Genomic DNA, 144,179 nt, shown 5'->3' with positions numbered 1-144,179 from the left:
GAGATAATTTAGTTTTACTTTTGTATGGCACTTTTTAGGCGGACGTTTTCCTTGCGTCTTTTCAGTCCAAAATGGCGGAAGCGTAGCTCTGCAGCTGGACGCTGACGTTGCAATGGAACGAACTTTCACTACTTTGGGCAATATACCTTCTTTATATACCCACCGGTGGGCCGCAGAGCGCCATCTAGTGGGCCGCGGAGGCAGTGGTACTAGATTATTTTTTTATTATTATTTAGCAAAGTGAGCAGGTAAAACCTAAAGGAGGTAAGATGCCAGCTGCCGTAAAACCAAAGCCTATTGAAGGAGGCTGAAACACGGGCGGACACGGGTCTTGTATTGGGTATAACACATGCGCAGTGTAACTGGAGCTGCGGTCGTGCGTTGCAATTGGCTCAATTTCGGCGAGTGCAGAGCAGATATTACTGCGCATGTGCGGTACCCCGAAGGCGCGTTGATTAAGTGTGACCCAACCTCCTTCAATAGGCCTTGTGTAAAAACACCAAACATCATCAGGTAGAGACAAACGTGTTTGCCACTGTTAGCTAGCTAACGTTCTCGGATGCAGTGAGACAAAATGGATCGGTTTTTAAAGCGAAAAAGTGATGTGGGAGACAACCCTGCGCCAGTAAAGGCTCTGAAGCGTGTGGTGAGGAAATATGACCCTGAATACATTAAGTTTGGATTCGTAATGGCAGGCAGTGATGCTGAGCCCAAGGCACAATGTGTTGAAATCTTGTCAAATGAGGCGCTAAAACCATCGAAGCTCCAGAGACACTTAAACACAAAGCACCCAGGATGTGTCGAGAAGCCAAAAGAATATTTCCTAAGGAAAAGGGACGGGCTTCAGGCACAACAGAAAGTCATCACAACATTAACAACTCAGTCAAAAGCCACTTTGAAAGCTAGCTACATGGTTGCTGCTCGTGTAGCTCGTAGCAAGAAACCCTTTACGATTGCAGAGGAGCTTATTTTGCCAAGCGCTGTGGATATGTGCCGAGAGTTACTGGGGGAAGCCGCTGCAACCAAAATTCAGTCAATACCCCTCTCCAATGACACCGTGAGCAGAAGAATTATTGACATGAGTGATGACATCGAATGCCAACTTCTGGAAGGAATAAAGGCAAGCCCATACTTTGCCATACAGCTGGACGAGTCGACTGACGTTAGTAATGCCGCTTTATTGTTAGTTTTTGTAAGATACTGCAAGGACAGTAATCTTCACGAGGATCTATTGTTTTGCAAGGAGCTTCCAACAAGAACAACGGCAGATAATGTAATGCGCTGCCTTGATGATTACTTCACCGAAAAAGGTCTTGATTGGAAATACTGTACAGGTGTTTGCACAGACGACGCTGCATCAATGACGGGAAGACATCATGGTGTTGTAAAACAGATCCAGGAGAGGGCGCCAGACGCCAAGTGGACGCACTGTTTCTTACATCGGGAAAGTCTAGCTACAAAGCAGATGTCACCAGAACTGTATGAAGTCATGAACGTGGCTGTGAAAACTGTTAACTATATTAAGAAAAATGCACTCAACTCAAGGTGTTTTGCTGCTTTGTGTGAAAGACTTGATGCAGATCATTTGCAGCTGTTGTACCACAGTGAAGTAAGGTGGCTTTCAAGGGGACGTGTGCTTAATCGCCTTTTTGAACTGAGAGAAGAAGTGCACACATTTCTGGAAGAGCAGCACTCCCCTCTTGCTGAGCATTACACTGATGGTAACTTTTGTGCAAAACTGGCCTACTTATCAGATATATTTGACCAGTTAAGTCAGCTCAATATATCAATGCAAGGCAGAAACAGCACAGTGTTTTTGGTTTCAGACAAAATTGAGGGCTTCAAGAAAAAACTTATTCTGTGGAACAGAAGAGTCAAGGAGGGACGATTTGACGTGTTTTCACTCCTAAGTGAAACTTTGGAAGCCACTCCTCATGTCAACATATCCAGTGTTATAACCCAGCATTTGACTCAGTTGTCAGGAAAGTTTACAGACTACTTCCCAGAAGATGCACGAGATGGAAACCTTTGGATTTTGGACCCTTTCTCTGTGGATCCTGCTTCAGAAGACATAGCTCTCTCCACTGTGTTGGAAAATGAACTGATGGAACTATCAGCAGACAGCAGCCTGAAGCTTCAGCTCACACAAGTAGACCTTGCTTCATTCTGGATACTGGCTGCCAGTCAATATCCCTCTCTGTCAAAACGGGCAATCAAATTTCTGTTGCCTTTCACCACCACCTATTTATGTGAGTCAGGGTTTTCCATTGTGACTGTCACAAAATCAAAGGCAAGGAACAAACTGAAAGCAACTTTGAATGCTACTCTGCGTGTCAGCCTCTCACCCATCCCACCACGACTTGATCTCATTATTTCCCAGAGGCAAGCCCAAGTGTCTCACTGAGGGTAAGCAGAATATGTATTTTGGTCATTACAGCTGACAGTGGCATAACACATATCTACAGCCCAGTTTATTATTTGTTGTATAAACATGTTAGGTTTTTTACTCATTTATTTGGGAAGGTGGTCCTCGGAAATGTTTTGACAATCACAAGTGGGCCTTCAGTTGCAAAAGGTTGAGAACCCCTGCTCTAGATGACGCTCAAAAACGGAACTTCATTGTTCTCTTCGCTTCTATTGCAAACTGCAAAAATGGTGTCCCAGAATATGAGTGCAGAGGATGTTATAGACGAGGATACATGCAGCCAGAGAGGACCTACAGCCAATCATCACAAAATTGAATCTATTTGATTCATGTACATGGACACAAACTCGTGACGCTCAGCACGACTTTCAACATCGTATTTTTTGTGCTTTTTCCTACAAATGTATGAACGACGACGACGAACTGCTGTGCGACTGGGCTGGAATACACCTCCCAGCCGCAGAAAAAGTTAATAATTGCGAGTGGCGTCTATATTTATAAAACAACAACACGGAGGCTCCGTAGTCCGAATCAGAAGAGCAAACTTTATTCCTCCTGTCAACCATGACAAAGGCAACTGAGGCTGCGTTAGTCATGCGGACAGCGGGGATCATCTGGGCGCCAGAAGCTCGCACGCAATGCATCCTGGTACATGTAGGCACTGTTGGCACGGCTCCACGAGCACGTGCCAACAGTCATGCTTTCTGGGTCAATATAGCAGCATTGAGGAATTTATTGCTTCCATGGACTACATTTACCATCATCACTGACTGGACGTCCACAGAAAAGATGGCGAATAGATCCTGAAATGAAACCAGAAGCTGATTCAGTAAATCAGACACTAATTAATTACACAAAGAATAGAAACATAAACCAAATGAAAGAGACAATATTTTTCTGTATTTCCTCGACATAAATATTGAAACAAACTCTCTCTGTGTGTTTCTCAGCTCTCTGAACGGAGCAGCAGATCTCACTGAGTTTCCTGATCTGACGGGAACCAACAGCCTGGAGAGCCTGTAAGACACACAAACACACACACACACACACACACACACGCACACACACCATATCGAGGTGTGTTTGCTTTTGTAGCCGACATCAGTGTGTGTTATTAACATGCTGCAGCAGTTATTATTCTGTCTGACAGACTGTAACTTTCTCCTTGTTGTGGCCCAGATTTACACGTCATAATAAACACGTTCAACATGTTTATTTTCTCGTATTTTTCCGTTTAAACGCCGTCCCTCAAAGCAGCGTGTGTGTTTAACAGTAACTCTGAACCAGTAGGTGGAAATAAAAACCATCGCACATTCTTCAGCTCTCTGCTTTTAAATGATCCCTCCCAGAAATGTAGCTAAATTGTAGCATAACTGCACCTTAAATCTTTAATAAATATAGGTATGTTTTAGACTACTAACAAAAAGCATTTCATAATTTCTTATTTAATTTTTTAATACACCTTAAATACACCTGAAGACATCACAATACTCCTTAAAATCACCTGAACACACCATAGTTGTTTGATTCACATAAACACACCACGATGCATCTGAAATGCTCCTAAACACATCATATTATAGCGTGAATGCACCTGAACACACCATAGTACAATGTAATTCACCTTCGATGCACTTGAACACACCATAATACTTTTCAAACGCACCAGAAGTCACCTGAACACATCATCAGATATTTGTTATGATTCCTGAACACACCATAGTCCAAAAAAATATAACTTTTGATGCTCCTGAACACAACATAATGCTTCTTAAATGCTCCTTAACACACCATAATTTACCCAGTCATATCTGCATACATTTTCAGTGTCCCAGACCATAGTATAACCTAATACACCTTAAATGTGCTTGAACACACCATAATGCTCTCTGAACGCACCATAGTACTATCTAATACACCATAGTGCTATGTATTACACATTTGATGCACACCATAATGCTTTTTAAATGTTCCTGAATGCACCATAGTACACTCTACAGTAGTACAATTGTGATGCACCTGAACACACCATGGCGCTTTTTACATGTTTCTGAATGCACCATAATACAACATAGTATAATAGTGATGCATCTAAACACACCACAATGCTTTTTAACTATTTTTGAATGCACCAATAGCAATATGTATTACACCTTTGCTGCACCTGAACACACCATAATGTTCTGTGTTGGACCCTCATAGTGCAGGAGGATCGAGGTTCATCGAGGCCCCAGTGCCCTTGAGCAGACCGTGACCTCCGACCTACATATTAACACATGTTTCTTTTTTTGTGTGTGTGTGTGTGTGTGTAGGACTATCACAGGAGCTCGGATCACGTCTCTACCTGGTTCAGTGTGTGAACAGCTTCCAAACCTTCAGCTGCTGTGAGTTCACGTCTATAGACACTTATTATAAACAGTAAAGAAGAAGTAAAGAAACACGCTGGAGGTGTAAACCATCATTCTCATCGTACAGCTGTTATTATGTCCGATAATATGTCCGTAATATACACTGATTATAAACAGTAAAGAAGAAGTAAAGAAACACGCTGGAGGTGTAAACCATCATTCTCATCGTACAGCTGTTATTATGTCACCAAATCTAGTTTGGATTTGTTCTCAGATGAGAAATTTTCAAACGTTTTCTGAGCTGTGAGAACTTGTCAGCCAGATGAGACCGCCCGGTCAGCATTCATGGTCATCCCAGGAAAAATTATCTTGGCGAGCCCTCTGGTAGTTTAAAGGGACTGTTTGTAACTTCTTACACGTATAAATCATTACTGGTCGGTGTCTCATGCGCGCTCGCGTGTGGCTACGCTGTTCAGACTCAGACTCCAACACAAACTACACGGAAGCACCAAAACCTCTTGGTTGTATCTAGTGAAGCCCGTCTGTTAAACAGTGTTGGCCACGGTCGGAGGACGCGGGGGAGACCGTAACTTTGGTCTCCAGGACCGGAGTCTCTGCTGTACTCTGCTCCTCTGCCTGCCTGCCTTCACTCTCACACCGCGCTCGTTCTCACTCTTTCGCTCCACTCTCACGTGCATGCACGCACACTCCACACTGCAGAAGAGTTAGTTTAGCTCTGAGAATATCTAGTGAATGTACAGTGGACGTTTGTGCAGAAATAACTGCTGCAGCTCCTCCAGACCGACAGAGGGTTCCCGTGTCTTGTGAAGTGACGGGGCTCCGCAGAGAGAAACGTTATCGTCTCCGACCAAAACTCTGGTGTCTCCCCTGTTCCCTCCGGCCGCGGTCGGGAGGCTGAGGCAGGAAAAGCCAACACTAGGATCAGCATTGATTCATGGAGAGACCTTCGTCTGGTCAGCTAACATTACTGCCAAGCAGCTGAAATATAGAGTGATATTGTGCTTTTAGCTGACGTGTGTCGCCTCACTGTGTTGAGTGATGCTCGTTCATGTCTATGTAGAGCGAGCACAAGCGCGAGCAACAGGACGCTGACTTTCGTAGACTTAACGACCACAGGTGTCGCTGTTAACAAGACATTTCTGATTCTTACAAACAGTCCCTTTAATGATGAACCACATTTCATCACGATCCATCCAACAGTTGTTGAGATATTTCACTCAAAACCATAAATATCAACCTCATTTGGAGCTAAAGGAAGTCAGTAGGAAACATCATCCGGGTACCATGAATGTGTATAAAAAGAGTTCGATATTTCACAGGATGAAAGTGAAAACTTTGACCTGCTGGTGGTGCTAGAGGAAAGGTCAGAGGAGAGTCAGTAGGACTCATCCTCTGGGGGTCATGAATGTCTGTAACAGATTTCATGACAATCGATCCAATTGTTATAGCTATTTCAGTCTGGATCAAAGCGATGGACCGACTGACCTGATATATATATATATATATATATTTTATATTGTGCTGAGCTCCTGTTGACGTGCTGCTATGTGATGGGTTCAGTGTGTGTAGGACTGATGACATCTGAAACTGTCTCTCTGCAGTGATCTCTCCTACAATCAGATCCAGACTCTTCCCAGCTTCTCCGGCTGTGAGAGCGTTCAGAAGATGTGAGTTTTGGTTCTATAATTTTTTTGATTTGACACTTACTAAACCTCAGGTTCCTCAGTCACAGGTTCAGGTTCAGGGTTTTCAGTCTGTAGTCGACTTTCTCTCTTCTTCTACTCGTTATTATTCTACGTAACGTTCATTAACAGTCACTCGAAATACTCCATCACCTGCTCTGGGCGTCGCTCCTTGTACTACGTCACGTTGCCTTCTGCGGACGATCATTACAAACATATTTGTGATATGTCAAAGACAAACTTTTATTATTTTATGAAGTTTTAGGAGACAGCGCTGCGGTAACAACGGTTACCTTTTAATTACCTAACGCCGCTGCATGTATTCCGTTACTGTTCTCAGACCCGTGAAGCCTCTAATCTGCTCCACAGTCCCTGTATTCTTACCCCGTTACCGTAGCAACCAATAAAGTACAGCCAGCTGTGCATTGTGGGAATAATTAGCACCGTTGTGGTCCACGTTTGACCAATCAGATCGCTCCGTTCTCCGTGCTGTAAAGCAGACTGATAAACGTGATGTAATGGAAATATATATGTGTTCGCAGTGATCTGCACCATAACGAGATCGAGGAACTGGAGGAGAACACCTTCCACGCTCTGATGTCACTGCGCTCGCTGTGAGAGGACGCACCCACACACACACACACACACACACACACACACATACAGGGTTTAATTAGGCTGGAGATCCTGAGCAGCGATCCGGAGATGCCCTCTTTAAACACTCCCACATGGAGAGCGGCTCAGATCCAGGTGGTCTGGTTGTTACTGGGACAGGTATGAGGCCATCCACTGGCTCACAATCAGGAGTACTACACAGAAATACTACAATACTGGAGCAGAAGGAAGTACTCAGACCTTTTACTGCAGTAAAGGTAGTAATACCACATTGTAGAAATACTCTTTTACAAGTAAAAGTCCTGCATTCAAACGCCCATGTGCTTTTATTAAGAAAAGGTACAAAAGAATCAAAATATATTAAAGTACCAAAAGCAAAAGTACTAATTTTTGCAGAATAATCTATATTTTATTATTGTATTCTATTTATTGATGTTCATCACTTTAATGTTGTAGCTGGTAAAGGTGGAGCACATTTGAATGACTTTATATGCTGCTGGTAGATTAATCTATAATAATACATCATCATCTATCAGTTGATTTATATTTTATATTAATAATAATCTCAATCTGTAAAGGAACTAAAGGTAAATGTACTGCAGTAAAAAGTACAATATTTCCTTCCAAAATGTAGTGGAGTAGAAATATAAAGTAGCAGAAAATGGAAATACCCAAGCAAAGTACAAGTACCTCAAAATTGTACTTAAGTACAGTACTTAAGTAAATGTACCATAGAATTTGACAGTGGAATAATTAACTCAGAGTACATTTTCACACAGGTACTTACTTCTACTTGAGTTCATTAAAGTAGCAGTACTTTTACTTAAGTATAACCTCTTTAATAACAGCACTTTTGCTTGAGTATAACTTCTTTTATAACAGTACTTTTTCTTGAGTATAACTTCTTTAATAGCAGTACTTATACTTAAGTATAACTTCTTTAATAACAGTACTTTTACTTAAGTATAACTTCTTTAATAACAGTACTTTTTCTTGAATATAACTTATTTAATAACAATACTTTTTCTTGAATAAAACTTCTTTAATAACAGTACTTTTGCTTAAGTGTAACTTCTTTATTAACAGTACTTTTGTTTGAGTATAACTTCTTTATTAACAATACTTTTGCTTAAGTATAACTTCTTTAATAACAGTACTTTTGCTTGAGTATAATATTCTAGTACTTTCTCCATCTCTGCCTAAAATCCACCTTTTGTGACGATATGTACCACTTAAACTAAAATCTTTAAAAAGATATTAAAGTAACATTAACAGTAAAGTATACATTGTTGTAGTTCTTCCAGCGCACTGTTATGTACATTATGAACATTATGTCTTGTTTTACTATGGTATTATAGAAATAAGAGTATTAGACACACAGGTTCTTTTGTCCTGGGATTAGAAACAAAGACTGGCTGTTGGTTAATCCGGAGGTTTACCTCCCAGAGGTTACTGGAGGTTAAAGGGGAACTTTTCAACCTGGGCCTGATTTTGTGTCGGTGAGTCATATTTAGTGTTGTGTTCAGCAAGTCGGTGAGAGAATACAGTTAACATCTCTGCCTCTCGCTGCCACGGGAGGGAGGGGGGGGGGCGAAAACAACTTCAGTACAAGAAAGTTAAAAAAACTATGAGGGTAAAAAACAAAACACAAGCAAGCACCCCAACTGCCCAGGAGCTGGTGTAACAGCTGACTGTATGGATGCTCGTTGGAGCAACTTGCTTCAGCACAAAGCCCAGTCCCTCCATCTGTTCTTTTCTAGCTGCTGTGAAATGAATGAAGCTGCCTTCAAGTGCAGTTGGAAATGTCAAGATCATAAAAATACTCCTCTCCTCCTCTCCTTCTCTGTAGTGATTTATCGTGGAACAGATTGTCATCAGTGAAGCTGAACTCTTTCTCTGCTCTACCGGCTCTCATCAAACTGTGAGTACCCGACTACGTCACCACACCGGCACCAGAACACACCAGACTACGTCACCACACCGGCACCAGAACACACCAGACTACATCACCACATCAGCACCAGAACACACCAGACTACGTCACCACATCAGCACCGGACTACGTCACCACATCAGCACCAGAACAAACCAGACTACGTCACCACATCAGCACCAGAACAAACCAGACTACGTCACCACATCAGCACCAGAACACACCAGACTACGTCACCACATCAGCACCAGAACACACCAGACTACGTCACCACATCAGCACCGGACTACGTCACCACATCAGCACCAGAACACACCAGACTACGTCACCACATCAGCACCAGAACAAACCAGACTACGTCACCACATCAGCACCAGAACAAACCAGACTACGTCACCACATCAGCACCAGAACACAACAGACTACGTCACCACATCAGCACCAGAACACACCAGACTACGTCACCACATCAGCACCAGAACAAACCAGACTACGTCACCACATCAGCACCAGAACACACCAGACTACGTCACCACATCAGCACCAGAACAAACTAGACTACGTCACCAAATCAGCACCAGAACAAACCAGACTACGTCAACACACCAGCACCACAACACACCAGACTACGTCACCACATCGGCACCAGATCACACCAGACTACGTCACCACATCGGCACCACAACACACCAGACTACGTCACCACATCGGTACCAGATCACACCAGACTACGTCACCACATCGGCACCAGATCACACCAGACTACGTCACCACATCGGCACCACAACACACCAGACTACGTCACCACATCGGCACCACAACACACCAGACTACGTCACCACATCGGCACCAGATCACACCAGACTACGTCACCACATCGGCACCAGATCACACCAGACTACGTCACCACATCGGCACCAGAACACACCAGACTACGTCACCACATCAGCACCAGAACAAACCAGACTACGTCACCACATCAGCACCAGATCACACCAGACTACGTCACCACATCGGCACCAGAACACACCAGACTACGTCACCACATCAGCACCGGACTACGTCACCACATCAGCACCAGAACACACCAGACTACGTCACCACATCAGCACCAGAACAAACTAGACTACGTCACCACATCGGCACCAGAACACACCAGACTACGTCACCACATCGGCACCAGAACACACCAGACTACGTCACCACATCAGCACCACAACACACCAGACTACGTCACCACATCGGCACCAGATCACACCAGACTACGTCACCACATCGGCACCAGATCACACCAGACTACGTCACCACATCGGCACCAGAACACACCAGACTACGTCACCACATCAGCACCGGACTACGTCACCACATCAGCACCAGAACACACCAGACTACGTCACCACATCAGCACCAGAACAAACTAGACTACGTCACCACATCAGCACCAGAACACACCAGACTACGTCACCACATCAGCACCAGAACAAACCAGACTACGTCACCACATCAGCACCACAACACACCAGACTACGTCACCACATCGGCACCAGAACTAACCAGACTACGTCACCACATCAGCACCAAAACACACCAGACTACGTCACCACATCGGCACCAGAACACACCAGACTACGTCACCAAATCAGCACCAGAACACACCAGACTACGTCACCACATCAGCACCACAACACACCAGACTACGTCACCACATCGGCACCAGATCACACCAGACTACGTCACCACATCAGCACCACAACACACCAGACTACGTCACCACATCGGCACCAGATCACACCAGACTACGTCACCACATCAGCACCAGAACAAACCAGACTACGTCACCACATCAGCACCACAACACACCAGACTACGTCACCACATCGGCACCAGATCACACCAGACTACGTCACCACATCGGCACCACAACACACCAGACTACGTCACCACATCGGCACCAGAACACACCAGACTACGTCACCACATCGGCACCAGAACAAACCAGACTACGTCACCACATCAGCACCACAACACACCAGACTACGTCACCACATCGGCACCAGATCACACCAGACTACGTCACCACATCAGCACCACAACACACCAGACTACGTCACCACATCGGCACCAGATCACACCAGACTACGTCACCACATCAGCACCACAACACACCAGACTACGTCACCACATCAGCACCACAACACACCAGACTACGTCACCACATCGGCACCAGATCACACCAGACTACGTCACCACATCGGCACCAGAACACACCAGACTACGTCACCACATCAGCACCACAACACACCAGACTACGTCACCACATCGGCACCAGATCACACCAGACTACGTCACCACATCGGCACCAGATCACACCAGACTACGTCACCACATCGGCACCAGAACACACCAGACTACGTCACCACATCAGCACCAGAGCTGCTGTGGTTTGAGTTGAAAAGCTCCAGACTGACCTCAGAAAAACAAACAAATAAAATTAATTATCACATAAAAAAAGGGATTTGGGGGAAATCTCATGTGAATTCTGGTATGAACGTTGACGTCATGGTGAGATCTGAGGTGGTATTAAAGCAGTCAATAGAAATACAGAAGTAAAGTACCTCATAAGTACAGTACTCTAGTAATTGTCCTTGTGATGGGAAGTGATGGAAACATGGTGGAGTTTGAGTTTCAGGTAGAAAACGTGTAATTAAATGATTATATTTCTGTTCCTGTCTGCAGCGACCTGTCGTCCAATCAGCTGTCGTCGCTGCCTCTGATTGGACTGCGGAGTCTAACTCACCTGCGATTGGCTGGAAACACTCAGCTGACGGAGTTAATACCACGAGAGGACCTGCCCCGCGTCAGGTGAACACACACATTAAAGCATTTTTGTATCATTGTATTAATATTGTATACTTGTATTATTATAGATAAAACAACTTTTTTTTTTTTTTTTTTTTTTTTTTTAGATTTTAAATGACTTTTACTTGTAACAGAGTATTTCTACACTGTGGTATTACTACTTTTACCCAAGTAAAAGTACTTCTTCCACCGCTGTAAATAACAAAGGTGGTTTGTTTTTGTGTTCAGGGTGATGGAGCTTCCTTACGCCTTCCAGTGCTGCGCCTTCGTCTCCTGTGAGAGGAGAGGAGGAGGAGGAGGAGGAGGAGGAGGTTCCTCCTGGGAGAGGGAGGAGGCAGCAGACTCTACTGGGAAAGAAACGTCCGTCCTCTCCAGCCAAGGTGACACCAAACACTCACTGTTACAACTGAAACAAGAACTACAACTAAACTGCTTTACGCTAAATACCGCCTGTGAAACTAGAGGCTGTGAGAGGAAGTAAGATGATATTTCAAAGTAAAAGTCTCCTTCCTGTGTGTCTCAGTAGATCAGGACTGGGAGGATTTTCTGATGGAGTTTGAAGATGAACCTAAACTTCAACAGTCGGTCCACTGCAGCCCGGCTCCAGGTAACACAACAACTATCAGTACACTTCAACACATCATACATATGCATATATTAAATTATCTTTCTGTTGTTTTAATCTGAGTTTAGAGTTTAAACATTAAGAGCCTTAAAATGGACGACGCGTCACAAAATATCTCGATACGGGCGCTGTCATCTTGAGATTTAGAGATTATTTGAAGCCAGAGTCTGAGCAGTAGTGATCGGGCGGTGGAGTCGCGGTATAGAGGTCACCCGCTCAAACCAATCACGAGCCGAGTGTGACCACATCTCGTTAGAGAGAGACACTCACAGCTGTCAATCATGACATCTTTATAGCATCAAATAACTCATTAAAACCAAACTGATCAGAAAAATGAAGACTTGAACAAACATCAGCGTGATAAGAAGAACTACCTAAAATGACAGAAAACATCTTTGGGAAAAATGTATGTAATGTAAAAAGTGTGCTTTGACTTTTTAGTTTGGCCCATGTCCCATCCGCTAACATGGAGGGGGCGGGGCTTATGAGCTATACTGCAGCCAGCCACCAGGGGGCGATCCAGATGTTTTGGCTTCCCTTCATGTCTTCCATCTTTATATACAGACCATGACTCAGTCAAGAGAATACGGAACAATGCACATGAATCACGGACATTTTAAAATCATTAAAGCTGAAGTAGCAAATATGATTTTAAAAAGTTATTTTTATAAAACGGTCGCTATGTCGTGACTAGGGATGCTCATTTTGAAAGATTTTCTTAACCGATAACTGACCCTCGTTAACCGATTATTAACCGTTAACCGACAAGATTTGTGCCTCTCATGCAGCGGTGTACCAGCTGCAGGAGCACAACAGATATTGGTTGACGGGAGTCTCCAGTTCACCGTCCGGGAGCGTTAACTTAGCAGCTACGATGCTGCGTGTAGTGTCTAGTTATCTCTCAGAACACTTGAATTACAATATGCTGAAAGGTTATTATGGGATTTTTGCCCAATGATGCAAAAAATATACTGCCTACTGCTGCTTTAATCCATTGGTGATTCATTTATAGATTATTAAGTAAACTGATATTTGTTTTTATTTATCCTCCAGGACCGTTCCGTCCCTGCCTCTACCTGCTCGGCAGCTGGTTGATCCGTGGGGGGGTGTGGCTCATAGCAGCGCTCTCATTGGTCAGCAACAGCCTGGTCGTCCTGTCGGTCTTCTTTTCCCCCGTCGCCACGGTGACTCCACCCAAGCTTCTGATTGGTCTACTGGCCCTGGTGAACGGCCTGATGGGAGTGTGGAGCGGGTGGTTGGCGGCGGTGGACGCCTGGACGTTCGGCAGCTTCTGGAGGTATGAAACAGAATCAGGGGGATTCTAGAGGTTCTGAGGGACTCTAGAGGTTTTGGGGGACTTTATAAGTTATGGGGGACTCTAGAGGTTCTGGGGGACTCTAGAGGTTATGAGGGACTCTAGAGGTTATGGGGGACTCTAGAGGTTATGGGGGACTCTGGGAATACTGGGTGTTTTGTGGGGACTTTGCAGCAACACTGAGGATACGGGAAACTCTTCTGGAACTCTTTGGGGATCTTGAGAACTCCTTCACTTTTCTATATATTTATATATCTATATTATTTATATAATTGACCCTCTTTGTCAGGCTGTGATAAAATTCCCCATAAAGCACCTAAAAAAACACATAAATGTGGAATTTCAAAATAAAAGTCAATAAAAGGTCTTGGACTGTGTGTGTGTGTGTGTGTGTGTGTGTGTGTGTGTGTGTTGCAGGTACGGAGCACGGTGGGAGAGCAGCTTCCTGTGTCGCTTCAGCGGCTTCCTGTGTGTGTTTGCGTCACAGACTGGCCTCTTCCTGCTCACCGCCGCGGCTCTGGAGCGATGCCTCGCCGCTGCCGCACGCCGCCACGACAAACCTGACGGACACAATGGTGAGAAAAACACACAAACACACACAATAACACACACACACATCTGGAAAGTATTGTCTGATTTCCCTCTCCTCTCCCTCCAGGTCGCTCGTCGTCGCCGCTGTCCGTCCGTCTCGCCATCTGTCTGTGCTTCCTGTTGGGCCTGGCCGTCACGCTGCCCCCCCTGGTGGCCGGACACAGCAGCACCTCCCTCTGCTTGCCACTGCCTTCCTCCACCTCCTCATCCGCCCTGGCCTTCTCCGTCTCACTGGTGCTCCTCGACTCGCTGTGCTTCCTCCTCATGACGCTTGCCTACACTCGCCTCTACTGTCGGGCCAACAAGGCTCCGCCCGCTGCCGAAGAAGAGGCGGCGTTGACTCGACACGTGGCCTGGCTGCTCTTCTCCGACTGCCTCCTCTACCTCCCCGTCGCCTTCCTCTCCTTCTCCTCGCTGCTGCGCCTCTCTGCCGCCGGGCTGGAGGCGGCGAAGGGGGTGTTGCTGCTCGTGGCGCCGCTGCCGGCCTGCGTCAACCCACTGCTCTACATCCTCTTCAACCCGCTCGCCCGGCAGGAGCTGGCGGCACTGGCCAAACGCACCTGCGGGGCCATGGCGTTACCCAGACTCTGCAGGGGAGGAGGAAGGTCGAGGCCGGACATGATGGAGTCAACGTACGACGAGGACGCAGAGAAACAGTCGTGTGACTCGACGCAGGCGTTGGTGGCCGTCGGAGGCATGAAGGAGGAAGAGGAGGAGGAGAGAGGAAGGAGTGAGACGCTACATTCAGTAGTGTTTGTTGTTCCTCATCAATAGACTGAAACACACACACACACGCACATACACACACACACTACAGTAAAGGTCTCACCCGCCAAATTTATAAACGACGAATCAGAGACTCACCTTTTCTAGTATTTTCGGGAATTTCTTTTACCTTTATTGTTTAGGAAACTGTGGAGAGGCGACAGGAAGTTAGAGGAGACACGGACAGGAAGGACTTCTTAAAGCTGCAGTAGGCAGTATATTTTTGGCATCATTGGGAAAAAATCCCATAATAACCTTTCAGCATATTGTAATTCAAGTGTTCTGAGAGAAAACTAGACTTCTGCACCTCCTCATGGCTCTGTTTTCAGGCTTTAGAACATCTAGCCGTGACGGGAGACTTTGACCAATCACAGGTAATTTCAGAGAGAGAGCGTTCCTATTGGCTTTGCTTGGCGTTCTTTCAACAGATTTCATAATGGCGGTGGCATCACAAACTTGCTCATTTTACAGCTAAACCGTGCACTACAAGATGATTCTGAAAACATTTGAGTGATTGACAGCTGGCTCTCATAGACGGCAGCTGGACAGCAGACCTCAGATCAGCTCTGACTGCTTGTTTTCCTCCGGTCTGTGAAATCTTGCAGATGCCGTTAGGAGCACCGGAGGACACAGAGGAACATGATTTTTTTAGGTTACCTGTTTCATGCACTACTGTCACGATATAGCGACCGTTTTATAAAAATAACTTTTAATCATATTTGCTCCAATCTCGCCTACTTCAGTTTTAAACCCCGACCCCACCAGGAGCCCACTATTCTCTGGTCTCTTTTGTCCCAGATGGCCACCGTACTCTCTCTCAGATGATGACCAATCAAATCAAAGCTAAACAACTTATTTAGATCAACATAAATTACGTGTGATTATCGACTTATACTAAGTTCTAATTGATGAATTGTTATAACAGGACTTTTGGCAGGTGAGCCAAAGACTTCATTTTGGACACCACACGCACACACAGATATACACATATATACACAGATATACACAGATACACATATGTTCACACAGATACACACATATATATACACAGATATACACAGATATACACAGATACACACAGATATACACAGATATACACAGATACACACAGATACACACAGATATACACAGATACACACAGATACACACAGATATACACAGATATACACAGATACACACAGATACACACAGATATACACAGATACACACAGATACACACATATATACACAGATATACACAGATACACACAGATACACACAGATATACACAGATACACACAGATACACACAGATATACACAGATATACACAGATACACACAGATACACACAGATACACACAGATATACACAGATACACACAGATATACACAGATACACACATCTATACACAGATACACACAGATATGCAGAGATATGCACAGATATACACAGATACACACAGATACACACAGATACACACAGATATACACAGATACACACATATATACACAGATACACACATATATACACAGATACACACAGATATGCAGAGATATGCGCAGATATACACAGATACACACAGATACACACAGATATACACAGATACACACATATATACACAGATACACACAGATACACACATATATACACAGATACACTGCAGACTGATGGGACTGTGCGGTAGCAAATGTAGCAGAGAGCAGTAACGCCGAAAAATGTCAATCAAAAGTTAAAACATAAAAATACATGAAAAAAAGAAGAAGAACTTGCGCACACACACACACACACACAGACAAACACACACACACACACATTATGAGCAGTCAGCAGCTTTTATTTTGAAATACGACACGATTTACAGCATCGCCTTACCAAACATCCGACCAAATGTTCTACCAAATGCTGCTGAGCATTATGTCTGTCTTTGTGTGTGTGTGTGTGTGTGTGTGTGTGTGTGTGTGTGTGTGTGTGTGTGTGTGTTTGTGTGTGTGACCGTGCGCGCGTCCACAGCTAATGTGTTTTTGTGAGTGTGTGTGAAAGTTGTAGCGTCTGTGTGAGTTTCGTCAGAGTCGACCCCCCCCACCACCACCCTGAAAGTGAAAAACAGGACCCAGAAGCTAAACAGGGTTAAAGACCTAAAAGTGAAGAAGCTCATGTTCAGCTGCTGAAAGACGTCCAGACACAGAACTGGTCCTTTAAATCATTATTTCCTTTAATATCGATAAACTTTCAGACCTTTTCGTATCGAGGACACTATGACATGAAAATCCCAAAACCGGCTATTCATTGAACTTATTAAGTCTGATATCGCTGAATTTGGGGGTTTTAGTCGTTCTTCAAACGGCGGATCTAAAATGATCCACACAGGAGCCGTTGAGTGATCACGTAGCACCAAATATCTGCTGTCAAAATATTAAGAACTTTCTGTCAGCGTCAAACCATGTCCACACTGAGCCGACTAAATCTGAAAACATCTTTTTCTCTCCGTTTCACACCCCCGAACAGTTGAGCGTTGTACAGGACCGTCACCACGGAGACAAGGGAGCTGAGACAGATGGGAAAGCTCTTGATTTACCGGTCGATCTAAAAGCTCACCTGTGTGGTCATGAGCTTTGGGTAGTGACGGACAGAATGAGATCCCAGATACAGATACAACTGGCAGGAGACCCAGAACATTTTGGAAGGATTATATATCTGATCTGACGCTAGATGCATGAACAAAACAAACCGGGTCTGTCCCTTCTGGTAAAAATGAACAACTCACTTCCTGCTTATGAATACAATATAAACATACAGAGCTGCAACGTAGAAGAAATCACCTGGATCGTTTTGTTGACCAAAAAATGCATGAAAACACAATTTTCAGGTTCACCTGTACAAAAACTTGATAAAAAAAGTCCCCTAATGTGTGACTGTGTGTGTACAGTAAATAAGTGTACATATTGTAAATATAAGCTACTGTGACAATCCTATTTTCCTATTGTGTAGACTAAGAGAGATAATGTTTATAATATTTGTACATTCACACTTTGTCATTTCAAGTGTCTCATAACCAGATTAAATCCAGATATGATTTTATACACTTTTATTTACACTGGTCACATAAGTGCGTCCGGATAAGACGTCCGTCTTGGCGTTGCTCCCGTCCAGAGGGTGGCGCCAAAATCCTGTGACTCAGTGTAAATGTTGTATAAGATCAGGACGCAGCCCAGAAAGGTTTTTTTATTGTTGTTTTGTTACAAACTGTAAAAATGTCAAAGTTTTAATCCCGAGTGTGAAGATTCTGATAATCCTTCGTGAACATGTTGTACGAACATCATCCGCTGCGTGAGCTTTTTACACGAATCCATGTGAGCTCGGAAAAAATACAAAAACTTAACTCAAGGTCCACTAACTAGCTTTCAGCCACATCTTACGGTCTTAATCAGTGGAGGGAGTTTCCTCAGCAACGTGAACGTACAGTCAAAGAGTTTAGAAGCAAAGACACAAAACTCTGGTGTTTTTTTGACAACAGCCGCCAATTTGGACTGAAAACGTTTATTATATTTATAATATTTTATTGTTCAACACAGAACATTTCAGTAGAATATGACAATAGAATAGAAATAATTTAGTTTTACTTTTGTACGGCACTTTGTAGCGGGACGTTTTACTGGCGTCCGGAAGTCGCTTTCAGTCCAAAATGGCGGAAGCGTGCTGCTGGGAGCTGATGTTGCAATGGAACGAACTATTGACTTTCACTTCTTGGCAATATACGTTTCTTTGGTACGACCCACATACTTGGTGATAACAGCTGATCTGTGTCCATGGCAACCGAGGAAACTATCCTCTGAGGGAGACGTGAGATGTGGTCGAAAACTCCGTGAAAAAAGAGTTTTTTAAACGTCCAATATGATTTGAATCTTGTGAATTTATATTTGTAATTTCATTTTTTTATTTCTATCGTATCAGTTGTATCATAAAGCTAGCTCGTTAACTAGCATAATGTGTGTGGGCAGGGTCTCGTTTTCTGGCTCCGCCCAAAGCTGTAACCATAGAAACAGAACAAAAAAAAATACTGTTGGAATGTTCGCTACTTGTGACGGTTTATCTGCTGCACTTTCAATGATCAGCACTTAAAATGTCTCAAAATAAGAAGTTCAGAAGCTTCATCTGTTTCCTGTTTCTGTTGTAAACTTCTGTAAAATATGATTTTAGTTTGTAAAAGTGTGAAGTTTTAGTTTGTGACGTACATAAAACAACATGGTGGCTGTAAACGCTCCGAGGTGTCTGTGTTTTATTTATGATTCATATCATCAGTTTGAATAAACCCATAAACTGTGACTCATTTCGAGGTTCGAATTGAAACGATTACACAATGATCCACCGCGGCGTGGCGAGCTGAGCATTTCCTGTCGTCGTGAACTCATCGCTCCACATCAGCAGATTTATTAAAGATCATCAGTGAACATCCTGAACTCTTTAAGCTACTTCTGACTCACTCACAGTTTATTTTTATCATATTCTGAAATACATAAATATCTGCTGCTGTCCTGGTTAATACATTTGAAACACTGCGTCATTTATTATCAGTGGTGGGATTTAACCAAGTCAATTTACTCATGTGCTGTACTGAAGTATAAATTTGAGGTACTTTACTTGAGTATTTCCATTTTATACTTCTACTACATCTCAGAGGTAAATATTGTACTTTTCACTCCACTACATTTATCTGACTGCAGTAATATTAATCCAGAAACATCAGATATAGTAAAACACTTACAGGGAACATTTACTGCACGATCAATACATTTACTTTAAGTACTTTAAAGGTCACATATTTCAAAAAGTGAGATTTTCATGTCTTTTATATTATAAAACAGGTTTGAGTGCTATATAAATCCTGTTAAACTATTAAAACACTCAATATACGGAGAAATACACACAGCTTGTATTCATAAATTGTGCGTTTGAAACAAGCTGTTAGGATTTCTGTCCATTTGTGATGTCACAAATAAACAATATTTAGACCATAACACGGTTTTAAACATAAACATTCTAAATGTGTCCCCGTTTATTTCCTGTTGCAGTGTTTTTGAATGACATCAGCTGACAAGAAGTAAACATGAACCCAGCTGTTGCCTAGCAATGCAATTCAGTTGCAGTTCCGTCAAAGAATGTATATTGATAAGAAGTGAAAGTCAATTGTTTTTTGCAACATCAGCGCCCAGCAGCAGAGCTACGCTTCCGCCATTTTGGACTGAAAGCGACAACCGGACGCCAGTAAAACATCCGCCTACAAAGTGTTGTACAAAAGTAAAACTAAATGATTTCTATTCCGATGTCATATTCTACTGAAATGGCCTGTGTTGAACAATAAAATATTATAAATATAATAATTTTCAGTCCAAAATGGCGGCAGCAAATTCTTGTTTCGTCTCTTTGCTTCTAGACTCTTTGATTCCGTTGAAATGCACTAAAACGGAGCGTTTCAGACAGAGGGTGAATACAGGTATATTCAGGCAGACAGTATGAGGAAAATAATGTGTTTTTTAAACATTACAGCATGTAAACATGTTCTCTTAGAAACACAAAATACAAGTATGAACCTGGAAATTAGCATGATCTGGGACGTTTAAGTAAAACGTCAGAAACAATAATCCAGTTCAGCTTTTAAGATTCAGAGATATTGGCGAGCCTGTAGATCAGTCATCACAGTATTAATTAAACCAAATGAACTGGCTGAGTATCAGCTGTGCAGACAGACGGTGATCAGAAAAAAGCTTCAGGTGTTGAAGAGTTTCTTAAAGAACAACGTTTGTGAAGGTTCTCAGTCATCCAGGTCACGGTATCCCATTAAGGATTAAATCAAGCTTCTTGGATAAGAAGTGAAATGTCTTCAAGAATCTAAACCAAGTCCAGTTGCTGCTGATTTAACCCTTACTCGGATTTAAGAACAACAAAAGTATGAAGTTTCCTCCATCGATGAGTCAGCTCACAGCAAGCTCACAGAAAGCTCACAGTAATTCAATGATCTTATGGTTTCATGTCGAGACGTCATCGTGATGTCTTGTTAGGGCCCGAGCACGAAAGTGCCAGGACCCAACGGTGTCCTGGCACGAAGTGCAAGGAACCTATTGTTTTTCTGCAGATTATTATTCTTTTTCTGCCACTAAATCGCGTTTTTGACGACCTTAGCCATCCCCAAAACTCACGAAAAGTGGAGTATGCGTCAGAACTGGTGGGAAATTCAATGTTCTGGAGTGACTGGGCTCGGGTTTCTCCAGGGGGCTCCATAGCGCCCCCTAACGTACGCAGTTTTTCCGAGAAAGTTTCTTCGATCTTCACGAAATTCAAGTATGTCGTTGCTCACGCCCTCATACCTGGATTAAATGATTTTGAGATTTCTTCGGCCAACAGGAAGTCAGCCATGTTGGACTTTCTGCGTGATTTTAGAATTTACGAACGCATATTTGAAGACTTTAGGATGCACAAAAATTTATGAAACTTTACACACACATCCAAACTAGTAATTACTTAATTTTAGTGGTGAAATTTTGCTTGGGCGTGGCATGTTGGCTCTCTAGCGCCCCCTTATGTCTTTCAGATTTTGAACATACCTTTAGGTACTCGGAATCTCATAAAATTTGGCAAAATGATAGACACCTGTGAACTTTATGTAACTGCATAGCCATTAGGCTCAGTGTGTTTAGCCGGCTCTCTAGCGCCCCCTAACGCGTTGAAATTTTAACTTTGTCAAAGTTGATCCGATATTCATGAAATTTGGTATGCATATCCCACTCATCATTTGAAACATATTCCTCATTGGGTTTCATTAGCCCCGCCCACCCAGAAGTCGGCCATATTGGATTTTTATGTCATTTTTGCGTTTTATTGGCCGCGTACTTTAACGAACTCCTCCTACAGATTTGATCAGATCGAGTTGATATTTGGTCAGGACCATCTCAAGACCTCGAGGATGAAAAGTTATTAAAATGGTGAGCGTTCACTTAACGAGCGGACCGTGGCGTGGCGGCCATTTTGAGCCATTCGACAGTTATTGTAACTCAACTGTACATAGTCCGATCTGCCCCAAATCTCTCAGGTATGATGTTGCTCCAGTACTGATGACATGTATATGAAAAAATATACTCATAGCCCCGCCCCAAGACGTTAGCCCCGCCCCCTTTCATATCTCATGAACCGTTTATAGTAGAGTCTTGTGGGATGTGTCATATCACTCAGCAGAGAGTTCCTGTTTTATTTGTTAAGGGTAGCCCCGCCCCCTACACATTAGCCCCGCCCCCTTTCATAACTCATGAACCGTTTGTCGTAGAGTCTTGCGGGAGGTGTCATATCACTCAGCAGAGAGTGCCTGTTTCATTGGTGAAAGTTATGCCCGCCCCCTACACATTAGCCACGCCCCCTTTCATAACTCATGATCCGTTTGTCGTAGAGTCTTGTGGGATGTGTCATATCACTCAGCAGAGAGTGCCTGTTTCATTGGTGAATGTTATGCCCGCCCCCTACACATTAGCCCCGCCCCCTTTCATAACTCATGATCCGTTTGTCGTAGAGTCTTGTGGGAAGTGTCATATAACTCAGCAGAGAGTTCCTGTTTCATTGGTGAATGTTATGCCCGCCCCCTACACATTAGCCACGCCCCCCTTCATAACTCGTGAACCGCTTGTCGTAGAGCCTTGCGGCAGGCGTCGTGGCGCTCGTCAGAGTTTTGGTTTCGCGTCGGTCAGCGTCCCGCCAGCAACCCCGACCCGCGAGGAGGGGCGAGGGCCCTTTCATCGCTGCGTGCAGCTTTAATTAGGGCCCGAGCACGAAAGTGCCAGGACCCAACGGTGTCCTGGCACGAAGTGCAAGGAACCTATTGTTTTTGTCAGTATTATTATTATTAGGGCCCGAGCACGAAAGTGCCAGGACCCAACGGTGTCCTGGCACGAAGTGCAAGGAACCTATTGTTTTTCTGCAGATTATTATTCTTTTTCCGCTGCAAGAACGCGTTTTTGACGACCTTAGCCATCCCCAAAACTCACGAAAAGTGGAGTATGCGTCAGAACTGGTGGGAAATTCAATGTTCTGGAGTGACTGTGCTCGGGTGTCTCCAGGGGGCTCCATAGCGCCCCCTAACGTACGCAGTTTTTCCGAGAAAGTTTCTTCGATCTTCACGAAATTCAAGTATGTCGTTGCTCGCGCCCTCATACCTGGATTAAATGATTTTGAGATTTCTTCGGCAAACAGGAAGTCAGCCATGTTGGACTTCCTGCGTGATTTTAGAATTTACGAACGCATATTTGAAGACTTTAGGATGCACAAAAATGTATGAAACTTTACACACACATCCAAACTAGTAATTACTTAATTTTAGTTGTGAAATTTTGCTTGGGCGTGGCATGTTGGCTCTCTAGCGCCCCCTTATGTCTTTCAGATTTTGAACATACCTTTAGGTACTCGGAATCTCATAAAATTTGGCAAAATGATAGACACCTGTGAACTTTATGTAACTGCATAGCCATTAGGCTCAGTGTTTTTTTATTCGACTCTATAGCGCCCCCTAACGCGTTGAAATTTTAACTTTGTCAAAGTTGATCCGATATTCATGAAATTTGGTATGCATATCCCAGTCATCATTTGAAACATATTCCTCATTGGGTTTCATTAGCTCCGCCCACCCAGAAGTCGGCCATATTGGATTTTTATGTCATTTTTGCGTTTTATTGGCCGCGTACTTTAACAAACTCCTCCTACAGATTTGATCATATCGATTTGAAATTTGGTCAGGACCATCTCAAGACCTCGAGGATGAAAAGTTATTAAAATGGTGAGTGTTCAGTTAACGAGCGGACCGTGGCGTGGCGGCCATTTTGAGCCATTCTCCAGTTATTGTAACTCAACTGTACATAGTCCGATCTGCCCCAAATCTCTCAGGTATGATGTTGCTCCAGTACTGATGACATGTATATGAAAAAATATACTCATAGCCCCGCCCCAAGACGTTAGCCCCGCCCCCTTTCATATCTCATGAACCGTTTATAGTAGAGTCTTGTGGGATGTGTCATATCACTCAGCAGAGAGTGGGTTAACCCTAACTCAACTGTACAGAGTTCGATCTGCCCCAAATTATCATTTGAAACATATTCCTCATTGGGTTTCATTAGCCCCGCCCACCCAGAAGTCGGCCATATTGGATTTTTATGTCATTTTTGCGTTTTATTGGCCGCGTACTTTAACGAACTCCTCCTACAGATTTGATCAGATCGAGTTGATATTTGGTCAGGACCATCTCAAGACCTTGAGGATGAAAAGTTATCAAAATGGTGAGCGTTCACTTAACGAGCGGACCGTGGCGTGGCGGCCATTTTGAGCCATTCGCCAGTTATTGTAACTCAACTGTACATAGTCCGATCTGCCCCAAATCTCTCAGGTATGATGTTGCTCCAGTACTGATGACATGTATATGAAAAAATATACTCATAGCCCCGCCCCAAGACGTTAGCCCCGCCCCCTTTCATATCTCATGAACCGTTTATAGTAGAGTCTTGTGGGATGTGTCATATCACTCAGCAGAGAGTGCCTGTTTCATTGGTGAATGCTATGCCCGCCCCCTACACATTAGCCCCGCCCCCTTTCATATCTCATGAACCGTTTGTCGTAGAGTCTTGTGGGATGTGTCATATCACTCAGCAGAGAGTTCCTGTTTCATTGGTGAATGTTATGCCCGCCCCCTACACATTAGCCCCGCCCCCTTTCATATCTCATGAACCGTTTGTCGTAGAGTCTTGTGGGATGTGTCATATCACTCAGCAGAGAGTTCCTGTTTCATTGGTGAATGTTATGCCCGCCCCCTACACATTAGCCACGCCCCCCTTCATAACTCGTGAACCGCTTGTCGTAGAGCCTTGCGGCAGGCGTCGTGGCGCTCGTCAGAGTTTCGGTTTCGCGGTGCCCGGCCGCGTCGGTCGGCGTCCCGCCAGCAACCCCGACCCGCGAGCAGGGGCGAGGGCCCTTTCATAGCTGCGTGCAGCTCTCGTTATTCTTTTTCTGCTGCGAGATCGCGTTTTTGGGACCTTTTCCATCCCCAAAAACTCATGAAAATTGGAATATGCGTCAGAAGTGGCGAAAATTGCAATATTCTGTAGTGATTGGGCTCGGGTGCACCAGCGGGCTCGATAGCGCCCCCTATAGAAAGCAGGTTGCCAGAAAAAGTTACTTCGATCTTCACGAAATTTAAGTATGTCATTGCTCACATCTTCAATGGCACATTAAATATTTTTGAGATTTTTTCGGCCAACAGGAAGTCAGCCATGTTGGATTTCCTGCGTGATTTTAAAATTTACGAACACATTTTTGAGGACTTTAGGATGCACCAAATCTCATGAAACTTTACACGCACATCCAAACAGGTAATCCCTTTGATTCAGTGGTGAAATTTTGCTTGGGCGTGGCATGTTGGCTCTCTAGCGCCCCCTTATGTCCTTTTTGCCTTTGAACATCCATTTGTATACCTTGGCATACTCGTAGACGCATGAAATTTGGCAACATGATAGACACCTGTAAACTTTATGTAACTGCATAGCCATTAGGCTCAGTGTGTTTAGTCGGCTCTATAGCGCCCCCTAACGCGTTGAAATTTTAACTTTGTCAAAGTTGATCCGATATTCATGAAATTTGGTATGCATATCCCACTCATCATTTGAAACATATTCCTCATTGGGTTTCATTAGCCCCGCCCACCCAGAAGTCGGCCATATTGGATTTTATGTACGATTTTCCCAATTTTTGCATTTTATTGGCCGCGTACTTTAACGAACTCCTCCTACAGATTTGATCATATCGAGTTGATATTTGGTCAGGACCATCTCAAGACCTTGAGGATGAAAAGTTATTAAAATGGTGAGTGTTCACTTAACGAGCGGACCGTGGCGTGGCGGCCATTTTGAGCCATTCGCCATGAAACAGGGAGTTATTGTAACTCAACTGTACATAGTCCGATCTGCCCCAGATTTCTCAGGTATGATGGTGGTACAGTCTTGAGGACATGTATATGAAAAATTATACTCATAGCCCCGCCCTAAGACGTTAGCCCCGCCCCCTTTCATATCTCATGAACCGTTTATAGTAGAGTCTTGTGGGATGTGTCATATCACTCAGCAGAGAGTGGGTTAACCCTAACTCAACTGTACATAGTTCGATCTGCCCCAAATTTCTCAGGTATGATAAGGGTTCAGTCCTGATTATATGTAAATGCAAAAATATAGTCATAGTGACGGCCCCTACACATTAGCCCCGCCCCCTTTCATAACTCATGAACCGTTTGTCGTAGAGTCTTGTGGGAGGCGTCATATCACTCAGCAGAGAGTGCCTGTTTCATTGGTGAATGTTATGCCCGCCCCCTACACATTAGCCCCGCCCCCTTTCATAACTTATGATCCGTTTGTCGTACAGGCTTATGGGAGGTGTCATATCACTCAGCAGAGAGTGCCTGTTTCATTGGTGAAAGTTATGCCCGCCCCCTACACATTAGCCACGCCCCCTTTCAGAACTCATGATCCGTTTGTCGTAGAGTCTTGTGGGAGGTGTCATATCACTCAGCAGAGAGTGCCTGTTAAGTTGGTATTGTTATCCCCGCCCCCTATACATTAGCCCCGCCCCCTTTCATAACTCATGATCCGTTTGTCGTACAGGCTTATGGGAGGTGTCATATCACTCAGCAGAGAGTGCCTGTTTCATTGGTAAATGTTATGCCCGCCCCCTACACATTAGCCCCGCCCCCTTTCATAACTCATGATCCGTTTGTAGTAGAGTCTTGAGGGAAGTGTCATATCACTCAGCAGAGAGTTCCTGTTTCATTGGTAAATGTTATGCCCGCCCCCTACACATTAGCCCCGCCCCCTTTCATATCTCATGAACCGTTTGTAGTAGAGGCTTGTGGGATGTGTCATATAACTCAGCAGAGAGTTCCTGTTTCATTGGTGAAAGTTATGCCCGCCCCCTACACATTAGCCACGCCCCCTTTCATAACTCATGATCCGTTTGTCGTAGAGTCTTGTGGGAGGTGTTATATCGCTCAGCAGAGAGTGCCTGTTAAGTTGGTGTTGTTATCCCCGCCCCCTACACATTAGCCACGCACCCCTTCATAACTCTTGAACCGCTTGTCGTAGAGCCTTGCGGCAGGCGTCGTGGCGCTCGTCAGAGTTTCGGTTTCACGGTGCCCGGCCGCGTCGGTCGGCGTCCCGCCAGCAACCCCGACCCGCGAGGAGGGGCGAGGGCCCTTTCATCGCTGCTTGCAGCTTTAATTGATATTTATATCTTGTTCCTACTGAAGAGGACGTGATCTCAACTTTTTGTAGCTACAACAGAAGAACTAGACAGTGAGTCACTCTGCGTTTATACTAAAGCAATCGCACAATTACCCAGAACACATCATGAAGAGGGATGAGTCACTGTTTGATTTCCTTGAAATGTTCTTCTGTGTTTTTGAGAATCCCGTTCAGTGACTTTCACATGAACCACCTGTCTGTTCTTCTTCTCTGGTTGATATGCCTCACTAGAGACATTTTGGCCTTTTAATTTTTTTTTTTTTTTAATAATTTTCGACAGTGTTAAAGGGACTATTTGTAACTTTCAGAAATGCTTGTTAACAGCGACACCTGTGTCCGTGAAGTTAACGAAAGTCAGCGTCGGGCTCGCGCTTGTGCTCGCTCTAAATATACCTGAACGAGCATCGCTCAAAACAGTGAGGCGACACACGTCAGCTAAAACCACAATATCACTCTATATTTCAGCTGCTTGGCAGTAATGTTAGCTGACCAGACGAAGGTCTCTCCATGAATCACTGCTGATCCAAGTGTTGGCTTTTCCTGCCTCAGCGCAGGCTGAGGTGACGGGGCTCCGCAGCGAGCAACTGACACCGGCACCCGGTCGGTAACGAGACGACAAAGTAACTCGCTGCAGAGCCCCTTCACTTCACAAGACACGAAGAACCTCTGTTGGTCTGGAGGAGCTGCAGCATTTATTTCTGCACAAACGTCCACTGTACATTCACTAGATATTCTCAGAGCTAAACTAACTCTCCTGCAGTGTGGAGTGTGTGCGCGTTCACGTCTAGAGGTGGAGCGAGTATGCTAGATCGCGCGCTCTGTCTGAGTGAAGGAAAGCAGGCAGAGGAGACGAGACAGCAGCCACACGCAAGCGCGCATATACAAGCACGCATGTGTCCCGACCCGGTACATTTATACGCTTAGAAAGTTACAAACAGTCCCTTTAATGTGTATGCCATCATTTTGACAAGAATTTTTAAATAACACTCCAAAGTTAGGCTAAATTTTGGCGAGAAAAACTGGCATGACCATTTTCACAGGTCTCCCTCCAGATATGTGAATGTAAAAGGGTTCTTTGGGTACCCACGAGTCTCCCCTTTACAGACATGCCCACTTTATGATAATCACATGCAGTATTTGAATGCAGTATAAATGTGTTATTGTCTCCTATTCTAAAATGGTGTGTTTGAATATTTCTGCATACTGGGGTCTTGAAAGATACAGTCTTGAATTCCATAAATTGGGTATCACTGTAAAGCTGAGACTCTTGTGGATCCAATGAGCCCAACTGGATCAGACTAGAGACCTAGAGCATTCAGAGGATGGATGGATCAGACTAGAGACCTAGAGCATTCAGAGGATGGATGGATGGACTAGAGACCTAGAGCATTCAGAGGATAGATGGCTTTCCTAGCTAGATTGACAATAAGGGGCTTTCTGAGTGCTCGCCATCCAATCGCTGAAAAATGCAATTCTTGCAGAAATCTCCAAATGTTAAAAGTTTTTTATCCCAGATCACAGCATGGCTTTCTCTATGGTGTTCCTCAAGGTCTTGGTGTCTTAATGTGGTATTCTGAAGGGATTATTGATCATTTTTTATCAATTCTCCAGTGGTAAAAAATGGTTACATTTTGCACCAAATCTGTGTAATCAAAAACAAAAAACAACTGATTAATTAATTTGATCAAATCAAAGACAACTTATGAGTCATAATAGAGCATGTGGATGACCATCATATACTTTGTCAAAATGTTCTAAACCCTTAAATTCTTTCAATATTTATTTTAATGAATGAATGAATGTATGTTTATTTATAATTGTTGACTAGAACAACTTGACCCACAGTGCAGAGCTTTCAGATGATGTACACCACTTCATCTACTTTTGACCAGCTATCTCCCCCTAAAAACGGCTCTATTGTGGGTCTCAGGGGGTTAATACTAAATCCTTGTTCATTCCCTTCTCTGTTAGTTAAACTCTCCATCACTGTCACAACTTTTATGGACAGTCGGAGAGCTGATGTATCACCGCTGTGAGCAAGCTGGTTGGCACGGGAACGCTCTGGTTGGCACGGGAACGCTGTTGTTGACGTAATCTGGGATCCAGGTCACCGATAAGAAGCACAACAGTGATAAGGAAGACAATGGAAGTGTGTGATGACGATAAGATAAGAGAGGACAGAAAAGTTACTGTGAAACAGATTTTATTTCATGTTTCGTTCACAGAAGCAGCAGAGGTCACAGAAACACGACAGGATGCTGCAAATATTGAAGACGGTCGTCGGCATAGAAAAGCGCTTCAATGGGAGATATGTTACACTGTGTTGGTCCTATATACGCTGTCTATACTGTTGTTATCTCTGTTAAAATAGTTATTAATGAAGGAAAGAAGAAAAACATCAAACTGAACGCTGCGTTCTTGTTTTGAAAATAAACTGAGGTCTCAAAAATGTTTTAATAACTTTGATTTCTTCGTATTCTATTTCTAGAATCGGCTGTTGAGTTAATTTCCGGAACGTTTTAGTCAAACTGAGCCGTTCTTTGAAGAAAGTCATCATATGGAAAACAACAACAGCTGTATAAACTCTCTGTTTTCCGTATAATTAGCACCAGATTACAAAGCTCCTTCCAAAAAACTTCCTAGAAAATTGTTAGCAATTTATGGGCTCATAAAATGAAACATTAGCGTTTCATTTCCCCACGTGAAGAGAAAAGAAATACAAGCTGTTTTAAAGCCGTCTTCACGCTTCCAGGAGTTAAATTAAATTCCTGTGGTCTGCATCCTTTATCTGTTGATTGTGTTGTTGGACCTGAAGGATGTCAGGGTGGATGATCGGTTCAACAAAGACACCGACTGTGATCTGTGTCTGGTGTTTGGTCTCCTTATGTCGTTCTTTAACCACGATCTTACTCTAACCTTAACTAACTAATTTCTCTAACTAAACTTTAACCATAGCAGTCGTGGATGGATTACTGAACGGGCCTACCGCCGCCATCTATAAACTGTCACTCAAAGAGACACAAACCAATGAGAGAGACTCAAAATGACTACAAAGAGACACCAAATGACTACAAAGAAACACAAAATGACTACAAAGAGACACCAAATGACTACAAAGAAACACAAAATGACTACAAAGAGACTCAAAATGACCACAAAGAAACATAAAACAACTACAAAGAGACACAAAATTACAACAAAGAGACACAGAACAACCACAAAGAGACACAAAACAACCAAAAAGAGAAACAAATTTACTACAAAGAAACATAAAACAACTACAAAGAGACACAAAATAACCACAAATAGATACAAAACAACCATAAATAGATACAAAATGACAACAAAGAGACACAAAACAACTACAAAGAGACACAAAATGACAACAAAGAGACACAAAACAACTACAAAGTGACACAAAATAACCACAAAGAGACACAAAACCACAGAGAGACGTGCAACGACTGATTACGACTATACTGCAGTGTCTTTAGATGTTGCCAAAGCTGTAAAACAACCATGGATCTTAAACATCCAACCAGCGTGTCATCCCGACTTCCTTGGACAGATATTTGTGCATGTTTCTGCCCATGTAGGTCACTGTATGGGTCACTGTAATGATGATAATATCTTTGATAACAAAGGTTTGTCTTTACTGCTGTGTATTTATGAGTAACTTTTTTATATAAACAGTCTGAAGTTTGCAGAAACTTTTCTGCTGTCTGTAAATCAATTCTTGAGTGTTTGAGCCTCATGTGTGTCGTCCAGTCGGAGCCCAAATATCAGCTCATCCCTCACCTGTGTGAGGCAGACGTGTTTGACTGAAGAGAAGAACTGTCCTGTAGCACTACCTGCTGGACACACAGAGACTGAATTAACCTGGAATTATTTTATTTTATCTGATTTGACACTGTTGCCCATCAAGTGTAATTTTATTTTTCAGTGTCTTCAGCACCTTCTGCTGGATAAAAGATGGACTTCTTCGTCTCCTGTGGACATCAAGGACAGCAGAGTATTTACTCATGACGTACAACAGATAAGGATCCTGCAGGTGTGTGAGTGCGTGTGCTTAATACTTCTACCTTTAAGAGGTCCAGTTTTAGTTCATAAGAGGACATTTTACACACACAAACAACTCGAGCAATACAAATCTGACCCCCGTTATTATTATTTTACTTTATCTGATTTGACACTGTTGCTCAGTAAAAGGTAAATTTTATTTTACTTCTATTCTTAATCATTGTTGTTTGAAAGCAACAGGTAAACTTACCATTCATAACCTCAAACCCACTATTACTCCTTAAACAGTCTGTGCTGCCAGCTGCAGGCTGAATGATGGTACAGCACGTTGTTTAGATGAATAACAATAAATCATTTCAAGGTCAAATAGAGGGAAAACACTAAAAGAGGCCATGAAACATGCATGTTTTGGCACTTCTAGTGCCCACATATATTATAAAAACCACCTTGTATAAAATCTGATTTAAAAACGTTGTTAAAACCACAAATATGAGGCATTTATTTTCACAATTTCTACTTAGCTACATGAGCTATCTAGCTAGAGAGCCGCCATACATACTAACAAAGATTGAGATTTACTCATTTTTAACAATCCCAGTTTTTCGGCAGATGAAATCTACATAATTAATTTGATTAATATCTTAGCAAAATATATATTCATCCTCTTTTCCTTACATTTTATTTGTGGTATAATTTATTTTATTTTTATATCATTTTTTAACTGTTTAAATATATATACCGATTTTTTTGTAATGAAAAATCTTAATATTTACATTATGTAGCTCCTGTATTGAACTTTCTAAATAAGGTGAGCTAAAGATGTACATACGTAATTAAGGTTGGTTCTCCTCTAGCGTGGCCGGTTAGACCTAGACCAGGGGTCAGCAACCTTCACTATCAAAAGAGCCATTTTAGGCTAAAAAAAACCCCCAAAATGAATCTGTCTGGAGCCGCACAACATTTAATCATTGTGATGAAGGTAACACAGCTTATAGTCTAAGTATATAGTATATAAGTCTAATGCAGTGAGGGCCAAAGAGCCAATGTACTACGGAGTGTTAGGGCCACATTGAGGGAAAAAACATCTGAGATTTACAGAATAAAGTCATAATATTACAAGAAAAAAAAGTCGTAATATTACGAGAATAAAGTCATAACTTAACGAGTAAAAAAGTCGTAATATTACGAGAATAAAGTCATAACTTAACGAGAAAAAATTAAAATAACACGCAAAATTACTACTTTATAATGTTATGACTTTATTCTCGTAATCTCAGATAAATTTTTTTCCCTCAATGTGGCCTTAAACCTCTGTCGTACCATAGACCTAAAACAATGATAAATAAAAAGGAAAATGTAAACAAAAAACAGTTATTCATTTCCATTTTTATAAATCCACAGGGAGCCACTGGAGAGGAGCTGAAGAGACGCATGTAGCTTCAGAGCCGCAGGTTGCTTAGAGACCCCTGATCTAGACGGTCAACATTTTGGGTTAGATATATGGTTAGAAGGTAAGATATTGTTTCAAAACATTAGTCCATTAGTTCGTGATGGCTGTTCTATTATTTAATTTGCCAGTAGACATTGAGTGACGTCTTTTCGGCTGTTAATATGGAAACAAAATGGCGGCGACAGTAACAGAGTTCATCCAACGGTTCTAATGACATGATACACCGAAGAAACAGGAGAAAGCTTAAAGACACTACAGACATGGAGCTAAGGATGTACGGCGGACAGTCGCCTCTGTTTAACGGGATAAACGGGAAACGGACAACAGCGATGCGAGTACCGGGCAGGTACCGGGGCGTCCCCGCCCACACTGCCCTGTGCCGCCCGGTTCCGCCCACACCACCACCCGGTCCCGGTGCCGCCTCCGCCGCTGACAGCAGCACACCGACTCGGTGGTATCGTTATCACCGAGGCTTCAAGAGGTAACTATAGATGGAGGAAAACACAGGTAACATGGCTCTAGTAATGTTTTAGTGATTGTTTTGGACATAATGAGGAAAACCAGTTTTAATTGGTGTCTTTGGTTTTGGTATGCTAATGTTGAGCTGGTAGCTAGCTAACTCATACTGTAGGTCGGGTCTAGATGGTAACCCTAGATTTGCGAAAACGTTGGAAAACTCTCGCGAGACTCGTTGCCCGACGCAAATCGAGGGTTACCATCTTTAATCTTTTGAAATGCTGACATTTGTCATGTTTGTTGTATAATTGTTGATTAGAGTGGAAATCCATTTAGTAAACCAGCTTAACTTGGTTGACTGATGGATACATTTATTCTAGTGCAATAATTACATTTATTGTAGTGCAATATTTACATCCATACTAGTGCAATAAATAAATAAATATATTCAAGTGTAATAATTGCATTTATTCTATTGTAATAATTTCATTCATACTAGTGCAATAATAATTATGTTTATTATATATATAAAGTAATATGGTTGTGTATTTTGTATGTTAGCTTTTATTATTTTCGATATAATGTATGTAATGTAATTCATTTATTTTTGTTTGTTTTGCTGTATGTCCTGTTATCTTTTTGTTGTTTCTTTCTTTCTTTCCTGTCTACCTTGGTTATATGTCACATCTTGGAAAAATAAATGTATTAAAAAAAATAAAAATAGAAATAATTATAATTATAATATTGCAGTTATAAAGTATGGTAGTATGCATCTTAGACTACTAGGTTACCGGGACACTTCACACCTCCAACAACGCCCTGAATGATGATTAATTCAGTGAGTTTCTGTAAATCTCCCATCAAGTGTCATTTTATTTTTCAGTGTCTTCAGCACCTTCTGCTGGATAAAAGATGGACTTCTTCCTCTCCTGTGGACATTAAGGACAGCAGAGTATTTACTCATAGTGACGTACAACAGATAAGGATCCTGCAGGTGTGTGAGTGCGTGTGCTTAATACTTCTACCTTTAAGAGGTCCAGTTTTAGTTCATAAGAGGACATTTTACACACACAAACAACTCGAGAAATACAAATCTGACCCCCATCCAAGATACAACATTATTACATGAAGTGTTAACAACATTCTACAAACATGTTGTTAAAGTATAAATAAATGTGAAAAAAATAATGCATTGTTGCAGCCAGACAATGAAGAAGAGAGATGAAAATATAGATTCAATTAACTAAGTTATTTATAATTTTAAGAAACCTGCTGCGGGCTGTAGCTTCATATTTACCGTACAGACATTAGACCGGTGTCAGTCTGAACATCTGTCCTCACAAGTATAGCGATACAAACGTGTATCCGTGTGTGCTCTTCCAGTAAGATGGTTTATGGCTGCATCATACACACACACACACACACATACAGGTGTGTCGTACGCCTGCGCCAGGTGTGTGAATGTCTTTTACCTTCTTCCTGTTCAAAGCTCAAAGTTCAGACGGACAGAGACGATCCAGAGACGCACGCCACAAACAAGAAAAGAGGAAGAATTCACATCTAAAAGGAAATATATCTCATAACTAAAACCACAGAAGAAGATGTGACACATTAGGAGTAGCTCTAGGATCTAATATCTGACTCTGATAATAATAACAGATGGATTACACCTGAGGACGAGCAGCTCCGATAAACTTGGAGATCAGCGACTGGTCAACTGACTGGAGGCCATCTTGGAAAGAAACACTGGTGAGTCTCAACTAATATGTCCAGCAGATCTGCGTCTGTTTAACTATCACTATAGGGACATTTTTGGATTATCAATTTTATTTTGGAAGCTCCTATAATAAGTCTATAATAAACTGTGTAGCCAAAATACAGATACTCAGACCCTTAAAGGACAAAAATGTCCCAGTTAAAGTTCATTAAAGTGAGACACTACAGGCAAAAACATTGTTTTTCACTGGTCAATTTTGCCTTTTTGCATTCAGCACAGATTTATAGATATAATGTGCAGTGGTGGAAAAAGTACTCGAAATCTTAAGGTGAGTTACGACAGGCAAAAACATAGTTTGTTCAATTGGTCAGTTTAGAGATTTTGAGCTATTTTGCTTGCATAACATGTCTCCTAAATACACATTTAGGTGTTTATTTAACTACTTTGTTTATTTGCGTCTATAGATTTCTCCTAAACTCACCAAAAGTTTGCATTAGATAATGACTTATATGCATATTTAAACAGTTGTAATACAAAGTTGTGATAATCAACTGGGGAAGTTTCATGCTGATATTTAGTAGTTATTTGTTTTTATTCTGTTCACCTGTAGTGTCTTCATACAATACAACAATCCATATCTTTAAAGGCCGTTTTCTCTAAATGAGGTTTTTGTCAGACTGAGCCAGAAATCTCCACTTCAGCAGCACTTACATCCACCAAACTTTACAGTTTCATTCCTCTCTACATTCTGAAGGTTTTTACAGAGGGCTTTGTTCAGATATCATTCATAGTCTGATTTAGACAACATTTTATTTGTAAAAACATGGCGAAAATGTATTTTTTTAAGGGCTGTTGACAGTATTTTCTGATTTATGGAGTGATAAAAAGAGATATCCAAAATTCCCTCTATGACTCTAATATGTCAACAAAATGAAACAACACATTACATATTTCTTTCTAGGAAATTATCAGGAAACAAAGAATGAATTACATGTATGTTTGTAGCTGAGAGGTTACAGGTGAAGCTTTGTGTCTGTATCACTTGTTTTAACCTTGAACTCTGCTTCAGTATCAGATGTGATATTAGTTCAGCATCATCATCAACCTGCTTCTTCCTCCTTTACACCGACAATCCCAACAATGGTGGAAGAAGTACTCAGATCCTTTAGTAAAAGTACCATTACCACGATGTATAAGTACTCCATTACAAGTAAAATTTATTAATTTACAATCTTAGTGAAGTAAAAGTACAGAAGTCGGGCCCTCCAAAGGGTCACCAGATAAATCTGACATGAGATGATTAATGGGAGAGAGAAGAAGAAGAAAGTCCTGCTACATAATAGACGTCATTACAATGGAGCCAAACTGGTTTAATCTTTAGCACTGTGTATTTTATAAGAAAATCATGTTTTTTATATAAAATGTCAAATTTAGAAAAGTAACTAAAGCTGTCAAATAAATGTAGTGGTGTAAAAAGTACAATATTGCCAAGTAAAAGTACTGCAAAGGGTAGAGAGAAGATGTGGGTTTTTCTGTTGATATTGTTTTTTTATGTCAACAACAATGAAATGGAAGAGCTAAAAAAAAAAAGCTCTTCTATTTCTTTGTTGTTCTGCTTTAACTCTTCCATGTTCAGTCATTTTAATATCACCTTTAAAAGTTCTATATATATTCATTCATTCACTGCGAGTGTCTTTTCTTCAGCCTTGTAGCTCCAGCAGATCCAGCAGGAGGCCCTCCTGATCCCTCCTACCTCCCCAGCTGCAGCGCCTCCTGCTGGGCAGCATGGAGCCCGGATCAGGCCGGCAGCCCCTCCAGGTGCTGGGAGAGAACGAGGCGCTGCAGCAGTTCTTCAGTGGTGAGCTGTCTCCTAACATCAAATCAGCCATAATATCTTCTATAATGGACCTGATCTTCTTTTTAGACTTGAAATCATGAAGCACACTTAACAGGGACATTAAATGTTTCTTTATGAGGATCTGGTCCTTCAAAAGTTGAAAAAGGTTTTAGTGGTACTTGAAGAAATTCTTTGGTTCCTGAGGAGGATCCAAGAGTCACTAGGAGGGATTCATGTGGTCTTCGGGGCCTTCAAGTGGCCCCCCAGGTACAGGTAGTTCTTGTGAACCTTGGGGAGGCTCCTTGAGAAGGTTCTATTGGTCCTGAAGAGGACAGTCCAACGGTCTATGCATAGGTTCAAATTGTCCTTGAGATATTGTAGTTGTCTCTGAGTTGGTTACAGTGGTCCTTTAAAATGTTGAACTAGTCTTTAAGAAGGTTCCAGGGTTCCTTGATTAAGTTCTAGTTGTCCTTGAGGAGATCCATTGTGTTCTTGAGGTAATTCCAGGGGTTGCTAAGGAGGTTCAAGTTATCCTTGAGGTGATTCTCATGGCCATTGAGGAGGTACCATGGGTCCTTGAGAAGGATCTAGTTGTTCTTTAGGCGGTTCTAGTGGTTGTCTAAGGGAAGGTTCCAGGGGTACTCCCTGCGGAGGTTTAAGTGACTCTAGTGGTCCTTGAAGAGGACATTCCAGGGGTTCTCGAGGAAGTTCAAAAGGTCCTTAAGGTAGTTCTAGTGGTCCTGGAGAAGGACGTTCCACTGGTCCTTTAAGAAGTTCAAATGGTCCTTATGAAGGTTCCAGGAATCCTAGAGGAGGTTCTGCTGGTCCTTAGAGAGGTTCGATGGGTTCTTAAGAAGATTCAAGTTGTCCTTGAAATGATTCCACCGGTCATAGAGGCAGAAATATGGATCCTTGAGCAGGTACAAGGTTCCAGGGATCCTTTCAGGAGAAGTTTTATTTCAGAAAGTTCTGTGGTTTCTTGAGGAGTTTAAAGTTTTCATCGTGTATTTATGGTGCTCTTTGAGGTCATTCATGTTGAGGAAGTGGTCCTCGAGGAAAAGGTTCCAGAGGTTTTTTAGGGAGGTTTAGTTGGTCTTTAATAAAGTTCCAGGGGTCCTTGAGAAAGTTACGATTGTTCTCTCTGCAAAAGGTGTTATTTAAAAAACATATTTGGACACTTTTATGCTAAAATTGATCCAAAATCAAGCTTAAACTCTGACTTCAGCCTGCCATTAACCACACAGCAACAGTCAGAGCTCTCTCATTGGATGTTCACTCATATTTTAATTTTTTTCTCATCTATATATCATCTACTTTATAAGAATTATTACTTTTGAAACGTCCCGGGTTAACAAACTCTCACCCTGACACTTAAATTACAGACCAGAGGGTTAACATGACACACAGTCTGTTATTTATTAGCTTATCTTCCTCTGCTCATTAAGATCAGGAACAATTGATTACCATGTGTGTGTGTGTCTGTGTGTGTGTGTGTGTGTGCAGGTCAGGATGTGAGTGGTGTGTTGGACAGTTCTGTCGCTGTGGACACGAGCATCCTGGAGCAGTACCTCAGCAACGACATGGACCCCAACAGCTTGTAAGACTCACTCGATTACATTTATATTTTATATTTTTACATTAATGCCAGAAGCTCCTACACACACATTGTTAATTGAGTTTTAAGTTATTATGTTTTACAACATTAAAGAGGGAGTATAGTGTGTGATAAAATGATACAACTTGTAGAAGAGGAGGTCGGAGTATAGTAGTAACAGGGGAAACCTACTGTGTCATCATCATTGCTGGACACACATCCTGTTATATTATATAACGCACACACAAACAGCATTGACCTAGTTGATAATTAGCTGACTGAAGGTTGTAAATACAGAAAGAGAAAGAACGAGGAGATCCCATTAAAACAATATTAAACAGACTTTATCAAACACTAAAACTACTTTACACAGCACAAAATAGAACAAAGTAAAAGCCTGTCACTACTTTTTAATGCAGCTTGATCTTATTTATTTATGGAATTGTTTGTGTTTTAATGCAGGTACAGTATGTCTTTCATGGGCGCATGTTTTTATGTTGTTTTTGTAAGACAGTTTTCTATCACTATGTGATGGAGAGTAAACACTGTCGATGCGTTAACCGTTTGTTTATTTGTTTATATGTTTGTTTTTTTCCCAGCATGCTCCCTGAGTCTCCTCCTGACTCGAGCTCAGAGGCCTGTTCACCTGCACAGATACCAGGTACTGTTCACAGCTTCAACCACTACGTTTAAAGTAGGGCTGTCAAAGTTAGCGCCATAATAACGTGCAAATTCCCTTTAACGCCACTAATTTCTTTAACGCATTAACTTGTGATTTTTATATTGTAGCACCTGACGAATCCATCGGTACCAACCATGTCATACTAGCTTGTCGTGAAGGAGGTTAAATAACGCTCCAAACTTGCGCTAAATTTTGGCGAGGATAAACTGGCATGGCCATTTTCAAAGGGGTCCCTTGACCTCTGACCTCCAGATATGTGAATGTAAATGGGTTCTATGGGTACCCACGAGTCTCCCCTTTACAGACATGCCCACTTTATGATAATCACATGCAGTTTGGGGCAAGTCATAGTCAAGTCAGCACGCTGACACACTGACAGCTGTTGTTGCCTGTTGGGCTGCAGTTTGCCATGTTATGATTGGAGCATATTGTTTTATGCTAAATGCAGTACCTGTCAGGGTTTCTGGACAATATCTGTCTTTGTTTTGTGTTGTTAATTGATTGATTATTCAGTGACCGTGTTTATGTCTCTGTTTGTGTTTTGAAAAATTCACCGTTGATTTATTTGTCATGTAACGCCACTTCTGAAGTTAATTTAACCCAATCCACCATCTTTTCCTAAACCTAACCAAGTACTTTCCTGTGAAGACGGAAGTTTATTTTGAAAAGACTGTATGTATGTAACAAGCATGTGCGTCACATGTTGCTGGACATTCGTAGGAAAACGCACGAAAAAGGAGGAATAACTTTTAGTAAGATATCATACGAACCGTTGTATGACAATACGTTGAATAGGGTGAAACTGTACGCTAAAATATACCTCTCTGATTGGCAGACCTCCATTACGAGCCGTCCTATTGGTCGAACCAGGAGGTATTCCAGCCAACACAACGGCCTGCCCCCTCGTCGTCCTGTCGCTTTAAGGATCGAGGCCCCACCCCCGCCCACCACGAGCTGCTGACCCACGATCAGCTCCGCAGTTTGGGCCTCACAAACACTTACATCAAGTCTGGGACCTCACCTGCTCCACCTGCCCCCCTGATCCAACACACACACCGCTCACCTGAACACACACACTACCTGAGACCAGAGAGCTGCTCGCAGGTTTACACGCCTCCCACGCCTCCCACGCCGCCTTCCCCGCCCCAACCCCCCTCAAACAGCTACGCCACGCCCTGCACTGGTTCGGGCCTGGTCCCTAATTTATCCACGCCATCTTCAACCTACCTGCTCGGCTCCACTTCCACGCTACACACCTGGTAAGCAGACTTTTAGTCTTAACTGAGTTGTCAGTTTGTCATTTGTACGTTACACTCACACTGCAGCTTCTATTCTGGCTTCCAGGAGCTGGTGATAACAGGCAGGACATTGTGAACATGTAGACACTTTTACAGCTGACGCCATGATGAGGTCACGGTGTTAGCTGGAGGCTAAACACAGGAAAGACTGGAGGCTAACTAACACTAGCAGTGGGCTAAAGTTACACATGTAAAATGTCCTCTTGCTGTGTTGTTGGGTGCCAGAATCCAGATATCACAGACATTTGAGATGACAAACTGTGATTCGAGGCTCTAGCGAGCTACAATATTGGAGAAACGTTTCAGAGATGGAAAGTAAATGTTGCTAATAGTTTAGCTTAGTCTTCAGCTAACGAAATTGTTTAACTTTCATTATTTGATCTCGTCAAGGCACATAATGAGAGTGACAAGTCGCCAGGTGTCATGAAAACATACAGCCTGGTGTTGTCAGCATAAAAATGTAACTCAGTCAGTCAGTGACTAGTTATTTGGTCTGACCTTTGAATCTGTCTCCTCCTGCTTCAGCTCCCCAGAGAGTAAAAAGAGGAGGAGATCTGAGTCTGAGGACCCGTCGGCAGGAGTCGAGGCTTCCTGTAGTGAAGGTGACGGTGTAGGGAACGGCGTCGGTGGTTTGGGATCCTACCAGCTGCTGACGTGGGAGCACTACAGACCGGATCACTGGAGCACCTTATACGACAGCAGCAACCAGACAATGTGAGTACAGAACCAGCACCAAGTTACATCAAGTAGTTCAGTCAGTTTTATGAATTCTTCTTCTGTGTCTCCAGGTCTCCTCCAGCCTACCACGTCGACACAGATAAAGGTTTCAACTACTCTGCAGCTGACGAGGCCTTCGTCTGCCAGAAGAAGAACCACTTCCAGGTCACTGTTCACATCGGCGTGGCCGCAGAGCCACAGTACGTCAGAACGCCCAGCGGGCCGCAGCAGGTCGACCACTTCCTGATTAAAGTGTTCGGGGTCAAGGTACGTTCAAGACTCTTCAACCTTCTGTCTGTGACCAGCAAAATATAAGAAAGAAGTGTGCGCTCTCCTCATTACAGACATTAATGAGTTAAGATAAATTACGCTAATCCAGTTTACAATTTACAATGAAATGCATAAAAAATCATCTATAACTTTACCAGAAAAACAATTAAAAATCCTCTGAAAACAACTAAATTCAGAACCATTGAAGATCTGTATCAATTTAAGTTGTGGATCCAGGACATGTTTAGCCTAGCTTAGCATCAACACTGAAAGCAGGGAGAAATTGCTAACCTAGCAGCTGTTAGCATTGGAGCTACGTGCTGATAAACAGCCCTGACCTCAGTGGGGCTGTCAGGCCAAACTCTACTGTCAACAAAACCCAACTTCATCAACAGTATCTTGATGAAACATATCTACATCTACAAGATGAATCCCTAAAAATTACTCCAGACTCGGCACATTGAGAATCTGGAGATCTCCAGAATATTGTGGAAACCACCAGCAGGAGGCGTTCAGTAATTCCTCTGTCTGTCTCTCTCCTCACAGCTGGAGTCTCCGAGCCACCAGGTGACCATCGAACAGTCTCAACCCAACCGCAGCAAGAAGTCCTTCCACCCTGTCAGGTAGTTAACGCACCGAGCATCCCTAAACGCACCATCGCCAGCTGCACCAGCTGTTAGCTCAGATATACCCTAGTTCAGTGGTTCTCAACCAGGGGTCCGGCGACCCCCAGGGGTCCTTGAGGGAGTTCCAGGGGGTCCCAAGAAAAATAGCAAATAGTTTATTTTCACTAGAACGTCTGGTTCTTCTCTTTTAGTTGTTCCACAAAGCAGAACAGAACGATTTGGTGATGCTGCTTTCAGCCGTTACGCTCCAAGCTGCTGCAGCAGCCTTCCAGACGTAAACTAAAAACCCATCTATTTAGTCTGGCTTTCACGGAGTGTTTACAATTTTAGTGGTTTTGTCATTTATACTTATTTTGTTTTGTCTACATTTTACTACTTTGAGTAACGGTTGATCATTAGTCAATTTATTTGTCAATCGCTTGTAAAGCACTTTGAAGTGCATTTGATTTGTTCAAAAGGTGCTATATAAATAAAGTTTGATTGATTGATTGATTGAATTCACTATAGAAGTGAGCCCAATGAGAGCAAGAGTCATAGAAGTGACTATTCTGATCAAAGGTTTCCCTTTCTCCACGGTTATCTCCTCAACTGTAGTTGACAACGATAGAATTCTGGTCTTGATCATATTTAACAACCAAAATAGTTTCAGATCTTTTTAAAGGTGCTTCTGATCCCATCCATCACAGTCAGTGGCTTGGAGTGACTTCTTTTTCAGTGTTTTCTCTGTGATACATTTAAATAAGCTGTGAAAGCACAAACGTTGAAACAGATATAAGAACGATAACATGTGATCCTCCAGGGTCAGTCTGCCCAGCGGTAAAATCACCAAGGTAACGCTCGGCCGACTGCACTTCAGCGAGACGACGTCCAACAATATGAGGAAGAAAGGAAAACCCAACCCTGACCAGAGGTGAGAGAGTGAGTTAATGAATGAATGAATGAACAGTCAGAGCTACATTCTAACTGTGTGTGTTGTCTGTAGGTATTTCCAGATGGTGGTTGGTCTGTACGCTGCAGTGGGAGGAGACGAGACGTTCCTCCTCACAGCGCTGGTGTCGGAGAGGATCATCGTCAGGGTAACGGCACGATGATCATGAATCGACGAGGAAACACGTCTCCGTGTCTTATTTATAAACCTGTAGCGTCCCCTCCGCAGGCCTCTAACCCCGGTCAGTTTGAGATGGACGGGGACGCCTTGTGGCAGCGCGGGGCGGTGCAGGACGCCGTGGTCTGTCAAGGCCGAGTGGGCATCAACACCGACTCCCCCGACGAGGCGTTAGTCGTGTGTGGGAACGCCAAGGTGATGGGCGCCGTCATGCAGCCGTCCGACCGCCGTGCCAAGGAAAACATACAGGAGGTAAGACGATGACATCACTTCAACGGGTCTGTCAATCAAAACGATAACAACGAAGGGAGTTTGGTGAAATGGTGAAGCAGGGTGGGATCATGGGAGTTGTTGTCTTCATGGTTAGGATTCGTTCAGCAGGTTTTTACTATGGGCCTTTACCATTTCTGATTTTATACGGCTCGATTCCTCTCCTCGACTCCTCTCCTCGCGTCTTAGTCCCGCCCACGGGAGATGCGAGCGGAGGAGGTGAGGAAGAGACACGAGGAGAGAGGAAGAGAGGAAATATGTTTTTAGAGACATGAGACGGTCGTTTCCTCTGAAGCGTCACGTGAAGCGACGTCCGTTTCTGATGACAGCAGCAGCTGATCACAGCTGGATCAGCTGATCACAACTGGATCAGCTGATCACAACTGGATCAGCTTCTCTGTAGCCTGTTACCTGTTCAACAAAAACCTGCATATGAATAACAGCTGCAGTCTGTATTTCTACTGTAAACTGAGTCCTGCTTAGAGGCTCAGGAACCATCTCTACTGGCACAATACCTTTATATTATTTATTCAATATTAGCGTCTGTATTTATTCATATTCTGACACTAGAAATTATGTATTAGTCTGAATGTTTCAGGGAAAATTGAAATGATGTAACTCATATCAAACCCGACGCTCAGGAATTATCAGCCTCACATGTGACTGAATGGAAATGAGGATAAATGATGTAAAATGTGTAAAAGACAGACCCTCCTCTCTCTGACTTTAACTGTATCCTTAATAAAAGTTAATGGGGGAAATAACAGATGATCAAAAGAAAGCTCTTTCTAATAAATGAAGAAAGTTGATTGAGGTCTGTTCATTGTCAGCTGTTATGAAGCTCTTTCAGTGTCAGACTCCTTCAGCTGCGGTGTGTGAAGCAGAGATACTGCAGGTCCTTCTGCTGCTGGAACACTTCACCATCAACATGGTCCGTTTGCTGTTCACACCTACAGTTAACACAGATTTGAACTAGATGGTGAATAAGAAGACAACCAAACTATAAAACTTTAAATATGTGATCTGTCTTCAATCCGGTATGAAACTCCAGTGATGTTGACATGTGTCAGATCAGTCCGATCGGCTCAGCGTCCAATCAATAACTGATATCCAATAAGGGGGCATGTCGGTCGGTAAAAAACTTCCGTGAAGGATACACTGGAGGATACACTGGTGTATCCTCGCTCATGGCTCCTCCGGCAAGCCTCCTCGCTCCTCAAGATGCATTTTAGGAATTGGGACGTCTTTCAAGACGGAGCGCTGAGATCGATTTCGGGTCACAGCCGGAGGAGCGAGGAGACGAGGAGGAAAAAAATCGGGGAATAAGATGCACCTTACGTCTCTCCTTATTAGGTCTCCTCCTCTCCAAAACAAACAGACCTGCTAGTCCCTCCTAGTGGCAGAGTAAAAATATTCAACTTATTTCACTCACAACTCTAATTTCAAATTCTTCATCTCAAGTTAAAACGTGTTTTCTGATTCTATGTTTATCGTTAATCTGTGTGTTGTCAGGTTGAAGCATGTTTTCTGGTTCTGTTTGTCAGGTTGAAACGTGTTTTCTGGTTCTGTTTGTCAGGTTGAAACGTGTTTTATGGTTCTGTTTGTCAGGTTGAAACATGTTTTCTGGTTCTGTTATCCAGGTTGAAACATTTTTTCTGGTTCTATGTTTGTCAGGTTGAAACGTGTTTTCTGGTTCTGTTTGTCAGGTTGAAACGTGTTTTATGGTTCTGTTTGTCAGGTTGAAATGTGTTTCTGGTTCTGTGTTTGTCAGGTTGAAACGTGTTTTATGGTTCTCTTTGTCAGGTTGAAATGTGTTTCTGGTTCTGTGTTTGTCAGGTTGAAACGTATTTTCTGGTTCTGTTTGTCAGGTTGAAACGTGTTTTATGGTTCTGTTTGTCAGGTTGAAACGTGTTTTATGGTTCTGTTTGTCAGGTTGAAACGTGTTTTATGGTTCTGTGTTTGTCAGTTTGAAAAAAAAATTCTGGTTCTGTTTGTCAGGTTGAAACGTGTTTTCTGGTTCTGTGTTTGTCATGTTGAAACGTGTTTTCTGGTTCTGTTTGTCATGTTGAAACGTGTTTTCTGGTTCTGTTTGTCAGGTTGAAACGTGTTTTCTGGTTCTGTTTGTCAGGTTGAAACATGTTTTCTGGTTCTGTGTTTGTCATGTTGAAACGTGTTTTCTTGTTTTTTTTGTCAGGTTGAAACGTGTTTTCTGGTTCTGTTTGTCAGGTTGAAACATGTTTTCTGGTTCTGTGTTTGTCAGGTTGAAACGTGTTTTCTGGTTCTGTTAGTCAGGTTGAAACGTGTTTTCTCGTTCAGTGTTTGTCAGGTTGAAACGTGTTTTCTGGTTCTGTTTGTCAGGTTGAAACGTGTTTTCTGGTTCTGTGTTTGTCAGGTTGAAACGTGTTTTCTGGTTCTGTGTTTGTCAGGTTGAAATGTGTTTTCTGGTTCTGTTATCCAGGTTGAAACATTTTTTCTGGTTCTATGTTTGTCAGGTTGAAACGTGTTTTCTGGTTCTGTTTGTCAGGTTGAAACGTGTTTTCTGGTTCTGTTTGTCAGGTTGAAACATGTTTTCTGGTTCTGTTATCCAGGTTGAAAATTTTTTTCTGGTTCTATGTTTGTCAGGTTGAAACGTGTTTTCTGGTTCTGTTTGTCAGGTTGAAACGTGTTTTATGGTTCTGTTAGTCAGGTTGAAACGTGTTTTCTCGTTCAGTGTTTGTCAGGTTGAAACGTGTTTTCTGGTTCTGTTTGTCAGGTTGAAACGTGTTTTCTGGTTCTGTTAGTCAGGTTGAAACGTGTTTTCTCGTTCAGTGTTTGTCAGGTTGAAACGTGTTTTCTGGTTCTGTTTGTCAGGTTGAAACGTGTTTTTTTCTGTTTTTGTGTTTGTCAGGTTGAAACGTGTTTTCTGGTTCTTTCTTTCAGGTTGAAACGTGTTTTCTTGTTCTGTTTGTCTGGTTGAAATGTGTTTTTTCTGGTTCTGTCAGGTTGAAACGTGTTTTCTGGTTCTGTTTGTCAGGTTGAAACGTGTTTTCTTGTTCTTTTTGTCAGGTTGAAACATGTTTTCTGGTTCTGTCAGGTTGAAACGTGTTTTCTGGTTCCGTTTGTCAGGATGAAACGTATTTTCTGGTTCTGTTTGTCAGGTTGAAACGTGTTTTCTGGTTCTGTTTGTCAGGTTGAAACGTGTTTTCTGGTTCTGTTTGTCAGGTTGAAACGTGTTTTCTGGTTCTGTTTGTCAGGTTGAAATGTTTTTCTAGTTCTGTGTTTGTCAGGTTGAAACGTGTTTTCTGGTTCTGTTTGTCAGGTTGAAACGTGTTTTCTGGTTCTGTTTGTCAGGTTGAAATGTGTTTTATGGTTCTGTTTGTCAGGTTGAAATGTGTTTCTAGTTCTGTGTTTGTCAGGTTGAAACGTGTTTTCTGGTTCTGTTTGTCAGGTTGAAACGTGTTTTCTGGTTCTGTGTTTGTCAGGTTGAAACGTGTTTTCTGGTTCTGTTTGTCAGGTTGAAATGTGTTTTCTGGTTCTGTGTTTGTCAGTTTGAAAAAAAAATTCTGGTTCTGTTTGTCAGGTTGAAACGTGTTTTCTGGTTCTGTGTTTGTCATGTTGAAACGTGTTTTCTGGTTCTGTTTGTCATGTTGAAACGTGTTTTCTGGTTCTGTTTGTCAGGTTGAAACGTGTTTTCTGGTTCTGTTTGTCAGGTTGAAACGTGTTTTATGGTTCTGTTTGTCAGGTTGAAACGTGTTTTATGGTTCTGTTTGTCAGGTTGAAACGTGTTTTATGGTTCTGTTTGTCAGGTTGAAACGTGTTTTATGGTTCTGTTTGTCAGGTTGAAACGTGTTTTATGGTTCTGTTTGTCAGGTTGAAACGTGTTTTATGGTTCTGTGTTTGTCAGTTTGAAAAAAAAATTCTGGTTCTTTTTGTCAGGTTGAAACGTGTTTTCTGGTTCTGTGTTTGTCATGTTGAAACGTGTTTTCTGGTTCTGTTTGTCATGTTGAAACGTGTTTTCTGGTTCTGTTTGTCAGGTTGAAACGTGTTTTCTGGTTCTGTTTGTCAGGTTGAAACATGTTTTCTGGTTCTGTGTTTGTCATGTTGAAACGTGTTTTCTTGTTTTTTTTGTCAGGTTGAAACGTGTTTTCTGGTTCTGTTTGTCAGGTTGAAACATGTTTTCTGGTTCTGTGTTTGTCAGGTTGAAACGTGTTTTCTGGTTCTGTTAGTCAGGTTGAAACGTGTTTTCTCGTTCAGTGTTTGTCAGGTTGAAACGTGTTTTCTGGTTCTGTTTGTCAGGTTGAAACGTGTTTTCTGGTTCTGTGTTTGTCAGGTTGAAACGTGTTTTCTGGTTCTGTGTTTGTCAGGTTGAAATGTGTTTTCTGGTTCTGTTATCCAGGTTGAAACATTTTTTCTGGTTCTATGTTTGTCAGGTTGAAACGTGTTTTCTGGTTCTGTTTGTCAGGTTGAAACGTGTTTTCTGGTTCTGTTTGTCAGGTTGAAACATGTTTTCTGGTTCTGTTATCCAGGTTGAAAATTTTTTTCTGGTTCTATGTTTGTCAGGTTGAAACGTGTTTTCTGGTTCTGTTTGTCAGGTTGAAACGTGTTTTATGGTTCTGTTAGTCAGGTTGAAACGTGTTTTCTCGTTCAGTGTTTGTCAGGTTGAAACGTGTTTTCTGGTTCTGTTTGTCAGGCTGAAACGTGTTTTCTGGTTCTGTTAGTCAGGTTGAAACGTGTTTTCTCGTTCAGTGTTTGTCAGGTTGAAACGTGTTTTCTGGTTCTGTTTGTCAGGTTGAAACGTGTTTTCTCGTTCAGTGTTTGTCAGGTTGAAACGTGTTTTCTGGTTCTGTTATCCAGTTTGAAACATTTTTTCTGGTTCTATGTTTGTCAGGTTGAAACGTGTTTTCTGGTTCTGTTTGTCAGGTTGAAACGTGTTTTCTGGTTCTGTTTGTCAGGTTGAAACATGTTTTCTGGTTCTGTTATCCAGGTTGAAAATTTTTTTCTGGTTCTGTTTGTCAGGTTGAAACGTGTTTTCTGGTTCTGTTTGTCAGGTTGAAACATGTTTTCTGGTTCTGTTATCCAGGTTGAAACATTTTTTCTGGTTCTATGTTTGTCAGGTTGAAACGTGTTTTCTGGTTCTGTTTGTCAGGTTGAAACGTGTTTTATGGTTCTGTTAGTCAGGTTGAAACGTGTTTTCTCGTTCAGTGTTTGTCAGGTTGAAACGTGTTTTCTGGTTCTGTTTGTCAGGTTGAAACGTGTTTTCTGGTTCTGTTAGTCAGGTTGAAACGTGTTTTCTCGTTCAGTGTTTGTCAGGTTGAAACGTGTTTTCTGGTTCTGTTTGTCAGGTTGAAACGTGTTTTCTGGTTCTGTGTTTGTCAGGTTGAAATGTGTTTTCTGGTTCTGTTATCCAGGCTGAAACATTTTTTTTGGTTCTGTGTTTGTCAGGTTGAAACGTGTTTTCTGGTTCTGTTTGTCAGGTTGAAACGTGTTTTTTCTGTTTTTGTGTTTGTCAGGTTGAAACGTGTTTTCTGGTTCTGTTTGTCAGGTTGAAACGTGTTTTTTTCTGTTTTTGTGTTTGTCAGGTTGAAACGTGTTTTCTGGTTCTTTCTTTCAGGTTGAAACGTGTTTTCTTGTTCTGTTTGTCTGGTTGAAATTTTTTTTTTTTCTGGTTCTGTCAGGTTGAAACGTGTTTTCTGGTTCTGTTTGTCAGGTTGAAACGTGTTTTCTTGTTCTTTTTGTCAGGTTGAAACGTGTTTTTTCTGTTTTTGTGTTTGTCAGGTTGAAACGTGTTTTCTGGTTCTGTTTGTCAGGTTGAAACGTGTTTTTTTCTGTTTTTGTGTTTGTCAGGTTGAAACGTGTTTTCTGGTTCTTTCTTTCAGGTTGAAACGTGTTTTCTTGTTCTGTTTGTCTGGTTGAAATGTGTTTTTTCTGGTTCTGTCAGGTTGAAACGTGTTTTCTGGTTCTGTTTGTCAGGTTGAAACGTGTTTTCTTGTTCTTTTTGTCAGGTTGAAACATGTTTTCTGGTTCTGTCAGGTTGAAACGTGTTTTCTGGTTCCGTTTGTCAGGATGAAACGTATTTTCTGGTTCTGTTTGTCAGGTTGAAATGTTTCTTCTGGTTCTGTTTGTCAGGTTGAAACGTGTTTTCTGGTTCTGTTTGACAGGTTGAAACGTGTTTTCTGTTTCTGTTTGTGAGGTTGAAATGTGCTTTCTGGTTCTGTGTTTGTCAGGTTGAAACGTGTTTTCTGGTTCTGTTTGTCAGGTTGAAACGTGTTTTCTGGTTCTGTTTGTGAGGTTGAAACGTTTTTTCTGGTTCTGTTTGTCAGGTGGACTCTGAGCAGCAGCTGAAGAGAATCACTCAGATGAGAATAGTTGAGTTTGATTATAAACCAGAGTTTGCCTCCACCATGGGGATAGACCACACCCACCAGACAGGTGACCAGACTCCTCATTATAATGTCATTATGATTTATTCATGATACCAGGTGAGGATGTTTTAATGAACCACATGATGTTTCAGGTATAATAGCTCAGGAGGTGAAGGAGCTGCTGCCGTCGGCGGTGACGGAGGTCGGAGACGTAAACTGTTCTGACGGAGAGAAGATTCACAACTTCCTTATGGTGGACAAAGTAAGCTCCTCCTCCTCTTCCTCCTCTTCCTCCTCCTCCTTGTCTTCCTCCTCATTCTCCACACTCTGTTTTTATTTTGTTGGTAAATATTGTGACATTTAAGATTTAACTTCAACAAAAATTACTTAAAAGTTTTTCAAAGGTTATTACAGAACAGATTATTATTTTTTTTTTAAATAAGCTGCAGCAAACGGTTGTTTTCATCGTTGTAATCTGTTATTTTTTATAAATCAATTGGTATTTATATAGCGCTTTTCTAGTCTTCCAACCACTCAAAGCGCTTTACACTACATGTCAGCATTCACACACTGATGGCAGAGGCTATTAAGGTGCCAACTTGCCCATCAGGATCGAATCTAAATACTCAGTCACACACCGATGGCTATGCCTTCGGGAGCAATTTGGGGTTAAGTGTCTTGCTCAAGGACCGAACCACCGACCTTCCGATTGGTGGATGACCTGCTCTACCCTCTGAGCCACAACCACCCCTCAATGAATCGTATAGTCTTTAAAATGTCAGAAATTAGTAAGAGAGCCCAAAAAGACGTCTTCACATGTCTTGTTTTGTCTGACCAACAGTCCGAAACCCAAATATATTTAATTTACAATGACATGAAACAGAGAAAATCAGCTGGAAGCAGAAGATGTTTGATAAATGACTTAATCAGTTACACTGATGATCAACCAATCGTTTAATTGACTCTAGTTCTTAATGTATTTTCTTCTGAATGGTTTAAAATCAAAATATTTTGGTGCTTTCGGTCCATATTACAAGATAAAAGGGTTAAAGATACAAGTTTATTTGTTATCACCGAACAACTACATCCTACCAAACCGCATGGGCTTATACCATCGTCGTCTTCTTTCTTCTCTTCTTTCTCCTCCTCTTCCTCCTCCTCCTCCAGGAGCAGATCTTCATGGAGAACGTGGGGGCGGTGCAGCAGCTGTCGAAGCTCACCGATAACCTGGAGACTCGGATCAAAGAGTTGGAGGTGTGGAACCGCCGACTGGCGAAGCTGAAGAGTCTGACAGGCAGCCTGCGCTCCACCGGGTACCTTCATCCATTCATCTAGTCATTCATTCATCTAGTCATCCATTCAGTCACTTGTTATCATAGATGAAAGGTCAAAAGGTCGTTCTTCAGTTGTAGTTTGTGGTCGATGCAGTGGTAGACCAGCAACTTCCGTGTTCTGAGAAATAAAATTACTGTTTTTGTGAATACAGTGGTGGCTTTGAAGACAGCGATATAACATCTTCAGTTCTCCATCAGAAAGGGCTGTCTGATTGCGCGGTAAAGTGTTGAAAATATTCTAAATATAGCGTACACATAAATTGATAATGATTTTTGTAGGTGTCTAAAATACGTTTTTCTGCTGCTCCCGTCCACAACCGCTTTACCTCGCCATTAGACAACCCTTTCTGACGGGGGACTGAAGCCGTTATCTATGCTCCCTGCAAAGCCACCAGACTCCATTCACAAAAACTTTAATTTTATACAACCCCATTTCAAAAAATCTGAACTAACCATTTCAGTTATTTCCAAACTGATCACAGCTAACTCTCACTCAGCTAGTGCTAGCGTTCACATTATTCAGAATCTTATTGATTAGCTTACTGTGCTAACCTACCTCACTGCTTTTTCAAGCAAAAAACTACATACACAATGTTAGCAGCATTTAGCTGGTGATCGCTAGTTGACATTAGGAGTTAAATGTACCTGTAAATGTCAACATCAGTCAGTTTAGATGCTGAATAGTGTGGTCCTTTTTACTTCAATACCACAGCTAACGTTCTGTCTTTAAACTTTTCATTTAAATAATATTATAATATGGTTACATATTATTACAATATTAATCATTTGACATCTGTGTATATATTGTTAGGCCAAAATAATTCAGCAACTGAACAATATTTCCTCCATTATGACTGCTCGTATTTCTTTACAAATCTTTCAGACATTCTTTTCTTCCTTTTAGTGATAATAAAAATACCATAAATGCAAAAAGTTGTTGGCTGCTGAAAGATTAGTTTTATAATTAAAGTCCTCATATGCAGGACAAAGCAGAGAGAGCAGTGCAGGTTACAATGTACAGTATACAACACCATGGAAAAGTACTGATAAAGTGTTTGTGTGTGTTACATAATAGCAGCATCACTGTGTTATCAGTTCATCAATGCAAATCACAGTTCAAGGTCGACTGAGTCTCTGAAGGCTACTGTGTGTGTGTGTGTGTGTGTGTGTGTGTGTGTGTGTGTGTGTGTGTGTGTGTGTCAATGATTGAATGAATGAATAAAGAGCTGCAGGTTTAAAAGAAAGGATGAAGAAACGTACAACGCCAACATTTTTCCTGCCGACTGGGTTGCTCAATCATTGTGTTGCCTCATTTGGCGATAAATAGTGACTCAACAGACATTTATTTAAATGAAAATCTTTGAGATGATTACTGGAAACTGTGGAAATTATGGATCATATTTCTAATTTGATAAAAAAACAAAAATCCACTGGGTTCATCAGTGATTTCAGAATAAAATTTCTTGTGTTTTGTCCAACAGGAAGCCCAGGAAACACAGCGCTGTGTCGATGGCGGCGAGTCCTGACGCCTGTAAGACAGGTAGAGTTCAGAAGGACGGCTGGTGTCAGAAGTACAGCCACTGTCTGCGGCATAAAGTCTTCCAGGCCAGCGTCTTCACCCTGCTGGCCACCATGGCCTTCTGGTGAGGCATGATGTCACTTCCTGTTTTTACTAGTAATAAGTTAAATTGAGAAAGTTATATATTAATTCAAAACATTTATGGTGTGTGTGTGCAGCGTCATCTCTATCACCAGTCTGTACCTACTAAACCTAAAGGAGGAAGACTTTGACATCAACAGGTAAAAACACCTTTTTATTGTAATAAGAAACAGTATTTATATCGACTTAGTAAAAGACCAGCAACCGAATGACCCCTAGAAAACACCTAGTAACACCCTTACAACCATTAACAGTGTCATAGCAACCCCAGACTAACAACTTAGCAAACATTACCATTAGACCAACCCAGTATCCCTACCAGTAATATTCCTTATTAGTATCCACACACAATGACATAGAAACACCCAATAACACACCAACTTCCTGGTAACATCCTAGTAACCAGCCTTTTCACACCGGGGACGAAAATGAAAATGCAAAATTTTTCGTGTTCAATGCTTTCACACCAAGGTCAACACAAATATTTGCGTTCCGTGCATTCCACCGAAAATTAAAGTTTCGCACCTTCACAGAATCATCGATTCATGAGTTACTTTTACTATAATAAACCCTCACTCACCACGTGTGCAGGTCTGTGTAAAAAGGTTACAATGTCGTCGCATTTCTTGTGGGTGGCGCCCAAGAAGCAGCACCATAGATTACATTTACTGTATTTAACCACAATAATACAAAATCATTTCTTCCCATTTTTTTAGGATGATGGCATCATAAAATATGATGACAGCTATTCAAAGCTTAATAGACTATTTTGCGAGATCAATATCCATATTGTTGTGTGAACAGAATTATGACATTGACGTCTGAAGATCTACTGATCGCGTGAGCAAAAGTCATTATTTTATTAGTTGGCTTGTTTTTATCAGCATTCCAAATTTGCAGAAATCGAAACTGCTACGGAAAAAAAAACATCGCACTGCGATCAGATTCGGTGTGGACAGGCTCATAGAGATAGATGGGTTAAAATTTTTAATTTGATGTGATTTATTCGCACAAATTTTTCAATTTAGTATTCCTGTATCCTCATAGTAATGACATGCAGTCCTCTAACAACCACCTGGTAACATCATAGCAACTACCTAGTAACATTTGAGCACCCACTGACAGTCACCTGACAAATAACACCCTCACAACTACCAGGCAACACCATAGTAACCACTGACTGTCACCTGACAAATAACACCCTTACAACTACCATGCAACACCATAGTAACCACTGACTGTCACCTGACAAATAACACCCTCACAACTACCAAGCAACACCATAGTAACCACTGACTGTCACCTGATAAATAACACCCTCACAACTACCAAGCAACACCATAGTAACCACTGACTGTCACCTGACAAATAACACCCTCACAACTACCAAGCAACACCATAGTAACCACTGACTGTCACCTGACAAATAACACCCTCACAACTACCAAGCAACACCATAGTAACCACTGACTGTCACCTGACAAATAACACCCTTACAACTACCAAGCAACACCATAGTAACCACTGACTGTCACCTTACAACCACCTAGTAACACCGTACCATTAGAATTTCTTTAGTGATCTTGGAGTAGCCCTCTAACCACATACAGTCCCATTACAACACCCTAGCAACCAGTAACATTCTAGCAACCACTGGCAGTTGCCTGGCAACCACCTGGTAACACCCTGGTGGTTTCCTAGCAACCACATAGTAACACAACATTCTGTAATTCTAAGGCATCCACCTTATTCTCAGGGGCGTTACTGTAGAAATGATTGGGTCCGTAACTTCCGGGGAGGTAGCGGAAGTAGCAGTAAACTAGTTAGTCCCATAGGCTAACCATAGTGGCTAACCGCCAACGGTGCTTCTTTTGAAAAGTAATTCACCGTCATTTTACAAAATCCTGCTTTATTTTGAACAGATATTTAACTAACGTTGAATTGGCATTTTCTAAAATGTCATTGCAGAGCTGTGGTACGGTGTTCCGTACACGTTACGCTTGTCAGCACCACGCCAGGCAGATTTACTTTTACATTTTCGCTGCTCTAGTCAAGCTACAGTCGGGCCTGGAGCTTTTCCTCCAGGCGCTGTTGGCGCACCTCACAAACTCACTCAAAATAAATCTCACAGGAACAAACGGAGGAGGTCTCTTGCTTGTTCGGGAATGAAAGAGGTGAAACTGAGGATGACACGCATATAAATGTTATGCACGATCTGGAAGTATTTATTCAGCGATCGGCGGAAAAATGTCATCTGTACGGAACATGGTTAGTGTATAGAATATAGTTAGTGTACGTTAGTTGGGCTATAAAGAGCAGCAGAGAAGAGATGTCGGATCCTTAAAAGGACTGACAGCAGAGCCAGGAGAACATCAGCTATGATTTCATGTTTAGGGAGGACACAGCATTGTAGCGTTGGTTTGATGACAGCCAGTTACTTTCACTATTTTCTGTACAGTTTAAAATGTAAGGCAGTTCATGGCACGGAGTGCAGGGCAGCATTAGACTACAGATAGTTTCAGTACGGTTATCTGTGTGTAAAAAACAAAACCTTGTTACTGTGGAAGTACTGATCTGCCTCAGAGCTTTTCAGATTGTTCATCTCTTCACCGTCTGTAGCCACGGAGTCAATAACGTCCTCCCATCCCTCCATAGTAGAAGGCAGAGCTATGATAACATTGTCCTGTCTGAGCTGTAATAGGTGGTGTTCACACATGTTTTACTCGATTTATTAATACAATCGCTCTAGGAGAGAGGATTAGCGTAGCGTTACCATGGAAAACGATTCAGTGACACGACACGTCGGAAGTTACGAACCCAATTCACGCACGGCATCAAGGGGGCTAGGAATAAGGTGGATAGTTTTTATCCTGAGGGTTGCTTAAGTATGTGTTAGCTTGTTAGTGATGGCCTTTAAAATCTGCCTGCAACATTTATGGGGTTGTCATGGTTACCAATAACTTAATGACAACATCATTTTGGTGTACTATGTGTGGTTGTTTGAGCTGATTGTTGTTTTTGTCCGTTAGTAACGCTAGTGTGGTTCCTATGCAGACTACAGCCTGGAGCAGCACAGGTAACCTGCAACACATTCACATTCATATAGGATACTGTCTGAATAATCCCGTTTACATGCATAATCAGGATAATCCATATAACGGTAACTCCCTCATCTCTCTCCCAGTCCCTCCAACCAGACCACCTGGCCCGTGGCCTCCAGACGTGGACTTCTGTGACCTGCTGTACTGTGAGCGGGTGTACTGCTGCCCTCCACCTTCAGGGGGCGGCACCGACTCCAACACCACCTCCACTGAACCAGCTGGAGAAGAAACGTCTCATCTGACAGGTAAATTTATGCCTGAAATACATGATATATGACACATTAAAGACACAGTCAGGCCAGCAGACTGACTGGTTGGATATTACTGTGTTTACTTTTATTACTAACTGGAGTATGTGATGATTCCTGCCGTAATGTTGGTGTGTTTTTGTTCTACAGAAAGAAGAAAAGAAAGACTTTATGACAAGCTGAAAAATGACAGAGACTGTGAGTGTTGACTTTATACATTATTAAACACAAACAGACACTAGGGGTGGAACGGTTCACAAAATTCACGGTTCAGTTCATATCGTGGTTTTGGTGTCACGGTTTTGGGTTCGGTTCGGTACATTTCTGTTACAGCGAGGAGGTCATGTTCTGATTTCAACATGCTTTTCATTTATTTGGCAAAAATAAGTTAACAAATGTTTGCCTTAACAAAAGTATGGCTTACATAAGGAACATAAACACTTCTTCCGCTAGCATAAACCACACGTGTTGCAAAGTGCTCACACACAGTCGCCGTTTTATCCACCACTTTTTTCCCGTCATCTTCATGTTAACACTAAATCCGTAACGCTTCCATACAGCAGAGCCAAACGATGCTGGTGGATCCTCTAACTGGACTTCATCGTGTCCACTCGCCATTTCATTATCTGAGTGACATCCGTGCCAACTGAGAAGGGGTTGGGTCACGCTTCATATCTTTTCATATCTTTGTAAAATCTGGTCTACACTCGCCGAAATTGAGCCAATAGCAACGCACGACCGCAGCTTCAGTTACACTGCGCATGTGTTATATCCCGTTCCTTCTAGACCCATGTCCACCCGTGTCCCAGCCTCCTTCAATAGGCCTGGATTTCTAGTGTGACAATAAACGTAAGCCTACACGTCCCGAACTGTGACTAGCGAACCGAACGGTTCGCATTTTTTACATGAACCGTTCCATCCCCAACAGACACATAAACAGAAACTCAGTGACGCTTTCAGAGGCGGTTAAGTTGATGTTAAGAGACATACAGAAACCGACAAATGAGGAATAAAGTTCATCAGAGCAACCTAAAGGTGGACAAAGACTTCTGTAGTCATCTGTAACTTTAGTAGTTTTTCTGTTTTTGCCATGTTAGTGTGAGTCGGGCCGTAGGATTGTGATGTAAGTCTGTCTGAGGATGCACCAACACTTTGGTATATAAGAAAATATCTCAACAACTACTAGCCAGTAGTGTTGTCACAATACTGGAATTTGTAACTTCTATACAATATTTTGAAAAATGTTGATATTTGATACCACAGGGAAAACTTTACACAGCCCAGGTACTGATACTGCAGAAAATGAGTGTTGAGAACGATATATATAATATTTAGTATTAATATGTTTCCATACTTCGATATTTTTGACAATACTACAAGTCAGATAGCCTCAACATTTCCTGTGATAATTCTGTACTAACTTTACTACCTGTACCAGGGACTACAGGCGTAAAATAGCAATGTTCAATGTTAATGTTCTTTCTGCATTGTTGCTGTTTAATTAAAGAAATAACATACATACATACTAAATAGGTTTAGGTTTAAAAAATGACAAGTGCATTGAGCACAAACATCCATGTGGACATCCGTTAGTGTAAGAGCTGAGCTTCAGGGAGGAAGCTACGTTAAACTGGAGTGAGGACATAGACGGAGCTAACCAAAAGTATGGGATAAAACATTTTGCATACAATGTGATATATCTGTGTGATATATTTCCATAATTCTGTGTCTATCAGGGACGAACACCACCATCCATTCGTTCATGATCAAAGAGAACCAGCAGGTGATTGACAGTAGATACTGCCTCAGAGACCAATGTGGGTAAGTAATGAAAATACACCAACAAATACACCATAAATACTATGAAAAATACACCATGATTACTATGAACAATACACCATAATTCCTATAAAAATACACCATGATTACTATGAACAATACACCAAAATTACTATATTATCTCTATATATTTTTTTTGTTAGGGAACATACTGTATGTAAGTGTCTCGAGATAACTTCTGTTATGATTTGACGCTATATAAAAATAAATTGAATTGAATTGAATTGTATAATAGCTCAAGAACCAGTTTAAAGTTTGGAGCCAATAATAATCAATGATTAATTTATGATTGTCAGTCAGATACAGTGGTGGAGGAAGTCTTCATATTTTTTACTTAAGTTTTAATACTCCATTAGAAGTAAAAGTCTTGCATTGAAAATGTGACTTAAGTAAAAGTATTATCAACAAAATATGAATAAATAAAGTTTGTGAGGACAAAATAATGATTAATAATAATAATGACTCAGTTAGTGGACAGCTTCTTTAAATGTTGCTCATCAGGGTTGATTGATGTCACTGTGTTTCCTTCAGACCAGGTAGATACACCTTCAGAGTTCCCATCAGCCAGTTTGTTCCAGTCAACATGAGAGTCACCCTGCTCATGAAGTAAGTTCTGACCCGCTGTACAAATCAACACACTGTCTGGTCCAAAACACCTGCACGGAAACAGGCATTTAGTATAAATATTAGAATTGGGAAAACAGTCACATAATCTGTGTGGTTGCTAACGCGGCTGATTAGCGCACTAGCTAACGTAGCTAGTCGATGCTAACGTTTGGATGTTAGCATTGATTCTTTTCAGTTGTGTTTTAAGTAGAGACTGAAATGAAAGACGTGACAGTAAATGAAACCTGTTGTAATATATATTTATTGAATGTATTTTTTTGTGTAGTTCCACAGAGCTGCTGGTGGTTCATCTGTGTAGTCTCGATGAGTCATCAACCTGTTCTGCTCTGCTGGATATGAACTCTGTCACTGGGAGCGGATACCAATCAAACACTCAGGTAAATATCAGAGAGTTACAGTGGAGGAAATAAGTATTTGATTCCTTGCCGATTTTGTAAGTTTGCCCACTGACAAAGAAAAGAACGGTCTATAATTTTAATGGTAGGTTTATTTTAACAGTGAGAGACAGAATATGAAGAAAAAAAATCCAGAAAATCACATCATATAAGAGTTATAAATTGATTTGCATTTGATTGTGGGAAATAAGTATTTGATCCCCTAGCAAAACATGACTCAGTACTTGGTGGAGAAACCGTTGTTGGCAAGCACAGAGGTCAGACGTTTCTTGTAGTTGGTCACCAGGTGTGCGTACATCTCAGGAGGGATTTTGGTCCACTCCTCTTTGCAGATCTTCTCCAAATCCTTAAGGTTTCGAGGCTGTCGCTTTGCAACTCGAAGCTTCAGCTCCCTCCACAGATTTTCTATAGGATTAAGGTCCGGAGACTGGCTAGGCCACTCCATGACCTTAATGTGCTTCTTCTTGAGCCACTCCTTTGCTGCCTTGGCCGTATGTTTTGGGTCATTGTCGTGCTGGAAGACCCATCCACGACCCATTTTCAGTGTCCTGGCTGAGGGAAGGAGGTTGTCGCCCAAGATTTCACGGTACATGGCCCCGTCCATCATCCCTTCGATCCGGTGAAGTCGTCCTGTCCCCTTAGCAGAGAAACACCCCCAAAGCATAATGTTTCCACCTCCATGCTTGACGGTGGGGATGGTGTTCTTGGGGTTATAGTCAGCATTTCTCTTCCTTTAAACACGGCGAGTCGAGTTGATGCCAAAGAACTCGATTTTGGTCTCATCTGACCATATCACCTTCTCCCAAGCCTTCTCTGAATCATTCAGGTGTTCATTGGCAAACAGACGGGCCCGTACAGGTGCCTTCTTGAGGAGGGGGACGCTGCAGGATTTTAATCCTTTATGGCGTAGTGTGTTACCAATGGTTTTCTTGGTGATAGTGGTCCAAGCCGTCTTGAGATTATTAAGAAGTTCCTCCCGTGTAGTTCTGGGCTGATCCCTCACCTTTCTCATTATCATCGATACCCCACGAGACGTGATCTTGCGTGGAGCCCCAGACCGAGGGCGATTGATGGTCATTTTGTTTTTCTTCCAATTCCGAATAATCGCACCAACAGTTGTCTCCTTATCACCAAGCTGCTTACCGATGGTCTTGTAGCCCATTTCAGTCTTGTGCAGGTCTACAATCTTGTACCTGACGTCCTTAGACAGCTCTTTGGTCTTGCCATTTTGCGGAGAGGTTGGAATCTGATTGACTGATTCTGTGGACAGGTGTCTTTTATACAGGTAATGAGTTGAGACGGGTGTCTTTTATACAGGTCACGAGTTGAGATTCTGAGTACTTTCTTAAAGCGAGAGGACTAATCTAACCGGTCTGTGGGGGCAAGAATTCTTGCTGGTTGGTAGGGGATCAAATACTTATTTCCCACAATCAAATGCAAATCAATTCATAACTTTTATATGATGTTATTTTCTGGATTTTTTATTTCATATTCTGTCTCTCACAGAGACTGTTAAAATAAACCTACCATTAAAATTATTGACCGTTTTCTTTGTCAGTGGGCAAACTTACAAAATCGGCAAGGGATCAAATACTTATTTCCTCCACTGTACATCACCTGTTGATTGATTCATTGATTACATTCTGTGTGTAGACCTATTCTTGCTGTTTCTGGTTCATAATGAGGTCGTACAAAGCAAAACATGAGAACATAAAACTAACCTTTCAATTAAGAGCTGATAATCAGGGAATTTAGACGTATGTCATACTGTTCTTTGAGCTTATGCTTCAATTTATGTTGATGGCCATAGTCTATAATTACATCATATTTATATGAAAATAGCAAAGCTGCGTTTTCTGTTTGCACTAATTACTGTAGAAGACCTATTCTTTCAATTAAGATGTAACAGGTATTTTAGGTTAATTTGATTGTTTTGTTTTCCATTAAATTTACTGCTAAATATCTGGATCGTAGTTTTGTTTTCAAGGAGAGAACTGGTCAGAAAGCAGAAACAGCCACGCATGCAAACTTTAAATAGATTTGTTTTTAATCATAGTTTTATTTAGTTAAAGTCATGTATTAAGCATAAAAGGTCAATAAATCAATCAGTCAATCAACAGACAACAAATACAATTTTTCAGATAAAAGTTCTAAATATTACCCATTTCTGTCTTCTTAAATGTGACATTTGCTCATTTTCTTTGTCTTATGTGATAGTAAAATGAATAGTTTTTGGATTTTGGAGTGTTGGTCGGAAAAAACAAGCAATTTAATGATTAAATACCTTTTTTCTGACACCAAACGATTAATCTAAACAATAATCAGCAGATTCATTTAAAATGAAAATAATCATTAGTTGCAGCTCTACAATGTTTTATTACATTAATTCAGAGTTAGCTTCAAATGAAACGTTGTTTTAAATCCACAGAGGAGTTAGTTTTCATTTAGTCTTTGTTGAATAAACGTAGAGCTGGTTTTAGTGGTTTGGTGTCTCTGTGTGTCTCTACAGGGAGAACATGAATGGCCTCTTCACGTCGCTCGTGTTTATCACGGCTCGTATCACTTTCGCTCAACGGTGGCGGTAAGAAACTAACTTTTCTATTTCCTGTCCTCTGCTTCTATAAGAAAGAGTTTCATATAACACACCTGTTTTATTATCAGCTGCATTTGGAAACAACTCTACTGCAGATTGTTCACTTTTACTAACATTACTGAACAGATCTACAGACACACAACAGCCTTTATACAGTAGTATTTACTATATATTAATATAAGTAATATAACAAGTACTTGTACATCTTTCTTCAGGGTCAAGCAGACTGCAGTACTGACCACCACTACGCGGGGGCGCTCTTCACTGACTACCACTTCCACTTCTACAGACGCTGCACCGACTCATAGACGCACATTTAAAGACAAATAACGACTAAATATTCATATATTCAATATTTGCTTTTCTAACACAATCAGAGAAATTGAAGCAGACTGACAGACTCTGCTTTTATGTTTTTTTTTAAAAGCTACAAATGCATTTTTATTGTGATATAAGTCACTTTGCTGATAGATTGTTCTGCGTAATTGCAAAAAAAAATAGTCTGCAGTGGAAGTTGTTTAGATCAGATACACAATTTCTCCTTTTATGATCTATTTACTGTCTTTTATTCTCACGTCTTTCCTGCTGTGTGAGAAAGTGTTCAGACCAACAGAAAAACTACAATAGAGATTGAACTAGATTTTATATATATATATATATATATATATATACATACACACACAGTGTATATGTATATAAATATATATGTATATGTATATAAATATATATGTATATATATATATATATATATATATATATATAAATTCAACCTGATATCACGGCAAAGCGTGTAATAGACCGACCTGTCCATAGCGTGTGATGGTATGTGTCCACAGTCTTCGTCCTTTCCCCGCTTCCCATTCCTCATCTGTGTTAGCAGCATGTGCAATGCATTCTGGTAGCATGGCGCTGCGATTCGAGAGAGGGAACGTCATGTCGCCCGCTCCTCATTTGCATAAAGTTGAGGTCTTGGCTACTTTATGCAAATCAGGGGCGTCTGGCGCAACATGGAAACTCCCGAGAAACTTTTAAACTAAACGTTGTCGATCTAAAATAAAGATTCAGCAACTGCATGTATTATTTCTCACATATAATGTTTCAGAAACACATTTTGGTGAACTACTTTAATGATATCAGAGTTTTCGAACGAGCCGTCATGTTGGTTCTGGTTTTAAAGCTGGGAGCAGCAGAAACCACGAGGGAAAGCGTTCGTCCAATCAGGTGCCTTGTGTCTAGTAGCAGCTAGGGATGTCACGAAACCAGTAATCTAGTAGTCGATACCAATACCAGTGAATTTTCACGATTCTCGATACCAAATTCGATAAAAAAATCCCATGTAATGTGTACATGTGTCTATATATATCCTCAGATTGCAAGCAGAAGTTTGAATTCACTGACATGGTGACATTTCACTGTGTTTAGGCTACCAGAGGTGGGACCAAGTCATTGTTTTGCAAGTCACAAGTAAGTCTCAAGTCTGTGACTCAAGTCCTAACTCAGGTCTCCAGTCCTAAACAGGCCATATGCACAAAGTAAATAAACAAAATGGATCTGGGGAGTTAAGTGTAATATAATCAAATGCAAGTCCCAATAACATTCACCGGAAATACAGAGTCCAGAGTTCAATAAAAAAAAAAAACACCACTTTTCAGAGATTTAGCAATAAGCAACAAAAGATAGAAATTTAGTTTGTTCAGTTCAGTTTTCCCCCACAAGTGAATCCTCTTCTCGAACATAGAGGATCTCTGGATCTTGCTGCTGCATGGCGCTGTTGTGTGTGTGTGTGTGTGTGTGTGTGTGTGTGTGTGTGTGTGTGTGTGTGTCAAACTCCGACAGAGAGGAGATCACAGAAGCAGCCGCATTTGGCGCTTGGCGGGAGTTAATTTCGGACCATGCAGGCATCGTACGGTACCGCCGGTACTGTAGAAAAAGGAGTACCGTCAAGTTATTAGAATTTTGGCATCTACTTGGTACCGAAGTATTGGTTCTCTTGACATCCCTAGTAGCAGCCCGTCAAGCGTCCAACGCTGGGAAGCGAGGCGATCCCTTGATAAAAAACGCCACTGTGGACATCAGTGTCATGTTTTGCCTCACTGAGGCGTAAATATTACACAGGTGTTCGAAGGTGCAGGACCAGTTGGGGGCAACAAACCACTCACTTTGGGTTAAGGAAAAACATCATGGTTAAAATAAGTAAAATACGTACGGAGACGCAACATAAGTAAGGAAAACACGTCACTAGAAAGACGTCACCAACGTAACTTACAAAACAAAACGCCGGTCTACTGGTTAAAGTCCTGTGTTTGTTGGACCTGTCCACCTCCCCTACCGCCCGACGTTAGCGGTCTCTCTCCCCTTTATTCAACGTCATTACATCACAGTCAGTGAAAATGACTGAATGGCGTTCTTATTACACTTTTTTGCCTTATTGTGCATTATTTTGACATTCACACACAACCAGGCTGAAGAATTAGCTTTTAATCAAATATCAGTGGTTAGACATGAAATTCACTATATGATGACTATTGATGTACAGAAATCCGTCAGTGGATTTAATTTCCCCTTAAAGCAGTGATTATCTTATTCCTAAGATAATGCTAATTACAGTATCTTTATGTTTCTAGCTTTTCTCAAATCTTTGATTGAGTTGTGATATTCTGGAGTTTGACCTTATTTAGGCTTGTAAAAACTCAACTATTAGTACATTACACAGCAGACCTATACAACCTGTGATGAGGTGTTGCTCAGTTTGAAACTAGAATGATGTCGTTTATAAATATAAAGGTTATTTGCTGCAAAGTGCTGATCTCATTCTGATGGAACAGGATGTGGAAGAAATTTTGGGATTAGTTTTTTCAAAATCCCATGAAAACCATTTTCTGAGAACAAAACCTGAACGTTGATCTCAGAAACTGAATTGTTTGTACTTCAACTGTTATTTGTGATTTACTCTTAAAGAACAAAACCTGTTCTTCTAAAAAGACATTCTTCTAAATTCAGGAATTGAAAGAAATGTGCTTTAGTCGCAAAGCAGTAATTAACAAGATGTTAACGTTACTTATCAAAATAAATAGTTTATGAGTGAAACTGTTCAAATGAGCTGAATTGAACGTGCCTGAATCCTGACTGCTCTGCTTTATGTGAAATTAAAATGAATAAACAGTGAGTTTAAAAGTCTCATTGCATTACTGAGACATTTAGACAGTGAGGACCAGAGGGTTCAACATGTGGTCAGTTGACCTTATGGGGACTTTCTCTAGTTCGATCCATCCATCCTCTGAATGCTCTAGGTCTCTAGTTTGATCCATCCATCCTCTGAATGCTCTAGGTCTCTAGTTTGATCCTTTGAATGCTTTTGGTCTCTAGTTTGATCCATCCATCCTCTGAATGCTCTAGGTCTCTAGTCTGATCCATCCGTCCTCTGAATGCTCTAGGTCTCTAGTTTGATCCTCTGAATGCTCTAGGTCTCTAGTTTGATCCATCTCTCCTCTGAATGCTCTAGGTCTCTAGTCTGATCCATCCGTCCTCTGAATGCTCTAGGTCTCTAGTTTGATCCTCTGAATGCTTTTGGTCTCTAGTTTGATCCATCCATCCTCTGAATGCTCTAGTTCTCTAGTCTGATCCATCCATCCTCTGAATGCTGTAGGTCTCTAGTCTGATCCATCCATCCTCTGAATGCTCTAGGTCTCTAGTCTGATCCATCCATCCTCTGAATGCTGTAGGTCTCTAGTTTGATCCATCCATCCTCTGATAGTCTAGGTCTCTAGTTTGATCCATCCGTCCTCTGAATGCTCTAGGTCTCTAGTTTGACCCATCCGTCCTCTGAATGCTCTAGGTCTCTAGTTTGATCCATCTCTCCTCTGAATGCTCTAGGTCTCTAGTCTGATCCATCCATCCTCTGAATGCTCTAGGTCTCTAGTCTGATCCATCCGTCCTCTGAATGCTCTAGGTCTCTAGTTTGATCCTCTGAATGCTTTTGGTCTCTAGTTTGATCCATCCATCCTCTGAATGCTCTAGTTCTCTAGTCTGATCCATCCATCCTCTGAATGCTGTAGGTCTCTAGTCTGATCCATCCATCCTCTGAATGCTCTAGGTCTCTAGTCTGATCCATCCATCCTCTGAATGCTGTAGGTCTCTAGTTTGATCCATCCATCCTCTGATAGTCTAGGTCTCTAGTTTGATCCATCCGTCCTCTGAATGCTCTAGGTCTCTAGTTTGACCCATCCGTCCTCTGAATGCTCTAGGTCTCTAGTTTGATCCATCTCTCCTCTGAATGCTTTAGGTCTCTAGTCTGATCCATCCATCCTCTGAATGCTCTAGGTCTCTAGTCTGATCCATCCATCCTCTGAATGCTCTAGGTCTCTAGTCTGATCCATCCGTCCTCTGAATGCTCTAGGTCTCTAGTTTGATCCATCCATCCTCTGAATGCTCTAGGTCTCTAGTCTGATCCATCCATCCTCTGAATGCTCTAGGTCTCTAGTTTGACCCATCCGTCCTCTGAATGCTCTAGGTCTCTAGTTTGATCCATCTATCCTCTGAATGCTCTAGGTCTCTAGTCTGATCCATCCATCCTCTGAATGCTCTAGGTCTCTAGTTTGTGGCTGTAAAGTTTCATGAGGCTGTGATTATCCTAGAGGTCACCACAGGTCATTCTATACAGGGAGGTCAATGAAATGTCTCCTATGGGGACTAACATCATCACACATGAATACAGTTGGGCTCATTGGATCCACGAGACTCTCAGCTTTACAGTGATACCCAATTTATGGAATTTAAGACTGTTTATGGACCCCAGTATGCAGAAATATTCAGATACACTATTTTGGAACAGGAGACAATAACACATTTATACTGCATGAAAAAAACGGCATGTGATTATCATAAAGTGGGCATGTCTGTAAAGGGGAGACTCGTGGGTACCCATAGTACCCATTTACATTCACATATCTGGAGGTCAGAGGTCAAGTTTGGTTTATCATCTTTATTTCTTTAAGTCTTTGGGATCTACAGTATTTACTCCAGTATTTACTCTAGTATTAACTATAGTATTTACTCCAGTGTTAACTATAGTATTTACTCCAGTTCTAACTATAGTATTTACTCCAGTTCTAACTATAGTATTTACTCCAGTGTTAACTATAGTATTTACTCCAGTGTTAACTATAGTATTTACTCCAGTACTTGACACCAGCAGAGTTTGGTTTATAGTTTTTATTTCTTGAAGTCATCAGTATTTACTCCAGTATGTACTCCAGTATTTACTCCAGTATGTACTCCAGTATTTACTACGGTATCATTTCACAGCAGAAAATCAAGCATAGAAACAACAAAGAAAAGATTAAGAACTATAAAGAATATTTCCCCTTTCTTCAGTTTTACAGACTTTAACTGTTTTTTAGGGACTTTCTGCTCTCACACATCCAGATTTATCCTTTTATACACATTTCATTATAAAAATAATAAGTTGCCATGACCTCACAAGCACATGCTTTTAATTTCGCCTCTAAAGCTTCGTCAACACAGCGCTCAGGGTTTTCAAAATAAAAGCCTTAACGTCGATCAGTCTGTCCGTGGTCGGGAAGAAAATAAATTAAAGATTTTAATCTTTTTCGCATTCAGCAGTTAATTTCAGTGCTCCTGCAGAGCAAACAATGTGGCACTTCTGGTTTTTATCATCACCCAAAAAGGCCGTTTGCTGAAACAAATTAGAACTAGGATAATTAAAAAAAAATGTAAAGTGTTTTTTTTTGCATCAGAGAAAAGTGCAATGAGCTTCAGGAACCTGCAGCTAAAAAAACAACTACATTTCTACTGAAGTTTGTGAAAAATTAAAAGAATAACCAGAGAGGATGTTTGTGATGTTTGTGCAAAAAAACCCTTTAAATTCACTTTTTTCTATGAAGTTTGGCTCTAAATGATTCTGTTTCTAAACCGTACAGTTTAAGATTAAAATCTTGATGTTTAAATTATGTAGAGTGACATTAAAAAATCTTAGAAACAAATCTGAATTTAGAGATTATACCCTCAAAAATGTTATTTCTTATAAAAGATGTTTTCTTGATAAAATCTTTTCCACAAAATTTTAAATTTACACATCTTGAGCCAGAATCCTTAGAAAAAAAGTCAGAATTTAGAGATAAACATCTCAGATTTGTTTTACTTTTAACTGAGATTATTTTCACAAAGTTCACAATCAATTCAGTCTGAATTTAGAGATTAAAGTCTACAAATTTTGACTTTCAACATAGAGGTATTAATCTTAGCTCTATTTTGTTCATTTTAATGTGATCTTAAATTATTTTGCAATCTTAATTTAATCTTATTACTGTTGGAAAATGGTCTAAAAATGTCTTCTTGATTAATTCAGTATGAGTTTATCCAGGAGAGGATTTTTAGAGCCAAAGTCCATAGAAAAGTCAGAATTTAACGATAAAAGTCTCAGATTTTGTTTTACTTTTTTGTGATCTTAAATTATTTTGTGATCTTATTACTGTTGAAAGGTGGTCTAAAAGATGTCTTCTTGAACTCCATTTGAGTTTATCCAGAAGAGGATTTTTAGAGCCAAATTCCATAGAAAAAAGTCAGAATTTAGAGATTTAAGCGTCAAACTTTTTGACTTTTTACTTCTGTGATGTTGATTATTAATTATCTTGTGATGATGACGAACACGATCCTCTCTAGTTGTATGAAAACAGCAGATTGCGACCAATAAGAAGCCCCGCCCCCCACTGCGTCGACCAATCAGACTCACTCTCAACTGATATAAAATGACTAATAAAGTTGCTGCAGATCTTTTCAAAGGTGCTTTGCATCAGAAAATGAAACCCAGTGGTGTTTCCATCGACAGTCGGACTCCTCACAGTGACGTAAGGCACTTTGGACATGCCGTCCTCGCACTGCCTCGCATTCAAGAACAAACAGACAGACAACAGAAACACGTCGACTTCCTGTCGACGCTGTACATCGAGCTAACAACAGATACGAGAGCGGTAGTAGAGGTGTTCCTCTAGTACTCGGGAGGGTTGTGCAGCTCCTGGTATTTGGGCGGAGGCGTGGTGAATACGGCGGGGACCGTCATCAGGATGGTGGGTCTGTATGGGTAACGCATCTGGTGGATCATGAGGGAGGACAGGACCATGCCCAACAGCTGGAGGAGACAACAGGAAGAAGGTGAGTTAACATCTGTTGCTATCAGAGTAAAAGAACCGAGCCAGAAACGAAGCTTCTGTCTCTGCAAATAAAATAATAAGTGTTTATTAATTCTCACCGCCAGGGCAGCCAGAGAGAAGACGACTCCGATCATGACGTCAACGAGCAGCAGGGTGTAGTGGAGGATGACAGGGAAGCAGGTCTGAGGACGGGACGACAGAAAAGGTCATTCAATCAGCTGACGAGTCATGTAAATATGATATTAACTTGTTTGTGAGTTAAATTAATTTTTAATGTCCACTGACCTTGGTGTAGACGGACTTCCTCTGCATCAGACGCTGAAGGAGACGATTAAACGTTAATAACCTGCATTTATAAAAACACACCATGATTGAAGATGGTAAAAGTGAAAAGTTAAACTCACGCCGTAGCTGACTGACTGACACTTCCCCTCGATCTCGTACTCTTGGTCACACAGACACGATCTGGGGATGTCCTCCCTCCAGTCCTCATAGCTGAACAAACCACAGCAGTGCAGCTAAAACACCAGAGAAGAAGAAACACACTTTATTTCATATTAACTGCACAGACAAGAAGTATTTAATACAAACTGAGAGAAGACAGGAAGCTAAAGATGCAGCTGAAAGCAGGATGTGTGAAGTTTCCCTCTCAACCACTGATCTGTGGTTTTACATAGAAAACAAGCTGGTTTTCAACTGCTGTTATCTGGAAATATTCAGATATACTGTACAGTAGGTCTGCTGGTAAAAAGAAGCATGTTTATGTTTTAAATTTAGCCCTTTAACTGCGGAGGAGGGAACCTGACAAAATCAAAAATAAATAAATAAATGACAAGCAAAATTTAAATGCAGCAAAAATAATGTAGAAAATAAATATGGCCCTCTCATTTGCATAATGAGGCAGAAATGCGTAAAGAAATGTAAAAAGAAAAGAAAACAGAAATATATAAGTTTGGGGGAATAAATAACGACTGAAATGCAAATGGAAAATTGTGAATAAATAAATGAATACACACATCTAAAAATAATAAATAAAATTAATAAATACATTTAAAAATTAATAAAAATAAATACATGAATAAATATAAGGGAGAATTAAACAGAAGAGTAAATAAATAAGGGAATTAATACAAAGGTAAATAATTAAAGAAGCAAATTAAAACAGAAATATCAAATTTATGTCACATTTTATCAATTCAATTAGAAATGCATGAAGAAAAGAAAACAGAAATAAATTAGTTTGGGGGGAAAAATAATAGGTGAAATGAGAAATAATAAGTAAATGCGTAAATATATAAATAAATACACACATCTAAAAAATAAATAAATAAAAAAAATATATATTTATATATATATACAAAAATAAATAAAAAAAATAATAAATACAAAAATAAATAAGTATATTTAAACATTAATAAAAATAAGAGGCGTAATTAAATCAGGGAATTAATACAAAGAAATAAATAGAAAAGCAAATTAAAACATAAATATCAATTTCTGTTGCATTTTATCAATTAATTAATGAATACATTTATTTGATATGTTATTTTTGTTGCATTTAATGGTATATTTATTTATTTATCGAGTCATTTATTAATTTCTGTTTTATTTTGGCAGGTTCCGTCCTCCATATGTGGAACCTTCACGCTTTACGCACATTACCCGAGTACGGCGAGTTGAAACCCGGCTTAAACTATTTAATGATCTCAGCATCATAGTGTCGACAGCTGCTTGTTTAGTAACAAGCAAAACAGGACAGTAAAAGAAACACTACCATGTTTGTGCTTCTGTAAATGTGGTTCTGAATCACTTAAACTAAATCTGACTATTTGATCGTAAACTCCAAATTATCCCCTTTCAGAAGAGACCAGAATCGTGACGGTTTAAGAGCGGAAACCATTTTATTTTTGTTATTTTTGCTTGTGCACGAAAAGAAATGTGCTTATTAAGAAAGTCGACTGCAGCCACATCTGTAAGAAAAAACTACAATCGTGAAACTGTTTTTAGGAAGAAGTAAAGGAGTTAAAACCCTCTCTGATCAGTTCCTCCATTTTTATGAGAGTAAAAGCATCAAGTCAGATTCTTCCTCTTTATAGACAATAGGTGGGGAACTCATCTGACTTGATGTGACCTGAGTTGAAGTGCAGACAGACGTGAGGGCATTTGCATGTTAGTAAAATAATCCACTTCCTCCTCACTGCATTTACATAATTGCCGCAAAACAGGTGACGTAGGCCACACCTGGCTGCCCCCTCAGGAATTCTGGGAGTGTAAACTGGTTGGACGACAACAGCCTGTGAGCTGGAGAGTAAAGAACCTACTTAGGCTGGGAAACTTAAGAGCTCACAATCTCAAGTTTAGTCATGATAACTAAAGATATAATACGTCGAATGTGTGATCACATTCAGTTAGAACGCGGTGTCGTGGACACAATGCACAAAAACAGATATTCGAATAGTTCGAACATACGTGTTTTTTGAAGGGAATATTCAAACATAAGTTTTGGCCAGCTTTGTGTGTGTGTGTGTGTATATCTTACCTGTGTCTGCAGGCTTTCAGCCATGTTCTTCACATCTTCTGAAGCTTTATCCAGAGGAAGAAGCTCATGGAACTTCTCCTCCAACGTGCCCTCCAGCTGTGGGTTAAATTAACACGTAAAAACTTCAGTGTCTGAACAGATCAGCTGATTATGTTTGTATGTTGTCAGAAAATAGTGAAACATTTTCCAATATTTTCTCAGTGGATCAGTTTTAAATCAGTTAACACCAGTAACCACAAAAAATACTGACATTTTACGGACTGCAACTTTAAAATGTGACCGTGAGCTGTTTTAATGACTCTAAACACATGAAATATACACATACGCAGAAATATAGAATAACTTATTATTAGCTGGATGGTCTCTTTAGAGCTGAACAACCATTAAATATCGGGTAAATCTCTTCTCTTGTACGCAGTAGAACCAACAGTAGAACCAGCAGTAGGGATGTTACCTCGGGACGGCTGATGGCGGCAGGAATACCAGCTCGGATCATCATCAGACTTCCAATAACCATACACACCAGGAACTACAGAGAAAAACAGGAAAAGACCGTAACTACAGTTGCACAATGATGCACGAAAACTTTGTAGGTAAGAAAAATGAGTGAATACAGTGTTTCTACAGGTCAGCTGTCAGGTGGAGAAGGAGTTCATACACTTTCTTATAAAATCTCTTAAAATTTAAATGAAGTTTGGCACTTTTTAAAGAGGCAGCTACAAGATTTAGAGTCAAAATTAACGTTTTTTAAGCCACTGAAGGGAAATTAAGTGTTGGACAGGAATTGCTCTCTATGTAAACACAACAACAGGAAGTAAAAAACAAAGAAAGCTTCTCTTTAAACTTAAGTCAGTTTGGGTTTTCCCATCAGAGACATCACAGATGATGTGAAACTGAAATTTCTTTAAAAATTCACACATTTCATCATATTCGATTTGGAAAACTCTTCTCACATCCTCTTTTATTGTGAAGTTTCGTCACCTTGTGAAGTCCATGTGTCAGATGATTTTACTCACAACGATCAGACACGCTCTGTTCTCCCTGTGGGCGCCGTAGGCTCCCAGGATGGCGATGACCATGGTGACGGAGCCGACCACATAGAGGAGGATGAGGCCGGCGGTCCGACCCTCCAGCTGGAAGCACAACAAGCGATGGAATGGTTCATATTTTAGTTTATTTTTAAAGACACCAAGTTATTTTTCTGTTTGTAATCGGTGTTAGTTCTTACGCCTTCGCCTCCATTAACGTTGGTGAGGATCTGAGACAGCAGAGCAAGCGCGATGATGAAGCCGCCAATGATCTGAAACAAAAAAAAAACAGTTTGATCAGATCCAACGACTAAAACAACACATGTAAACGCACACAAGTTCCTCAATTATAAGAATAACCAGTATTTGTAGCCTTTTTTGAAGGTGTAACAACCCTAAAAGATTGAGAACAACTGCTTGTTTACTGAAGATCTGCAACTAATAATTATGTTCATTACTGAATTATTATCTTTGTGATTAATCAATTAATTGTTTTGTATCTGTACTGAAACTCCGTCACAAACATTCCTATCAGGTAACCAGAACAATGAGCCCACAGGGGATAAAAGCCGATGAGGTTCAGACTGACCTGGTTTCATGAGGACAAACCCTCAAACAGGCCAACTAAAATTACTGTAAATGAACACCAGGGGCTTTTATTGTGGAAAAAAGGTCTAAACTAAAGCTCTCTGCGGAACCAGACAGCTGCAAACTATTAAATGTAATTGTTGTTTTGGCTTCAGACTGACTGGAAACCAGCAGAGAAACAAATCAAACAGAAACCAAAGCATCAAAACTCTCCACCAAAAAGCAGATAGCTTATAAAAACACTAGAAAATCCATCTGCAACGATTTTCTTTAAGCTTTTAAAACACTTTTGAAGAAAAAATAAGAAACATTTGATGGTTCCAGCTTCTTGAATGGTAGGATCTGATACTCCTTCAGTGTCTTACATCATAGTCAATTGAATAACTTTGATTTTGTTGACAAAAGTCATTTGAAGATCACCCTGCAACATTGCAAACTACATTAATACAACTCATTTTTAATTGCAGCCCTAACCAAAAGACTATAAACATATTCAATTGTTAATAATATAATATAATAAATCTAGACAAAGTCTCTATGCTAAAACAAAAAAACGCAGCATGATTTCCTACAAAAAAAGCAGCAAACAAACAAAGTGAACAATGGTTTAACATTAAAAACACTAAACTACAATAAATAATACATCAATAATGGCCTGTTGGAAACACAAGACAGACGATGACTGTGCTCATGTTTGACACTCACAAACACGCTGATCACATTACAGTGAACTATAAAACAAACAGACTACAGACGTTAGCTACGCACTTTATATTCCCAAAGAGATCAAAGGCAGCCATCTTGACTTGTTATTAAAAGGTGCTGACTCACCGCGAAGAAGAGGTTGAAGATGGTTACGGTGCGTTTGAGGCAGGTGTTGACCTGAGTCATGATTACAGATGAAAATAACAAGACAGTAATGTTTGTAAACGCCGTGAAGCTCCGACTGACTGAGGGAAAGTGATTTGAGGAGGGGGAGCTGGGTTTAACTTACAGGGACAGACCGGGGGGGCGGTGGCTTCCAGTAAGGAGGCGGCGCCGCCGCCGGGATGTCCGATATGGAGACATCCGGCCGAAAAGAAAGAGATGGAGGGAGGTTTCATTCCGGGAAGACGAATGGAAAATCCCCGCTCTTGAGAAGGTGTGTGTTGGCAGGAGCAGTAGGCGATTAAACTTCGGGTCGCTGCACCAAGAGGCGGGCGGTGTTATGTCCTAACATGAATCCACTGAATAATCCACATCCCGTAAATGAGTCTTTCTACTTTCAGTAAATTTTGAAACACAACAGTGGAAGTATTGGGTCAGATGTTGTATAATACTACAGTCTGTTACAAGAACAAGTCCTTTTTTACTCAAAAGTATTAGCATCGAAATGTACTTAAAGGGACTATTTGTAACTTTCAGAAATGCTTGTTAACAGCGACACCTGTGGCCGTTAAGTCAATGAAAGTCAGCGTCGGGCTCGCGCTTGCTCGCTCTAAATAGACATGAACGAGCATCACTCAAAACAGTGAGGCGACACACGTCAGCTAAAACCACAATATCACTCTATATTTCAGCTGCTTGGCAGTAATGTTAGCTGACCAGACGAAGGTCTCTCCATGAATCACTGCTGATCCTAGTGTTGGCTTTTCCTGCTTCAGCCTCCGGGGCTGAAGCAGGAAGAGAAACGTTATCATCTCCCGACCGCGGACGGAGGGAACAGGGGAGACACCGGAGTTTTGATCGGAGACGATAACGTTTCTCTCTGCGGAGCTCCGTCACTTCACAAGACACGGGAAACCTCTGTTGGTCTGGAGGAGCTGCAGCATTTATTTCTGCACAAACGTCCACTAGATATTCTCAGAGCTACTAACTCTTCTGCAGTGTGTAGTGTGCGCGCATGCACGTGAGGTGGAGCGAGAACGCGCGCGTTGTGTGAGTGAAGACAAGCAGGCAGAGGAGCGGTCTGAACAGCATAGCCACACGCGAGTGCGCATATGCGAGCGCGCATGGGACACCGACCCGGTAGATTTATACCTGTAAAAAGTTACAAACAGTCCCTTTAAAGTACCAAAGGTAAAAGTACACATCATGCAGAATGGCCTATTTCAGAGTAATCTAATCTATGTAAGGGATAATGTACAGGGAGCCGGTTCAAGTTGGACTCTGGCCGACCGTTTTTGACCTTTCAGGGCGACGCTGCTTTGCCCTGAAGGGGTTTATTTCACAACACTGACCCGCTAGCTCTATATTATCCCACTTATTACACGGCTTCTTACATAAAAATTGTTATTACTTAAAATGATTTGACACAAAAACGGTCCGCCAGAGTCCGACATCAGAACTGCGTCCATAGCAACGGTCTGTGAAGACAAAGATATCATATAAAAACATAAGGAATCCATTAGTACCAACCATGTCGGGATGGAAGCTAAATAATGCTCCAAAGTTATGCTAAATTTTAGCGAGGAAAAACTGGCTTGGCCATTTTCAAAGGGGTCCCTTGACCTCTGACCTCCAGATATGTGAATGAAAATGGGTTCTATGGGTACCCACGAGTCTCCCCTTTACAGATATGCCCACTTTATGATAATCACATGCAGTTTTTTGCATGTAGTATAAATATGTTATTGTCTCCTTTTCTAAAATGGTATATTTGAATATTTCTGCATACTGGGGTCCCTAAACAGTCTTGAATCACATAAATTGGGTATCACTGTAAAGCTGAGACTGTTGTTGATCCAATGAGCCCAACTGTATTCATGTGTGATGATGTTAGTCCCTATAGGAGACATTTCATTGTAGTGAGACCATTTTTTTTTTTTTTAAACCTGACCTCACTGTTACTTCAGTAAAATTTTGACTGTCGGACTTTTACTTCTAACATAGTATTTGTATATATTTGTATACTATATTTACTTAAGTAAAAGATCTGAGTACTTCTTCCACCACTGTACTTTTTTACTTCATTACATTTATTTGACAACTGTAGTTACTGTGCAGACTTATATTATTAGTGTAACCGGTGGAAACGTCAACAAACACCTGAAGTGAAACTATTGTTCTCGTTAGAAGAGGAGCAACAGTGAGATTGAGGAAAAGAAAGAGGCAGAAAAGGAAAATAGGGATTGTGTTAAACCTGGCCTGAAGGGAAAGAAAGCATCCCGATCAAAATACCAGTGTGGTTCTGTGCAAACCCAGTAACTCCATTTGTTCCTGGAAAGCAGACATGTGGCGAGATATGAGGTTTCTGTAGGGGGAGTGGTGCTGTGACTCACTGCAGAGGAATGTGATCAACTAGACCTTCATGCTGTTTTTAAAGGAGACGAGCTGCTTGTTGTAGCGGAGTAACACATTCATAATGTTGTTATTAACAGGAAATCACTCATTCATATTTGTGATGTTGCATGTGTAGATAAACAAGTCTAAATGCTTCAAATAGCTTCAGAAACACATATTCACACCTTTCTGACATCAGGTCAGGGACTGAATTTATGTAGAGTTAAAAAATTAACGAGGTCGCACAACATGTTGTACTAAGTAGTTCTTTTCTAGCATAACAAGGCTCACAATGCTAACATGCTGATGTTTAAGAGGTATAATGTTTACCATGTTAACCATCTTAGTTTAGCCTGTTAGCATGCTAACATGTTGATGTTTAGCAGGTATATACATATATATATATATATGTATATATATATATATATACATATATATATACGTGTATATATATGTGTATATATATATATATATACACGTATATATATATACATATATATATACGTGTATATATATATATACACGTATATATACACACTTTAAGTATGGTATTGAGATAGGATTGTTTTAGTATCAGTACTGAAACTCAGGTATAGTAAATATAAAAATACTTTGAAATGTGTGTTACTATTCAGTGTATACCTGACCGTCTGACACTTCCCCTTCATATCCTCCTCCTGGTAACACAGACAGAGGCCTGTACTACGAAGCGAGTTCAACATACCCAGGGTATGTTCTCGTTATCTGGCTTCACTTACCCTAACAAACGAGATCTCGCTAAACTGTCCTACGAAGCTGGTTATCAACTCGGTAAGTCAACCCAGGGTTTCTCAGTCTGGATATGAGCGCGTTCACATAAACGACGAGGTGTTTGCAGCATCTGACCAATCACAGACGTGAACAAGTCTACTGACAGACAGGCAGAGCGGCACATTTAACAAAGGAAGAGCAAACTATATCAGACAAATACGAAGAAATGAAACACTTAATCCAGGCTAAAAGTAACACAGTTGAAGCTGCTAAATGCAGGAAGGACAGCTGGAAAAAGAAAAAACTCCGGATGTGTGAATGTGTAAATTAACAGATTAATTAATTTAACGGAATACTCAAAAGTAAAGTATACTTGCCTAAATATAAATAGCGTTTACGAGAATAATAGATGAATAGAATAAACTTCTTTATACCTATGGTTAGTAATCGGCGTCTATGAGTATTTACATCCTTTCACTTGCTTCCCCCGTCTCTGACGGTGTGAAATGGACTCAAGAGCAAGTAAAAAAAAATATATATATATAAAAATATAATTCAAAGGAGTAAACACCCATAACATAAAGTCAGCTGTCCTTCCTGTATTTGTCAGTTTAAACTGTGTTGTTTTTAGTCTGGATTATGACTTAAATTTCTTGGTATGTGTGTGATATTTTCATTCGATCACCGCACTGAGCTCTGATTGGTCAGTAGGAGTTGCTTTCATACGAGTTGATCTCTAATCTGGAACATAACCTGCTCCGGAGCAGGTTATCCGTTCAGCATAAGTTACCATGGTGATCTACCTCGATAAGAAGTGAACCAGCTTCGTAGTACCGAAAACCCAGAGTTAACCCTGAAGTTACCTCGATAACCGCAAATCCTGCTTCGTAGTACAGGCCTCTGGAGTTCTTCATGACTGAACAGACCACAGCAGTACAGCATTGGTGTGTCAGAGCCTTTTTCACAAGAGAAGAAGAGATAGTGCCCCCTACAGGATGCAGTGTTCATCACACCCTACAGAAGAGAACAACATACTGATGATTCATTTCTTCTTAGAGTCCTAACACACAGAGATCGATCTCCATCGTCTCCTCTTACGCTTGGAAAGAAGGCAAGTAAGCATATCATTTCCCAAAATATAATTTTACTGTAAAAAGACACACTTCTGTGTTGACTCTGTGAGCATCTTACTGATGTCTGCAGAGCTACAGCCTGATTCATGATGTCGTCTGAAGCCTGATAGTGGTAGAAACAAACTCCAACTTTCCTCCATCAGACTCTCCAACAATAAACACACACACACACACACACATATCCCCAATTAAATGCAAGATTAGGCTGCAACTAATGATCATTTGGATGACTTTACATTTCATTCTGTGTTCAAAACACAAATGGAGAAAACATCCTCACTGATCTGACAACAAATATGCAGCATAAAACATGTGCTGTAAATAAAGACAACACAAGCAGACACAGAATGGTTGTGTTGCTGTGTTTGAAGCCAGTTTGACAAGTTTTCCGGCTGATCATAAGTGAAAAAGTAAGACAACTTTCTTGTTAAACAGCATCAGAAAACCAGCAGTGGAACAAGTACTCGCAGTATAAATACTCCAATAGAAGTAAAGGTCCAGCATACAACATCTTACTGAAGTAAAAGTATCAGCAAAATGTACTGAAGTAAAAGCACCTTTCAGTGTTATATCTATCATATATAAAATGTGATATTATTACTGATGATTAACATATATACGCAGCATGTTAATGTAATATAATTGTCAAGATGGAGCCGAATTTTTACAGTATATCATATTTTTTAAACTGATCATTTGATATATGTAAAATCTGAAAAGTAAAAAGCTTTAAAATAAATGTAGTGGAGAAAAGGGACATTATTTGCCTCTGAAATGTAGTGGAGTAGAAGTATCATAAAGTAGAAAGTAAACTAAAGTAAGTACTGTATCTCGAAATTGTACAGAATGTACTTGAGTTCCATTTCACCACTGAAGAAATCATAATTGGCTTTAATTTAATGTAGTTGCTGTGTTTTTTCACATGACTGTGTTAAAACTGTGGATCAGTTTGGGACTCAGAGCCGGCTCTAGCTCTTTGGGCGACCGCCTATATGGCCTATGCCTCAAACCGGCCCTGGTGGGACTGATAGCAGGTTTTAATTGAGTGTGATGAATGTTGATGGTGGGGCGCCATTTTGTTCACATTTTTGACCATATGAAAAAAATAGAATGTTGGCACACATCCAAGCCGCTCTGAGAATGTAGAATGTGATGATGTCATAACTCACTACAGACACTTCACTTCATCACAGAACACTTCAAAGCCACTCTGGGAATGTAGAATGTGATGTCATATAGTAACTCACTACAGACACATCACATCACTTCACTTCACTTCACCACAGAACACTTCAGAGAGACATCTGAGCATTCACTGTTGGAAAGCGACGGAAACGGCTACTGAAAACATTTTACAACCCAAAGACTGATTCTATAAGAGCAGTAATGGAAAAACACACGCAGCAGACTAAACTCCCCAGTCTAGAGATGTGTGCTCTGATCGCAGACACAGAGATCAGTGCTCTGTCAAAGCACTGTGACGAGTTAATAGCCAGACTCCATGATGAATATAACATCAGCACCAACCAGAAGGAGGACAAGGAGCTCCCCTCCCAGCCAAGACTCCAGGTTCCAGGACCCCTGGAGATTGAGGTTGACCACCAGGAGGTCTCCACCCAGCCAGGACTCCAGGTTCCAGGACCCCAGGAGATGGAGGTCGACCACCAGGAGGTCCCCACCCAGCCAAGACTCCAGGTTCCAGGACCCCAGGAGATGGAGGTTGACCACCAGGAGGTCTCCACCCAGCCAAGACTCCAGGTTCCAGGACCCCAGGAGATGGAGATTGACCACCAGGAGGTCCCCCACCCAGCCAAGACTCCTGACTCAACTGCTCCTGTGGGGGCAAGAAGACCACCACGACCTGAGCCGACTCTTGAACAATGCCTGCAGGAAGCAAACTACCTTATCCAGCAGGAAATGGAGATGAGGTGCATGGCGGAGAACAGCAACGCCATCGACAGAAGCAAGCTCAGGGAAATGGAGAAGACACTGCAGCTTCTGAAAACATTTAACAACCCAAAGATTGATTCTATAAGAGCAGTAATGGAAAAAAACACACAGCAGACTAAAATGGAGGAACTCCCCGGTCTAGAGATGTGTGCTCTGATCGCAGACACGGAGATCAGGGCTCTATCAAAGCACTGTGACTGGTTAATAGCCAGATCCCATGATGGATTTAAGATCAGCACCAACCAGAAGGAGGACAAGGAGCTCCCCTTCCAGCCAAGACTCCAGGTTCCAGGAACACAGGAGATGGAGGTTGACCACCAGGAGGTCCCCACCCAACCAAGACTCCAGGTTCCAGGACCCCAGCAGGTGAAAGGTGATCACCAGGTGGTCCCCAACCCAGCCAAGACTCCGGACTCAACTGCTTCTGTGAGGGCAAGAAGACCACCACGACCTGAACCGACTCTTGAACAAAGCCTGCAGGAAGCAAACTACCTCCTCCAGCAGGAAATGGAGAAGAGGTGGATGGTGGAGAAGAGCGGAGCCATCAACAGGAACAAGCTCAAGGAAATGGAGACGACACTGCAGCTTCTGAAAAGTAAAGGATTTAACATCAGCACCAACCAGAAGGAGGACAAGGAGCTCCCCTCCCAGCCAACACTCCAGGTTCCAGGACCCCAGGAGATGGAGATTGACCACCAGGAGGTCTCCACCCAGCCAAGACTCCAGGTTCCAGGACCCCAGGAGATGGAGATTGATCACCAGGTGGTCTCCCACCCAGCCAACACTCCGGACTCAACTGCTCCTGAGCCGACTCTTGAACAACGCCTGCAGGAAGCAAACTACCTTATCCAGCAGGAAATGGAGATGAGGTGGATGGCGCAGAACAGCAGCACCATCGACAGGAGCAAGCTCAAGGAAATGGAGAAGACACTGCAGGAGGAGCGCAGCTTGAGACTGAAGCATGAAGAGGAGTTACAGAGGTTCAAAGAACAAGTCAGATCTTTGAGTCTGTCCACCAGAGCGCCTCCAGCTGAGCCCCTGGATGAGTCTACCTTCATTAAGGACCAGCTTAACATCAGCACCAACCAGAAGGAGGACAAGGAGCTCCCCTCCCAGCCAAAACTCCAGGTTCCAGTACTCCAGGAGATGGAGGTTGACCACCAGGAGCTCCCCTCCCAGCCAAAACTCCAGGTTCCAGTACTCCAGGAGATGGAGGTTGACCACCAGGAGGTCCCTACCCAACCAAGACTCCAGGTTCCAGGACCCCAGGAGATGGAGATTGACCACCAGGAGGTTCCCACCCAGCCAAGACTTCAGGTTCCAGGACCCCAGCAGGTGGAGGGTGATCACCAGGTGGTCCCCCAACCAGCCAACACTCCGGACTCAACTGCTCCTGAGCCGACTCTTGAACAACGCCTGCAGGAAGCAAACTACCTTATCCAGCAGGAAATGGAGATGAGGGGGATGGCGGAGAACAGCAACGCCATCGACAGGAGCAAGCTGAAGGAAATGGAGAAGACACTGCAGGAGGAGCGCAGCTTGAGACTCAAGCATGAAGAGGAGGTGCAGAGGCTCCAAGAAAAAGTAAGATCTTTGAGTCAAAGAGAAGAACTGACTGCCTGTCAGCTGGAGGTGAAGACCAGCTCAGGTCTCGAGCTAGACGTGAAGTCTGAGGCTGCTGAGGACATCAGAGATGACAACGCTCCAGAGAAGATTCCTGAAACACATCAGAGGCCTTCTCTGTGGAGGAGATTCAAGAAGTTTGTCACTCCAAAACACCGCCGACAATACAAGAACTGATCGACTGGTCCAGCTGACCAGCAGGGAAACATCAACACCGGTTTTGAAATGGACGTGAAGTCCGGCTTCGGTTTTGAACTGGACGTGAAGTCCGGCTCCGGCTTTGAACTGGACGTGAAGTCCGGCTCCGGCCTTGAACTGGACATGAAGTCCGGCTCCGGTTTTTAACTGGACGTGAAGTCCGGCTCCGGTTTTTAACTGGACGTGAAGTCCGGCTCCGGTTTTCAACTGGACGTGAAGTCCAGCTCTGGCGTGGGATCACTCCGGGTATTCCGGTTTCCTCCCACTTATTAAAACATAATAAAACATCATAAATAATAATGAAATGACATTTTTAATAAATCCTATAAATATACATTATTTCTGTATAGTATTTCTGTAGAGCATTAGGAACTTACTCATACTATTGTCCCTATTACAGCAACATTATGCAAGAATTGGTATTTTTTGCGATTTGGCGCCCCTTTGGAACTGGCAAATACGACGTCAGAAGCCAAAGAACCATGTCGCCTGACAGGGTAGAGCAATATTACAGGATTTTACACAGATATGGTCTATCATACACTAGAAAGAATAATAAAAAAGAATGACAGAAAGCTTTAGTTTTGCTGAAATACTACAAGCGTTTTCAGCCCATGTACATAGTTTGCTAAGTTTTTGAATGAGTCTTTTGGCATACGGAAAAACTACACAACTCTGTGAGACGGGGATGACACAGATAAGGTTACAGCCTTCGCCATGATGTCCGTACTGAGAATACCGAGCTAGCTTCTTGGCTGACTGGCTAGCTGGTGGTGTGTGACGTAGTGCCGTAAAGGTACATATAGTACAAGAACAGGCGTTTGGGGCGCTGAATGGGAATGAAGGCGCCATTCTCCCTATTACAAGTTAGTGTACCATCAAAATGATTTTGAAGCTGTTATTTTGAAGGAACAGTGTGTAACATTTTGGGGAATCTATTATCAGAAATGGAATATAACATCAATAACTATGTTGTCATTAGTGTATAATCAACTGAAACTAAGAATGGTTGTGTTTTCGTTAGCTTAGAATGAGCCCTTTACATCTACATGGCGTAGACCACCATGTTGCTCCGCCATGTTTCTACAGTAGCCCAGAACGGACAAACCATTCACAAGCTCAGGAGAGGGCCTTACCCGTTTTTACGTTACCTGAAGGCCACCGTAGTTCTCTGACACTTTTAAAAAAGTGCAATAACGTGAGACGCAGAGTGTAAAACCGTGATACCACCAGCGCTGTCTGACTTTCGTTGCTCAAATCTCATTCATGCCTTATTCAATCTTTGTAAAAATGTGTGAAGTTTTTAATACAAAAATAATGCATTTATTAATGAATAAATCATTTTGAAAATAAATTTCAAATGAATAAAAATAAATGCAAAAATAAATAAATAAATTTAAGTTGATCAAAATAAAATAAAGAAATAAAAAGGATGTCTAAATAGAAGAGAGAAATAGTAGATAAATAGGGGAATTAATACAAAGGTAAATAAATGAAGCAAATTAAAACAGAAATATCAATTTATTTTCACATTTAATAAATTAATTAATGCCTGTTTATTTTTATTATTATTTTTGGTACATTTAATGACATATTAATTTATTCACTGATTAATTATTTATTTTATTTTATTTTGGTTCTGTCCTCCATAGAAAGCAGTCATAAGCAGAGTGAGTTAAAAACAAACCATTGACAAACCATGTCAATCAATCAATGCATGAATCAGTAACAGACGTGGTAGTCGTAGAGCTGTTTGTACAGTTCTGATTAACTCATGAATGCACCTCATGTGTTGCACCAGCAGAGGTCACTCACGTTCTCTCTGTTCTGGCTGCAGATCCTCGTGTGTCATCATCACTGTTCTCTCCCCGTCATACACACTGTGTATCTTCTCTTAAACAGAGTCTTTTGTTCTGCTTTAAAACCCAGTTACTCCCCATGAAGAAGACGTTGAAGCTGATGACTGATATATAAGTGGCATTAATTAATTGATTAAATGTGACATAATTGTGTCTTTGTATTAATTCCCTTATTTATTTACTCTTCTGTTGAATTTTCCCTTATATATATATATATATATATATATATATATAATATTCACATTATATTTTTCATTTATTAATTTTTTCATTTATCTTTATTTAGTTATTTATTTTTTGCATGTTTCTTAAATGTATTTATTCATTATTATTATTAGATGCGTGTATTTATGTATTTCTGCACGATTTTCCCTTTGCATTTCACCCCTAATTTAATTCCCCAAACTTATTTATTTCTGTATTCTTTTCTTTATACATTTCTTTACAAATTTAATTTTAACATTTCTTTATGCATTTCTGCCTCATTATGCAAATGAGTGGGCTACATTTAATTTTAATATGATTGTTGTTTCATTTAATGAAGGGGTCAAATAATTGTTAATTAGTCAATAAATCAATAAATATAATTGATGGTAATCAATCAGTAATTCTCTGTGTTTTCCACTGGATCGAAATATTGGATAGCAGACAGAATAACCGACATCGCCATGTTGCTATAATGACTATAGAACATGGAAAATAAACTTAAATGTTATGTCAAAAATTAGATAAAAAAATAACGAATACACGCGCATTCAACCAACATAATTATGGTCATGAGTAAAATAAATCATTATTTTAATAAATTCTGAAGATTTTATGAATTAATCCCCTTCCTCCTCTCCAGCACGCCTTTTCTCCTCCTCTTCCTCCCTCTCTCTCTCTCCCTCTCTCTCTTCATCATCTCTTCATCATCTCCAGCCTCCACCTGAACCTCAACTCGCTGAACCTCACATGAGAAACATCCTCGTCTTGTCCTGGAGCTGCTGCCGGTGCAGAGCGGCTTTTCGTCCTCTAGCCAGGCCTCTGTAGGACCCCGCAGGGCGGGTAAGCAGCGTCGCAGGGTGCCGGTGTTTGTGGAGCGGATCTCTGGATCTCTGGATCTCTGGCAGCGTCTCCTCCCTCATGCTGCTGCCGCTGCCGCATGCTGCAGATACATGCACGGAAATATCCACCGGCTGCTTTCCTTGATGCGTAATAACGGCACCGAGAGAAGCTGCAGGAGACCAGTTATCTCAGTTTGAACTTCAGAAAGGAAGGAAGGAAGGATGAGCCGCAGAAGAGGTCGAGGAGGAGGATTTCTCTCCATGTTTCTTGTCTTGGGTCTAATATGGACCCAGCTGCTGGTCACAGGTAAGCCTCTGTTGTCTGGTTGCTAGCAGCAATAGTGATGAAATGGGTGGATTAGCTTGTTAGTTTAGCAGTGAAACAGTCCTTTCTGTCTTTCACCTTGAAAACATGAACCAGATCTGCTTCTCAAACGACAACATTTCTGTGTTTCTCCAATCAAATAAGCAAAATCACCTCTAATGGCTGTCACCACTTCTCTTCTTTTTTTGCACGGTATTGTACATTAAAATCCTCAATACTCAAACCTTAAACAAGAATATGATATAGTCATGTATGTAATAATTAGTCATTTAAAGGGGTGAAAAGAAGGTAAAATCCTCACAATGAAAGCTTAAATCTTTCACAACAATATATATATGAATATATAATCTGTAGTGATCATACAGTATGTGGAAAAATGCCATATAATATGCTGAATTTGCTCACTATTGTGTGTTTATCAATGACACACTGACAAGATAATACAGGGATGATTATGGGGATACTGAACAGGAACTTACCATAAAATAATGTATGATGAAGTCGACATTCATTGATGATCATTTAGTTTGAATTTGGTTAAAAAAAGTCTAAAATCCCAAAATAGAGTCAGTGTAAAATGTCAGAGAAAAAGAGTAAATGGTCACCCTGAAGAAGCTAAAGTTTGTGTAATGTAAAGTAAAGTACTACACTGGTGTTGAGGTGATTTTGTCTGGTTGGACTCTGACATTTTAAGAGCAATGTTTAATTAACAGCAGCATATTTTAATCTAATCATAACCCCAACAGTGGAACACACTCCCTCCCTACTGCACTCATTAATGGCAGTTGTTGCTTCCTCAGCTCCACCCACGCTCCTCCACCTCACCCAAATTTAGATTTTCTTGCTCCATATGGTGTCGAGCAGTAAACTCCAGACTCCCTAGGGGATGTTACGTACTAGGGATTATTAGGGGTGTAACCATCCGTTTTTACAACGATACGGTACGTATCACTTTCCGTGGTTCCGGTACGATTCAAGGATGATATTTGGCTCATCTAGAGCGATACGATAAGATCTAATGATTTGAAATCGATACAGTAACTTTTTTTTTTGCCAAAAATTCAATCAGTGTGACTGTGAAATAAGTAGCTTGATACTGGACAGTACAGGTCAGGATTCCACAGAGTTCCTTAGGGATAAATTAATTATGGATATAAACAAGTAAACACAACTAGGGATGCTAATTTTGAAAAAGTTTCTTAACCGATAACCGACCCTCGTTAACCGACTACTAAATGTCAACTGTGCCTCGTACCGGCTGCAGGAGCTCAACAGATATTGGTTGACGGGAGTCCCCAGTTCACCATCCGAGTGCGTTAACTTAGCAGCTACGATGCTGCGTGTAGTGTCGCGGACGTGCAGCCACTTTCCCAGTAAAAGTCTCCACCGCACATTTAGTTTAGTTTAACAGGTTGTCAGCTGTGTGTCTGCTCGGCGTAACTTTAGCGAGTGACCAACAAACAGTGTGTGTGTTTGTGCTACGTTAGCAGCTCTAGCATTGCCGGAGGCTTCGTGCTCGCCGCCGCACACGTAGTCTGAGTAACTTTAGTGAGTTTCCAACAGACCGTGTGTGTGTGTTGGTGGTGAGTGTGAGGTTGTTGGTGGCGTTCTAGTTGTGAACGTAGGTGTAGCAGTGTGTCTACAGTTTATTTGTAGGTGAATAAATGCTATGAAACTACAACTCCTCCACTCCCCATAAGCAACCTGGAGGGACCGGAGCCGACTTCCTGTATCCTGCAACTCCGGCTCCGCCTCTTAAGGTGGGCTGTTAAGGTGGACCAGCTTTTCTCCTTAAAGAGACGAGCCGCTCCTCTGAGCCGCTCAGCTTTTAAGTTAATTATTAAGATTTCTTTTAACCGTTTTAACCGATTGCGTTAATCGGTTAAAATGCTTAATGTGGGTTTACGGTTAATTATGGACATCCCTTAACACAACGATTAATGGCAAATAGTGCTAGAGTTACCTTTTTTCTCTCTCCGCCATGGCTCCGGTCCCCAACAAACAATCATGACACAGCGTGCGTATGTGTCATTGTACATGCGTAACTGTCAGAAAGCATCAACACAGAGGAATCAATAGTCACGGAGGCATGATATGCCAAGGGATCGGACAACTAGGAACCGGTTCTGTATTCCCATCTCTAGCGTTTTCCCTGTCTGTCAAGGTGACGAATGTCCTGACGATGTTACCCACCACTGCCGACAATTTACCTGCATTTGGCAGGTGTTAATTTCAGACCCTGCTGTAACGTTTGTCGTGCTTAAATACAAGATGCAAATTCTTAGTTTCGATACAATCGATATTTACCTTGCAAACGATTATAGATCGATATACGTCCCCCTTGAAAGACAACTTGCCGAGTACCTATCGATGTAGTAGATGAATCGTTACACCCCTACTAGGGATGCACAGATACCGATACTGACTCAAATAGGCCGATCCTGTATCAGATTTTAATAAATAACAATTCAATACATTTATATCTATGTATTTATTTTTAACTTTTTGTTTTAGAAAGTTAAGAAAGTAATGTTTAAGTCGAGCTTGATGTTGTCCGCCGATACCCAAAGCCAAGGTATCGTTAATCGGGATTGAAAAAGTGGGATCAGTGCATCCCTGTTACATAAACTTCAGTCTGTGGTTCATCCAGAGTTCTGTCTCTCTTCTCTATCAGGTCAAAACATGGAAGAACATCGCAAAAGAGACAAACTAATAGGAACGTTTATTTTTTTATGAAACACCATTACAATTAAACATTTATATAACACTGTGAAGACACGGCCATGTATGAAACATTTTGAAGGAATTTCTAAAACTCTGAACAAGGATTTTAGTTTGTGAAACGGGTTAAAAATCGACTTTATTGAACATGAGATGGATCATTTTTGTAACAGCAGGAAAGAGACCAGAGGCCTGCACTAGGAAGCAGGATTTGGGGTTAGCAAGGTAACTTCAGGGTTAACCTTTCAGGGTTAACCCTTCAGGGTTTTCAGTCCTACAACGGTGGATCTCTTCTTACCGGGGTAGATCGCCACGGTAACTGATGCTGAACACCTAACCTGCTCGAGATAAAAGATTAAAGGTCCCATATTGTAAAAAGGGAGATTTTCATGTCTTTTATATTATAAAGCAGGTTTAAGTGCGATATAAATACTGTGAAGGTATCAAAACACTCAATATACGGAGAAATACACAGAGCTCGTATTCAGAAATTGCGTGTTTGAAACAAGCCGTTAGGATTTCTGTCCATTTGTGATGTCACAAATATACGATATTTAGACCATTACACGGTTTTAATCGTAAACATTCTGAATGTGTCCCAGTTTATTTCCTGTTGCAGTGTATGTAAATAACATCAGCTGACAGGAAGTAAACATGGACCCAAACTGTTGCCTAGCAACGTAATTCCGTTGCCTAGCAACGGAATTCCGTTGCAGTTCCATTGAAATGCACTAAAATGGAGCGTGTCAGACAGAGGATAAATACAGGTGTATTCAGGCAGACAGTATGAGGAAAATAAAAGTTTTTTTGAACATTACATGTAAACATGTTCTAGTAGAAACACAAAGTATGAACCTGAAAATGAGCACGATATGGGACCTTTAACTCGTATAATATATGTACATATTACATTTATTTATTGCACATTCTACATTTATTTATTGACGGACTGCACACACTATGTTCACCCATTCACTCTGTATGTTTTATATCTCTTATTATTGTTTTTATATATATATTTTTTTGTATACCTTTACCTCCTGTGATTCACTCTGTTTGCTGATGTTGCTGCTTTGACACCTGAATTTCCCTCTGGGGATTAATAAAGGTTCATCTTATCTTATCTTATCTTATAAAAGCACCGCCTACTGACCAATCAGAGATCGTGAGCAGATCATATGATAATATTACAAAAATACGAAGAAGTTATAGTCACAATCCAGACTAAAACAGGAGTATTTTCTGAGTTGTAGCAGACAATTGCCGTTATGTTTGACATGATTTATGGATGTTAATTAATCTTAACAGCTACAGATGCAGTCATGATGTAGTTTGTGTGTGTTGGGGAGTGCTTCTCCCCACAGAGTTACCGGGTCAGCCCTCTCTAACTCTACCTCTGATTGGCTGACTGCTCCCCACAGAGGTGAGACGAGGGCCGACTCTTCTGTCCAATCAGATCAGGGCTCAGCTCAGCATCGTGCATAGCAACCAGGACGCTGTCGTTAGGGAGAAAAGAGGAAGCCATAGAGAGAGGAGCTGTGTCAGCTCCACAGAGGACTGATTCAGGCTGCTGCTTCAGCTGCTTTTTAATTCAACACAGCAGAATATATTTTTATTTTTTGAGACACAACTTGCTCTCCTGCAGCCTCTGAACTTCTTTTTTAGGGCCACAACTAACAATAGTTTTCATTATTAATTAATCTGCTTATTATTTTCTCGATAAATCCCCTTAAAGGGATAGTTCAGTTGTTTGAAGTGGGGTTGTATATAAAATAAATGTATATATGTGGACGTGAGCAGCAGAAAAAAGACTCTTCATAGCCACCAGACTCTATTCACAAAAACAGTGATTTTACCTCGCAGAATACAGGAGTTGCTGGTCTCCTGCTGCCTCGATCGGTTAGTTTGTGTGTGAATTTGGTGTTTTAAAGGGTTAGTTTGGATTAACCAGAGTCACACAAACAAACTAACCAATCGATGCAGCGGTAGACCAACAAGTCCTGTGTTCTGAGAGGTCAAATTACTGTTTTTGTCAATGTAGTCTGGTGGCTTTGAAGAGAGCGATGTAACGGCTTCAGTTCCCCGTCAGAAAGGGCTGTCTGTCTCAAAATGATGTCTTGTTTTAATCAACCAACAGTCCAAAACTAAAAGATATTCAGTTTACTCTCATGCACGACAAAGAAAAAGCTTCAAATATTCACGTTTGAGAACTACTTGAAAAATAAATGAAATGATCGACTAATCGATCAATGAACTAATCATTGCAGATCTACTCTTTCTTCAAGAACAGGAAGCTCACATGAAACAGTCAGGCATGTCTTTTATATTCTACCTTTTAATGGTTTCTGTCTGCATTTATTGAGTCACACAACAGATTTTTGACAAAATTGCAGCCAAGAAAAATAGTCCTGTTGTTGGCAGGCGGACTGTCTGGTAGACGCGAGTCAGAGGACGCTGACTGATATCTTCCTGTCAGTGTATTTTCTGACAGAACAGACGGCCGACTGTAACAGACGCCTGGAAACCTCCATCAGCAGCTCTGCAAAGTAAATGTCTCTCCCTACTACGCCATGGTAGTTATCTATGGAGATGCTGCTGCTGAGGTTCTGTGTTTTCTTTAAATGAGGGATCCATCTCCGGTCCTTTCGGTTCCCAATATGACCGTCTATAGCTGAAGCCGGATGCTGGCCAGTTAAAAAGGGCTCCTCTCAGTAGATTTTCTTTTTATCTCCAAGGATAAATAAAGCCTGCGAATGAATAATGCAGTGTTGGTATTCATCACGGCTGGCTGAGTCGAGTCGGTGTGCCGGGGTTTCCTCTCAGCCGGCCTGCAGACTGATGAAAGATGCTGTGACAGCAGAGACAGATGGGATCTCCTGCTCTCATCTCTTCTTCTTCTTCTGTCGTCCCTCTGGAGTCTGCTCAATGTGTGCAGAGCTACATATTTAAAAGATGAGAGGGTTGTTTATAGCCGGAGGAAGAGTTGATTAAAACCTCTCTTCTCTGCTTCCTCTTCTTCAAGTCTTTAAAGTCAAGACATTATTATCTATCCCAGGTGCTTTACATGTTGAGGGAGGAGACTTTTTTAATGGCTTTCAATAACAAACAATTAGGGATGCACCGATACCAGTATCGGGATCCAGTATCTGGTATCGGGTCCGATACTGTGCTCATGTACTCGTACCCGCAAACAGCTCCGATACAACGGCACCGATACCACTTTACGGCAGCGTGACGTTAACCTCTCGTCACCATCTTTCGGGTCCTATCGCACCGATCACGCTCCACCTCCCCGATGGGGAGACGGGCCGGTGGTGCACCCGAGCCCGCAGGGCCGGGATCCCATCTCAGCCGGTGCACACGCGTTAGACTCCTTGGTCCGTTTTTCAAGACGGGTCGGGTGGGTTGCCGACATCGCCGCAGACCCCTGGCGCCTTTTACGTGGGCCGAGCCCCGCCCTGGGGTCCCGACGACGTGGTTTGGGCGCACTGTGACACCTTGTCCACGGCCCCTGGAAGCACCTTCACCCCAAGCTTTTCCAAGTCTACCTAGAGCCGGTGGCGGCGCACCGCCTCGTATGCGGGACTCCCCAGTGTGTCGCTCACACCCTCCAGCTGGCTGTTAACGAGGGTCTTTTGGCACAGAGAAGTACTCGTATCGGTACTCGGTATCAGCGAGTACCCAAACGTAAGTACTTGATCTTGTACTCGGTCTGAAAAAAATTGGTATCGGAGCGTCCCTACAAAAAAAATAAGTACAAAAGTGTAAGGAATGGAGTAAACTGTGTTTGTCTGCTTTATCATGAGCTGCTAATCTTAGCACGTCCGGCTAACTACCTGCAGTGTTACTCTCGAGGTTAATGCTGTGTTCAGACCAAGAGTGAATTTTTGCTTAGCCTTACTTGTGAAAGTTGGACCGCCGGTATCATCTGTGGTCATTCGCTCTAGACGCGCCTGCTAGAAGGAGGAGCTCGTCTCCATAGATACCAACAACTTTTCTTTCCCTCCATTTCCTCCATCAACCAAGAAATAACAACTGTTGCTGCTTTGTACATGTTGTGGAAGTTATAGATATGTCCGAAAACCAAACGCCGTCGTGTCTGGGTTCATAACATCACCCGGCGGCGAGCTGTATTCACATACAGCGCCGCTGCACTGACTGTATGTAGCACCTGAACTCAACAACCCTGTTTCAAAAGTCTCTTTGAATTATCAGTGGTAATGTGCTGCCAACTGTATGATGGTAAATGTACACATGCTCTGCTACGAGGCCCAACTTGACGGTAACAAAGCAGAACGGTTGGGAAAAAAATGTTGCAAGTTTATAAAACATTTGTCCTCCATCTTCATCTTCTTCTCTCCTCAGAATCGTCCTCTGGCGACCACGAGCTTCGTCTCCTCCCTTCTCGTCGCTCCAGTCGTCTCCCTCCACCCCGCCACCCGCAGCATGATGTGGACGACCTTCCCGAGTCTCACCACCTCCACCTCCACCTCCATCATCATCATCGTCATCATCTTCATCACCTCCACCGCGAGCTTCCTACCAGGTTTGCCAAAGTGATGCCGGCCGCCCTCTTGGAGTCTCAGTTCCGTCCGGAGCCCGGCGCCCAGCGAACCCTTAACCTGCTGGCACGACCGCATCACCAGGTGCGGCCGGAGCATGCCGTGGTGTCCGCACGCCATCTGGTTACCGTGGTGAGTAATCAGATGTTTGTGTTTCCTTTAAGAGCATCTTCAGACACCTGTTATGACCGACGTGTTATTTTATAATTGAGAGTCTGTTTCTGGAAGCCGGTTGTGAGCAAACACTCGCTGATCTGATGGTTTGATAAAAGAAGAGTCACTCTGAGGAGGTCAGAGGTCAAAGGTCAGAACAAACAGACAGTCAGTGAATGATGGATGAGGAGCTGCAGACTCCTCTTGAGCTGGAGGAAAGATGCTGCTCTCTCTGTTGCCATGGAAACACTAATCATGAGTGTGTGTGTGTGTGTGTGTGTGTGTGAGACCCACTTACCTACACAGTGGGTGGTTACATAACTGAGAGAGCGACCTTCAGAGTGACATTGAGACAGAAACAGACAGACAGGTGTGTGCTGGTTGATAATGAGACAGACAGATGGAGATGTAGCGAGACAGGAGGAGAGAGAGAGAGAGACAGGGATGGAGGTGTGGTGAGACAGGACGAGAGAGAGAGACAGACGGATGGAGATGTACTGAGACAGGTGGACAGAGAGAGAGACAGATGGATGGAGATGTAGTGAGACAGGAGGAGAGAGACAGACAGACGGATGGAGATGCAGTGAGACAGGAAGAGAGAGAGAGACAGATGGATGGAGATGTAGTGAGACAGGAGGAGAGAGAGAGACAGACGGATGGAGATGTAGTGAGACAGGACGAGAGAGAGAGACAGACGGATAGAGATGTAGTGAGACAGGAGGAGAGAGAGAGACAGACGGATGGAGATGTAGTGAGACAGGAGGAGAGAGAGAGACAGACGGATGGAGATGTAGTGAGACAGGAGGAGAGAGAGAGACACAAAAGAGGGAGGTGTAGTGAGACAGGAGGAGAGAGAGAGACAGAAGGATGGAGATGTAGTAAGACAGGAAAAGAGAGAGAGAGAGACAGACGTATGGAGATGTAGTAAGACAGGAGGAGGGAGAGAGACAGATGTATGGAGATGTAGTGAGACAGGAGGAGAGAGAGAGAGACAGACGGATGGAGATGTAGTGAGACAGGAGGAGAGAGAGAGAGAGAGACAGATGGATGGAGATGTAGTGAGACAGGAGGAGAGAGAGCGAGAGACAGACGGATGGAGATGTAGTGAGACAGGAGGAGAGAGAGAGACAGAGGGATGGAGATGTTGTGAGACAGGAGGAGAGAGAGAGAGAGAGAGACAGGCGGATGGAGATGTAGTGAGACAGGAGGAGGGAGAGAGACAGACGGATGGAGATGTAGTGAGACAGGAAGAGAGAGAGAGAGACAGACGGATGGAGATGTATCGAGACAGGAGGAGAGAGAGAGACAGACGGATGGAGATGTAGTGAGACAGGAGGAGAGAGAGAGAGACAGACGGATGGAGATGTAGTGAGACAGGAGGAGAGAGAGAGAGACAGATGGATGGAGATGTAGTGAGACAGGAGGAGAGAGAGAGAGAGACGTATGGAGATGTAGTAAGACAGGAGGAGAGAGAGAGAGAGAGAGAGAGAGAGAGACAGACGTATGGAGATGTAGCGAGACAGGAGGAGAGAGAGAGACAGACGGATGGAGATGTAGCGAGACAGGAGGAGAGAGAGAGACAGACGGATGGAGATGTAGTGAGACAGGAGGAGAGAGAGAGACAGACGTATGGAGATGTAGTAAGACAGGAGGAGAGAGAGAGACAGACGTATGGAGATGTAGTGAGACAGGAGGAGAGAGAGAGACAGACGGATGGAGATGTAGTGAGACAGGAGGAGAGAGAGAGACAGAGGGATGGAGATGTTGTGAGACAGGAGGAGAGAGAGAGAGAGAGAGAGAGACAGGCGGATGGAGATGTAGTGAGACAGGAAGAGAGAGAGAGAGAGACAGACGGATGGAGATGTATCGAGACAGGAGGAGAGAGAGAGACAGACGGATGGAGATGTAGTGAGACAGGAAGAGAGAGAGAGACAGAAGGATGGAGGTATAGAGAGACAGGAAGAGAAAGAGAGAGAGACAGACGGATGGAGGTGTAGTGAGACAGGAGGAGAGAGAGACAGGCGGATGGAGATGAAGTGAGACAGGAGGAGAGAGAGAGAGAGAGACAGACGGATGGAGATGTAGTGAGACAGGAGGAGAGAGAGAGAGAGAGAGAGAGACAGACGGATGGAGATGTATCGAGACAGGAGGAGAGAGAGAGACAGACGGATGGAGATGTAGTGAGACAGGAAGAGAGAGAGAGACAGAAGGATGGAGATGAAGTGAGACAGGAGGAGAGAGAGAGAGAGAGACAGACGGATGGAGATGTAGTGAGACAGGAGGAGAGAGAGAGAGAGACAGAAGGATGGAGATGTAGTAAGACAGGAAGAGAGAGAGAGACAGACATATGGAGATGTAGTGAGACAGGAGGAGAGAGAGAGATAGACGGATGGGGATGTAGTGAGACAGGAGGAGAGAGAGAGAGACAGATGGATGGAGATATAGTGAGACAGGAGGAGAGAGAGAGAGAGAGAGAGAGAGAGAGAGAGACAGACGTATGGAGATGTAGCGAGACAGGAGGAGAGAGAGAGACAGACGGATGGAGATGTAGTGAGACAGGAGGAGAGAGACAGACGGATGGAGATGTAGTGAGACAGGAGGAGAGAGAGAGACAGACGGATGGAGATGTAGTGAGACAGGAGGAGAGAGAGAGAGACAGACGGATGGAGATGTAGTGAGACAGGAGGAGAGAGAGAGACAGACGGATGAAGATGTAGTGAGACGGGAGGAGAGAGAGAGACAGAGGGATGGAGATGTAGTGAGACAGGAGGAGAGAGAGAGAGAGAGACAGGCGGATGGAGATGTAGTGAGACAGGAGGAGAGAGAGAGAGACAGACGGATGGAGATGTAGTGAGACAGGAGGAGAGAGAGAGACAGACGGATGGAGATGTAGTGAGACAGGAAGAGAGAGAGAGACAGAAGGATGGAGGTGTAGAGAGACAGGAAGAGAGAGAGAGAGACAGACGGATGGAGGTGTAGTGAGACAGGAAGAGAGAGAGAGAGCGAGAGACAGGCGGATGGAGGTGTAGTGAGACAGGAAGAGAGAGAGAGAGAGAGACAGATGGATGGAGGTGTAGTGAGACAGGAAGAGAGAGAGAGAGAGAGAGAGACAGACGGATGGAGGTGTAGTGAGACAGGAGGAGAGAGAGAGACAGATGGATGGAGGTGTAGTGAGACAAGAGGAGAAATAGAGACATACGGATGGAGGTGTAGTGAGACAGGAGGAGAGAGAGAGACAGACGGATGGAGATGTAGTGAGACAGGAGGAGAGAGAGAGAGAGAAAGACAGACGGATGGAGATGTAGTGAGACAGGAGGAGAGAGAGAGAGAGAGAGACAGACGGATGGAGATGTAGTGAGACAGGAGGAGAGAGAGAGACAGACGTATGGAGATGTAGTAAGACAGGAGGAGAGAGAGAGACAGACGTATGGAGATGTAGTGAGACAGGAGGAGAGAGAGAGACAGACGGATGGAGATGTAGTGAGACAGGAGGAGAGAGAGAGACAGAGGGATGGAGATGTTGTGAGACAGGAGGAGAGAGAGAGAGAGAGAGAGAGACAGGCGGATGGAGATGTAGTGAGACAGGAAGAGAGAGAGAGAGACAGACGGATGGAGATGTATCGAGACAGGAGGAGAGAGAGAGACAGACGGATGGAGATGTAGTGAGACAGGAAGAGAGAGAGAGACAGAAGGATGGAGGTATAGAGAGACAGGAAGAGAAAGAGAGAGAGACAGACGGATGGAGGTGTAGTGAGACAGGAGGAGAGAGAGACAGGCGGATGGAGATGAAGTGAGACAGGAGGAGAGAGAGAGAGAGACAGACGGATGGAGATGTAGTGAGACAGGAGGAGAGAGAGAGAGAGAGAGAGAGACAGACGGATGGAGATGTAGTGAGACAGGAAGAGAGAGAGAGAGACAGACGGATGGAGATGTATCGAGACAGGAGGAGAGAGAGAGACAGACGGATGGAGATGTAGTGAGACAGGAAGAGAGAGAGAGACAGAAGGATGGAGATGAAGTGAGACAGGAGGAGAGAGAGAGAGAGAGACAGACGGATGGAGATGTAGTGAGACAGGAGGAGAGAGAGAGAGAGACAGAAGGATGGAGATGTAGTAAGACAGGAAGAGAGAGAGAGACAGACATATGGAGATGTAGTGAGACAGGAGGAGAGAGAGAGATAGACGGATGGGGATGTAGTGAGACAGGAGGAGAGAGAGAGAGACAGATGGATGGAGATATAGTGAGACAGGAGGAGAGAGAGAGAGAGAGAGAGAGAGAGACAGACGTATGGAGATGTAGCGAGACAGGAGGAGAGAGAGAGACAGACGGATGGAGATGTAGTGAGACAGGAGGAGAGAGAGAGACAGACGGATGGAGATGTAGTGAGACAGGAGGAGAGAGAGAGACAGACGGATGGAGATGTAGTGAGACAGGAGGAGAGAGAGAGAGACAGACGGATGGAGATGTAGTGAGACAGGAGGAGAGAGAGAGACAGACGGATGAAGATGTAGTGAGACGGGAGGAGAGAGAGAGACAGAGGGATGGAGATGTAGTGAGACAGGAGGAGAGAGAGAGAGAGAGACAGGCGGATGGAGATGTAGTGAGACAGGAGGAGAGAGAGAGAGACAGACGGATGGAGATGTAGTGAGACAGGAGGAGAGAGAGAGACAGACGGATGGAGATGTAGTGAGACAGGAAGAGAGAGAGAGACAGAAGGATGGAGGTGTAGAGAGACAGGAAGAGAGAGAGAGAGACAGACGGATGGAGGTGTAGTGAGACAGGAAGAGAGAGAGAGAGCGAGAGACAGGCGGATGGAGGTGTAGTGAGACAGGAAGAGAGAGAGAGAGAGAGAGACAGATGGATGGAGGTGTAGTGAGACAGGAAGAGAGAGAGAGAGAGAGAGAGACAGACGGATGGAGGTGTAGTGAGACAGGAGGAGAGAGAGAGACAGATGGATGGAGGTGTAGTGAGACAAGAGGAGAAATAGAGACATACGGATGGAGGTGTAGTGAGACAGGAGGAGAGAGAGAGACAGACGGATGGAGATGTAGTGAGACAGGAGGAGAGAGAGAGAGAGAAAGACAGACGGATGGAGATGTAGTGAGACAGGAGGAGAGAGAGAGAGAGAGAGACAGACGGATGGAGATGTAGTGAGACAGGAAGAGAGAGAGAGAGACAGGCGGATGGAGATGAAGTGAGACAGAAGGAGAGAGAGAGAGAGACGGATGGAGGTGTAGTGAGACAGGAGAAGAGAGAGAGAGAGACAGACGGATGGAGGTGTAGTGAGACAGGAAGAGAGAGAGAGAGACAGATGGATGGAGGTGTAGTGAGACAGGAAGAGAGAGAGAGAGAGACAGATGGATGGAGATGTAGTGAGACAGGAAGTGAGAGAGAGAGAGACAGACGGATGGAGGTGTGGTGAGACAGGAAGTGAGAGAGAGAGAGACAGACGGATGGAGGTGTGGTGAGACAGGAGGAGAGAGAGAGAGAGACAGACGGATGGAGGTGTAGTGAGACAGGAGGCGAGAGAGAGAGAGACAGACGGATGGAGGTGTAGTGAGACAGGAGGAGAGAGAGAGACAGACGGATGGAGATGTAGTGAGACAGGAAGAGAGAGAGAGAGACAGACGGATGGAGGTGTAAGACCAGAGGAGATGGAGAGTGAGACAGGTGTTCAGAATCAAAGTTCTTCTTCGATTCTGAATCAAGTCAGAAATGCCAAAGAAAGATCTCGGTAACAACGTTGATGTTGACGGGATATAGTTCTATGTATAACTATATATATCTAGTTATATGTATATGGTTTCAGACTTTGCTATAATTTAGCTTTCATTTTCTCATGAGTCATTGTCAGTTGCAGCCCTATTACTAATTGGATTACTTTACAAAATAATCATATAGGCCTATTATCTATAAACTTGTATTATTATTCTTAGTATATTTCCAGTCAGTCTGTGAACCTGATCTAGCAGGATGAAATGTGTTTGGATGGAGGCTGAGAGGCAGAGAGGTTGTGTAAGTCCCAGATGGTTCCCAGTCACCTCCCATCACTGCATCTCACCACATGCCTGCAAGACACCGTGCTTGCGTGTCTGTGCTTGCGTGTGTGTGTGTTCTTGCTTGTGTGTGTGTGTGTGTGTGTGTGCGCTTGCATGTGCGTGTTCTTGCGTGTGTGTGTGTGTGTGTGTGTGTGTGCGTGTGGCCTTTGCTCTTCTGTCAGGTTCTCTCAGCACGTGCAGGCTGGTTGTCACACACACACGCTGTAGTCAAGAGTGTGTCAGATTGAGGTTGTTTGTTCAAAACTGAAGGTGTCTGTTGGTGAAACTGAATTAGACTAAATTCTGTGTTTTTAATTTTTTAATTGGAATTGACGAGAGAAATCGGAGCCTCATCGTTGTAGAGGTCAGTGTGTTGTGGTATTTTTTCCGTTAGCACGTTTAGTTGCGCCGAGTCAAACTACGGCGCGTTGATTTGCGGTGCCTTCAGGGCCATCCTCGACCAAAGACATTCTTAGCCGACTAACACTCATACGATGTTGTCGACTAATCAATTAGTTCATTTAAAGGGACTGTTTGTAACTTCTTCCACGTATAAATCATTGCGGGTCGGTGTCCCATCTGCGCTCGCATGTGGCTACGCTTTTGAGACTCAGACTCCAACACAAACTACATGGAAGCACCAAAACCTCTTGGTTGTATCTAGTGAAGCCCGTCTGTTAAACAGTGTTGGCCGCGGTCAGAGGACGCGGTCGGAGGACGCGGTCGGAGGACGCGGGGGAGACCGTAGCTTTGGTTTCCAGGACCGGAGTCTCTGCTGTACTCTGCTCCTCTGCTCCTCTACCTGCCTTCACTCACACACCGCGCTCGTTCTCACTCTTTCGCTCCACTCTCACGTGCATGCTGCACACTCCACACTACAGAAGAGTTAGTTTAGCTCTGAGAATATCTAGTGAATATACAGTGGACGTTTGTGCAGAAATAACTGCTGCAGCTCCTCCAGACCAACAGAGGTTTCCTGTGTCTTGTGAAGTGACGGGGCTCCGCAGAGAGTAACGTTATCGTCTCCGACCAAAACTCCGGCGTCTCCCCTGTTCCCTCCGACCGCGGTCGGGAGGCTGAAGCAGGAAAAGCCAACACTAGGATCAGCATTGATTCATGGAGAGACCTTCGTCTGGCCAGCTAACATTACTGCCAAGCAGCTGAAATATAGAGTGATATTGTGCTTTTAGCTGACATGTGTCTCCTCACTGTGTTGAGCGATGCTCGTTCATGTCTATGTAGAGCGAGCACAAGTGCGAGCAACAGGACGCTGACTTTCGTTGACTTAACGGCCACAGGTGTCGCTGTTAACAAGACATTTCTGATTCTTACAAACAGTCCCTTTAATTGACAGATCTGTGAAACAGGGAGCACTGTCGCCTCACAGCAAGAGGGGTCGCAGGTCTGAATCCGGTCCTTCTGTGTGGAGTTTGCACGTTCTCCCTGTGTCAGCGTGGGTTTTCTCCGGGTACTCAGGTTTATTGTTGACTCTAAATGTCCCGTAGGTGTGAATGTGAGTGTGAATGGTTGTCTGTCTCTATGTGTCAGTCCTGTGATAGTCTGGAGACCTGTCCAGGGCGTACCCCGCCTTCGCCCAATGTCGGCTGGGATTGGCTTTGTTGCTTTGTGCTGGAACTTGTAGGTCAGCACCAGGTAAAGGAACACATAGAGGAACTACAGGTGAACAACATGATCGTCAGGTTTTGACCTTTAATTTAAAGCGATCTGAGGGCTACATCGAGTCCCTGGATGTCGCTGCTTCATCTGCAAATGTTTCGTTAGAATAAGAGCTACTAAAACAAATGTTTAAACATGCAGAATAAAATCACAGCAGGCGGGTGTTCCCGTTCAAATCTCAGCCTACACACTAGCCTCTGTCTGTGTGTGTGTGTGTTGAACTATTAAATAATTCATGTCAGCGGTGTGTGTTGCGTCTGCTAGTGGAGGGAACTTTGACGCCACTTCAAACCCACAGAGAGAACCATGATTAATGCAGACCAGGACTCTGTGTTACGACTGCAGCTGTATCTGTTCTCTGTACAAACACACATTTACCTGTTTTATTACCAACAGATCTGTGTATTTTATATAACAAATATGCAGTTTTAAGAGCAATCACCTCCTGCAAAGTGCTTCTGGTTGCTGTAACCGAGTACTTTAAAGGTCACATATTATACTCCATTTAAACTAGTTATTATAGGTCTCAGACACCTCCAAACCATGTCTCTGAAGTTTTTTTTTCAAAAAAACAATCAGATCATGCATTCCAGCATGTCTCTATAACCTCTGTTTCAGCCCATTTCCAAAAGTGCTGATTTCTGTGTCTGTAGCCTCTGTCTCCTCCCACTCTGCTCTGATTGGTCAGCGTTTTCTGTCAATCAAACGTCCTCAACAACACAGCGTCACCCTCCCCGCCCCCCTCGCGGCCTGAGAGCAGGGAGAGAGAGGAGTGGAGAGAGAGGAGCTAGAATAGAGCTTATAAACCACTTTAAAGTTTATAAACCAGAAACTTCACCCAGCGCACGTTACCGGAGGAATCTGATCAGAAATCGGCGACACATGATGAACATCTGCGGTCCAGATTCCAGGTTTTCCTGACGGTTTCTCTCAGGTAAATAATACTATTTATATCTCTGTTAGTTAGCTCAGTGTTTACCTCATGCATCAACTCTGTAAACCGTAAACATACACTCTGTTTTACGTCTGTCTTTACAGATCCATCTGTGAGAAATGACCGACAGAATCATCCCAGAGGAGAGCAGACAGCTGAGAGCAGACCGCTGTGGGCAGATGGGAGATACAGAGCTAACCCGTTAGCATGTAGCTACATGCTAACGGGTTAGCTACATGCTACCGCTATGACACGGTGTGTAAACACAGCGACCATCAGGGTGGAAAATAGAAGATGTGAAACAGTAGTGTTAGAATCCCCGAGCGGTCATGGAGGAAATGAGGATCAGTCCACAACTGGATGGCATTTCATCATAGAAGCATTTATTTTTCCTTTCACACCCGTCACACATGTTGCCTCCACCGTAGTATTCCCCCCAAATGGACCCAAACTCATGGGTTTTATACTCCCCTCAATTGGCCCATACCATTTTCCCAAACACAACACCACACCAACATACAAAAACATCCACATTTATGTACATAAATCCATCCCCCACATATAAATCCTCTTAACAAATACATACACACCCAACTATCCTCAATAAACATCCATAAACACTACCCCTTCACAAATACACACAAAACAGTCCCGCCGAACTCCCCTCCACCCACTTCCCACTGGTTTCGCCCTCCCGGAACTATTAATAGGGCGCGAGTCCCCGGGGATCTCTTTCACCCGCGCACCTTGGGAGACGGAAACCGGAAGTAGTAAGTTTGGCATGTTATTGACTGTTTTAATTAATTAATACCTCCGTGTGTTCATTAAGTATATTCAATAATCCATATGTATAGTATTTATAGTTACACATACTATATTACTCCCGTAACGGCGAGCCGTCGTTACATTTCCTCCCCTCCTCTCCAAAGAGTACAGTACCTCAATTTTCATGTACTCTGGAGAGACAGTCTGCTACCAGGTTGGCCTTTCCTGCCCGGTACTGGACTGTGAAGTCGTAGGGTTGCAGGGACAGGTACCATCCTGTGATACGTGTATTCGAGTCCTTCATCCGGTTCAGCCACTGCAGAGCCCGATGATCCGTCTCAAGGCAGAAGTGACGTCCCAGCAGGTAGTACCTCAGTGAATCAACGGCCCACTTCATGGCTAGACACTCCTTCTCCACTGTGGAGTACCTTGTCTCCCGGTCCAGGAGTTTGCGGCTCAGGAACAATACAGGACGCCTCTCCCCCTCAGCCTCCTGTAGCAGCACTGCCCCAAGGCCGACACCAGAAGCATCCGTCTGCAGTGTGAATGGCTGAGAGAAGTCAGGAGTGTGTAGAACAGACTCACTTGTGATGGCACTCTTGAGATCCTTGAAGGCCCTGTCACACTCTTCATTCCATCTCACTCTGTTTGGGGCTGAGGCCTTGGTGAGGTCAGTAAGGACAGCTGCCCTCTCAGAAAGGTGGGGGATGAACTTGCTGTACCAACCCACCAGCCCCATAAAGGCACGCACCTTCTTCTTGGTGGTGGGCACCGGATACGAGTGGATGGCATCCACCTTCCCCACTCGAGGCTTGACCACCCCTTGTCCAACGACTTGGCCCAGGTACTCCACCTGTTCCCGTGCAAAAGCACACTTGTTTGGATTGATGGTTAGCCCGGCTGTCTTGATCAGGTGGAGGACCCGTTGCAGGTGAGCCATATGTTCCTCCCATGTCTGGCTGAAGATGACAACATCATCCAAGTAGGCGGCTGCAAACTGTGGCACCTCCCTCAACACTTGGTCCATGAGTCGTTGGAAGGTTGCTGGCGCCCCATGGAGACCAAACGGCATCACCCTGAACTGAAACATGCCATAGGGCGTCTTGAATGCTGTCAGCTCCCTGGACTCAGGTGCCAGGGCCAGCTGCCAGTACCCCTTACTCAGGTCAAGCGTGGTGATGAACGTGGACCTCCCAACTCTTTCCAGCAACTCATCGATGCGGGGCATTGGGTAGGTTTCAAACTTTGAGACTGCATTGAGGTACCTGAAGTCAATACAGAACCTCAGTGAGCCATCTTTTTTAGGTACCAACACAACAGGACTGCACCACTCACTGGTTGATGTCTCAATTATTCCCAGCTGCAACATCAGTTCAATCTCCTTCTTGAACTCTGGTACCAAACGTTCAGGGATCCTATAGCTCTTCCGGCGGGGAGCAGCCTCTCCCTTCAGATGGACCTTGTGCTGGACCAGAGTTGTGAAGCCAGGTTTTTCTTGGAAAAGCTCTGGATCCAGCAAGGCTTTTATCTCCCTCTGCTGGGCTGGCTGGAGATGGGACACATCCGCTGAAGTCGGCTCAGAGTTGGTGGGGAACGACTGCTCTCTGTTTTCCTCCTCATCGAGAGCACGGATGAAGAGTTGCTGCTGGGCAGGTTGCTGGATTGGCAGTGAAGGCACCTGAAACTCCTTCAACAGGTTCACGTGAAAACACTGATGTTTCTTCAATCTGTCAGGCATGTGTAGTTCATAGGTTACCTTACCCTGGCGCTTGGTGACTTGGTAAGGCCCCTGCCATTTGGCTAACAGCTTACAGTCACTGGTTGGGAGCAACAGCATCACCTGCTGCCCTGGATGAAATGTCCTGTCTCTGGCCTTTCTGTCATACCAGGTCTTCTGGTTGGCTTGCGCCGTCCTCATGTGCTCCTGTGCTAGAGCCGTCATCTGTTCCAGCCTCTCTCTCATCTTCACGACATAGGCAACAACATTCTCCTGATCTGCAATTGGATTCTCCCAGTGCTCTCTCAGGAGGTCCAGTGGCCCCCTCACTTGGCGACCATAGAGAAGCTCGAAGGGCGAAAATCCCGTTGAAGCCTGTGGCACCTCCCGGTAGGCAAACAGCAGGTATGGCAGCCATTGGTCCCAATCAGAGCCTGTGTGGGAGACAAACTTTCGCAGCATGTTCTTAAGTGTTTGATTGAATCTTTCCACCAGGCCATCCGTCTGGGGGTGGTATGGGGTGGTCTTAATACCCTTCACACCTAACAACTGATAAACTTGCTGCAGTAGTTTGGACAGGAAGTTTGTCCCACAGTCTGTCAGGACCTCTCTAGGTATGCCTACCCTTGAAAATAGCTGTATAAGACAGTTGGCAACCTGTCTGGCTTTAACAGACCTGAGGGGAAAGACTTCTGGGTAACGGGTGGCATAATCACAAATTACCAAGATGTACCGATTTCCTGAAGAACTTTTCTCAAGGGGCCCCACTACATCCATGCCTATTCGGTCAAATGGTGTATCAATAATGGGCAGTGACTGAAGCTGGGCTCGGGCTACACCCTTAGATGAAGTTAGCTGACACGTCTCACATGAAGCGCAAAAATTCTTAACCCGGGTGTACATGCCCGGCCAAACGAATCTCCTGCCAATCCTGCTGAGGGTTTTTTGAAATGCTAGGTGACCCGCCCAGGGGATAGAATGCCCTAGTTCCATGACTTTCTGTGTAAGGCTCTGTGGCAAAGCTAAGGCTTCATCCTTTCCCTGACGCTGGTAGAGAATGCCCCTCTTAACCACATAGCTAGCATCAGCTAAACAGTCTACCTTTCCCTGTTTCTCACCTTCGACCTCTGTCACCTTGTCAAACCAGGATTTTAGCGTTGGATCAGCTCACTGTATTGCTGCTATGTCGGGGGGAATGTGAAAATCTAAAGGATGGCTGGGCTTAGGTACTCCCTCAAACTCTTCCCTGGCCGTAGCCAAAACCTTTTCCCTCCTTCTTTGAGCTCTGGACTTCAGCTGCTTGACTGGACCTGCCTCCAACTCAACCTGGTAAAATGGTAACTCCTCAAGTGTATTTCTTGCCTTCTGTGCTCTAGTTGTGACCACGTTACATGCTTTAACTGCCGGTTGGAGCTGTAACTGCTGCTCAACCTCCTGAACTGGTGCCTCAACAGTGCCCTCTACATGTCCCTCACTGGTAACTTGCTTCTTACCTTTTGCCTGCTCAATCAAATCTAACAGTGTGGGGACATCCTGGCCAAGGATAACAGGATATGGTAGTCTGGGCACTAACGCTACTGGCAGGAGGTAAGTCTGGCCACCAACCGTAAGATAAACCTCAGCTGTGGGGTACTTTTTCTCATCACCGTGTACACAACTAATATTGGCAGTGGTCTCACTCCACAGTTCTCTAGGAACTATGCTGGACAGCACCACAGACTGAAAACTGCTAGAGTCTAAGAGGGCCTTCTCACACTGACCATTCACTAACACCGGTGTTGTGAGCGCTTCTGCCTGCACAGAGACTGGGTTAGCGGGTCTGGGTACTGTACACAAAAGGGAAGGCTTACTCTGTCTGGTTGCGGGGCATGTATACTGAGTGTGACCTAAGGCATTACACTGATAGCAGCGGATGTCCTGCTTAGAGCTGGAAAAGGGCTTGTTACTGTTAGGTTTACTGGGAGGGAACTGCCTAGCATTGTTCTGAGGCCTAAACTGAGTTTGACCACCCCTTTCACCCCCATTGGACTTACTGCGCCCGGTGAAGTAGCTGTCCCGGCCGAAGGTGGTTCTTCTGCTCCCAGTTCTGGCTGACAGGAAAACCTCTGCAAACCGGGCGGCATCTTCTGCAGACTTTGGGTCCCGTTCACGGATCCAGACCTCCAACTCCGGGTCCACCATCCTCAAAAACTGCTCCAGAATCATCAGCTCGGCCATGTCTTTCACCGTAGAGCTCTGTGGTTTGATCCATTTGTTAAACATGTCCTTCAGTCGAACATACAGTTCACGTGGGGTCTCTCCTTGATCAATGTTCAGTGCACGAAACCGCCTTCTATAGGTGTCGGCTGTGATCTCATATTTAGCTAGAATAGCCTCTTTAACCTTTTCATACTCTTCAGAGTCTGTGATGTCCATGAGAACATAGGCACTATGTGCCTTACCTGTGAGCAGAGGAACAAGATGAATGGCCCACTCCTCTTTTGGCCAACGGCAGACAGTGGCCATTCTTTCAAACGTTGTCAGAAAGTGTTCGATGTCATCCTCCGGAGTGAGTGGTATCAACTTGGGGTCTCTATGCATGTGTCGCACCCTCTGTGGTGGTGGCGACCACTCCCGCTGACTGGACTGGCCGGCCATCACCTCCGGTTCTTCCCCGTCTGCACCATCAACACTTTCATAGCGCTCCCCTCTGCTGTCATATTCATCTCTCATCTCTGTCACCTGTGTTTGAATCCGTTGGAACTGGTGTTGCATGCTCCTCCATCTCTGCTCTTGGCGCATGGACTCTTTTTCCAACTGTTTGGGAGCGGACCAGAGACTTCATCATGCCAGTCAGCTCCTCCAGCTTATCAGGATTTCCACCAGCCGCTGCCCCCTGCTGGTCAGCTGAAGTACCTGCTTCCCCACTGCCTGGCTCCTCCTGAGGATCTTTCTTTGTGCCTCTAGTCATCATGCTCTCCTCAATATGTTGTCCGGCCTTTTCTTCTGACACCACTTGTTAGAATCCCCGAGCGGTCATGGAGGAAATGAGGATCAGTCCACAACTGGATGGCATTTCATCATAGAAGCATTTATTTTTCCTTTCACACCCGTCACACATGTTGCCTCCACCGTAGTATTCCCCCCAAATGGACCCAAACTCATGGGTTTTATACTCCCCTCAATTGGCCCATACCATTTTCCCAAACACAACACCACACCAACATACAAAAACATCCACATTTATGTACATAAATCCATCCCCCACATATAAATCCTCTTAACAAATACATACACACCCAACTATCCTCAATAAACATCCATAAACACTACCCCTTCACAAATACACACAAAACAGTCCCGCCGAACTCCCCTCCACCCACTTCCCACTGGTTTCGCCCTCCCGGAACTATTAATAGGGCGCGAGTCCCCGGGGATCTCTTTCACCCGCGCACCTTGGGAGACGGAAACCGGAAGTAGTAAGTTTGGCATGTTATTGACTGTTTTAATTAATTAATACCTCCGTGTGTTCATTAAGTATATTCAATAATCCATATGTATAGTATTTATAGTTACACATACTATATTACTCCCGTAACGGCGAGCCGTCGTTACAAGTAGTCAGTTCATTATTTCTGCTAAAAGATAATGTATGGAAGATCAGAGTAATGGTATATTATTTACAGTAGTAGCTGTCTCTGTGTTACCATGACTACAGACCACCGGAGCTTAGCTTACCATAGTTTACCAGAGCTGAAAGACTTTCTCCTGTACCATGTTAACATAACTGCAGGTAAGATGATTACAAATGCTGTGAATAATTAATATTGTCATCTGTCAACTCAAATAAAGTTTGACTGTGAAACAGAAATGTGTTGTGTTGCTTACAAGTCACTATTTACTACCTGTAATCTGCTACATGCATGACATCAAATATATATAATATATAAATATCATCTGTTTAAACAGTGTAATTACATAAAGCCTTTGTGAAAGAACATGTTATATTTAGATGATGGGAGTACATGAAGCCTGTTCTGCTGGTTCTTGCAGACTAACTGTAGGAGCTACTTTGCTCAAGTTCGGTTGAGGAGGAGAGACAGTGACGCGCTGTGGGGCGGGGTCAGCTACTGAAGGTTCTCTCTGGTTCGACCAGGAAACCCTTACATGGCTTGCAATTCTCAAATGACGTCAGAATACAAGGAAAAAAGCGAATTTTTTTTCTGCACCCATTTCCGGACAAACGGAGGAGGAGAAAAAGAGAGAGGATGGTCTTTTATGATACTATGGTGGCCTGTAGACACACTGGGGACAGATATTGATGTTTAAAAGACATGGAAAAGTGCATTTTGCATAATAGGTGACCTTTAACATATTTCTGTTCAGATAATGCCGCGGTGATGACTGAGATATTGATATAATATTAATTTAGTAACATTTTCCTGCTGTCAGATTACAGATTATTGAGCGTGCTCTGCTCCGAACTGGAGCCATTTTTTCTCAAAGGAACCAACACAAGCGTGAATAATGTAACCTCACGTCAACCCACTCATTCAGCTGTGAGTGTGATCTAATAGAGCTGGATGTTGCACGTGGCGATCACGTTTTTTTTCCCGTCAGTGCTCCGAGGAGAAGCTGCACAACTAACACGCTGCAAAAAATGACTCGCTCACAATGATGTCATTACTTACTGAGGCCTGATTCAATAGTAGAGTAAATATTCTGAGCTCACTGGAAATAATAAAAGAAAACCCATTTTTTTTTGAATAATTTAGGGATGGTAACCGCTCAGAGAAGATGCAGTAATCAATAACGAATATGTACAGTAGTGATGATATATGGTGCATGTCACAAAAGCCAGCAGTTCATCAATATAGGTGTGATTTAAAGAATTTTTTTCTTCAAGGTCAAACCTACAGAACAGGACTTTCTGCTTAGTAATCATAGAAACGAAGACGCTTGCAGAAGCGTTTTAAGTTTTCTTCAGTATCACAGTAATCCGGTGATAGTTGTCTGTGCATCCATGAGTAGAGTGCAAACTGGAGCTGCTAATAGATAATTCAGTGTATTTGTAATGGTGCTGATTTGGCAAAATGTAAACAAGTATATACTAAAAAAAGAAAACGGGGCTCAAAGCTAATTGACTGACTCTATGCAACATTATACTTCCTGTTTACATCCTCCAATGCCACAATATTACTCGAACTGTGGTTCAGTGGAGAGTTACGGAGGACGGAACCTGCCAAAACAAAAATAAATGAATAAATATGTATGTAAAATGATATTAAAAATAAATGTTGCCATTAATTAATTAATTGATAATGAGGCATAAATGCATTAAGAAATGTATAAAGAAAAGAATACAGTAATAAAAATGTTTGGGGGAACAAATAAGTGGTGAAATGGAAAGCGAAAATTGTGCATAAATAAATGCAAACATAAATAAATAAATGTTGATAAACAAAAAAGAAATCAATAAATGTAATATTTAATACAAATAAATACATAAATAAATAAAAAAGGGAATGAATACAAATATAAATAAATAAAGAAGCAAATTCAAACAGAAATATAAATTTATGTCACATTTTATCAATTAATTAATGGCTACAGTTATTTTTAATATTATTTTTGCCACATTTAATGACATATTTATTGATTTATTTATCGAGTAAATAAAGCAGCATATTTGTCCACTCCCATGTTGATACGAGTATTAAACACTTGACAAATCTCCCTTTAAGGTACATTTTGAACAGATAAAAAATGTGTGATTAATTACGATTCAATATTTTAACCAATTGACAGCCCTACTAAATAAATATATATATATATATATATATATATATATACACACACACACACAGACGTGGACAAAATTGTTGGTACCCTTCCGTTAAAGAAAGAAAAACCCACAATGGTCACTGAAATAACTTGAAACTGAAAAAAGTAATAATAAATAAAAATTTACTGAAAATTAACTAATGAAAATCAGACATTGCTTTTGAATTGTGGTTCAACAGAATCATTTTAAAAAACAAACTAATGAAACTGGCCTGGACAAAAATTATGGTAGCCTTAACTTAATATTTTGTTGCACAAAACTGCAAACAAGCGATTTCTGTAACTCTCAATGAGACTTCTGCACCTGTCGACAGGTATTTTGAACCACTCCTTGTGAGCAAACTGCTCCAGCTGTCTCAGGTTTGAAGGGTGCCTTCTCCAGACTGCATGTTTCAGCTCCTTCCACAGATGTTCAATAGGATTTAGATCAGGGCTCATAGAAGGCCACTTCAGAACAGTCCAATGTTTTGTTCTTAGCCATTCTTGGGTGTTTTTAGCTGTGTGTTTTGAGTCATTATCCTGTTTGAGGACCCATGACCTGCAACTGAGACCAAGCTTTCTGACACTGGGCAGCACATTTCGCTCCAGAATGCCTTAATAGTCTTGAGATTTCATTGCACCCTGCACAGATTCAAGACACCCTGTGCCAGATGCAGCAAAGCAGCCCCATAACATAACCGAGCCTCCTCCATGTTTCACATTAGGTACAGTGTTCTTTTCTTTGGATGCTTCATTTTTGCGTCTGTGAACATAGAGCTGATGTGACTTGCCAAAAAGCTCCAGTTTTGTCTCATCTGTCCAAAGGACATTCTCCCAGAAGCTTTGTGGCTTGTCAATATGCATTTTGGCAAATTCCAGTCTTGCTTTTTTATGATTTGTGTCCTCCTTGGTCGTCTTCCATTAAGTCCACTTTGGCTCAAACAGTGACGGATGGTGCGATCTGACACTGATGTACCTTGACCTTGGAGTTCACCTCTAATCTCTTTGGAAGTTGTTCTGGGCTCTTTGGTTACCATTCGTATTATCCGTCTCTTCAATTTGTCATCAATTTTCCTCTTGCGGCCACGTCCAGGGAGGTTGGCTACAGTCCCATGGACCTTAAACTTCTGAATAATATGTGCAACTGTAGTCACAGGAACATCAAGCTGCTTGGAGATGGTCTTATAGCCTTTACCTTTAACATGAAGGTCTATCATTTTCTTTCTAATCTCCTGAGACAACTCTCTCCTTAGCTTTCTGTGGTCCATGTTCAGTGTGGTACACACCATGATACCAAACAGCACAGTGACTACTTTTCACCCTTTAAATAGGCAGACTGACTGATTACAAGTTTGAAGACATCTGTGATGCTATTTACAGGACACACCTTAGTTTAACATGTCCCTATGGTCACATTATTTTACATCTTTTCTAGGGGTACCATCATTTTTGTCCAGGCCAGTTTCATTAGTTTGTTTTTTAAAATGATTCTGTTGAACCACAATTCAAAAACAATGTCTGATTTTCATTAGTTCATTTTCAGTACATTTTTATTTATTATTACTTTTGTCAGTTTCAAGTTATTTCAGTGACCATTGTGGGTTTTTCTTTCTTTAACGGCAGGGTACCAACAATTTTGTCCACGTGTGTATATACAATTTACTGTCAAATATGACAAAGAAAAACAGCAAATTGTCACATCTGAGAGCCTGGAACCAGAAAAAAGTTGGTATTTTTGCTTAGAAACAATGAACTGATTATCAAAGAAGTTGTGGATACATTTTCTGTCAATTAATTATCAATTAATCGACTCATCGTTGCAGCTCTAATTGATTTAAACATTTCAATTCAGACCTTGTTTTATATTTGTGTTTACCCCCCCCACTGCCCCGAGGGCTGTCAGCTAATTAGTGCCTATTACTGTGTGCGTGTGCGTGTGCGTGTGTGTGTGTGTGCGTGTGCGTGTGTGGACAGAAATAGCACCTGATCCTAACAGGAAGCGCAGCGGGATAATGGCATTACCTGGACGACAGCCAATCAGGTGGCAGTTTGAGCTCTAAGCCAATCAGAGATCAAGGAATGATTAGATCAGGAAATGGAGCGAAATGTCCCTGATCTCTGACTGACAGGTAGACAGGCACCTTCTCCCTCTGGCTGTGTTCATTGAGTAAAACGCGTCCTGTGGTCGACAGAGAGGATCAACAATGTTTCCATGTTTACTTGGTAAGATTGTTTAGTTCTTCAGGTTGTTATTAGTTATAGTATTTATAGGCTGTGTTTGTTTACTTGTTTGTTGAATTGGTTGTTAAACTGTTTAAATGTCTTAGTTGCTTAAACTGTTTGGTTTTTAGTTTAGTGGTTTACTGCGTGTTTTAGCTGAAGTCAATTAATTGAGAGAAAATTAATCTGCAACAGTTTTTATAATTGATTTATCATTTGAGAATTTGTTTTTAAGCAAAAACTGAGAAATATGAACTGTTTCCAGCTTCACAAATGTGATAATTTTGTGTTTTATGAGAGTAAACTGAATATTTTTGGGGGGTTTTGGACTTTTGGTCGGACAAAAACAGACATTTGTAGACGTCAACTTGGTTCTTGGGGAACCATTTTTTTTTTTTTTTACAATTTGCTGACACTTTTGGCTGATATATCAATAATGAAAACAATTGTTTGTTAGTTTCATCGCATACTGCAGGTCATCGGTTGTTTGTTTGTGGGTTCAGCAGGATTTTATTTCCAGACAGAGAACAATAACAGAACAAACTGTAACCAGAGACAGACTCTAATAACATCAGCGTGTCTGGCTGTGGTTATTCTTCCTCATATTGAATTAACTGGCAACAAAACATGTTGTTGTTTTAGCCATTAGCACACACACACACACACACACACACACACACACACACACACACACACACAGTCTTGTTAGAGCTGCAGCAGCAGTCGGTGGTTTGAAGCTGGTGGACGGAGAGCTGCAGGTCAGACATGTTTTTTGTCTCTGTGTGTTCAGTTCAGATGGTTTCAGGTCAGGTTTAGCTTTAGCTTAGCACAAAGACTAAATACGGCAGTGACGTTGTTGTAAACGGATCAAAATGATGCCGAAATACCTACATGATGATGCCGATTTGTAAAAAGTTTGAATTCATGCTTTGTCAGGTCTGTCTGCAAGACGACAAGCAAACAACTTTTAAAATGCTTGTTTTCTGAATGGAGTTTGGATCGATCAGTGCCAGCAACGTCAGGACGTCAGTGACGACAGGAGGAGAGTCTTGACGCTGATAGGCTGTCGCGACACAGCGTCACACAGTCACACAGATTTCTTGATATATTTCAACTCTAATGACGCAAATGTTGCATGTTCGTGTTGCGTCATTTGCATCACACGGCACACGAAGAATTTGACGGAACTCGCGCTTGTGAACTTTGGTTCCACACATATACATACACACACATATACACGGTTCAACGCTGTCTACCAGTATCGGGAACTTGTTGGAGAAAACAGAAACTGACCAATCACAGTTCTTGTCTCTTGTGGTGTCTCTGTAGCTTCTCAACATAGAAATATGACGTTTTGACTGTCTTCAGTTTGTCTTAGCAACATCAGCAACACAAACCAATCAGCTGTGTGTGTGTGTGTTTTCATGAGCCCTTAGGGTCTTCTTACAAAGATGTGTTTCCTGTGGTTATTCCCCCCCCCACACACATATACACACCAATCCCGGTAAAATCCAGGATGAGTCATTAACGTGTGTTTCACCTGTCTCCTGTATCACTGTTGCTGAAAGCTGAGAGACTGTTGGGAAAACCAGATGGGAAGAGATGGAGGAGGAGAGATAAAATAACACAGCAGGAGACGCAGAGATGATGTTCTGATTCGATCTGTTTGGTGATCAGGCTGCAGATCAAAATCACTGCAGATCCACGGCCATGTTGGGTTCTATAAGGATGGACAGAAGGAACAACACACTGATTATTTAGCTGTTCTTCGAGCTATAGACGGTGTCAATTTGATGTTTATATTTTATGGATTTGGGATTTTGGTTTGAACTGTCCCTTTAGGTCAACATGGACAAGAAACATAGACTGAATATATATAAGTGGACGGAGTCACCGTGACGTCACCCATTGGTCTGTGGACTACCGTTTTGTACCTCGAGTTCGGCATTTTGTCCATCGCCATCTTGGTTTTTGTCCGTCTCCGTCTTGGTATTTGTCCGTCGCCATCTTGGTTTTTGTTCATCGCTCTAATACTGTAGTACTTAACATTTGTACTCAAAGTTTGCACATTAAAGAAGAAGGAAAATCAAAACTCATTCACATCGATGTCGGAGTAAATACTGTTCTTTTCACCAGAGAACTGTAATATGATGATATTATATCATAACAGCCTCTCTCTCTCTCTCTCTCTCTCCTCTCTCTCTCTCTCTCTCTCTCTCTCTCTCTCTCTCTCTCTCTCCTCTCTCTCTCTCTCTATCTCTCTCTCAGTACCTGGCTGTGGATGTGAGGAGGCTGAACGTCAGTCTTCTTCGGTGGTTTCGGGAAGGCGTAGCGGCAGCGCTGGGCGTTCCTGCAGGACACGTGCACATCAACCGGCTGAATGTAAGACACACACCACTCCATTACATCAACATTACACTCTACTGATTTATTGATTAATTAAATGATTGATTGATTGATTGACTGACTTACAGGAGAAGAAGAATGGCATCGAGCTCTTCGTGTCCTCTGATAGGCTGGGGATCTCCGAGCCCCGTCCCGCTGAAGAGGTCATCCAATCACTGAACGTCAGGGTCCTCCACCGCCACCTGGGACACTTCGGCATCACCGAGGTCTCGACTGAGGTGTGTGTTTGAAAACCGCTCGGTCTCCTTGGCAACTGCAGCTCGTTAAGCAGCCTCGTTAGTCTCCGTGGAGATGGACGGAGAGGATGGATTGGGATTATTAGAGAGCAGAGTGCTGCTGATGAAAGTTTAATTGAACTATTAAAGTCCCATCGATCAGCCGGAGGACGAGCTGAGCAGCTTTATAGAACATATTAATATTATTACTCCAATGTGACGGCTCCTCTGTCATAATATCACGCTAACCAATCAGTGAGGAGCAACTCTCTCTGCCTGCTGCAAAGAAAGATACATCCTGTTACAACATCACAGACACCTTATTTTGAAACTCTCTCTCTCTTTCTCTCTCTGTTTCCTGTAGAAGAACGTCCTGCAGGGCGAGCAGAGGGATCACGTGTGGAGCAGGGAAGGGTTTTACGCCGTTGTCCTCTTCTTCACTGTCTTCGTCATCGTCATCACCTGCTTCATGGTAATAACCCCGACTTTAGACCTCCTAAAGAAGGAAAAACATACACAGATGTCCTCACTTGCAAGGTGTAAAACTAAAATTGGACCTCAAAAAGATAGAAGTAAAAAACACACACACACACACACACACACACACACACACACACACACACACACACACCCCCAGATCAGCATAATCACTGCCATCATGCAGCACGCAGTTCAACCCTCCGCCTCGGCTGCTCTGATTGGCTGAGACAGCCAATCGCTGTTGGCCAATTTGTGGCCGCGGTCAAAGGTCACTGTGTCCTGGCCTTCAGCCACACACAAACGCACACACACACACACACACACACACACACACACACACACACACACACGTGCACACTGATTTGTTGTACTTACAAAAAAAAGATAAAAAAAACATTTATTCACACACAAGAAAAAATATATTTAGAGTTGGAAAATAAAATGTAAAACAGAATAATAGTGATGAATCAGTTGCAGTGTGACATTTAATCCACAGGAGGGAGCACTTGCACATATAATCATACAATCTGTATTATGTCCCGACTCTCAGACCTGCATCAAAGAACTGAACTATTTATGACTTAATGAAACTAAATTATGACACATTTTATGACACATTTTTATCCTTTCTCTACAATTTGATTCCCCACTTACAGTTTAGCTGTTTATCCTCTGATCATATGAAGGAAGCAGCTCGAAGTTTCCGTTTTCAAGTAGTTTTTTTAATCACTCTTTTAATTCTTCTTGTGTCTTTCTCAGCTGTGTTTGTACTGATCTGTAAATCAGGTCAATGTATTCAGTGAATTACTGTGAAAAAACAACACTGAGCTGATTCCTCTGACTCATCTCATTTCCTGAGTTTTGGGTTTCCCTCCCGTCCCATAAAACCACCATAAAATCCTCAATCATGCTTGAGTTGTCAGGTATGGACAACAATAGGGAAAAGCAAAAGGAAGAGAATAAGAAAAAATATATAAATACAAATAAATAACAAAATAAAAATAAAAAATATATACAAAATATACAGAAGAAATAGAATAATTTATATGTAGAAAATATATAAATTTTAAAAATATATAAATAAATATATACAGAAACAAATAAATGTTAATATGAAAATGCTTATAATTATTCTTTTATATTTTGTTAATTGTCTGTATATTTTCACATATTTGTATTTACTCATTTATTCTTTAATTTATTTATCATTACATTTCCACTTTTTTATTTACTTATTTATTCTTTGTATTCCTCTATATATTTCCATATTTTTTATTTATTTATCTTTATATTTCCATACTTTTATTAACTTATTTATTCTTTTATTTATTTAGCGTAGTATTTCAGTATTTATTTTCTCATTATTTAAAATGTTTTAAATATAATTGTTTTAATCCTTTTTTTAAATTTAACAAAATCTGACAAACTCTCCAATAAATCTGTGTTAAATAAAGAACTTTAGAGAGGTTTTTTAGAAAGGTTTCCTTATTTAAATTAGTTTAAAAATGATGCCACATTTCAATGCTTGACAGCGTTTGACACTCAGTGGGTCTTTCCCATTAGTGCTTTTATACGGCTTGACTCCTCGACTCGCGTCTTAGTCCCGCCCCCGGGAGATGCGAGCGGAGGAGGCGAGGAAAAGACTCGAGGAGAGAGGAAACGAGTAAATATGTTTTTAGAGACATGAGATGTCGTTTCCTCTGAAGCGTCACGTGAAGCGACGTCCGTTTCTGATGACAGCAGCAGCTGATAACAGCTGGATCAGCTGTCAGTTGGCTTCAACAGCTGTTTATGTCTGAACTGATCTAATAGTAATAAAGAAACAGAGTTATCAGAGCAGCAGTGTTTCCTCTCTGTAGCCTGTTACCTGTTTAACAAACACCTGCACATGAATAACAGCTGCAGTCTGTATTTCTACTGTGGACTGAGTCCTGCTTAGAGGACCAGGAACCATCTCTACTGGCACAATATCTTTATATTATTTATTCATTATTAGCATCTGTATTAATTTATATTCTGACAGTAGAAGTTATGTATTAGTCTGAATGTTTGAGGGGAAAGTGAAATGATATAACTCGTATCAAACCCGACGCTCAGGAATTATCAGCTTCACATGTGACTGAATGGAAATGAGGATAAATTATGTAAAAGGTATAAAAGACAGACTCCCCTTCTCTCTCTGACTTTAACTGGATACTTAATAAAAGTGAATGATCATAACAGATCATCAAAAGAGAACTCTTTCTAATAAATGAAGAAAGTTATTTTAAGTCTGTTCATTGTCAGCTTTTATAAACCCCTCTCAGTGTCAGACTCCTTCAGTGACGGTGTGTGAAGGAGAGAGACTGCAGGTCTTTCTGCTGTTGGAACACTTCACCATCAACATGGTCCGTCTGCTGTTCACACCTACAGTTAACACAGGTTATAACTAGACGATGAATCAGAAGACAACTAAAATATAAAACTGTTAATCTGTGATCCGTCTTCACTCTGGTATGAAACTCTAGTGATGTTGATGTATCTGATCAGTCTGATCGGGCGCAGCGTCCAATCAATAACTGATATCCAATAATGGGGCGTGTCGGTCGGTGATAAACTTCCGTGCAGGAAACACTGGAGGATGCACTGGTGTATCCTCGCTCATAGCTCCTCCAGCAAGCCTCCTCGCTCCTCGATCCTCGCTCCTCGATGCGCATTTTATGAATTGGGACGTCCTTCAAGATGGAGGATTGAGATCGATTTCCGGGTCACAGCCGGAGGATCGAGGAGCGAGGAGTCGAGGAGGCGAAAAATGCTGAAATGAGATGCAGCTAGTGTTATCAACACATAACTGTCTGTATTGATAAAGTACAAAGATTTTATACATAACCCTACCCACGGCAGGACATGACTACTTGCTGGATTTCCCCTTTCAGTCTGCATCAGAGCTTTCATCAGTTCTTTGATTAAAATAGATCGTATTGTTGTTTCTCTCCTGTCTGATCTCCAGGTTTTGTACCGACTTAAGGAGAAGGTTCAGGTTTCTGACAGACAGCTGAAGGCTCCGCCCCCTGACCTCCACCTGACCCCGACTGTCCAATCAGACACAGTCCAGAGGTCAAAGGGAACCAAGGTCAGCACCAGACGCCAAAACTGTTTGTAAAAAATACACCTAAATCATATTTATTATGACTCGTTAACGAGTAATTTTTGTTCTCCAGGTTGTGACGTCAGGAAGCATGGTCCAAGCTGAGCTCCCTCCAGCTGTAGCCACGCCCATTCACCAACAGCAGCCAATCGTAGCCTGCCGCCGCCTCGCTCCTCCTGTCGTCCCTCTGCCCAGGTAGGTCCGCTGACAACGGATCACAAAACTACCCAGTTTGAATATATTAAAATAAACCACGTCTGACTTCTCCTCCTAGCACCGCTCCTGCCCCCGTCGTCAGTAGCAACGGCCACGCCCTCCTGGCCAGCGTTGCCCCGGTGACAACCATTAACGAGCTAAAGCCCTGCCCCTCCCCCTTCAGGATGAAACCCGCCGCAGGACTGCAAGAAAGGTAAGAAGAAGACAGGTGTGTTAGCCCCACCCATCTACATATCAGTATGTTAGTTTAGTTAGTTTGGACACAAAATTACTTTATAATAACTTTATTTATCTTCATAACGTTACTACTCCACTCCTCGTTTTAGTCGTTATTGCAGAACCTCACTTTAGTGAGTTTGTGACATGCCGCCAGTCGGTTTAGTTGATACAACCGCTACAACAGTCTTCGTACATCCTGCCACGTTAATTTGAATGGGAATATCTGTTCGACTCCTGTTCTATTTCTATGGGAAGACCTCATCCTGGCAGAGTGGAGAGCGTTCCCAGCAAATACACAGAGCCGGGATGACTCTTGTGTAGAAATAAAACATTTTGTGAACAGACGAGTCACAGGACAGGCAGCAAAGTTTGTAAACAACTCGCAGATAAACTATGATGTAGGGATGTCCATGATTTACCGTTTAACCGTTAACGGGCATTAAGCATTTTAACCGATTAACGCTATCGGTTAAAACAGTTAAAAGAAATGTTAATAATTAACTCAAAAGCTGAGCGGCTCAGAGGAGCGGCTCGTCTCTTTAAGGAGAAAAGCTGGTCCACCTTAACAGCCCACCTTAAGAGGCGGAGCCGGAGTTGCAGGATACAGGAAGTCGTCTCCGGTCTCTGTCTCTCTTGAGCGGAGCGGAGGAGTTCACCGACAAATAAACTGTCCACACACTGCTACACTTACGTTCACAGCTAGAACGCCACCAACAACCTCACACTCACCGCCAACACACACACACACGGTCTGTTGGAAACTCGCTAAAGTTACGCAGACTACGTGTGCGGCGGCGAGCACGAAGCCTCCGGCAATGCTAGAGCTGCTAACGTAGCACAAACACACACACTGTTTGTTGACCACTCGCTAAAGTTCCGCCGGGCAGAGACACAGCTGACAACCTGCTAAACTAAACTAAATGTGTGGTGGAGACTTTTACTGGGAAAGTGGCTGCATGTCCGCGACACTACACGCAGCATCGTAGCTGCTAAGTTAACGCTCCCGGACGGTGAACTGGAGACTCCCGTCAACCAATATCTGTTGTGCTCCTGCAGCTGGTACACCGCTGCATGAGAGGCACAAATCTTGTCGGTTACCGTTTAATAATCGGTTAACGAGGGTCGGTTATCGGTTAAGAACATTTTTCAAAATGAGCATCCCTATTATGATGATTATATGAAAAGAGGCAGTAAATCTGACTAACTGAAGCTTTAAAACTTCCTAACGTTTCAGAAACACGCCTGATGAGCCCTCAGATGGTCCGCCATGTTTAGAGATGGAAGTGTGTTTGTGTGTTTAGAGTAGAGTCACCTCTAACCTGTGATTGTTGGAGCAGTGAGGTGCGTACGTGCAGATGAGGCTTTAAGCAGATGTGTGTGTGTGTGTGTGTGCGCGCGCGTGCGTTTGCGTGCGCGTGCGTGTCCATCCTCATCCTATAGTTCACAGCACTCAAGGATTTACGTTGAGATATTGCAGCAGGTTTCCTCCATAAACAATGTACACAGAGAACATGTACGTGTCCTGTAGCAGGTGTTTATATGAAGGGAGGCGTCTTCCTCTTCATGTCAGGAACATGAGGAGGAAGAGCAGCTCCAACGGGAACTCTAATGTTCCTCCTCAGATTACATTTAAACCGCTGCTTAAAGGACCTTTCCCATGTGTTAGCCCGTTTCCTACAATTCATATAAACTTTACATCACCGCTGATAATTTTCCAAAGAACACCGTTGATCGTCAGACGGATTTTAGTCCAGTCAGCCAGCGATCACGGTTCAGTTCAGGGTGTAATCAAATCAACTCTTTAATTCACATAGTCCAAAGTCTTTCTAAGACTTCGTAAGTCAAAATGTTTCCAAAGTATCTCATCATATTAATTTAAATAAAAACATGAAATAAATCTCAGTTTCCACATTTATGTATTCACTCATTTATTCTTTAATCTATTTATCATTAAATTTCCACGTTTTTATTTACTTATTTATTGTTATTTATTTTTTATATTTCTACATTTTTTATTTACTTATTTATTATTTTTATTCCTCTATATATTTCCATATTTTTAATTCACTTATGTATTCCTTTATTTATGACTTTATATTTCCATATTTTTTATATATTTCTCTTTATATTTCCACATTTTTATTGAGTTATTTATTCTTTTATTTATTTAGCGTAGTATTTCCACATGTATTTTCTCATTATTTTACAGATTTATTCTTTTTAATGGCACTCTTATAACTCCATAAGTCTGAGGAATATAAATGTTTTAATCCTTTTTTTAAATTTAACAAAATCTGACAAACTCTCCAATAAATCTGTGTTAAATAAATTTGTGTCTAAAAGTTCATCTCATAAATCATATCAATTTTGACTTTATATAACTTAGTTTTAATTTAGTATATCTGGTAAACGTCATCAATTTGATGTACAGTATTATCTCACAATGTTAATTGAGTTAATCTCATAATTTTGATTAAGTAGATCAAAGTTTTGATATCGGTGTCTCTTCATTTGACTTGATGAATTTCACAATTTAAATTTAGTAAATCACATTTTAGTTTTGACTCGGTAAATGTAATTATTTATTAAGTATTGATTCATTTAGTCATTAATCTCAAACATCTCTTTGATTTAGTAAATCTCATAGACTAACAAGTCTCGTAATTTTGAATTAATGTCATAAATGTGATTTAGTATCTCATAAATTTGAGTTAAGAGTGTATTATAAATCACTTATATTATAAGTAATATTTCTGTCAGATTTTTAAGCAAAATCCACTCCACATTATGCAACCATTTCATAATTTAATTTAATTTAAAAAGAAATTCCCAATAGAAATACAACCATTTAATTCAATTTAAAAAGATTTAATTTATTTTTAATTAGATTTAATTGAAAAAGAAACCCACTGCAAAATACAGGCATTTATTTATTTAATTTATTTTAATTAAATTTGATATAATTTAATTTAGAAATTCCCTTCACTCATAAATTTGATTTTAAAATATCTCATTATTTGGAGTAATAAATAATCTAATAATTTTAATATTTCTGTCATATTTTTGACATTATCGTTCTTTCTTTGTTTTTTCGTGGCAGAAATGAGCTTCCACCCATGCAACTATTCACACGTTTGTTTTTGATGCGACGGCCAACATGCCCCGGACCTTTGACCCCTCTGATGAACTGTCTGTCTGTCACATGGAGATAATAAGAAACTAGTTCCTGATTAAACTGAAATAAAGTGATTAAAGGCACTGTTGCTGTAAACAGTCTGTTGACTCACCATGACGGAACACATCACATACCTTTTAATTTTCATACTTTCAGTACATTTATCTGATAATACTTTCATACTTTTACTTCAGTAAGGTTTTAAATGCAGGACTTTTACTTGTAGTAGAGTATTTTCATAGTGTGGTATTCATACTTTTACTGCAGTAAAGGAGATGAATTCTTCTTCCACCACTGAAACATTTAATTTAAATAAAAAATACTTGTTTGTGTCTTTGTTAAGAGTTTGAAAACAAAGTTGTGGGCGTGAGAAACCCGGATATAGTTAAATGAAAGCAACCCCATTTTTCAAAATGAGACGCTTTAAGTGTTTGTTCAGATAAATCAGCTTCAGCAGCTCTTTCCTAACTTTCCCTCTTAAGTAGTTTCATAACAGAAAGGAAAACATCTTTATCTGCGCCTCCGCTCGGAGTCGAGCACTTTAGCCGTTATCTGCTGCTCGTAACTTTCCGTCGACTCGCAGATTTGAACCTCGGAGGCCATTTTGTTCTGGTTACATCAGCGTTTAGAGCGGCGGTGTTAAAGTGTGGAGAGCACTCTGTGATCCTCAAGGTAAGAAAAGGAAGGAAGATTTCAGGCTCCGAGTGAGAACAGGATGTTTTTCTTTGTGTGTGTGTCTCTTTGTGTGTGTGCGTGTGTGTCTGTGTGTGTTGTCCACTCTGGATAGCAGCCAATCAGCAATCAGACGAATAGGAAGTAACGGCATCCTGGACAGGAAGCCGGCCGACACGTAGCCAGACGACGAGACTCCACACGCACGCCGTCGAAGCACACCTCGTCTCTTCTTCTTCTGTTGTGACACTTTAACCGTTACAAAACTATTCCACCGTTACTCCTCAGATTTACTCCGGAAACAGGAATTCACCTTGAAATTCAGTTAGATATTCCTAAACCACCTTTAAAAAAAATGCAACAATTTAATAATGATAAAAAAATAATCTATATAAATGCAACAACTGATTATTTAATTTAATTTAAAAATAAATCCTCTATGGAAATGCAACCACTTAATTAATTTGGTTTTTATTTATTTTGAATTAGATTCAATTGAAAAACAAAATCCACTTCAAAATGCAACCATATAATCATTTTTATTTAATTTGAAAATGAATCCCCTATAGAAATGGACCATTTAATTAATTAAAATTTCATTTTATTTAAAATATTTAATTTATTTTTAATTAGATTTAATAGAAAAATAAATTCCCTACTCAAATGCAACCATTTAATAATTTAATTTAATTTGATTTAAAAATAAATCCTCTATAGAAATGCAACCATTTAATTGATTTAATAAAATACAATTTAATTTAATTTAAATATATTTGAGTTATTTTTAATTGGATTTAATAAAAATAAAAAAATCCTCTTATATAACCATTTAATGAATTGAATTAAAAATATTTAATTTTCTTTATTTTTAATTAGATTTGATAGAAAAATTAATCCACTACAAAATGCAACCAATTAATGATTTCATTTAATTTAGTTTAAATTCTCTGTGGAAATGCAACCATTACATCATTTCATTTGATTTAGAAAGAAAATCTCTTCACTCAAATCTAAATGAGACTTGATGTGACTCATTTTCTGAATCTCTTGATCTGGTAGAGAAAAGAGATGAATTTCACCCTCTGCTGGGTTTAGAAAACTTTCATGTACGCAAAATCCAAATGGTATTTTCCTGAACTTCAGCAGAGCAGTAACCTCAGAGAACATGTTGTTATAAATCACAAGCTAGTGAACTCCAACAAAACACAGGAAGGAAGAGGAAGTTTTTGACGTGTCCAGTTCTAACATAATATTTCTTCTCATTTTCTCCCCGTCTCCTCTTCTTCACCTCCCATCCGTCCCCTCCAGACGTGGCTCTAACGTCTCTCTGGTGTTGGACATGTCGGCTCTCGGCTCGGTGGAGCCCCTCAACGTTGCCGCCGTGGTAACCCCCAGAGAGGCGGCAGCTAGGGAGTACCTGCTGGCGGCCGGCCGACCTCTGACGCGACAGCAGCTCCGCGACGTCGTCAACAACACACACAAGCTGCACACCGAGTTCGCTGTAAGTCGTTAAATCCCTCCCACCAAGCGCTACGATTGGCTAGTTGACTTGTATCCTGTTTTCCAAATGAGGATTGGATACGGGATGTTTATTGTCCAGGATTCCCCAAAATTCGTGCCAAAATCTACTCCAGTTTCCTGTTACAGAAAACTATCGTTTATACTGAAACAGAGACGTCCACACCAAACCTCAATTACGCCACCACTTCTCTGCCTGCCTTCACTCACACACCGCGCTCGTTCTCACACTTTCGCTCCACTCTCACGTGCATGCGCGCACACTCCACACTGCAGAAGAGTTAGTTTAGCTCTGAGAATATCTAGTGAATATACAGTGGACGTTTGTGCAGAAATAACTGCTGCAGCTCCTCCAGACCAACAGAGGTTTCCCGTGTCTTGTGAAGTGACGGAGCTCCGCAGAGAGAAACGTTATCGTCTCCGACCAAAACTCCGGTGTCTCCCCTGTTCCCTCCGGCCGCGGTCGGGAGGCTGAAGCAGGAAAATCCAACACTAGGATCAGCATTGATTCATGGAGAGACCTTCGTCTGGTCAGCTAACATTACTGCTGATATTGTGCTTTTAGCTGACGTGTGTCTCCTCACTGTTTTCAGCGATGCTCATTCATGTCTATGTAGAGCGAGCAAGCGCGAGCAAGCGCGAGCAACAGGACGCTGACTTTCGTTGACTTAACGGCCACAGGTGTCGCTGTTAACAAGACATTTCTGATTTTTACAAACAGTCCTAACTACTAACTATTGTGTACCAATATAAATATATTATGGCTGTCAATCGATAACATTTTTTAATCGCGATTAATCGCAAATCACGCATTTTTTTTATCTGTTCAAAATGTACTTTAAAGGGAGATTTGTCAAGTATTTAATACACTTATCAACATGGGAGTGGACAAATATATACCAATGGATCCATTAGGTTTTTTCTAGTTTCATATGACCATTATCTTCACTCTAGCTTTAAAACTGAGCCGCTACAACCTAAAAATCACAGGCTGTGTTAATGCGTTAAAGAAATTAGTGGCGTTAAAACAAATTTGTGTTAATGCGTCATTATTGCGTTAACTTTGACAGCCCTAATACTTTTATTTTTTTGAGTAACTTAAAGCATGTCAGTGAACTGTATATGTCCAGCCCTTGATGTGATTCTCATTTCCCAGCGTTGCCCTTAGTGAAACTGAGTTTGATACTCCTGCTTCACCGTGTAAAAATGACCACCGGTGATCGTGGACTGGTTACCTGTCCTATCAGGTGTCCATTCAGGTGTCCTATCAGGTGTCCGATCATTTCATTCATTTTAACGTTGAATTCTTCCATCTCAGGAAATTCCCATGAACTTCATTGATCCCAAAGAGCTCGATATTCCAAACCACGGGACCAAGAACAGATACAAGACCATACTGCCCAGTGAGTACTCTGTGTGCGTGTGCGTGTGTGTGCGTGTGTGTGTGTGTGTGTTTGTGTGTGTGATAACCTCTGTGTTGCTAGGAGACAGTAAATGTCCCAAAACAGTCCTGTTGAACCAGGAAGTAGTTTTACTATGTGGAAGGGGCTCAAGGTCAAAGGGGAATAACCTCAAGGACGAGCTAATATCACATCTCCCTCCTCCCTGAACACACACACACACACACACACACACACACACACACACACACACGCTTGAACAATAGATTTTCCTCGGAGTACAGTTTGTTCTCACAGCCAGCCGAGCATTTAGCCTGATTAACACATTATGTAACACACACACACACACACACACACACACACACAATGATAGTTTTGAGTTGAGGGGAGGTTATCAATACAACACTAAGTGGGGGGGGGGGTCCTTCCTTCCTTCCTTCCGGCCAATCAAGAGCAAGGAATGCTCACCTAGAGCTGCTGTCAATCAAACTCCTTCCTGTGTTGGAGCGTCTGTGTCGTCTCTTCTGAAGTGTTTGCTGCTCTGAGGTCTAGACCGGGTTTAGAAGAGGGAGTCCAGACCAAGTCAGGACTGAGGTTAACAAGGGTTCAACATCAAGTCTAAAAGGGGAACAAGATCAAGTCGAAACCAAGTCTTCACGGGGGTCGAGACCCACCCAATACCGAGTCTAAAAGGGACTTGAAACCAAGTCAAAGACCAAGTCTAAAAGCAGATCAAGACTGAGTCTAAAACAGCCCAAACCAAGTCAGGACTGAGTTTAACAGGGACTTGAGACCAAGTCTAAAAGGAGATCTAGCCAAGTCAAGACTGATCATCACTTAAAGACTGAGCCTGCAATGGACATAAGACCAAATCCAGACTAATCTTAAATAGTAGGCCAAAAGGGGGTCTAAAAGGGGCTTGAAGCCAAGTCAAGACAGAGCCTAAAAGAAGGTCAGGATTAAGTCCAGAATGAGTCTTAAATAGGCATGAGACCAAGTCAAGACTGAATCTAAAATGGGCACAAGACAAACACGACGAAGTTTGAAAACGGCGTGAAAACCAAGTTGGAAATGGGCTTGAGATCAAGTTTAAGAGCAAGTCTAAAAGCGGGTCAAGACCCTCCTCGGCAAACAAGATCAAGTTTTTTTGTCATACTTTTTTCTAACGCTGACGGGATTTAGAGCAGAAACATTAAGATTTGATGAAACTATCCGGTCAGATGTAAACGCCTGATCTAAATCTTTCTCCTATCCTTATTTCCTCTCTCGCTTGTGTCCTCGCCTCCTCTCCTCGCCGTGCGTCCTAGACCCTCATTCCAGAGTGATCCTGAAGGCGAAGAGCTGCAACGACCTGCTGAGCTCCTACATCAACGCCAACTACATACGGGTGGGTAGATTCACTCAGAGTCCATCAGTAATTTTAGACTTCATGATGGAGATCCAGTGTGGAGATCTAATAATACTCGCTCAAGGATTTTTCTGATGTCGCCACATCACTCATCCACCATTTCTCTCTAAATGTCTTTTTTAGCTCCGTGTCCTCACCTTTTGTCCTTTAACATAACGACAACCAAATCATTTTGTGTTGTTCACTGTATTTTCTCAGAAAAAAACATCCAACACACTGACGTTATCACATCATCTATGTGGAATGTCAACACACACTCGCAGTAATGCAGTGAAAGTCTACTGCTGCTGCTGCTGTAGAAGTCTGTAATGTCGCTCTCAGACTCTGATACAATAGACTTTCTTCCTGTCAGGAAGCTCCACTGAAACAATTTAAACTGTCGGAGAACAGAGGCTTCATCCTGCTGAACATGTCAACACAGTGACTACATTTATCACAATGAAGGGACGAGCAGAGCACCACATTACGATCAAAACTCTAGTAATGGTAAAAACATCTTTTTTGTTCATGCAAACTACTGAATACAGATAATATCTCAGGTTCAGACAGTCAAACACAGCATCCTCTTCTAAATCTCTTCTTCAAACTTTTTCTTAACTTCGTTTTAATTGTTGAAACTATTTTATCTTTTTTTTATTTCATGTTTTGGATTTTATGTACTTTAACTTTTAATTTGACTTCACTTTGTAACTTTGTTTTAAAAGGTGCTACATAAATAAAGTTACTATTAGTATTATTAATAGTAGAAATATCTAGACAATATGATGCACGATGAAATAAGAGATCATCTGCAAAGTAAAAACCAAATGTGTTTTTATCAAAAAAGCAGAATATAAGAAGCAAAGAAAAGTATTTTTTTCCATTTTGAGTAACATTCTCAAACCCTTTGTAGTATCTGGCACATATATAAAGTATTGTGAATGCTTACATCACTCCTGTACCACAATTGAATTAATGATAGCTTGTTTTTAACTGTGCCTAAAATATGTATGTACAGGGTTAATCTCCTCCATGTATTCACCTTGAGAAAATAAAATTCCTTATAAATAAACATATAAATACCTGCACTGATGATTAATAATAACATCATGTACTTTAGCTCTCCTGCTGTTAGAAGAAATGGATTATGAATGACTTCCTCACATTATGAAGTCTTCCAGCGCTCATGTCACTTCCCTGCTGACGCTGTCATATGATTGGCTCTCGTCCCAGGGTTACCTTGGCGAGGAGAAGGCGTTCATCGCCACCCAGGGTCCCATGGTGAACACGGTGAACGACTTCTGGCAGATGGCCTGGCAGGAGGAGGCGTCCGTCATCGTCATGATCACCAAACTGAAGGAGAAGAACGAGGTAATCTGACGAAGAGGGAAGTGATTTGATAGAATTCTGTAACTTTAAAAAAAAAAAAACAGCCGGAGAGGTGGATGCGGAGGTCAAAGATAAATTTTACATCTGACATTCAGCTGTTGCAAAGCAGCTAATTATTGTTGGAAAGTCAATCGCAGAATAAAACCAGTAAGTAGACGTGGACAAACGTGATTCTTTCCGTTAGAGGGATATTTTGGATGTCTCTCAGTGTGGTTGTGAAAAATGTAAAGAATCCGTTTAAGTGTATTTAGAATATTTTCACCGCTTTGCCTCGCCATCAGACAGCCCTTTCTGACGGGGAACTGAAGCTGTTAAGCTGTTAAGCCACCAGACTCCATTGAGAAAAAATTTAATTTTACCTCTCAGAACACAGGAGTTGCTGATCTACCACTGCATCGATCAGTTAGTTAGTTTGTGTTATTGAGTGGTGTGCTGGAGAGCGGTCGTAATTTTGCTAAACAAAATTCCAATTTCTGCAAGTTGTTTTTCCTAAAAGAAATGAAATGAAACCAGTAGCTGCTTGGAAAATCTGATGGGAGGATTATTGCAGGACTGGAAACAGCTGATCTGTAGTTAATGTGCTCACCATTTAAAAACTAACCGTGTGATACTGTAACTGTTCCCCCGTTATCTCTGTGTCTCTGTAGAAGTGTGTCCTGTACTGGCCGGAGAAGAGGGGGATCTATGGGAAGGTTGAAGTGTTGGTCAACAGCATCAGAGAGTGTGAACACTACACCACTCGCAGCCTCACACTCAAGGTATTTTAGTTAATATTCCTGTTATTTCATCTGTGTTGTGAAGCAGATAAAGTCTTTGTGTTTGGGGATACAGATTTGATGTGTTCTTGTGTGCAGTGTGGGAATCAAACCCGCGTGCTGCAGCATTACTGGTACACCTCATGGCCCGACCACAAAACCCCCGACTCAACGATGCCGCTGCTGCAGCTGATGGCCGACGTGGAGACTGACAGACGGACGGCTGCCGTCATGGGACCGGTCATCGTCCACTGCAGGTAGAGAGAGAGAAAGACAGAAACTTTACTACTGCTGGTAAAAAGGTTTAAAAATAACTCCCACGCTCCTCTGCTCGCAGTGCCGGGATTGGCCGGACAGGCTGCTTCATCGCCACGACGATAGGCTGTCGACAGCTGCAGCTGGAGGGAGTGGTGGATGTGCTGAGCATCACCTGCCACCTCCGAGCCGACAGGTAACACACTAATACTAACTGCAAGGACATTTTATTGATTTACATTACCAAAACAATTACTTTAACCTGAACCTGAAGCCTTAAACCAAATTTAGACTACACAACATCAGTCCAATAATAATCTCTATAAACACATCCTGCATATGATGCAGAATCTGCACTCTTCTGTGCAAAAATAAATACATAAAAATCAATGCATAAATAAATAAATACATATATAAAAAATAAATCCCAAAATATATACATACATTTAAAAATAAATAAAAATAAAACATAAATAAATAAAAGGAAAAATGAAACAGAAAAGTAAATAAATAAGGGAATTAAAACAAAGATAAATATATAAAGCATATTTAAACAGAAATATCAATATGTCACATTTTTTTTGTCTACATTTAATTATAATATTATTTTTGCTACATTTAATGACATATTTATTCATTTATTTATTTATTTTGGCAGGTTCTGTCCTCCATACCTAAATAAAAAATACATGCAAAAATAAATACATACATTTAAAAATGTATATAAATAATACATAAATAAATAAAAGGAAAAATTAAACAGAAAAGTAAATAAATAAGGGAATTGATACAAATATAAATAAAGAGTTATATTTAAACAGAAATATCAATTTATGTTACATTTCTTTGACCACATTTATTTTTGATATTATTTTTGCTACATTAAATGACACATTTATTTATTTATTGAGTCATTTATTGATTTGTTTTTGATTTTGACAGGTTTTGTCCTCCATACATGTAGACGTAGTCACTGTCAGTGTGTAAACAGATGTTAAATCCAATCTTAATTTATGACCAATATGTAATGTATGTTCATTTCAGTCTTATTTAGAATACTCAATGGCTATGGAGCTATTAAAAACAAACCTTATCAGCAACTTAATGTAAAAAGCACATTTTCATGCTTAGATGGTATAAAAATACTTTTAACTGTATACATTTTCTTGATTTAAACAAATATAAATGGTAATAGTGCTGTTTTCTTTAAACATGAGTGTCACAATAACTAATAATCTATGTGTCTGTGCAGAGGAGGTATGATCCAGACAGGTGAGCAGTACGAGTTCGTCCATCACGCCTTGAGCCTGTACGAGGCCCGCCTATCTGCAGAAACTGGCCAATGAGAGTGCACCACCCACCCAGGAGGCGTCGACTTAAACCTGGAAGTGAGCTAACACAGCGAAGTCCTTAACGCAGGTATGATCTCCGAGATTAGGGAGCTGTGGAGGACGTCTTTTAGTTTGACGGACAACCAATGAGGACTGCTGTGGGCGGAGCCTGCTGAAGGAAAGAGGAAAGGTACATTTCTGAAAATGGAATATATACGTTCTTCTTCTTCTCTGCTGTTTCTTCTTCACGTGTTGTTGGCGAGTGGTTCTTCAGAGGAAAGACTCTCTTCACTTCTGACTGTTGGATCGTGTTTTTAGCTAACCAGACTGTCCTGTTACCTCTTTTCTGTCATGGAGACGTAGAAATAGTTTGATTGAAATCGATGGTACATTGTTCAATTGTTGTGTTTCTGTGTTTTATAGGATTTTAAAATTATTTTGTATCGTGGTGTTCTTCTAAGAAAGGCTATTGGAAAAATGACTGTTAGCTGGTTGCACTGTTGAACCAACCCTTCCAGCCTCGCTGCTTGTGACATCCGCACTCCGTACGTTACTCCATGACTCAGTCACAGACTACCTACGCAAATCTTTTTAATGTTTACGTGTTGTCCAGGAGCGTGATGTATCTTCATGCTTATTTTCCTGATCTCACAGATCAAAACTTCATTTTAAACTTCTCAGAGATACTAAATGTGTTTAGAAACTTTCAGCTCATGTAACCTGAAATGTTAACTTGCTAACTAGCAAACACATTAATTTTTAATGTTTATATGGTAACGCTACTTTCTGACATGTTTTCAAGTGGGCTATTATCCTTAACCAGACACTAGTAAACTAATAAACCTATATTTAGGTGCATTTTTAAGTATCACATTAGAAAAGGTGTATGGAAATGGCTTCCTCAATTGCTCGCTTGAGGTGTTTTTTTGCCTTCGTCGAAAAACTGGATGCACTAAATGAATTCTTACGTAGCGAACATTTAACTCACATGACTGATCAGCTGTTTCCGTTAACGGCGTCTTCTCGGATATTCCGATAACGTGCAAATGCTCGTCTTCGTATTCGGACAATATCAAACATGGCTAATACTAGCTGACAACTATTTAAACTTTAAGCAAATTAAGCAAATTCCTAAAGACCTCTCCATTTTTTTTCTTGTAGATTGTTAGATGGTCAAGCCGACTTGTTTTGTTTCCGGTTTGCAACCTACTCTGTTTACTGGCGGATTACAGCCATGCGTAAAGCGTAGCCTATACCGCCAACTTCTGACGGAACTAAGCTTTGCGTAGCTGAGTTTATTCGCTTCACACCAGCTGATGGAAATACGCCTAATTCGCATTTCTTTTTTGCGACATTTCAAAAGTTTGCTTAACACTGTTGAGTAGGTGAGCTAATACACTGGTTAGCTAGCTAGCAAACTGACGTCTAAACACCCATTTCATTGTTAAAGCTGCAGTAGGCAGTATATTTTTGGCATCATTGGGCAAAAATTCCATAATAACCTTTCAGCATATTGTAATTCAAGTGTTCTGAGAGAAAACTAGACTTCTGCTCCTCCTCATGGCTCTGTTTTCAGGCTTTAGAACATCTAACCTGTTACGGGAGACTTTGACCAATCACAGGTCTTTTCATGGAGAGAGCGTTCCTATTGGCTGTGCTCCAGTCATGTGACCAGAACTTGGCGTTCCTTCAACAGATTTCAAGATGGCGGCGGCGTCAAAAACGTTCTCATTTTACAGCTAAACCGTGCACTACAAGATGATTCTGAGAACATGTGAGGAGAGAAATAGGCATTAACGTAACAGAATATTGATTCATATTTGATCAGTGCTGCCTAGTTTGACCGTTTGGTCGGAGTTCGCGAGTGATTGACAGCCGGCTCTCATAGACAGCAGCTGGACAGCAGACCTCAGATCAGCTCTGTCTGCTTGGTTTCATCCGGTCTGTGAAATCTTGCAGATGTCGTGAGAGCACCGGAGAACACCGGAGGACACAGAGGAACATGATTTTTTTTTCAGGTTACCTGTTTCATGTACTACTGTCACAATATAGCAACCGTTTTATAAAAATAACTTTTGTTAATCATATTTGCTCCAATCTCTCCTACTGATGCTTTAATCAATAGTAATCGAGTACCACTCAAAAACAAACTTTATAATTATTATTTCCACAGACTGCGCCGCTGGACGCACGTTTTTTCGACTACTCGGTAACTTACGGAGAGCTGATGTCACAAATGGGGCTAACCTCCAGCCATAGATCACATGCTAGAAGCTAACAAACCAATGTAATGACAAATAAGCTCCTGCTAAGCTAGTTCTCGTAGTACAGCGATCTCCATAGAGGCTAATTCTAGCTTTAGTAGTTCAGTGTTAATCCGTATACTTTAATGTCAATAAATGGATGCTAACCTATAAGCTCATGCTATTATTAGCGCGCTATGCTAATGCAATATTTTGTTAAAACCAATTAAATCCAGTTTTCAACTGCCAATCCATCCTCGTAAAAGAATAACTTGTTTGTTACAGCAATTATTGTTTATACTATTTAACAAGTACGGCTCCCATGAGGCTTTGACTTCAGGATTGAGTCTAAGAATTATGGGATCTGTAGTTTTTGAATGCTAACATATATAACTGTTGTTTTAGCTTTGTTCAAATGATCTTATATGGACTCAACTCCCCACCATCATGTTAAAACTTTTACTGGATAAAATGTATAAAACACATAAATAAATGGAGGCTAGTGGAACACAAGCAGTAAAATTAATACTGTTGAAATATCTTGACATTTTATTCAAAGTTTAGTTTTTCAGCACTCGGCCAAATTTAAAAACATAATTTGCTGAAAATTGTTGTGCTGCTTTGTCTCAGAGTTTTCACTCTGTATGGTAGTTAACCTTGTTTCTTACATTGACAATTCCCCTGTTGTATAATATGTTGCTTTATACCAAAAATGTGAAATATTTTACGTCACAATGGTGCAGTCATCTCATCGATGTGCTGTTGTAAATTGTTATCATAGTGAGTGTTATTTTTGGTGTATCAAAGTAATAATAACTTTATTTTTATACTGTTTTTACATGTTTTTGATGTGTTTTAGCAGCTATCAACTATTTGTCAACTCGCATGAAAGCTCGCTATTTGGGGTACAAACTTCATCATCTCTTAATCGTGAACTTAACAGGAGCCGTCCAATATAACTACGTATTTTAGAATAAAATGTGAAACAACAATGAAAATACTGAGGTGGTTTTGTCAGTTCCTGGAGTGTTGACTTGTTTTAGAGATTTGAGGTTCCTGCAGTAATGAAGAACATTAACATTACACATATACTCTGCTCTCTGTGTGAATGGGATAACATTGTACAGTACATGTTAAAGTGCTATTAAACCACGGACCACAAACAAATACGGAGATCTCTGCTGCTAAAACTGGGATTGTTGGGACTGTTGGGACTATTGGGACAATTAGAACTGATGGGACTGTTGGGACCATCTGGAACTGATGGGACTGTTGGGACCATTGGAACTGATGGGACTGTTGGGACCGTTGGAACTGATGGGACTTTTGGGACCGTTGGAACTGTTGGGACCATTGGAACTGATGGGACTGTTGGGACCACTGGAACTGATAGGACTGTTGAGACCATTGGAACTGATGGGACTGTTGGGACCATTGGAACTGATGGGACTGTTGGGACCGTTGGGACCATTGGAACTGATGGGACCATTGGGAATGTTGGGACCATCGGGACCGATGGGACTGTTGGGACCGTCAGTACTGGACCGTTGGGACCGTAGGAAGTGTTGACGGACAATAAATGAGAAACTTTGACTCCTCTTTTTCTATGTACCAAATCATTTTTTTATTTATTCTGTTTCTTGTGATACAATCAAGAGACTTTGGACCAGCGTTTCTGCGTCTACATGTCCAACACGCCTCCGTGGGACCATCATCAACCCAGTTTTCACTTCAGTCAATTCAAGATGATTTCAAACTCAAAATAGTTAAAATCTGGCAGATTGTGATGTAATCCTTGTTTGAACTGAAGTGAAAATGAGTTGACTCCAGCCTCTATACCCACTGCAGCAGCGGGTACAACACACTGCCTCTGACGTAGTATTGTGTACAGTAGGTGGTGGTTCATGTCCTGTACTTTACTGTTGTTGACTGTTGATGGAGCTTAAAGGGACACTGCACATTTTCAGTTTTAGACAAAAAACATCAGGTGCCATGCCATCGTTGTTACACCCAGGCACTAAATAAGTCCTACGAATAATCTGTACAGCTTCATCACTTAATCGTTGCCACCTGGATCAGAACTTTCTGTCACAGTTTACTCTGTAAAACGTAGCCTAAACTAAAGAAACTTGTTTAGAAATATAAAATAAAATGTCACATTTGGCCTGGTGAAACTGAAGAAAATGCTGTATTGTACCATAACAGCAGAACAGTTAATAATAACAGTAGCTAGTAAAATAAAATTTGATTAGAAATACTATTTTTATTGAGATTTCTGCTGTTATGATAATAATAATAAAAATATGCATCAATAAACGAGACAGAAGGTCCTGATATGGAAGGGAGGGATGATGGGTAGTCAGAGTCAGTAATTACTTGCAAATGTTACCGGAATTGTGACTAGAAAAGATAACATATGCCAGTAAACTATTAACTCAAGAATTAGCTCACCAGACAGTGTTGGTTAGATGAACAAATACAAACTGACTTCATCTAAACACCCATTTCAGAGTTCTGAAGAACGAAACTATCACATTAAAATAATGATAAAACATGTTAGTGTCCCTTTAAACTTCTGCTGTGTGGGTATTACAGCCCAGTCCGAGTACACCTGATGCTAACCAGTGTACGTATGCTACGTGTTTTTTTTTTAACTGTATTACTAATCAACTTGAATGTTGTAATAGTTGGGAACATTAGCCACTGAGTAGTGTTATAACCTCTATCTACTCTATCTACATATATATTGTTACTTGTAATCTGTACATAAACACTGGACATAAAAACAATGGAGCTCTTGACTCATGCTGTTGTGGACTCTGACTGACTGACTGGGTTGAAAACCAAATAATTGTACATTGAACAGAGGCTAGACAGGAAGTGATGTCATGATTTTGGCTCTCTATTATGCAGGCTAAAGGACACACCATGTATGCTAGCTTGTAAGCAAAAAGGTCACATGTACATAACAGCGTTTTTGTGCCATAAATCAAACCGAACTTGAGGAAAACCATTTATAACTAAACAGTTTGACACTTCAACCATAAAAAAAATGTAAAATACAGTCACAAGTTTATAAGATATGATTAAGATCAGATTAATTTCATTGACGCAGGTATAATTTACCTTAAAAACAAAAATACTATTGACATTATTAGCATCTCTCTGCGACATGAAGCATGGAAAAACAAAAAATAGTTTGTGAGTGGTAACATTGGCTTTCCAACAAGCTCTTATTAGATCATTTATTACAGATCCAGGGTCAGTTTTCCATAATATATTATTGACATAGATGAATAATCAGAGTGGTTCCAAGTTGGTTTAATACCATTTATGCCTTTTCTTTTTTTAAATTATTGATTGTACTACTACCAGTGGTGGAAGAAGTATTCAGATCTTTAACTAAAGTAAAAGTAGTAATACCACAGTGTAGAAAAACACATCTTCAAGTTAAAGTCCTGCATTCAAAATATTGCTTAAGTACAAGTATTGGCATCAACATATACTTAAAGTACCGAAAGTAAAAGTATTCATTATGCAGAATACTATTATTTTACTGGATTATAATTATTGATGCATTAATGTGTTCATCACTTTAATGTTGGTGGAGCTACTTATCATGACGTTATATACTGTTAGGTAGTATATAAAAAAACAATAATACACCAGAATATATTAGTTGATTATATATTGTATTAATATCTGCAAAGTAACTAAAGCTGGCATAAATGTTGTTGAGTAAAAAGTACAATACTTCACTCTGAAATGTAGTGGAATACAAGTATAAAGTAGCAGAAAATGGAAATACAAAGAACCGTTTTGAGGTACTTTGCTGAAGTACAGTACTTGAGTAAACTTTTGTTCCTAGAAACTTACTTTCATATAATATAAGAGAGTGAGACAAAGAGAGAGGAGGGGAGCAGGAAGGAAGGAAGGAAGGAAAGAGGTGTGGATGACTAAAAGTAGCTCCAACCAGCTGAAACAAAAGCAGTTTGGCTTTTAACTTGATATTCTGAACAATAAAAGAGTCAACTCAAGCCTTCTGTGGGTCAAATTTAACCTCTGGGGATCTGATTTACCAAAAAAGACTTATTAGTATCTCAAACATGTCATAATTGTGTGATAACGGTTTGATATGATGGGACATAGTTGTTTTTTTTAAGTAAGCTTGAGCACCACAAAACTTATGTATTTGTTACCCCTTTAGGCAACGCTTTAAGGTCCTTGTAGCATTAGTTAATTGGTATTAAGGCCCTTATAAGATGCTTATATATATATATATATATAAGTATTAATAATAGCATTATAAACATGTTTATTGTTAAGAGTATAAGACATTTATAAGCACCTATAAGAAACTTGTTAACAGTATATACACTGTTTAAGAAGAAGAAAGCCTTATGAGTTTCTTTTAAACACACATGAATTTAACTTACTTACCTATTATATCATTGTTACACCTTAACTAAGCTTTTTTTGTTGCTTCAGGGTTAAAGCAACCGAAGATTAAGGGACTGTTTGTAACTTCTTACATGTATAAATCACCCGGGTCGGTGTCCCATGCGCACGCTGTTCAGACTCAGACTCCAACACAAACTACACGGAAGCACCAAAACCTCTTCGTTGTATCTAGTGAAGCTCGTCTGTTAAACAGTGTTGGCCGCGGTCGGAGGACGCGGGGGAGACCGTAGCTTTGGTCTCCAGTCTCTGCTCTACAAGCGCGAGCAACAGGACGCTGACTTTCATTGATTTAACGGCCACAGGTGTCGCTGTTAACAAGCATTTCTGATTCTTACAAATAGTCCCTTTAATACATACTGTATAGTCTGAACACATAATAAAAATAATAATTTTAATGTTAAAGGGACTGTTTGTAACTTTTTAAGCGTATAAATGTACCGGGTCGGGACACATGCACGCTCGCATATGCGCGCTCGCATATGCATATGCAGGCGCAGTCGGGAGACACCGGCATTGATTCATGGAGAGACCTTCGTCTGGTCAGCTAACATTACTGTCAAGCAGGTGAAATATAGAGTGATATTGTGGTTTTAGCTGACGTGTGTCGCCACACTGTTTTGAGCGATGCTCGTTCATGTCTATGTAGAGCGAGCAAGCGCGAGCCCGACGCTGACTTTCGTTGACTTAACGGCCACAGGTGTCGCTGTTAACAAGCATTTCTGAAAGTTACAAATAGTCCCTTTAATAAGCATCTTATGAGGGCCTTATTAACTCTGTCAGTACTGAACTATTTAATCACAGCACCCAGTAATATTAACTAAAGTAATGTATTGACTGTACAGCTTGACAGGAGCTAGTAAATGGTAAATGGACTTGCATTTATATAGCGCTTTTCTAGTCTTCCGACCACTCAAAGCGCTTTACACTACATGTCAGCATTCACCCACACATGGCAGAGGCTGCTAAGGTGCCAACTTTGCCCATCAGGATCAAATCTAAATACTCATTCACACACACAGATGGCTAGCCTTCGAGAGCAATTTGGGGTTAAGTGTCTTGCTCAAGGACACATCGACATGTGACCCGGAGCATCCGGGGATCGAACCACTGACCTTCTGATTTGTGGACAACCTGCTCTGAGCTACAGCCGCCTAGTAACATGTACCTGGGCAATGGGAGTGAAGGTGCAAGCTCAGTGGGTGACGTCAGAGGAGCCTGGGCACATGGAAGAAGACTGACCTTGAGCTGACTTTGAGCTGACTTTGAGTGGTCTCTTATTTCAGGTGGATATTCGTGGATGTTGAGAGATGTGAGTATGTTTATGTGCTTAGTTCACTTTTGTGCATTCCTGTTAGCTTGTCAGCTGAAGTCAGTGTTTGGTTTGAAAACATAGCCAGCTAGCTCGTTAGCATGCTAGCACAATTAGCCTCATGCATGTGGCGCACATCACAAAGGCCTACTGTATGGAGCTAAATTATTTTTAGTGGCTAATACAAAGCTTCAAACTAGTCAGGAAAACGGTGAAATTCGGGGCTTTGAATGAAAACTATGATGAACTCTGAAGGTCCGAAGAGTTTTATACTTAGCCAGTAGTAGTATCTTCTTTTCCCTTTTTAAATTTTATTTTATTTATTTATTCATTATTATCATTATTATTTTTATTTTTTTTCTTCTATTTTTATGTATGTGTATGTATGTACGTATATATGTGTGTCTGTGTGTATGTAGGTATATATATATATATATATTTTTTTTTTAAATGTTTTTTCTTTTTTTTTCTCTTCTTCTTATTATTTCATGACTTATTTGTGGATACTCTCCCAGTGTTGTATTCCCTACAATTTAAATTGTATGTATCCATGATTGAGAATCAGTTAGGTCCTATGTGACCAGCTGTGGCTGTCTGTGTGTATGTTGTTGTTGTCAGGGATGATTGATTGATGTGTTGTGTCACGGGTGAGTGTTGTTCAGAAAAACTCAAATTAACTTTCCCTGTATAGGGACTGTTCTATTGATTATTGACAGTTAATAAAAAGACCTTTGAAAGAGAAAGAAAAAAAGAGTTTTCTCCTGGGGGGTGTTCCCGCTCTATCTCAACAAGTCTCTCATTGATCAGCTCTAACACAGGAGCTGCTCAACCTGATGACATCATGTTCAGATGGTGTTAAAATGTTTCTGCTGAACTGAGCTGCAGTACCAGTTACCGTTATGTTGTGATGGGCTAAAAGCAGAGCGTTGTGAAGCAAACTAATGTCTGTGGGACAAGAGAACATTTCCTCTCGCTGCATTGTAGCCTGCAGTGTGTGTTGCACGTTAAAACACCTGCACGAATCGTGCATGTTGGTTTCTGTGTAAACTCCGTCATATCGCGGCATCAGCTCTGTCTGTCAGCTACTGTCCAGACTGCTTTCTAATGTGTGCCACTGTGCCATGCTATGTGATGCTGCCAGTTTCACTGCAGCCTAGAGAAGGATGGAGGAAGATTAGTGACTTTATAGCAAGTTTAACCTACTGAACAGTCTTTTATGTCATTTTTAATGTTAAGATAATATTTCTACAAGTTTTGAGAATAATATGTATGTCATTAATATTTTTATCCTTCTTCAATTTATTCAACTTTATATTAATTGCAATTTCTTATATATACTAACACACAGTGACGAGAAGTTGTTGTGCATTGCCCTGCAGTCCAAGACTTCATGGAGAGATGTCCTGCACTGTTCTGTGAAGCTCAGGTAAATCCAGCTCTTCATGTGTTTCTTTACCTGATGCTGAGATTGCTGGGAGTGTATAAGTTACAATTATTAGTAATCGCAGATTTATTAGATCCATCTTGCTAATGCAGTCTAGCACAACAACCCTGCAATAAAATACCTTCATTGAGGTAATAATGTTCAGTTTCTTTCATAGGTTGTTTTAGCCAGGTGTTTATTCAACTTCAGGTCATTTTGGAGGTTGTAGTTTGTGGTGCTGTCGAATTGTATTGCATTATACTAAAATGCAATACAAAATAATTTGGCCATATAACACAATACAGTTCAACAGCACCACAAACTGAATCTTCCTAAATGACCAAACAGTCGAGTCAATACAGAATCAACACATCTCAAACAATTTAATCAAAAACTGAATGTTTTAATCTTCATGAAGGATTTATTGCAGGACTGTTGTATTAGACTGCATTAGTTTTAGCTAGGTGTACCTCATAAACTGTGTAATCATGATTGTTGCAGCAAAGCACATGACATGTTTTTATCGCCTTTTGTTTCAGATCAAAGAGGAGTGCAGAAAGTTAAAAACATTCATCTGGAGCGAACCGTTTTGACCCCCCGCCCCAAGATGCCATCATCCATTGTTCCTTGGAGGGTCTACAGAAGAACTCATCAAAGACCAGGTACATTTTCTGATGATTGTTGTGTCCATGTTAAACATGTTTGTTCTTAAATGTTTGTACATGAATATCTCTACAGGTAATATACTCATGCCAGTATGTGGAAAAAAAACATTCCCTTTTAAGTAAATTGGCATTTAATATATTTGAAATGATAAAAGAAAACATTTTACAGTATTCCATGCTTTCATTATTTTTTTCATAATTTCTTCTTGTCATTTTTTAAAATTCGAAATTTGTTGTTGAGTAGAATCAAAGATTTGAGCCTTACCCTGTCTTCATCTGTATAAAAGGAAACTGTAAAATAAATAGTTACTTAAAGGGACTGTTTGTAACTTCTTACACGTATAAATCATTGCGGGTCAGTGTCTTATGTGCGCTCGCGCGTGGCTACGCTGATCAGACTCAGACTCCAACACAAACTACACGGAAGAACCAAAACCTCTTGGTTGTCTCTAGTGAAGCCCGTCTTGCAAAATAGTGTTGGCCGCGGTTGGAGGACGCGGGGGAGACCGTAGCTTTGGTCTCCAGGCTGTACTCTGCTCCTCTGCTCCTCTGCCTGCCTGCCTGCCTTCACTCACAGCTCGCTCCACCTCACGTGCATGCGCGCACACTCCACACTGCAGAAGAGTTAGTTTAGCTCTGAGAATATCTAGTGAATGTACAGTGGACGTTTGTGCAGAAATAAATGCTGCAGCTCCTCCAGACCAACAGAGGTTTCCCGTGTCTTGTGAAGTGAGGGGGCTCCGCAGCGAGAAACGTTATCGTCTCTGACCAAAACTTAGAGATCCCCTGTTCCCTTCGGCCGCGGTCGGGAGGTTGAGGCAGGAAAAGCCAACACTAGGATCAGCATTGATTCATGGAGAGACCTTCGTCTGGTCAGCTAACATTACTGCCAAGCATCTGAAATATAGAGTGATATTGTGGTTTTAGCTGACGTGTGTCGCCTCACTGTTTTGACGGATGCTTGCTCACATTCAGGTAGCGTGTGCACATGGGCGAGCGCGAGCAACAGAACACTGACTTTCGTTGACTTAACGGCCAAAGGTGACGCTGTTACAACCAATTTCTGATTCTTACAAACAGTCCCTTTAAATACTGAATTAAACGGCCACTTTAACCCACTGAATCACCTCTTGCATTTAGTAATTTAAAAAAAAAAACATGTACATTATATTGCATCTGAACACCAATTCATATGTTTTGACAGGATGTGAGCAAAAAATCCGTCAAAGAGGACTATGCTGAACATGTCATGAAGATCTTTGTCCTCCGTGGAAGTGCAGCACACGAAGGCCCCACCCCTGCCCATGTGTCCATCATCATCGGTGGAACTGAGGTGTCTCCCAAAGTCCAGACTTTGCACAACAAACTTCTAGTGTGAGTGAATGCATGCATGTTTCTGACCCTGCTTTGTTTTGTTTAACCTGCAGTTCTCAGGAAATACTTGCTAATTATTGTGCCTTGCAAGAGAAAGCTAGTTATAGTTATAATTATGTCCTCTTTCAAATGTTTTGCCTGAGCCAGCTTTGTTCAAACTGCATGTTTTGTATATTGTTCTGGGTCAAAACCTTGGGGTGCTGAGGCTTTACAGATTGGGTGGTGATAACAAGAGAGCTCTACGATGGCCCTGAGGGATCAACGCACTGCAACTTAAGAAAACATATTCACCAATTTAATAACACATGAGCAGCATTTAGAAAAAATAGCAGGTAGCTAGCGATGTCCATAATTAACCGTTAAACCGTTAACCGACATTAAGCATTTTGAACCGATTAATGCTATCGGTTATAACGGTTAAAAGAAATATTAATAATTAACTCAAAAGCTGAGTGGCTCAGAGGAGCGGCTCGTCATTTTAAGGAGAAAAGCTGGTTCACCTTAACAGCCCACCTTAAGAGGCGGAGCCGGAGTTGCAGGATACAGGAAGTCGTTTAGTAGCATTTATTCACCGACAAATAAACTGTGCACACACTGCTACACTTACGTTCACAGCTAGAACACCACCAACAACCTCACACTCACCGCCAACACACACACACGGTCTGTTGGAAACTCACCTAAGTTATGCAGACTACGTGTGCGGTGGCGAGCACGAAGCCTCCGGCAATGCTAGAGCTGCTAATGTAGCACAAATACACACACTGTTTGTTGGTCACTCGCTAAAGTTCTGCCGGGCAGACACACAGCTGACAACCTGCTAAACTAGACTAAATGTGGAGACTTTTACTGGGAAAGTGGCTGCATGTCCGCGACACTACACGCAGCATCGTAGCTGCTAAGTTAACACTCCCGGACGGTGAACTGGGGACTCCCGTCAATTAATATCTGTTGTGCTCCTGCAGCTGGTGCACCGCTGCATGAGAGGCACAAATCTTGTCGGTTAACGGTTAATAATCGGTTGAGGAGGGTCGGTTATCGGTTAAGAAAACTTTTAAAAATGAGCATCCCTACAGGTAGCACAACAATAGTAGACAACAATGGACACTGTTTCCAGGGACACGGCCAGACACGGCCAGGACACACTCCCTTTGAAAAAAAATTACAATTTCGCTAATTTTCCAATACCACTTACAGATAGTCGACTTCAATAACTTAATGAGTCACAAATCATGGCAACAGCCAGTGCATCACTTTTTAGTGTTCCCTAGAAAGTTTCCTTTTTTGTCGGTGGCAGTTGTAGCATTGGTTGTGCTTTCTCTATTTGCAGCTAAATGCCGCTCATGTTGTCAAATTGGTGAAGACGTATTATTTTGCTTGCGTTATGTCTATTTCTGTGTTTGCTTAAGTTGCAGTACGTCGAGGTCTCAGGGCCACCATAGAACTACATATTGTGTAATTATTCTGTATGACACTAAAAGAAAAGGATATGCGAGTGATTGCACTTAAGTTTCTTGCAAAGACATTGCACTTCAAAACTGCACTGAGATAAAAAAATATATATATATATATATATATATTTGTGCTTTTATTCAGACTGAGCTAGTAAAGGTTACTTGAGTACCTTTAATAGGAACACTTCATAACTCTAAGTAGAGTTTACTTTAAATATCATCTGTTAAATCTACTTAGAATTTATGTGTGGAAATTGTTACATAGCTTAAAGTAAATTCCACTCCAAATTTTTTTTGAACTGAAATTAGTATGATAATTAACAAGATAATTAAGTTTTAATCACATGATAACACTTTCATATCTGGATGAAAGAACAAGTCAATAAATCTACTCTAATAATCTTTTAAGTTTTAAAGACAAAAAGTAATTTAGACTCAATTTTCTTTCTTTGTTTTGTATCATTGTATTTAGTGATGTTCATTTATTATAGATAAACTATTAATTGAAAAGATAATTGACAGACTGATTATCGAAACAAACATTATTGTCGCCCTATAATTGGATATTTTAAGAAAATGAAATTATGAATTTGTCTGAATAACAGTCTTAAAAATATATTCATACAACAATGAAACCACAGTTGGCTAAAAAAAAAAAAGATTATTGATTGATAATCAGTAGAAAAGACTTAATGTTTACAGATAATTGGTGATAAATGGGGATAATTAGACAAGATGCTGATAAAATGAAACAACCAAACGATTAAGTTAAAATAACAGTCCTAAAAAAAGTTTATGAAATTTCTTTGGACGTTACAAATTTAGATCCTAAAAATGAGCATACAGTTAGCTTGTGTTAGCTCTTGTTCTTGTACGGTAGCGTACAGTTAGCTCTTGTTAGCCTAAGTTAGCCCTAAGTAGTGTTGTTTTTGGATTTTGGGTCAGGAAAACTGCAGTTTGATGTTGATTCTCAGTTGGATTGGCACTACTATCATCCA

The 144,179-nt window shown here is 41.6% G+C and overlaps 5 protein-coding genes across 6 annotated transcripts in view; 4 read left to right on the top strand and 1 right to left on the bottom strand.

Annotated features, from left to right (window-relative positions):
* The window catches only part of LOC141762290 (leucine-rich repeat-containing G-protein coupled receptor 5-like), a 57,762-nt gene extending 38,344 nt beyond the window's left edge, over positions 1 to 19,418 (top strand). Inside the window, exons 10-20 of the mRNA XM_074626345.1 lie at positions 3,376 to 3,444; positions 4,738 to 4,809; positions 6,396 to 6,461; positions 7,019 to 7,090; positions 8,941 to 9,012; positions 11,761 to 11,886; positions 12,112 to 12,263; positions 12,410 to 12,490; positions 13,562 to 13,805; positions 14,241 to 14,398; positions 14,482 to 19,418. Of these exons, the coding sequence (XP_074482446.1) occupies positions 3,376 to 3,444; positions 4,738 to 4,809; positions 6,396 to 6,461; positions 7,019 to 7,090; positions 8,941 to 9,012; positions 11,761 to 11,886; positions 12,112 to 12,263; positions 12,410 to 12,490; positions 13,562 to 13,805; positions 14,241 to 14,398; positions 14,482 to 15,188 (1,819 nt within the window). The 3' untranslated portion in view covers positions 15,189 to 19,418. The remainder of the gene's footprint in view (positions 1 to 3,375; positions 3,445 to 4,737; positions 4,810 to 6,395; positions 6,462 to 7,018; positions 7,091 to 8,940; positions 9,013 to 11,760; positions 11,887 to 12,111; positions 12,264 to 12,409; positions 12,491 to 13,561; positions 13,806 to 14,240; positions 14,399 to 14,481) is intronic.
* Positions 19,419 to 32,924: 13,506 nt separating this feature from the next.
* Positions 32,925 to 64,817, top strand: myrfl (myelin regulatory factor like). 2 transcript variants are annotated; one of them, XM_074625643.1, is made up of 26 exons: positions 32,925 to 33,000; positions 34,279 to 34,389; positions 35,055 to 35,144; positions 36,817 to 36,970; positions 38,453 to 38,546; positions 39,143 to 39,204; positions 40,061 to 40,484; positions 41,049 to 41,237; positions 41,312 to 41,507; positions 42,057 to 42,133; positions 42,936 to 43,046; positions 43,119 to 43,212; positions 43,293 to 43,493; positions 49,811 to 49,919; positions 50,005 to 50,114; positions 51,020 to 51,165; positions 52,668 to 52,829; positions 52,924 to 52,986; positions 55,876 to 55,922; positions 56,031 to 56,192; positions 56,346 to 56,393; positions 57,932 to 58,016; positions 58,566 to 58,640; positions 58,927 to 59,038; positions 61,566 to 61,637; positions 61,865 to 64,817. In XM_074625643.1, the coding sequence occupies exons 4-26, from the start codon at positions 36,898 to 36,900 to the stop codon at positions 61,955 to 61,957; spliced, it is 2,805 nt and encodes a 934-aa protein (XP_074481744.1). In that variant the 5' UTR covers positions 32,925 to 33,000; positions 34,279 to 34,389; positions 35,055 to 35,144; positions 36,817 to 36,897; the 3' UTR covers positions 61,958 to 64,817. The 2 variants fall into 2 exon arrangements, with proteins under 2 accessions (XP_074481744.1, XP_074481743.1); XM_074625642.1 differs by having other exon boundaries at positions 34,885 to 35,144.
* A 2,406-nt stretch (positions 64,818 to 67,223) lies between these two features.
* Positions 67,224 to 73,966, bottom strand: LOC141761628 (tetraspanin-8-like). The gene is made up of 9 exons (XM_074625084.1): positions 73,805 to 73,966; positions 72,586 to 72,657; positions 72,374 to 72,490; positions 71,812 to 71,886; positions 71,358 to 71,453; positions 69,223 to 69,336; positions 69,104 to 69,136; positions 68,917 to 69,000; positions 67,224 to 68,796 (listed from the first exon to the last, which is right to left on the bottom strand). Exons 1-9 carry the CDS (start codon positions 73,862 to 73,864, stop codon positions 68,656 to 68,658), a joined length of 792 nt encoding a protein of 263 aa, XP_074481185.1. The 5' UTR covers positions 73,865 to 73,966; the 3' UTR covers positions 67,224 to 68,655.
* A 10,659-nt stretch (positions 73,967 to 84,625) lies between these two features.
* On the top strand, positions 84,626 to 134,799 carry ptprr (protein tyrosine phosphatase receptor type R). Its single transcript, XM_074625301.1, has 16 exons — positions 84,626 to 85,100; positions 92,205 to 92,533; positions 113,976 to 114,089; positions 114,182 to 114,331; positions 114,693 to 114,800; positions 117,798 to 117,920; positions 118,009 to 118,130; positions 118,210 to 118,344; positions 123,526 to 123,718; positions 125,054 to 125,138; positions 126,443 to 126,522; positions 127,756 to 127,893; positions 128,559 to 128,669; positions 128,766 to 128,923; positions 129,004 to 129,117; positions 130,174 to 134,799. The coding sequence occupies exons 1-16, from the start codon at positions 85,016 to 85,018 to the stop codon at positions 130,265 to 130,267; spliced, it is 2,139 nt and encodes a 712-aa protein (XP_074481402.1). The 5' UTR covers positions 84,626 to 85,015; the 3' UTR covers positions 130,268 to 134,799.
* Positions 134,800 to 141,587: 6,788 nt separating this feature from the next.
* ptprb (protein tyrosine phosphatase receptor type b) overlaps positions 141,588 to 144,179 on the top strand; it is a 38,098-nt gene continuing 35,506 nt past the window's right edge. The window contains exon 1 of the mRNA XM_074626060.1: positions 141,588 to 141,727. The gene's annotated coding sequence lies outside the window, so the exon portion shown is untranslated. The remainder of the gene's footprint in view (positions 141,728 to 144,179) is intronic.

This window comes from Sebastes fasciatus, chromosome 23 (assembly GCF_043250625.1).
Source record: "Sebastes fasciatus isolate fSebFas1 chromosome 23, fSebFas1.pri, whole genome shotgun sequence".
In the NCBI taxonomy this organism is placed as follows: domain Eukaryota; kingdom Metazoa; phylum Chordata; class Actinopteri; order Perciformes; family Sebastidae; genus Sebastes; species Sebastes fasciatus.
Note: the sequence above shows the minus strand (reverse complement) of the source record. Positions and strands in the feature narration are given on the sequence as shown.

What these genes read in the sequence shown, in the direction of transcription:
- ptprr (XM_074625301.1), top strand. Translation starts at nt 85,016, where the DNA reads ATGAGCCGCAGAAGAGGTCGAGGAGGAGGATTTCTCTCCATGTTTCTT. An exon ending in TGCACATCAACCGGCTGAAT is followed by an intron (nt 114,090 to 114,181) that starts GTAAGACACACA and finishes ACTGACTTACAG; the next exon opens with GAGAAGAAGAATGGCATCGA. An exon ending in TGCCACCTCCGAGCCGACAG is followed by an intron (nt 129,118 to 130,173) that starts GTAACACACTAA and finishes GTGTCTGTGCAG; the next exon opens with AGGAGGTATGATCCAGACAG.
- LOC141761628 (XM_074625084.1), bottom strand. Translation starts at nt 73,864, where the DNA reads ATGACTCAGGTCAACACCTGCCTCAAACGCACCGTAACCATCTTCAAC. An exon ending in CCGCCATCAGCCGTCCCGAG is followed by an intron (nt 71,454 to 71,811) that starts GTAACATCCCTA and finishes TTTAACCCACAG; the next exon opens with CTGGAGGGCACGTTGGAGGA. An exon ending in GGAAGTCCGTCTACACCAAG is followed by an intron (nt 69,001 to 69,103) that starts GTCAGTGGACAT and finishes TCCCGTCCTCAG; the next exon opens with ACCTGCTTCCCTGTCATCCT.
- myrfl (XM_074625643.1), top strand. Translation starts at nt 36,898, where the DNA reads ATGGAGCCCGGATCAGGCCGGCAGCCCCTCCAGGTGCTGGGAGAGAAC. An exon ending in CTGGCCACCATGGCCTTCTG is followed by an intron (nt 52,830 to 52,923) that starts GTGAGGCATGAT and finishes GTGTGTGTGCAG; the next exon opens with CGTCATCTCTATCACCAGTC. An exon ending in AGAGTCACCCTGCTCATGAA is followed by an intron (nt 58,641 to 58,926) that starts GTAAGTTCTGAC and finishes TTTTTTGTGTAG; the next exon opens with TTCCACAGAGCTGCTGGTGG.